Source organism: Antechinus flavipes, chromosome 1 (assembly GCF_016432865.1).
Source record: "Antechinus flavipes isolate AdamAnt ecotype Samford, QLD, Australia chromosome 1, AdamAnt_v2, whole genome shotgun sequence".
NCBI classification, from domain to species: Eukaryota; Metazoa; Chordata; class Mammalia; order Dasyuromorphia; family Dasyuridae; genus Antechinus; species Antechinus flavipes.
Genome location: NC_067398.1, coordinates 23413466 through 23557644, shown reverse-complemented (window position 1 = coordinate 23557644; position 144179 = coordinate 23413466). Strand labels below are relative to the sequence as shown.

The following is a 144179-nucleotide window of genomic DNA, read 5'->3' as shown; positions in this document are numbered from 1 at the left end:
GACTTCTAGACTGGATCTCTATCCATTGCACCATCTAGCTGCCCCTGCAGATAACCTTTGTGAGCTGCATATGATGAGCTACTCTAAATTTGGAAAGCTTGGTCCTTCCATGATAAGTCAAGATAGTATATTACTAAGCCAGTGTCAAAAGCTTTTTTGCCTTCAAAAACCCCCCCAAAAACAAACAAATGAAAAAAAAAAAAACCAACCCATGACCAACCTCTTCACCCTAGAGAAATATTTGAACAGGACTAGAAAAAGAAGATTAAGAAGCCTTATTGCTGGAAAAAAAACACTTTGGAAATCATTAATGATCACCCTTTTGGTGGAGCTGGATTTTCCTGAATAAGCCTCTTCTTCTCTTTTATGCCCCTATTTTTTTTTTTTTTTTTGTCACCAAAGCCTCTGTGGAAACCAATTCACAGTGGAAGTGGGGTTATCTCTTCAAGACATGATTCTGAAGCCTAATCCTGAACTCTGTAAGTGAAGATGAAGAAAAAGTGATAACTTATCTTATGCAGGGAGGGCAAGAATATGTCCTGAGAGTTTCTAGTTGATTGAGATGGATTTTAGGCAGTAAATTGTTATTGATGCAGTAGGGAGAATGGTTTTGTTATTACTCACTGACATAGAACAAGAAATTAAAGCTAGTCAGGATTTTGGAAGTGAGAGAAGAAATCAGCTCTCCCCTTGTTCCTAACCTCCTCACCTTTCCCTTGTTCCCTCTGTCTAGGTAAGTCAGATTAATAGTGTGTTTTCTTTGTTGTGATTTTTTTCAATAGAAATGTATAGGTCAATTCACGCTAGGTTATTATTACAAGATGCTTGGATGCCTGTGTTAGTGAATGCTTTTTTCCAGTAGAGTGGGTCTGTTTGAAAAAGTAATCAGTCAACTGAAAACACCAGATTTATTTATAAAACATAAATACACATAGATACACACAGACACTGACATAGATATAGATAGTAAAACAGACAAACAGGCAGAATTTCTAGTTTATTTTGTGTGGACTCCCTACATATACTAAAATACTATGAGGAATTTCTTTTCCTCCCTCCCTCCCTCCTTTTCTCCCTCCTTCTTTCTCTCCCTCCTTCCCTCCCTTCCTCTCTCTCTCCCTTCCTTCCTTCTCTTCCTCCCTCCCTCCCTTCCTTTCCTTCCTTCCTCCCCTCTCTCCTTTCCTTCCTTCTCTTCCTCCCTCCCTCCCTTCCTTCCTTCCTTCCTCCTCTCTCCTTTCCTTTCTTCCTTCCTTCCTTCCTTCCTCCTCTCTCCTTTCCTTTCTTCCTTCCTTCCTTCCTTCCTTCCTTCCTTCCTTCCTTCCTTCCTTCCTTCCTTCCTTCCTTCCTTCCTTCCTTCTTCCTTCCTTCCTTCCTTCTTCCTTCCTTCCTTCCTTCCTTCCTTCTTCCTTCCTTCCTTTCTTCCTTCTTTCCTTCCTTCCTTCCTTCCTTCCTTCCTTCCTTCCTTCCTTCCTTCCTTCCTTCCTTCCTTTCTTCCTTCCTTCCTTCTACATTGGGGTCATCTAAGTCAGCCCCTTTCTTTTATAGATGAGGGGACTGAGGTCCAGTGAGTGAAAGAGACATTTCTAAAATTGTGTTGGTACAAAGTGAACAGAGCAGGGATCTTTATCCTCTAATTCCAAATCCACCATTCTTTCCACTTCATTTCCTAGCCTCACCTCCCTCCTTCACCCTGTCCTCCCCTCTCTATACAAATGTCCATTTCATTAGTTACCATTTTGTGGAAGTTTTCCTATTTGGGGCTTGGCAAATAATCTTGGAGATGGCCGTTCCTTGGCAATTCTAGAAAGGAGGCTCTGCCTGTTTGAAAAGAGAGCTTCCTTGTGGTTTGAGGGGTAGCTCTTATTGGACTTTGCTACTTTGATTCTGTAGTGCTCAGGTAGTGTTCTCTTGAAAGCAGTCTTTATTTTCTTCATAAAATTTTTCTTCTTATTTTCTGGACTTTGTTGTGATTCTAGGTCACTCCCACTGGAAGATTCCTCTTTGGGAACCAGTAGATTTTGTTTAGCTAAGTTAGTAGACACAGCTCTATGCCACCTTAGTAAAGAGAGGAGAACTGTAATTAAGGTCCTTTAAACAAATAAAATTTGAAGTCATGAAAATAAACTTTCAAAGCTTGGCCACATCTACCCAGTACCCACACAAATGACCCACTGAATTAACTTAATAAGGAAAAAAAAGTTAATTTAACCAGTCACTTGGATCTATGGAAATAACCAGGTTATTGATTTGTTTTTTTGTTTGTTTTTTTTTTCATTTTTAAAGCAACTATTTGGAATTATAAAGACCCAGGCATGTGGTCAGTCATTGGCAACCATTGAGGGCCTACAGGACTCAGAAAAATAAAATGGTGGGACAGCAAGCTATTTATTATTTTATATGATGCTTTAAAGATAGCAAAATTCTCACTTAATCCTCCCAAAAGAGCTAGAAAGGCTTGTAGGAAACATCAGGGCTAACACCTTCATGTGCCTGAAGAGGGAACAGGGGTTCCCTGGGGGCAAATCTCCTACAAGCCTAGTGATAATAGTTCTGAGAATATATTTTTATTGATATGTTTTAAAAATATTACTTTAAAAATATTTCTCCATCCTCTCTCCTCCTTCCTTAAACTGAGTAGGAACAACAGCAGTCTGTGATAATGGGGGGGGGGGGGGGGAGGGAGAGGAGAAAGGAATAAGCATTTACAAAGTGCCTCCTGTGTGCTAGATACTGTGTTAAGTGCTTTACAAATATTAATTTACAATATAACATAGTAGGAGCTATAGTAACTGACACATATAACACTTTCAAGTTTACAAAGCACTAAGTATCTTTTAGTCATTCATTCATTCATTCAATAAGCATTTATAAAGTGCTTCTTCTCCCTCCTCCTCCTTCCATATCTTGGAGTTAACTAGTTAGATTTCTTTCTTAAGGACCATGCTTTAAACCTAAATCACTCTGGCTCTCATTGATTGGCCAATAAAAGATCCCAGCCCCAGCCCATTGAGTCTTTGGGTCAGGATTGTCTCAGAGTGAGTGTAAATAGCAATTATTTCTGTTTTGGGCAAAAACCCTGAGGGTCTTCACCTCCCAGAAATGTCTACTTTTATATATTTATTTTTTTGAGTAGGTAAAGAAAAGCCATTCTTTGTCTCATTTCTTTCTTATCTAGCCTTAATCACTGAATGGATGTTGTCTCAGTCAAACAGATTTGTTAAAGACCTTAATTTATAAAGGCCAAAGTCTTCCATTGCATTTGGGGCCATCTCCAGTCATTTTGATCTCTATCTGACCGCTGAACCAAATGGCTCTCGAGGGGAAAGTGAGGCAGGTGGCCTTGAACAGCCCTCCCTCACACAAATCCAACTCACTTGTATGTCATGGTATCACCTCCCTGATACCATGGGCATCTTTTGAGAACAAACAATAACTACGTGTGAGCTAACAGAGACAGCCTTTAAGTCAGCCTTTAAGGAGCTTCCATTTTATTGGTCGGAACCAACGTGAAGACATTTGAGATACATACAACGACAGAGTAATGGAATCCATGCCTCATGTGTCTCTTATTGCTGCTAAAGGCTCAGTAATCAAAATCCACTCATTTCAAATCCAATTCTTCCTACTTCTAATCTCCACAATAAGGCCAGAGACTTGGAGGCTTAGAGGTAAGGAGGCCCAATAAGACAAAATCATGGTAGTAGAGTTGGCCTGGTAGCTTCATTTTATTCACGGATTCTGCTAATTCAACAAAGAGTAATCAGTGTCATCAGCATGGGTTGCTTTTGAGCTAGAATAACAAGGGTTTTCAGATTCTGCCTTACATATAAGAATTAGCTACCTGACCTTCTGCAACCTACTGTCTCTATAATGTCATTGAGCCTCAGTTTCTTTATCTATAAAGTGGGATGGTTGGATTCAGGCATCTTTAGGATCCTTTTCAGATCTAAATATATTATCCATTTTATCTAGGTGAAAATGAAGCAGTTTAGGGGGCAGAGTGAAGAGAGAGCTTGATTAGGGATTTCAGTTCAAACCCTGCCTCAGGTACTTACTGGCTTGATGACTTGGATGTCTCCCAGTCTCAATTTATCTATCTGGAAAATAGAGTTGATTGTACCCTCTATCATTTTGGGTGTCAAATGAGATAATATACAATATGTTTTGCAAACCTTAACGCATGATAAAAATGCTAGCTATTATTATTATTTCAGCTAAGTCTTTAAATTTAAACTCAATTACTCATGAGGTTTGGATCTGAATTGAGAACGTGAAAATAGCATTTAATGCCGTTTAATGGCAAATGACAGTTAAGAACAAGAGGACAGCTTTTGCCGGGTGCCCCTTTTTGTCTTTCTAGAGGCCTGACAGACTGTCCCTGCATGGTAAGGGGCCAGGGAATGAGGGACTGCATCGGTCACTGGCAACCTCTGTGTTTTTCAGTTCACAAAAGGAAAGGGGACCTCTTCTGAAATTGTTGCTTGAAGACCCAAGCGGGGAAAATTGGTGCCATCACTCTCCAAAAGCAATTTTAATGGTACTATTCTTAAATCTGCATTTCCTATTTTAATATCTTGCCTGGTAGTTAGCTTATTTTACTTGCGCTGATATTTGTCCCAAGGAGCACATTGCTATTTTTTTTTTAGCAAAGCAATGAAAACTGTAAAATATTTATGGACAAAACCCCATAAAAATTAATTGTTGTTTCCTTGGTACCCTAGCCCCCATGAACAGACCCTACTTATCTGAAATCTCTCTCATGAAGGCTGCTATGAGGGTCAAGGAGCAGCCTCTGGAGATGAGGACACAGCGGGTAGTTTAGCAAGACCAGACTGACTTTTCAAGTTCAAACCTGGTATTTGGGGAGAGCCTTGAAAGTGTTACATGCATTATTTCAGGGGAGTAATTCTGTTTGGCATTCTCATTGGCTACTAATGATGCTCTTATTTGTCTTCCATGAGTTGGGATTTGGTAAGGAATGTTAATTGCAAGACAGAGTTTTAAAATGTTACATAGAGAGATGGTGCAAGATGAGAAGTGGGTGCTACATATTTCAGCAAACACACACACACATACAGAAAGAGATAGAGAGACAGAGACAGAGAAAAAGGGGGGAGAGACAGAGAGACAGAGAGATGGGAGAAAAGAGAGAGAGAGAGAGGAGAGAGAGAGAGAGAGAGAGAGAGAGAGAGAGAGAGAGAGAGAGATGAAAAAGCATTTGAGTATAGTGTCACTGAATGGTATCTAATCTGATTTGCTGAAATGGTAAAAGTTTTTGTTTCAGAATCTTGTGGATTACAAATCATTTCAGTGCCCATGATTTGTTATTGAATATCAAAGGTTTTCCCTTCATTCCCAATTATAGAATGAAAACCAGAGTTTAGGGAAGACATGATGGAATTTTCCTTATACAATCTGAAACCCTATTTCAGATAAAGATAGTTAGAGACGCTCAGGTTTAGAACAGGAAGGGAACTGGTTGATCATCTGACCTAACCCTCTCATGTTTAGAGACTGTGGCCTGAAACAGGTAGGTGTCTGTATCAGAATTTGAATTCATATCTTCTTAACTCCCAAGTTGGACTTGTTTCTTTCCTCTCCATCTCTCTCCCCCTTCTTTCCACCCCTCCTTTGTCTCTCTCTCTCTCTCTCTCAATCTTTGTCTCTGTGTCTCTGTTTCTCAATCTTTGTCTCTGTCTCTGTCTGTCTCTCTGTCTCTCTCTTTTGATCTTTATCTCTGTCTCTCCCCGTCTTTCGCTCTGTATCTGCATCCATGGAGAGCAAACACAGTTCCATTGGATTATTGGGACTGAGCTATACTTCCTGAATATTAATTAGAACACATTTCTCTTCCTTATTATTAAAGCGCTAATCTATAATAAGCAGTTATGACTCTTTCAACAAATCTGATTCATAATCTATACCACATAATAAAAAGGTCAAGAAAACACACTCATTTGTTAGTTTTAAGAGAAAGGAATTCTGGTTACTTACCTTTCAATTCCTTTCCTTTTGAAGGGGCCATGTTTTCTTTTGGTTGGTAGAAAGCTCTTAGACTGTCGTCTTTTTCCACAAGTGATCTTAAAGGATTCAGGAAAGTGCCTTGGGAACGGATACATTGCTACTGAAATTATTCCATTTAAGATATACTAGCTTTCTGAGACTGGTGTGTTTATACACTTTTCAGCAGAGGGAGGGAGAAGCCCATTTCATCTTCTGGCTTGTTTTTATCCAAATAGTCTTTAAGAATTTCATAGACTTTCCTCTGGTTACCTTGTAGGCGTTAGAAGCATTATTTTTGGGGAGGGAAGTATTTGGCATTCCCACTGGCCATTGATGATGCATTTGTCAGAGACATGGAACATTCCTTGGTCTCTTTCTAAACACGGGTGGCAAATTTTTCCAGAAATAGAGGGTAGAAAAATGATGATCTCTTTGTTATGTTTTCAAATTATTTCCATCTGAGCCAATATTAAAATATTTACACAAAGTATTTATTTCTTATTGTCCTATCAGAATAATAATGTGGAGATTGAATTCTTGAAGTAAAATGAATTATAAATTTCAGGCAGGGGAAATCAGGGAAGCATTTCTATTGGCTAAAATATAACCAAAATTTTTTGTTGTTGTTTTGCTATTGATGAAAATACACAGAAAGTGAATTTGGTGAGTAGAGAACAATGACTTCACAGTTTCATTATGGGATAACCTCATGGATTTTCCATAATGGACAAGGCTCTTACACTTTCCCAGTTGCCAATGAAGTGAAGTAGGACTGCTGTGTGCTTGATCCTATGCCTTTTATTTTATTTATTAACCCTTTTAATTTTCAAAATATATGCACAGATAAGTTTCAGTATTCACCCTTGCAAAACCTTGTGTTCCACATTTTTTTCCCTCCCTCTCCCCCAACCCCCTCTCCTAAATGGCAAGTAATATGTTAAACATGTGCAATTATTCTCTAACTATTTCCTCAATAATCTTGCTGCACAAGATATATCAGATCAAAAAGGAAAAAAAAGAAAGAAAGAAAACACAAATAAACAACAACCAAAAAAGTGAAAATCCATGTTGTGATCCACACTAAGTTTCCATAGTTCTCACTCTGAGTGCAGATGGCTCTCTTCATCATAAGATCATTGGAGCTGAAAGAAAAAAAAAAGATCATTGGAACTGGCCTGAATTATTTCACTGTTGAAAAGAGCCATTCTATGCTTTTATAAAACTATTTTATTTTTCTTCCTTCTTTCCTTTTTTTTTTTGGCTGAGGCAATTGGGGTTAAGTGACTTGTCCAGAGTCACACTGCTAGGAAGTGTTAAGTGTCTGAGGCTAGATTTGAACTCAGGTCCTCCTGACTTCAGGGCTGGTGCTCTATCTACTGTACCACCTAGCTATTCCATAGAAAAATATTTTCGGGTCATGTTGTCTGATGTCTTCAGTGAGGGAGGATGAAAATAGCCTCAAGGTCAACTCCTGGACTTATTGTAAATTATTTAACTTGAAAAGGCTACAAGCCAAGACTAAAGTGGAGGGAGAGGGAAAGTGTGACTTTTTGTTCACAAATGACTGTGCACTTAATACAAGCTGTGAGTCTTAGCTGCAACAAGGTATGAATGGATTCTCTGTCACTTAAGCTAATTTTGTCCTAACAATTAACACTAAGGAAACAGAGGTTCTCCATCAGCCAGGACTGCATCCTTCATACGTGCAACCATTGGTTACAGCAACTGAAGACATTCTGGATGCCGTGCATAAGTTTGCTTACCTTGGCAATGTACTTTCCAGAAATGATGGAACATCAGAGAAGACGAGGTTGAACACATTGCCAGAACTAGCTCAGTGTTTGGGAGGTTCCAAAGGAAAGTGTGGGAGAAAAAAGCTATTAGTGACTAGCAAACCGAAGGTCTTTGTCATTGTACTGACCTCGTTGCTGTATGCTTAGGGAACCTGGACAATACACCTGTCCCATGCCAGGACACTGCATTGCTTACCTTTGAATTATCTCGGTAAGCGCAGTTCTGAGGGAGTGGTCACCTTGTTCCAATGCCAAATATACTTTTGCCTAAAAGGTTATTTTACAGAGATCTCACACAAAATAGGTATCCTCCGGAGGTCAGAAGCAGCAATGACACTCTCAAGAACTCTCTGAAGAACTTTTGTATCAATTGTGGGACATGGGAGATACTAATCCAGGAACACACAGCATGGCATGTTCATAGCAAAGAAGACACTGTGCTTTATGTGCTTAATTGTAGTAGCTAAAGGGAATGTGAGAGGGGCAAATTCAGAGACATTTCCTTCCCTAATAATCACAGGGACTATTTGGGCCTGACCTGTGGTAGAGCCTGCCAAGCTTGATCAGAGCCTTCAGATTGACCCCAACATTGTTGACATGGGCCAGAACTCTGAAACAGGGATTCTTACAAGATGTTAAATCAGTAGAATTGATGAGACAATGGCTATCTGGTTTAGCATGGTGCTTAATAGTTCTCTAAGTTCAATATGATTGATTTACTCTTACAACAAATAATGGTTTCCTAGTGATATAATGATTGGTTTAGACTCAGTGTGGAGCATATAAGCTGGGATTCAGAGCCAGAGAAGGCAATCGGACTGGAGGTGGGAGCTCATTCCTCAGAGCCAAGGAGAGAGAGAGATTCATCTCCATCTTCATCAGCCTTGTGGTGGTGGCCTGGCCTTCTGCATTTTCTCCACTGAAACCAAGTGCCCTTTGAAGGCCACGAAAAAGCTAGCTGAACACCAGGCGAAGGAGACAATAAAGACTTTTGGACTTTAACCCCTGGCTATTCTTGTGGTGATTAATCTGCTGAAAAGAAGGCTGCTCCAGAGACCTCCAGAAAACCAAGCAGAACATTACACATTGTGATGCCATTTTGGTCCTCTGAACAAGGGGAAACCCAACAAAAGTTCTGTCTCAAATCCATTTGTATGCTAAACCGGAGTAGAAGTGGGAATTTCTAATCCTAAATCAGATAGATGTATGGGGTAACAGCTGGGATCTTTCGTCTCAGACATGGAGGTTGAGAGGAAAAACACTGAGATAGCTCTTTTTTGACTTTTCTTCGCTGGGTGTGATTTGGATATTATTGGTTGCCACATTTAATCAGTCAGTAAACCTTTATTAAGTGCCTACTATGTACCAGGCACCGTGCTGAGCACTCAGAACACAAAGATAGACAAAAGATAGTTCTTGTGCTCACGATATGAAGGTGAGATGGCTGCCAACTCGTTCTGAAGATAGAAATTAGGAGTTGGGAGCTTTGCTCAGCAGAGACCCTGTGATGTGCAGAGAATATATCCGGTAGAACTCAGAGAAGCACAGGAGATTGGGAGGTAAGGAGAGAGCAGCAAACATGTAGTAGTACTTGGCAGGGAGCAACACACAGATGATGCTGATGTGTAGGACCAGGAGGAAATGGCCCCAGATCTGCAGCTCTACAGTGATGGAAGTGAAAGTTCCTTTTCCACGAATAGGTTCTGGTCTCATGTTCTTCTTCCACGTACTCCTTGGTGCAATCCTGATGTAGGCTTACAAAGAAATGGACTTTAGCTCTCCCAATGCATATTTAAACTTTTGCTGCAGAACCCTGTGATGACACTATTCTTAAGGTTTTTTTTTTTCCCCCCGAGGCAATTGGGGTCAAGTGACTTGCCCAGGGTCACACAGCCAGGAAATGTTAAATGTCTGAGGCCGGATTTGAACTCAGATCCTCCTGATTTCAGGGCTGATTCTCTATCCACTACAACTAGCTGCCCCTAAGTATTTACATTTTGAAACTGCTCTGTGATCTCTGACAGCACAAAGTCACATCTGCCCCCAAACATATGGTGTTTGCTCTAGCCTAATCCTTGTGATATATCCCCATCTCTCGCTCACATTTCTTAAATCAATACCACTCTGGAGAAATGCTGAATAGGTGTCTATGACCACTGGGTGGCAGCAAACTCTTGGTTTTCTTTGCTCTTTATGTTTTGATTTCCTTGTGGTTGATTTATTGTGATAATTTCAAAAGCCAGTAATAAAACCCCAGTACATCATTATCCTGAATTCTGGTTCTGATATTTCCTAAAAAAACACTGGGGAAAAAAAATCAAAGAATTCAGAAATGTGGGGTAATGGGTTTTTTTTTTTTTTTTCCTGCTTGTCTGAATTCAAAGATTTTATGAAACAGAGGAAGGGGCTAGGAAATCTAGAAGCCATCGGAACTAGAGCTCATAAGATATAGGCTGAAGAAGAATGGACTCGTCTCCTGAGGATTCCTTTAGCATTTTCTTCTGTTTTGTGATAGGCAAACCAAAGCACCTACTATGTGTTTTCTCAGATGCATGGGGCAGTTGGGTTTCCTTTAGCTATTTAATAATGATAACTAGAATTTATACACATATATATCTATATGATATCATAATGTAACGTACATGTATGTATATATGTATAAGTTTATACACAAACATGTACACACATATTTGCGTCTATCGGGCAATTTTCTCTATTAGATTATAAGCACTAAGAAGATAGGCACTAGATTTTATTTTTGTAACAACCTAACATCTGAGAAGACACATAGTAGGTGCTTTGGTTTGCCTACCACAAGTCAGAATACGTGTCATAAAGAAGCATCAGATAAATGCTGTTGTTTTTCAGTCAATTCAGTCAACTCTGACTGGTGGGGCAGAGACACTGGAGTGGTTTGCCATTTCCTTTTCAAGTTTATTTTATAGATGAGGAAACTGAGGGACCCAGCGTTAAGTGACTTATCTAGAGTCACATAGCTAGTAAGTATCTGAGGTCAGATTTGAACTCATGAAGACCAAGGTTCCTGATTCCAAGCTCAGTGCTCTATGCACTATGGTGCCCCAGAGCTGCCCCATCATCCGATGATAGGACCAGAAATTTAGAACAGGTTTGAGGTTCTCTCATTTTGTAGATAAGAAAATTGTAGTCCAGGAAAGGGAAGTAGTGAGGATACACAGAAATCAAGTAGTTAATCCAGTTATAAGATCTTTGTAGATTTAAAAGTGGAAGGGAAGAGGCAACTAGGTGGCTGGTAGTACCATTCCTGAAGTCAGGAGGACCTGAGTTCAAATCTAGCCTCAGTAGCCTAACATTTCCTAGCTGTGTGAATCTGGGCAAGTCACTTAACTCCAATTGCCTCAGCAAATAAATAAATAAATAAAATTGGAAAGGACATTGAAAGTCATCTATTCTAGTCCCTTTAGCTTTCCAGATGAGAAAACAGATTGAAGGAAGCTAAATTATTTGCCTAAAGTGAGTAGTTATCAGTGGTGGGATTTGAACTCAGGCCTTCTGACTCTAGATTAGGAGTTTGTCTCCTTTTCCGGCACATGGACCCCTTTGGACTCTTGAAGCCTATGGACCCCTTCTCAGAAAAATGCTTTTTAAAATGCATAACATAAAATGCATAGCATTGTAAAAGAAACTAAAGGTTCACGAAAATTTTGTTGAGTCGTTTCAAACTCTTCCTGATCCCATTTGGGGTTCTTTTGGTAAGGGTTCTGGAGTGGTTTGCATTTTCATTCTTCAGCTCATTTTACAGATACAGATACTGAGGCAAATAGGGTAAAATGCTTTATTCAGGGTTCCACTGCTAGTAAGTACTCTGAGGCTAGATTTGAACTAGGGTTTTTGGAATTCAGGTCTGGTGCTCTATCGACCCTCCCACCTAGGTGTCCATGAAATTAAAAATGTGATTTCTTTTTTTCCCATCCAACTTCAAGAAACCCTTGAAATCTATCCTCAGCCCCTGGACTATGATCTACCAGGTTAAGAATCCTGCCTTTGGAGTCAATTCTCTTCCCATCATCTTTCAAACTAGTGAGATGAGGTCACTTAGACCTGACCCAGAGCTTGCCCATTTGGCCAGATAGTGATGGTATTCTGTACCAACGCTCTGGCTTTTTTAGCTTGCAAACAATGAGCGATGCAGGGAAGAGATCAGATTTCTATAGAAGCAACACCTGTTACCAACACAAGCTTCTCTGGCAGCCAACCAACTTGGCTATTAGGATGTGAGCAGATTCGTGTCTTGGGGGTCAGGTCCATAGTTCTCTTTTTAAAAAATTGCTTTTATGCAGAAGTGTGCTGCTGAAAAGTGGTCGATAAATTAAATCCAGGAAAATCTAATCATCGGTTTGATATCCTGGAGGGACTTCCCTTTTAAACTAAAGTCTCTTGTAAAGTGAAGAATGGTCCCAGTGAGCTAATCATCCCCTGAGAATTTCCCCACTAATTCTCATCTTCCAAACTTTCCCGAGTAATCATCAGTCAGAGGAGTTTTTATAGGGCGCTAAGTGAATCTGTCATTTTGTCCTGCTGAGTGCCAAAAAAACAAGTCCCTCTGGCTCTTTCTCTCTCTCTTGAGAAATGAGGGTGTCACTTTTCAAGCAGCAGTCAGAGATTACTTTGCAAGTGCTATGCTATGGCAAAGTTTACAGAGAGCACCTAGAAACCAGACTGTTTCCCACAGAAACAATTTCTTAAGCTCCCAGAGGAGTATATGCCATTTGCTGAGAGTCAGCTCAAGGCCAGGATTGCCCCTGGAAAAGATACCATCCCTAAAATGACTCTTGCTTATTTTCTTTATTTACTGCTTACAGTCCCAGGTCAGTATCTCTAACTTTGTTTTCTGTTTCTGATGCCTTTGGAATAAATTTAATCCTAATTTGGGTTTTAGCTTTTAGTTAAAATTAGAAGCACTGATCTGGAAAATGACTTCCAAGTGTGTTCATCTTTGCATCCCCAGTGCCCCAAGCAATTAGCTTGTTTTGGAGCCCAGGAACAATATAACACACCTCAGGTCCGTGGGGTCTTTTATGAAGTTTATATCAGATGAAAATTATTAATAAAATCACTATAATCTTGGTAGAAAAATCTGTAACATTCAATCAGAGATTTGGCTCTGTTCTAAATAATAATATTTGTTTAGCTCTAGTTAGCCCCTGACCTCATTATGTTTGAGGCAAAATAGAGGATGCAGCAAATGTTTAGGGGAAAGGATTAAGCTCAGTGTTTTATAGTGATTGCAGCAGCAGCCTGAGTTCAAATCAAGTCTTAGATCCGGGATATCCTGTTTATTGCAGTTTCCTCACTTCTTAAATGCCCTCTTCAGTTGTAATCTTTGTTTATTTAGTGGCACCATATAGTAAACACTTAATCAAGATTTATTTTCTGACACACCAGAAAAGAGATGGTATCTAAGGTCAACACGTAAGGAGAAAATTATATATATATATATACACATGTGTATATGTATATATAATATAAATATTATAATTATTTTATAAAATAAATGTATAAATTATATATAATATTAATATATTTGTATAATATATATAATATATTTTTTAAATGGCATTTCTTAAATCACCTGGAAATGACTGTTACAGTATCTTGTAGCAATTTCAGAGAGGATGGAGATCTCTTTGGGAAAAGATACTCTATATCAGGAAGCAGTTGGAGATGCTCTATGGAAACAACTGAATGGAGATTTTCTTTTCACTACACCCATTAAAGGTATTAATCAGGAGACTAGTAGAACTACTACTTGACTAGAAGAAAAAACAAACAAACAAACAAAAAACCTAAATGAAGCTGACAGGAAAACTGATTAGTAGGGAAAATGCTCTCATCATTATCATAATAATAACAATAATGACAGCCAGCATTTATATAGCACATTAAGATCCTCAAAGTGCATTACACATGTAATTGCATCTGATCTTCATAATAATCCAGTGAGATAGCTGTTATTACCTCCCCCTTTTTACAGATGAGAAAACTGAGTAAGGTTGTTATTTGTCCAGTGCTCTCTGCCTGTCTGTGTCTCTGTCTCTGTTTCTCATTTTTTCTTTCCCAATCTATCCTTCTGTCTATCTATTCATCTCTCTATCTCTCTATCTAACCTCTCTAACTTTTCATTATTATGGCATCTAGTTATTTTGTATGTAATGGTTTTATGTATGTGGGATTATGGTCCAATGCAATTGCACTTTCTCATGATAACATTTTTTTCTTCCTGGTTCTCCATGAAAAAAGAAAGGACATAAAGAAATTAGAAGGAACACTATGAGTTACTTCTAAGAATGCTAGAAAAGTCAATTAAGTCTGTTATTTATTAGTTTGATCAGCCCAAGAAGATTTAACAGCTTATTTATTTAATAATACAATGAAGAGGGGGCAGCAATGCTAGTGGATAGAGCACCAGCCCTGAAGTCAGGTGGACCTGAGTTCAAATTTGACCTCAGACACTCAACACTTCCTAGCTGTGTGACCTTGGGCAAGTGGCTTAACCCCAATTGCCTCAGCCAAAAAAAAAAAAAACCCAAAAAAACCCCAAAACTTTAAAATAATACAACAAAGAGGACATTTGAGGTTCTCAAAGGCTATGTTCCAGTGTGCCCTGAATTGTGCTAGGTTTGAAACTAAATTTTGGATGTAAATTTTTGCAGGTAAAAAAGAAAATTTATGAGTAGGTTTGTTTAGTATGAGTAACTTAAGTTTAACATATGTAATATGATAAGCATAGCACCTACAAACAAAATTTATTTGGTTCCTATAGAAACGCCTCTCAAATTACATCAGTCTTTAAATTTTCAAAGAGCTCAACAAAGTGATTGCTTCAATTAGGCGGTGGGTAAGCTCATGGTTCTGCCTTCCAACTCTCCCTTGGTGTTGACAACTTACATTTTTAGTATGGTCTTATTGCTCAAGGAAAGAACAAAGTGCCAGGATCCAAAAAAAAAAAAAAAAAAAAAAAGGCTTAAGAATCATTCTTCTAGAACCACATACTATTAGAGGCATGTTGTATCTAAAGGAAAGGCAGATGAGGAAGATTAATTTCTTTTTTTTTTTTTCAAAGTAAAGGCATTTCAAGAAATAATATAGTAAGAAAAGCAGTAATGTGATATTTCTCTATAGATCTGCGGCCCTTTCTTTGGTAAGCACATGCACCAATGACTGGAGGGGATCTGTTTAGGGCATGTCTGAAGCCAAGACATACCTGGTGACACACAGCTTCATCCTTTCAGGGTCACAGATAAATTCAGATGCTGGCTTCGTGCTGGGCTCTCTGGGTCTGTCCTTCCTCCCCTCCCCCGCCCCCTTCCCGTCTTATGTGGTGAGCTGTTTTTATCTGGGAATGTATATTTTCTATTATGTCCATCTTGGATTTGTAGGGCTCACTGTTTGCCAATCCTGATATGATATTTGTTGATGATCTGAATTTAAAAGAAAATGTCTATACATATAAATAAAATTCAATATACTACTTTATATAAAATAATATTCCATATAAAATTAGTCTTCATTTCATATCATTTGCTTTTTGCAAAAGTATGTGATAAATTCTAATGTTATGTGAGCTTTCTACTTTGTATATTCTGGCCTCAGGAATCATTTATGATTTCTTTAAATATAGTATACAGGCTTTTATTATTATTATTTTTGAAATCACATTTTTAAAAATTTTTAAATAACTTTTTATTGACAGAACCCATGCCAGGGTAATTTTTAGAAACATTATCCCTTACACTCATTTCTGTTCTAATTTTCCCCCTTGCTCCCCACATTTTTTTTTTAATGAGGCAATTGGGGTTAAAGTGACTTGCCTAGGAAGTGTTAAGTGTCTGAGAACAGATTTGAACTCAGCCTCCTGACTTCAAGGCTGGTTCTCTAACCACTGTACTATCTAGCTGTTACAAAGTTCACAGATTCTTAAATGATTTCTCCTCCTTCTGTTTTTTAACTAAGCTGTTTTTGATATCAAATTTTCTATATTTTTCCAATCTTTTAAGTTGTTCCAATATTTCTTTCAGTCTTATGGAGCCATTGATTTCTGTTTGTTTTTTTAAAGTTTTCAGGGGAGTCCATTTCTTGTGCAAATTTTACTACTTTCTCTTCTAAGCTACTTACTTGCCTTCTAAATCTTTCCTCATAAATTTTATCTCATTTAAAAATTTTCATTTCTTTTGTCATTTTTCAGTTATTCAGTCATGTATGACTCTTTGTGAACCTGTGGATCAAAGCATATCAAACCCTTTTATCCTTTGCTATTTCTTGAAGTCTGTTTAAATTCATATTTGTTGTTTCCACAAAACTATCTATCCATGTCATCCTTGGTCATCCCCTTTTCTTTTTGTCTTCATTCTTTCCCAACTTCAGTATCTTTTCCAATGAGTTCCATTTTCTCATTATGTGGCCAAAGTACTTAAGCTTCAGCTTCAATATTTTACCTTATTGTGAATAGCATGACTTAATTTCTTTAAGTATTATCTGATTTGCTTTCCTTTTTGTTCAAGGGACTCTCAAAAATCTTCAATAACTATATATCCCATGGTAATTGTAGTGTGTGTGTGTGGGGAAAAAGAAGGTTAAAAGTGCATAGCAGAGAACAAAAGAAAACCACCAATGAAACAAAGAAAATCTGGGAAGCTTTGAAAACAATGTACAGTATTTATTGTATTAGTTTTCTTTTTTTTATTATAACTTTTTATTTATAAAACATGCATGGGCAATTTTTCAACATTGACCCTTGCAAACCCTCTGTTCCAAATTCTCCTCTCTTCCCCTTCTCCCCTAGATGGCAGGTAGTCCAATACATGTTAAACAGGTTAAAGTATATCTTAAATCCAATATATGTATACATATTTATACAGTTATCTTGCTGCATAAGAAAAATTGGATCAACAAAGGGAAAAAAAACCTGAGAAGAAAAATAAAAATGCAAGCAAATAATAACAGAAAGAGTGAAAATGCTATGTGGTGGTCCATACTCATTTCCCATAGTCCTTTTTCTGGGTGTAGATGACTCTTCATTACTGAACAACTGGAATTAGTTTGAATCATCTCATTGTTGAAGAGTCACATCCATCAGAATTGATCATCATATAGTCTTGTTGCTGTGTATAATGATCTCCTGGTTCTGCTCATTCCATTTAGCATCAGTTCATGTGAGTCTCTCCAGGTCTCTCTGAAATCATCCTGTTGGTCATTTCTTACAGAACAATAATATTCCATAGCATTCATATACCATAATTTATTCAGCCATTTTCCAACTGATGGGCATCCATTCAGTTTCCAGTTTCTTGCCACTACAAATAGGGCTGCCACAAATATTTTTGCACATGTGGGTCCCTTTCCCTTCTTTAAGATCTCTTTGGGATATAAGCTCAGTAGTAACACTGCTGGGTCAAAGGGTATACACAGTTTGATAGCTTTTTGAGCATAGTTCCAAATTGCTCTCCAGAATGGTTGGATCCATTCACAGTTCCACCAACAATGCATCAATGTCCCAGTTTTCCCGCATCCCCTCCAACATTCATCATTATCTTTTCCTGTCATCTTAGCCAATCTGAGAGGTGTGTAGTGATATCTCAGAGTTGTCTTAATTTGCATTTCTCTGATCAATAGTGATTTGGAGCACCTTTTCATATGAGTAGAAATAGTTTCAGTTTCTTCATCTGAAAATTTTCTGTTTATATCCTTTAACTATTTATCAATTGGAGAATGGCTTGATTTCTTATACATTTGAGTCAGTTCTCTATATATTTTGGAAATGAGACCTTTATCAGAACCTTTGAATGTAAAAATGTTTTCCCAGTTTATTGCTTCCCTTCTAATCTTGGCTGCATTAGTTTTGTTTGTACAATTTTTTTTTAAACTTGATATAATCAAAATTATCTATTTGTGATCAGTAATGATCTCTAGTTCTTCTTTGGTCATAAATTACTTCCTCCTCCACAGGTCTGAGAGGCAAACATCCTATGTTCTTCTAATTTATTTATAATCTTATTTTTTATGCTTAGATTATGAATCCATTTTGACCTTATCTTGGTATGTCAGTAAGCGTGGATCAATGCCTAGTTTCTGCCATACTATTTTTCAACTTTTTCAGCAGTTTTTGTCAAATAGTAAATTATTTTCCCAAAACTGGTGTCTTTAGATTTGTCAAACACTAGATTTCTATAGTTATTAACTATATTGTTCTGTGAAGCTAACCTATTCCACTGACCAACTAGTCTATTTCTTAGCCAATATCAAATGGTTTTGGTGACTGCTGCTTTATGATATAGTTTTAAATCAGGTACAACTAGGTCACCTTCATTTGATTTTTTTTTTCATTAATTCCCTTGAAATTCTTGACCTTTTGTTCTTCCAGATGAATTTTGTTGTTATTGTATAGATTTTCTTGAAACAGATTGTTTTACTGCTTCCATTATACATCAGCATTTATAAATAGTGTACTTGGTTGAAGTATATTTTGTCAAAAATTTTGGCACATGATACCAGTTCTAGGTCTAAATAGAAAAATGTATATTGTTATATGATCTCATCATTTTCTTTGTCAAAAATGTAATATAAACTTTGAAATGTGAGGATGCTATTATCTTAGTTCATTACAATTATGCTTTAAGTAATCTGTATTTACTCTGCTTTAACCTTTAGTTCTAGCTTAGTAATTATTTGATAATATTTTTTCTAAAAAGTCAAGAAAAGTCAGAGCAGTGGGTCTTTTCTACAAATGAGAGGCAATTTATTTTCAAAAGCCTTATTATTTTATCCTTTTCTGTCAATTTTCTTTTTAATTCCCCTTTCCTTTTTTACTATTTGCTCACAAGTCTGTTGTTTTTTTTTCTAAATTCTAGTTACTTATAGAACAAAGCTTGTCTTAAAAGAAAAAAAATAATTTCCCAGTTTGTGAGAAAATTGTATTTTAGAATTTTATAAAATTGATATATAAGCATCAATAAACAATAAAAATTTTAATTTGGAAAAGAAAAAAACCCCAAACCCTCAACCCCTCCCAAAACCAGATTGTTTTATATTGAACTCTCTCTTATGATCTGCTGTGAACATGGAAATTTTTTTATTCTCTCATTTTGTGTTTAAGTAAAAAAAATTATCAAAAAATCCAAATAATTTTTTTTTACCCTTTCTTGCTATTATCTGGGATTTTGTATTCAGTCAGGTATATCTTTACCTTTTTTTTTTTTAACTTCTTTCCTTAGCTATTTGTAAAGCCTCATCAGACAGATATTTTGCTTTCTTCTTCTTCTTTTTTTTTTTTTTTTGGGGGGGGTGGATGTGTTTGGTTGCTTCCTCCTATATAATATTGCAATCTTCTGTCCATAGTTTTTCAGGCACTCTATTCACTAGATCTAATTCCTTAAATTCATTTATCACCTTCACTTTATATTCATAAGGGTCATACCTATATGATCTATTGGTTTTTCTAACTTATTAAATTTAAATCTGAATTTTGCAACAAGATGTTCATGATCTCAGCCACAGTCATTTCCAAGTCTTGTTTTAATTGGCTGCCTAGAGCTTTTCCATTTTTGGTTGCAAAGTGTATAATCAACTTGATTTTGATATTGACCATCTGGTAATATCTGTGTGAAGAGTTGCCTTTTGGGTTATGTTTATTATGACCAGCAAATTATATTGGCAAAACTCTATTAAGTTCTGCCCTACTTCATTTTGTATTCCAAAGTCAAACTTGCCTGTTATTACAACTACCTTTTGATTTCCTGACTTTGGATTTCATTCCTTTATGATGAATGTGATATCTTTTTTGGATGTTATTTCTATTTTTGTTTTGTTTTCATTATAATCAATGCTGTTTATTTTTAAAACATATGCAAAGGTAATTTTCAATATTCACTTCTGGAAAACCTTGTGTTCCAAATTTTTTTCCTTCCTTTCCCCCCATCCCCTCCCTAGATGGCAAGTAATTCAATATATTCAATACATTTAATTCTTCTATACATATTTCCACAATTATTGGATGTTATTTCTAGATAGTCTTCATAGAATTGATCAACTTTGGCCTCTTTGTTATCAGCTTGCTTTGCTTTTGAACAGCTGTCATCCAGTTATTTTTGAGCTTATACTTCAGTATTGCTTTTCTCACCTTTTTATTAACCATCAGTGCTACTCTATTTCTTTTCAAAAATTCTTGCCCACAGTAGTATATGTAGCATTCATTTCAATTAAACTCACCCATTCCCACCAATTTAAGTTCACTGACCCATTAGATGTCAATGTTTGCTTCTTCTCTCTCCTGCTTGATCCAGCTTATCTTGGTTCATAGATCTTACCTTTCAGGTTCCTATGCAATATTGATCTTTATGGGATTAGACTTTTCCTATTGTCATCTGCAGTTGAGCTTCCTTTGAGCTTTGGCCCAATCATTTCATTAGTACTGCTCTTTGCCAGTAGTGTATTGGATGCCTTCTAACTTGAGGGACTCATTTTTGATGCTCTTTTGTCATTTTAGTACTGTCCATGGGGTTTTCTTGGCAAAGATACTGGAGTAGTTTGCCATTTCCTTCTCCAGTGGATCATTTTTTCCCCCCCAGAACTCTTCATTATGAGATGTCCATCTTGAGTAACCTTACAGGCCATACATCAAGATATTAAGAGACACCCTGTTTTCCAGAGCTAAGGCCCAGCAAGCAAGCTGTGTCTTGAGCTTGGAATAACAACAATCCTTTGCACGTACTGTCAAGCAAAATGTATTGCACCAGGTGTTCTCTAAGGCATTTATGATTTTTGTATTAATTTAGATTTGTTAAAACTTTCCTATTTCTCGGGAACCTGAGAGCCAGAAATAGCTGATATGCTGCAACAGAAAATTATCAATTAAATCTTCTGTTATGATGAACAGTCCTTCTGTTCTTAATTTCTAAGTGAACTGAACCCACTGTAGCACTCCTATTTCCACCAACTGAACCTTATTATATCTTACTGAATCACAAGGCTCAACAACTCTTAACATTTGAGACAATCAATTTAGGACCTGTTCCCACAGGACCCGAGAACACTTACATTGTCCCTAAAGTGCCTGCCATGGGAACTGTTTACTCAAGACCTAAGAATGATTGCATTGTGGTCCTGCTTTTTGTTTTTGTCCTACGCAAACCACAAACTCTCCTTCACAGGACTTCAGTTTGCAAACCAATTTTCCTCACTTTGAAATTAAATTTCTATTTAATTCCTGACTCCCTTTCTCTAGACTACTTTGTTTGTCTCTAGCCATCCAGAGGTTAGAGACCAGTTCTGGTCTGGTTGAATTATGATTTCATTAACCTAAGGACATTCCTCTACCATAAAAAGGCAGTGATCCATTTGTTCCAGGTATTCATGTAGTCCTTGTAGAAAATACATTCATCTCTCTTGATATTTGTTTTGCAATGTGTGTATATTTGTTTTGTGTGTGTGTGTGTGAGAGTGTGAGAGTGTGTGTGTGTGAGAGAGAGAGAGAGAGAGAGAGAGAGTGTGTGTGTGTGTGTGTATGTGTGTGTGTGTGTGTGTGTGTGTGTAGGGGGAGTTTGTTCTTTTCTTTTCTCTAACTTTAGTCCTTATTTGAAATTTTGTGCCAGATTCAGGTTCTGCCCCTGCTGTACCTTTTTTGTGGAGTGATCATCCTTGCTTAGCCTTATTCTAGGTTTCCTAGGATCTTGCACTGACTTCTACTTTCCAGAGTTAGGTTCCCTCTCCTACTCCCAATTTTTAAAACTCAGATCACTGGATCTTCAGGATCCTATGTAGACAATATTAGAGATCTCAGAACTCTGGGCCAGGATCATTTCAGTCAGCACTGTGGTTGTTTTAGGATCCCCAAGTTTGCCTTTTACTCCTTTGAGCATTGATACTATGCTTACTGATGTTTTTGTTAATCTGTCTTTTTTGCTTAAGTTTATAGCATTGAATTCACGTGTAATTTGTGTTCTTTGTTCTTAGCCTCTCAAGGTGGACTTGATACATTACTTTTTGGGGCACCAGGATACTCTAGAGATTTGTAGGGTATCTCTTTCTTCTGCTATCTCTTCAAGTACTCATTAGTTTTGTTCCTCTCATTGTTAGGGATTCATTGTATTCTAGTTCCACTTAACTACTTAACATCAACTGACTTTTGGAAAGAGATATCTATTTCAAGAATATAGCAAAAACAAACATACTAACATTTCCTTAATAAATCAGGAGCATATATCTCCCTATATCACCTTGGTCTGGGATTTAGGGAGGATTAGGTTTAAAATTTAGCTCGGTTCCTTCATAGCATTTGGTTTACTAAGTTCACAACCAAAAGTGGTATTGATGCCACATGAGTTTTTCTGTTGTTTTAGGGTCCCCGAGTTTTCCTTTTGCTCATTTGGGCATTGATACCATGCTGACTGTAAAAATCGGGTTGGATTTTGATTCCTAGACTCCTGTTGCTAATTTGCCCAAAGTTGGAGATTTCATTCCTTGTGCTCAGAATGAAAAAAAAATGAACCAAAAATGCAAAGGAAACCCCATTTCTCAGTGGGCCAGATGGCATGGTCTCTCAGTGGACATCAGAACAGCCAAAAACAAATGAGGCAAAAAGCAGCAAAGAGGAAATGGCTGAAGTTGGAAGCCCTTTTTGAGTGCCTCTATAGCCAATTGGAGAGTCTCCTATTCATTCCTTGGGTAATCAACTGGAACCAGTTAGAGAAAGTTGACAAGCTCCAGGCTCTCCAGTGTACTTCTATCCCACTTCATCACAACTCTCTCAGGAGTAGAGATTCCTAATTCTCTACACCATCAGACACATTCTGCTGATATGTTGGACCTTGATATTTGTTGTTTTTCAGTCATGTTAAACAATTCATGATGCCTTTTGGGGCTTTCTTGGCAAAGATACTGGAATGATTTGCCATTTCCTTCTCCAGCTCATTTTACAAATGAGGAAACTGAGGCAAACAGAGTTCAGTGACTGGCCCAGGGTCATACAAGTAATAAGTGTCTGAGGAAGAATTTGAACTCAGGAACACCAGGAAAACCTGAAATCAAAAAGACTTCAGGCCTGATGCTTTATCCACTATGTTGCGTAGTTGCTTCCAGACTTTCATCACACATATAATTTAAATGTGTGCATAATACAGATCCAATGTATCACTCTTTTGTTTCTCCTTTCTTTGTTTTGCCTGGCTTCATATGAGCTTTTTGATGGTCCTTTGAACTTTCATATGCATCATTCTTTACAGTATAGTGCTATCTCATTGCATGTACTTGTTCTAGTTCATCCAGCCAGTTCTCAAACTTTGGACATATATTTTATTTCCAGATCTTTAGTATCACAAATAAGACTGCTCTGAATATTTTGGAATATGTAGTGTTTTTCCTTATTGTCACTTAATTCCCTGGAATATTGTTCTTTTAATGGAACTACAAGGGGATGAAATGAGTGCTTAATTCTACCTTTTTTCCATGCTGGACAATTTGACAGTTCTATAGTGAATTTCCCCATCTATTTTTTTGTGAGGCATTAAAATTTTTGTTCTAATTTGATCTTCTGCTCCTGTATACTAATTATATTAATCTATTTTTAAAGCAAAAACAAAATAGGTTAATATGGAAAATTATCTGGGTATTCAGTCCAAGTTGTTTAATAAAACCTTTACTATTTATACCTTAGGCAGTGTGCCATCTTGCCGGATTAAATGGAATCTGTCATTCTAAAGAGCAACTGGCTCTCTTTCATGCCTTGACTTTGGTTCCCCTACCCTCAATCTTTGTGTATGATACTGATGGGTTTCTCTCCTTCCTTTCATTTGGTTTCAGTAACTTAATTAGAGAAAATATAGTCTAGACAAAGCAAACTTTATGGGAAAGGTATAATAGAAACATGGAGTTTCTTTCTGTGTAAGTTCATGTATTCGGAAAAAAAAATCAACTCCTTTCTTTTTGAGGATTTTATTATGTTTGAGATAATTGGGCTTTACTGAAACATCAAGGTATTCCCAAGTTTCTCCGCTCATAAGAATGCATTTCAGAAGACCTAAGCAGATTTCTTTTATATAGGCTTGACAGCCAAGAGATTTTCATCAAAGATAGAAAAAAGTCACTATTATTGTGGAACAACTCTAAAGGGGCGGAGGGGAGGAGGGAAAGGAAGGAAACTTTGAACTAGAGAGCAGTCTGAATTATAAAATATTTTAAAAGACATTCTGTGATAGAATAGAATTTTGAAGCTTGATGAGACCCTGGGGGTCTTTGGTTCTAGCCTTTCATTTTATAGGTAAGGAAGCTTAGTCCCAGAGAAGTCATGTTGTATTGCTTTCAAACATATAAAATATACTCTCATCCAATAGTGAGATGATGACATTGCCCTCAGAATTTTACAGTGATGAATGTTTTAGACCCAGAATTCTTGGGAAGGGCTGACTGAAGATTTCTGAGAGTGCTTTGTGGAAACTTCTGGAAGAAAAATACTGGAAAAGGAGAAGACAGACCTTCCATATTGATATTCTGTAGCCTTCTCTGAAATGACCATAAATCCATAGACCACGATATACACTTGACATTGGGAAGTTTACATGACACCAAGATGAAAGACAGATTCTGAACTCTCCAACTCTCGACTAGATATTCGTTTTTTTTTTTTTTTTTTGGCGGGGGGAGGTGGGGAGAAGAGAGGGAGGATGCTATTATTCCCAGGGATCTCTGCAAAGAAATCCCAGAAGCCTTCACATAACTTCTTAGGAATTCTAAAACATCTGAGGCTAGTTGTGGTCAATCCGGGTTATATTACATTGCATTAGTAAGTATTGCAACTGTGTCCTACTGGATTTTTTAAAAATTGGATTGGATTAGATAAGACTCATTTATAATTGGCACTTGTTTGCAAATGGCTATAGCTCAGAAGTGATTATAAATATTGGTTTTCTCAGGCAGAATATAAACTCTTTGGGAAAGGGAAGGAATTTTTTTTTTATTTTATTTTTTTACCCATGGTATCTAACAATGCTTTGTGCACAATAGACATTTAATATATGTTTTTGAATCGAATTAAATTGAGTAACCATCTATCCCCAGCCTCAATCTTGGACTTTGTTCTTTTATTCTGGATTCTGATAGGTGAGAATTCACCTTATCTAGTCTAGGACTAGATCTCCACACCACTTTCTAGCCATTTCTACACCATGTTCACCCTCAGTGTTCCCTTTTAAGGTTTTCTTGGCAAGAAGTGGTTTGCCATTTCCTTCTCCAGCTCATTTTACAGATATAGCTCTCATTATTATTATTATCACTAGTGTTATAGAATGATGATAAATTATCTACTGAATTATTGAGGAAGGGGAGAAATCAACATTAAGATAGAGTGTCATCAATAGCACTCAGTTTCATATGTCCTATAAAAGATAACAAATATGAAGAGTACAGAGAAGAGAGACTTAAATGAACTCATGTGAAGTATAAGGAAAAATGGAAATGATACAGCCAATGGATATAAGGATGGAAAAGAACAAAAATTAACTTTCATGGCTTTTTTTTGACTCCAAGATCAATTGTAAAATCCTGTTTGGATCTTAAATCATTCTACACCCTTGGCCTCTTCTTACTTTCTATTTTTCTCATCATCTTATTCTTGTCCACATGGCTTGCCATTCAGCGAAAGTGACCTCTTTGTTGTTCTTTGATAAACACACATCATCTCCAGAAGCTGTGCATTTTCACTGGCAATGCCCCATGCCTAGCAATCTCTTTCTCTCTTCATCTCTATCTCCCAACTTCCTTGACTTTCTATAATTTGGCTTTCTATAAGCCGAATTTCTCTCTTCTCTTATTGCATTCCTTCTCTTAACTCTAATTGATCCTGTGTGTATCTCTTGCTTATATATTTATTGACGTGTTGGATTCCCATTGCACTCACTGTGAGTTTCTTGAGAGCAAGGCTAATTTTTGTCTTTCTCTATATCCACAGTGCTTAGAACAGTGATTGATATCTAGTAGAGCCTTAATAAATGCTAGTTAATTGATTCATTAAAGAACATCCACAATACAAGTTGATTACTATGAAATAACAATTAAATTTGTCTTTAAAGGAAATTTGAGAAAGCACTACTCCATATTTTTTTTTTTTGTATATGTGTTGGTAGCTGATCATGGTCATTATAATAATACTATCTATCATTTATGTAGTGCTTTAAGGTTCCCAAAGCACTTTACAAATCTTATTTTCAACTGCTCTTTTTTTGAGCTTCAAGTAATGTCTCTCTAGAATTATAAATTTGGCATAAAACTACATTCACCTTTAGCCACATCCTTGATAATTTATATACTTTGATGACATTCTCTTAACCTCTGCCAGAATGAAATCCTGACTTCACATAATATTTCTAAGGAGGGAGACAGGAAGGGAAAGGAAAAAGTATATATTAAACACTTACTATGTGCTAAGCATTGTTTTAAGCTCTTTATAAATGGTATCTCAGGGGTAGCTAGGTAGTGTAGTAGATAGAGCACCTACTCTGAAGTCAGGAGGGCCAGTTCAAATCTTGCCTCAGACATGTAACACTTCCTAGCTGTGTTACCCTGGGCAAGTCACTTAATCCTAATTGCCTCAGGGGAAAAAAAAAACCAAACAAATATTATCTCATTTGATCCTCACAATAGCCCTGGCAGATAGGTTACTATTATTATTCCCATTTTATGGCTGAGAAAACTGAGGTGGACACAACCCTTGGGTTAAGTGATATGCCCAGGGTCATGTGTAAGTGTTGAGGGAAGGTATATATATGTGTGTGTGTATATATATATATATATATATATAACATTAAAATCTCTTTTTTTAAATTTACAAAGAATAAAATTGTGTGATGACCACGTATTTTAAAATCAGCCGGAGTCAGGAATTCAGGTTAAGGGAAAATCTTCAATCTTTATTCTTTTTGAGGTGAAGGGGGATTGTGATAGCAATATGGGCAGCTGCGACAGGAAGCCAGCCAGCAGAGGTGAAGGGGGATCATGATAGCAATGTGAGCAGCAGCTACAAGAAGCCAGCCAGCAGTCCCTTTCCACTCCTCTCTCCTCCCTCTGCTTCCACTCACCAAAATCATCATTTCCTATACAACACATCAGGACTTGCACAAAGAGTGGGCGGGGGCCATTCTTTCTCCAAGCATATATATATATATTAATAGAGTATGATCCAATTACTATTTAGCCTGATGTGCTTGGGACCTCAGTACATCAACTCGAGCTTCAGCCCATTACATCTCCCACTTTCTTTTGTTTTAGAACACAGGTGGTCATGCCATCCCTGACTCCTCAGGGAGGTCAGAGCTCCCAAGGGGAGGTGATCACACCCTCCCTGACATCTCAGGAAGGGAGATGAAAGCACCAAAGGGAAGTGGGGGTTGCTAGCGGGTTTCTGGGCTGAAGAGCCTTATTATGCACAAACCCATTGGCATGGGAGGTATTACATAAGCACATAGCAATAACGCAGAGGCTATTAGTGATGACCCTCCCCTCAGTCAGTGCAGGCTCAATATGGTGTAACAAACATGAATTGTACATGCAAGTAGTGGTATAACAAACAATATAAATCAACATGGTGTTGTAAAAGATTGCCAGAAGTCCTAGAAGGAGGGTATGTAAACAGCAGTCACACATACACATTCTTTAGCAGCCAAGAGATTGTCCAAAACCAATCTATTGTCCATTGCTTCACATGTCAGGGAATCCAATGATCCCCCCAAGTTTTTGAAGTCCTGCAAAGGTCTTTTTATGTGTTAGGGAATCCAATGATTCCAGTAGATTTTGAAGTCCTGTAATAGTCTTATCATTTCTCAGAAAATCCAATGATTCCTGAGGGTTTTCAAGTCCTACAACAATCTTTTATTTTTTATATTTTGTATTTTTTCTTTTTTCTTTCTTTCTTTTTTTTTTTTTAATAATAACTTTTTATTGATAGAACTCATGCCAGGGGAATTTTTTACATTATCCCTTGCACTCACTTCTGTTCCAATTTTTCCTTTCCATTCCTCTACCCCCTCCCCCAGATGGTAAGCTGTCCTATACATGTTAAATAGGTTACAGTATATCTTAGATACAATATATGTGTGTGGAACCGAACAGTTCTCTTGTTGCACAGGGAGAATTGGATTCAGAAGATATAAATAACCCGGGAAGAATAACAAAAATGTAAGCAGTTTACATTCATTTCCCATTATTCTTTCTTTGGGTGTAGCTGCTTCTGTCCATCCTTGATCAACTGAAACAGAGTTAGATCTTCTCTTTGTAGAAAAAATCCACTTCCATCAGAATACATCCTCATACAATATCGTTATTGAGGTATATAATGTCTCCTGGTTCTGCTCATTTCACTTAGCATCAGTTCATGTAAGTCTCACCAATCCTCTCTGTATTCATCCTGCTGGTCATTTCTTACAGAACAATAATATTTCATAACATTCATATGCCACAATTTACTCAACCATTCTCCAATTGATGGGCATCCATTCATTTTCTAGTTTCTAGCCACTACAAATAGGGCTGCCACAAACATTTTGGCACCTACAGGTCCCTTTCCATTCTTTAGTATCTCTTTGGGATATAAGCCCAGTAGAAGTCCTACAACAATCTTATCATGTCTCAGAGAATCCAATGATTCCTGAGGGTTTTGAAGTCCAACAATTTTTGATGTTCATGAGTCAAACGCCATAACTGCCACGCTCTTTCAATGGTGAGCACAATCAGCAACAGAACCACCCGATATTTCTTCAGTCTTCTTCGTTTCAAGAGTCTGCTCCATCTCTCTGCAATGGATAAGGTGAATATGGCTCGTTGGCACCCATTTGATTCCTTCTCCACCTGTAGAGATACAAGCAAACCCTCTCCCCCAAGCAGCTAGCCTATCTGGTCCCTTCCATTCACCACTTTCTGGGTCTCTCCACATCACCTGGTGATTATCTAAAGATAGTGGAGCTGCTCGCACTGGACACTGCCCTTCCGGTGTGTTATAAAACCTGTCTGCCGGAGCCAGTGCATCTTTGTCAAAAATCAAGCGTGGAACCAAGGACCCTACTTTCACTGAAGAAGTCTCCAGTGACCAGGAACTTAGGTGAGTATAATAGACAAACAGGGAACTTATTTTCTTGAAGACTAAACTAGTAACCTTTTTTGGCTGAAATGGGACAGATGCTAGCTAAAGATTCTCCATCCCCCTCACCCCCAATTCCCCACCCTCATCCAGGAGTGGTGCTATAGAAAGAATGCTTAAGCTGATAGAAGAACAAGAGCTACTTATAACTTGGGAACAGATAGCTAGACTTTTGGATATATTAAAACGTACCTCCCCTTGGTTCTTAGAGGAAGAGCAAATCTCTCCAGATAATTGGACTTTGATTGGGCAACAGCTCTCTGCATGTTGCAACGAAAACGGTCCTCATTCAATTTTCATCGAGGCATTCTATTTATATAATATAATACAGTTGGCCTTAAAAAACCCTATGATTTATAGAAGAAAGAAAAAAAGCTCTAAGAACAGCCAAATGGGGAAGCCTGAGATAAAGGAGGAAGACAATAAACAGATTAATGACTATATCCCCACAGAGCATGGAGACTTAAGTGAGGCTCAAGAGTGTGGTGACTTTCCACCCCAGGAGGCAGCTTCAGCCCATTACAAACTTGGGTAATTTTTCCAACATTGACCCTTGAGAAACCTTTTGTTCCAAATCTTCCCTCCTTCCCTCCACCCTTCCCCTAGCTAGTAGATAGTCCAATACATGTTAAATACATGTTAGATCCAATATATGTATACATATTTATACAGTTATCTTGCTGCACAAGAAAAATCAGATCAAGAAGGAAGGAAAAGAAAAATAGAAAGAAAACAAAATGCCAGCAAATAACAATAGAGGGAGTGAGAATGCTATCTTGTGTTGCATACTCCATTCCCATGGCTCTCTCTCTGGGCGTGGATAGCTCTCTTTATCACTGAACAAGTGGAACTGGTTTGAATCCTCTCATTGCTGAAAAGAGCCATGTCCATCAAACTTGATCGATGTAGTCTTCTTGTTGCCATGTATAATGATCTCCTGGTCCTACTCACTTCACTCAGCATCAGTTCATGCAAGTCTCTCCAGGCCTCTCTGAAATCATCTCGCTATTTGTTTCTTACAGAACAATTTATGTTGTTCATTTTCATATACCATAACTCATTCAGCCATTCTCCAACTGATGGGCATCCACTCAGTTTCCAGTTTCTTGCCATTACTAAGAGGGCTGCCACAAACATTCTTACACATGTGGGTCACTTTTGGGAGGGCATATTTGAACTCATCTTTCTTACTCTTGTATGAGTTTGTCCAGTGTGTTACCTTGCTGCCTTTAGTCTATATAACATTGCAGATAATGTTGGGACTTTAGCTGATGTGTATGTTGATTTTTTCCCCTTTCTATTGGACTTTGTCAAAAGATGACTCTCTGGAATGGGGAGGATGAAGAAGTATTTTAGCTACCTCACTTATTTTTTCAAAGTGGGGACTCAGAAGTATGGATTATGTACTATATGCTAGGTGTCTCTGTTGATGTGCTGGTTAGTTTTGCTGCACTGCTATTTTATCTTAAAAAAAAGAATTCTACAAAGTCTGGTTCTCAAGATAGGAAGCTAGAAAGTATATATTGGGAAAAAAAAGGATCTAAAACCAAAGTATGTCAACAAATTAAAAAAAAGAAGAAATGAACCTTGTTTTTCCAGAGACCCTTTAGAGCTTTTTGCATTAAGTGTAAGTCTTTATTAGTGTACTGGTTCTCTTTATTGAACTGCTTTTCTCTCTATTTTTAAATTCTCCAAAGTGTGGCTTGTTTGGAAGGGAAAGGATATATTTGGAAATGACAAGTTGGGATGTAAGATCAATTTTGAAAAAGTAGTGCACAATTTCTTAATGGCCATTAATGTTCTCCCTTCTGTTCAGTTCTTTGTTCAGGTCCTTCTCCATTTGAAGTAGCTGTCCATTGTACTAAAGAGCCAACTTTCTGGTCCACATCAGAGTTTGGCAATTAGTATTCCTCAATCCCTGTGTATTTGAAACAGTAGAAAGAGAGCTTGGTAAAACCAAAGCAACTCCTGTAACAGCATCCCTGATTGTCTCATGTATTTCAGAAGTTTAGAACACTATGCTTCCTCTTCACTCTTTAAGTCTCTTGACTTCCATAACTACAACCATAGGTAAATATCCTCTGATTGTCAGCTCTGACTCTAATAATGATGACAGCTCATCTTTACATGGAACTTTTAAAATTTACAAAGAGTATTTTTAATGGTGTGGCTATTCAAGAGGAAATAGATGATTTTTAGGCTAATCTCTATAGCTCCAACCTCCAGGTCCTGTTAAAATACAATAATCCTAAATCCAGAATACTATTTATTCTAAACTCAACATCCTTTCCATAAAAGTTACAATTTAAGGTTCTTGAGAATTGGGATTGTTTTATTCCTTTATTTGAATACTTATTATTTGGAACAAAGTTTCTTAAACTATGGATTGTGACTTCATATAGGATTGCATAACTGATGTGGGGATCATGAAATTTAGATTTATTATCAGTAAATGGTAGATTTATTTATTTTATTTATCTATATACCCAGGGTCACATAAAAATTTCTAGATAAAAAGGGTTGTGAGTAGGAAAAGTTTAAGAAACCCTGGCCTAGAACAAAGTAGGTAGTTAATAAATGCCTATCAATTGACAGATTATATGTTACCATATATATGTATATATCCCTTTATTATTATTAATGATCCTCTTTCAACATTGAGTTTAGATTTACTTTGTAAATTTCATTTTTTAAAAAATTTTTTGTGTATATATTGTTTTCCCCAATACTCTGAGGGCAGATAGTGTTTTGTTTTTTCATCTTTGTATTACCAGGCCCTAATAGTAGTGCCTGACATTTAGTAAACACTAGACAAATTCTCTGTTGTTAGGACCCCTAAAATGGGGTGAAGAGAAGGCAAAGGTAATTCTCTCTATCTTACTATTCCATATGCTGGGCCTGGTTTCTGACCCCAGGCAGTATAGAAGTAAAAGTGGGAGGCCTTCATTTGTATATGACCTCATAAATCTAAGAAGGAGAAAGAAAGAGATTATAGTCTGAGACATGGAATGCTTTGGCAGTACTGATGATCATTCTGGCCAATTTCCTATGGTTTCAAACTATAGTTATAAAAAATTTGAACCCCTCTTTTGCAATTGTTGTAGAGTTACTCATTATTTCAATTTCATATCTATAATATATTTTTTTTCTGATTGATGTTTTCTTTGGTTGAGTTATCTCTTCTACTGTAGTTTCTGAACTGGGGCTTTGTGTCAGGAACATACTTAGCTTTCAGCTATCTTTTTGAATGTGTGACTTATAAAAAGCTTGAGAGACATAGTTTCTGGGTAATTAATCATTTTATTAATCATATTAGCATATAATTCATAAAAAGAGTCAGGGTATTTTTGAATGCCAAAGACCCCTCCTAGAACCCACTTAATGTTTATATACTCTTTGAAGAGTAGATGTTCTTGTGGGGGGGCAATTGCCTCTGATTGGTTAACTGAATAATGAGAGAGAATGAATATAATAATGAGGGGCTGGGAGATGTAGGTTTGTTCTTGTCATTTACTTCCAAATCACCCTCAGCCTTAGGCCATCTAGACAAAGTATCTATCTCTACCAAACCTGCCTGAGTGGAACAAAATTCACTTTAGATTAAATTCTTTATAAGGTTTTCTAATTGAGTGGGATAACAATGGCAAGATTTCATTTCTTTATCTAAACTGCCCTTCAGACAACTAAGTTTTAATCTAATCTCCAAATGAGGAAGAGAGAAATCCTGGATCTCCTCAATGTGTGGTTAGTTAATAATCACTTTTCTTAGGTGGGATTATTGACCCTGATTGTTCTTACTTTGAGTCTCCTGGCTTAAGCCCTATCCCCTCTAGATTTGGGAGGTTTAGAGAAAAGAATTTTAAGAGGGGAAGAGGAATAAGAATTTATTTATTACCTGTTGGAATCTTTACAAACTGCTAACTCATTAGAGTTGATAGATTATTGATCTGATCTTACAAGAAGATGTTTTGGGCCAGAACCTGAAGCAAGGTACTAGAACTAATTAATACAATGCTTGTGTTTACACCTTTACTCATTGGAGTTCACAAGTATGGGAGATTCACAAAGTAAACTTTCTAACTTTGTGAATTCACGCCTCCCTTGAAGCTCTTAGGACCAGAGAGCACTATGGGAGAAACCCATAATCCCTTTCTTTAGCATCCCACAATTCCTCTCTTTCAAATAAATAGAGCTTCAAAGAGGCCAGTCAGGAGAGTTTTCAGAGGAAGAAGCTACAAGTCCAGAGTTCAGCTGAAGATTGAGAAGGCTCTCTCAGAGGCAAGACAGATTCAACTTAGGGCTGCCTCTGGAGGCTGAAGAAAGCAGAGGCAGAAGGAAAGGACAAAGCGGCAAGAGCTCTTGGAACCAAGCAGAGAGATAGGACTCTAAGCTAACTGGGCTATATTAGAGACAATAAAAGATCTGAACTTTTATCACCTGCTGCATTTTGGGTGATTATTACTCTTAACTGATACTAAAGCTGCCTCCAAGAAAACCTCCCCAAGAAACCTGCTCTCTCTCCTAGAGAGAACCATTATCTTATTATATTAAAGAAGAAGAACACCACAATCACCTACTATGTGGCTAAGCTTGGTGCTGAGTCTTTTTACAAACATGTTATTTGATCTTCACAACAATCCTGAGAAGCTGGTATTCTCGTTTAGTTGAAAAAACCGAGGCCAATGGAATCACATAAAATAGTGTCGGAATCAAATAAAACAGTGTCAGAATCAGGATATGAATTCAGGTCTTCTTGACTGCAGACCAAATGAAGACATTTTGCCACCAGATGTCATCAGAATCTTTTATGACACCTGATGACAGACAGGATGTTAGGGATGTTAGAACTCTTGGTCTGGGCCACCCTGGGTTGAGTGCAATGTTGGCTCACTGTTTGCTGGACCTTCTCAGGGCTTCCATGGTCCCTGTTCTGGGGCTCTTTGACCTCCCTGGGTATTTCTCAGAAGGGCCTCCACTTTTGTTGCCTCTGGACACAGTCTTTCAGGTTTCCTGTATCTCTGGCCTGGTGCTGGTTCCAATGGAAGACTGAGCCTATTTGCTTTTAATTACAAACATTTTAGTGGCGACAGCCTTTGATGGCACTTTCCTTTCCTATAGATGTGGATGTCTGGCCAATTGTTTGTCCAGTTCTGGGATTGAAGAACTTATTATAGTTTCTCACTGGATTCCTCGATCATTTGTCAGTCTGGTGTCTATTTTAGGTCTTGGCTGAAGTTGATTAGCACTTTCTAAAGTATGTTTTATGATTCTGTTAATTGCGTCTGACAGTCCTAATATTGTCTGATGCATTCTTGTAGTGGGCACCAACCTGTATATTTCTATGTGTACCTTTTGTGGCAATAGGGTATGGGAGAATTCTGGGAGCAACACAAGATACAGTCAGTAACCTTTCTTAGAGTAAAGCTGGGACCCCAACCCCATTTCACTGTAAGAGAGTTTCTTTTTTTTCTAACTGGTAGCATAATCATGAACTACACTCCCAAGGGCAGTATTGAGAGGAACATAGGCTTTTTAGTTGGTCTCTTCAGTCTGCTCTCAGAATATGAGCCTAATTTCTTGTCTTGCTATATAACTTGGGTCTCTGACTCACCAAGAACAGCAGGAATCTTGGGCTCCATAGTGAGACCTAATATTAGAGTATTTTTCCCTAAAGAAGAAGCTTTGTATACTAACATCTTATCTCATGGAATCAGCCAAGTAGTGCTCTGAATAGTGCTGGGCTTAAAGGAAGATGAGTTCAAATCCTGTCTCAGCCAATTATTGACAGTGTGACCCTGGGAAAATAATTTTACCTGCCTCAGTTTTCTAATTTGTAAAATGAGGTTGGATTCAGTGTTAAATTTCCTTCCAGCTCTAAGTCTGTGATCAATGGCCTTCTGGGGCTATCCATAGACAAAATTAAAAAAAAAATAGAGCATGTTGTGGGAAGAACTGTGGAAATGGGAGCCAAGTAAGAGGTTCAAATCTCACTTCTGTCACATGTTAGCTATATGACCTTGGGTAGGTCATCTAATCTCTCTCAATTTCAGTTTTTCTATCTGTAAGATGATCTAGTAAGGTCCTGAGAGAAATAATTCATTTTATATCTCTACTCTATTCCAATCAGAGTTAATCGATTTAATAGAATCATATCAGATCTCTTCTATATAAGGCCCCAGAGCTGTGAGCTACAGATTCTAAATTCACTTGCTTAACTATAGGAAGTTAGTTGAAGGCCCTCCACCCTGGTTTTGTCTTGTGACGATAACCAACTCTAGATTGGCAGAGAAGACAACCACATGGAAAGTCCCCCCAAATATTTTTGTATCTCCCAACCAATTCTTTGTCCAATAGGAGCAGATGATCATCTTATGGTCACTTAGGTCACTGACTGTGATAACTCATACCATTTCCTTCTGCCTAAATTAAGGAGAAGTCTGTCCATCCAAGAAAGATATTCCTTGCTTCACCCAACTTGTTATCCTGCTGACATATTATTTTGCTTATTCAATGGAATTATTTTATATTTGTTATAGTTGTTCTGTAATGAGTGGACATTATAAAAATAGAGTCTTAGAAGAAGGAAGCATCTTAGATCATGATGAAGATCTGAGGTCCACCTCATTAGAGGGGACCATGGACCCTTTGATAAAAAGAATACTGATGTCATTATGGTTTATAGAAAATAATGATGGGGCAGCTAGGTGGTGCAGAGGATAGAGAACCAGTCCCAAAGTCAGGAGGATCTGAGTTTGAATATGACCTCAGACACTTACCACTTCCTAGCCATGTGACCGTGGGCAAGTCACTCAACCGCAATTGCCTTAGCAAAAAAACCAAACAAATAAATAAGTGCATATTAAAAAATCAAAAACAGCTACTATTAAAAAAATAATAATCAACGATTAATGAACATAGATAAAATGGCTGAGTGAAAGCTTTGGATTGTAAATCCAAAGACAGAGATTAAATATCTCTTTTTACCAATAAATTGAAGCCAAATATCTAGGTGCTTAGCTGTTAATTAAGAGTTAGTGGGATACTCTCCATTTAGAGGAAGAGGATGAGTTACATGGAGCCCTGGGGTTTCAGACCTCTGCCTCATTCTTTTTTATTGTAGTGGGGATAATTTTAATTTCCACAGTTCCTTGAATTTCTAAATCTAATGTCATATTCTTCTATGACTCCTTATAACTTATGAGTTTACCTTATAGTTCCCAATATTTCTTTATTTATTTTCTTTCCTTTTTTTTTAAACATACTTTCTATTTTGGCCATTTACCTTCCCTAAGATGAATAGATATTGCCTCCCTGAAACCTTATCATATCATGAAGTCAGCTGATAACCCTGAGATGTAAGTGGCTTATTAAGCTTAACATGTTGAGTCAGTCCACAAAGTCATAGTCTGCCTGAGGTTAAAGGGGGTTTAAGATTTTCTAATGCAAACATCTCATCTGAAATTATATGATCACAGAAACTAATTGACTTGCTCAAAGTGACAGAATTGCTAAATGTCGGATCTAGGACTCGACTTCCAAACCAAGACTCTTTCCAATATATGACAATGGCTCCCCTAAGAAATAATTCTTGGTTGGAGAGGGAAAAAATGCTGGCCATAGTGGTGTTTACCTGTAATCTTTATTGCTGAGGAGGATGAGGTTAGTGGTTTGCTTGAATCCAGGAGTTCTGGGATACGGCTGCTTTAAATAAAGCCAATCTGGTTCCTGCACTACATTGACATGAATATGGTGAACCTTTGAGAGTGGAGGGACATCTAGCTGCCTAAGGAGAGACCAATCAGCCCATTACCACAGGTCTGTGTTTATATGTATGATGGGGCACCGATTAATGAGGCCAGTCTCTATAATACTTAGGGTGTGTAGTGCTTATGCAATTTCTTCGTGGAAGAGCTGAAGAACCTGTTTCTGGGAGAGTCATGCACCCAGAAGTCACCCTGGTTCCAGGGCCAGCTCTCCATTTACTATGCTATGCATTTTCTGACCATTAGTCAAGATTATGCTTATAATTAGCAATGGGAACACATATAGGAAAATATAATTCACATGAACATTTTTTAACGATAGTTTTTTATTTTCAAAATATATGCAAAGATACTTTTCAACATTCAACTCTTGTAAAATCTTGTGTTCCAAATTTTTTTCCTTCCCTTCCCTTCTTCTCTACCCTAGATGTCAAGTAATCCAATATAGGTCAAATGTGCAGTTCTTTTCTACGTCTTTCCATGTTTATCAGGTTGCACAAGAAAAATCTGATCAACAAGGAAAAAAATGAGAAAGAAAACAAATAGCAAGAAAGCAACAAGAAAAAAGGCGAAAATACTGCTGCGATCCATATTCACTCTCCACAGTCCTCCTTTGGGAGACAGATGGCTCTCTCCATCACAAGTCTATTGGAACTGGCCTGAATCACCTCATGTTCATCAGAATTGATCATCATGTTATCTTGCTGCTGCTGTGTACAATGTTCTGGTGGTTCTATTCACTTCACTTAGCATCAGTTCATCACCTGAACATTTTGGCGTAGCAAATAGAGACATGCATGAACTTGGAGTCAGAAAGTGACAGATTCAGATTCTGCCTCTGATAACAACTGTGTGGCCACGGGCAGCAGTGGAGCTCTCTCTGATCTATAGTTTCTTCACCAGTAAAATGAAGATCAAAGTTCTTGAAATACCCATCTCACACACAGTTGTTGTTTGACTTAAATAAGACTATTCAAGTAAGACAATTCCACTACTCTGAAGACTATTTAATTATCAGATGCTAGAACTCTTAACTCAGTGAAACAAGCAGAATCAGGAATACATTGTACACGATAACAGCACGAATGTGTGATGATCAACTATGAGAGGTTGCTTCTTCTCAGTGGTTCAGTGATCCAACGCAATCCCAATCAACTTTAGACAGAAAATGCCAGAAAAAGAACTAAGGAGACCAAATGTAAATCAATACATGCTATGTTCACTTCTTTTTTCTGTTTTTTGTTTTTTAATCTCTCCCATGTTTTTCCCCTCTTTGCTCTGATTTTTTCCTCCCAAAATGATTCATAAAGCAATGTATATTAAAAATAAATAAATTTACTACAATTAGAATTCTAACTCAGTTTTTGCTTCTTGTACTAAGAAAAGTTAGAGAATTTCAATGGTATCTGTATTGCTTTGGAATCATGGCTAGAATCCTGTTTTATGTTGAAGGTAAAAGTAGAGGGTATTTATGGGGCAACTAGGTGGATAGATATAAGCCCTGAAGTCAGGAGGACCTGAGTTCAAATCTAGCTTCAAACTCTTAACACTTCCTGGCTATGTGACCCTAGGCAAGTCACTAAATCCCAATTGCCTTAGAAAACAAAAGAGCCTATATACCATTGATGATGTGTTTTTACTCAGCAGTCAACAAAGGATTCTTGCTTTAATAAGTACTTGAAGGTGGTGGCAGAGACGCTGAGGTTGGCATGTTTGGTTGGGGTCAGGGACGAGGACAAGCACTAAAAAACACTTTCCATTGACTATAATCAAGGTTCCCTCTCAGTGTGCTGTTAACTAGGATAATGGGATCATAAATTTAGAACTAGAAGGGAAATCATAGATCATTCAACACAAATCCAACATTCTCATTTTATAGATGAGAAAACTGAGATTTGCCTTTGGTGAGTAGCAAAGTTAAGTTTTGAACCCAGGTCCTCTGACTCCAAATTCAGTTCACTTTTCACTTCTCAATAATGAGGAGGCCCTGAAGACCTCTCACTTTTTTCCCTAGGATTATGGGACCCTTGCCCAATTCCTGATTCCTCATTAGTGCCTTCTGAAATACCTGCTGCTTATTTTGTATCTCCATATATTTGTGTCTCCTGTGATAGAATGTGAACTTTTTTTTACATGTCAATTCTTTTCTTTTTTTATTATTATTATATAGCTTTTTATTTCTAAGATATATTTTTCAGCATTGACAATTGCAAAACCTTTTGTTCTAATTTTTCCCCTCTTTCCCCCCACCTCTTCCCCCAGATGGCAGGTAGACCAAAACATGTTAAATATGTTAAAGTGTAAATTAAAAACAATATATGTATACATGTCCAAACAGTTGTTTTGCTGTACAAAAAGAATCGGACTTTGAAATAGTGTACAATTAGGCTGTGAAGGAAATAAAAATGCAGTCGAAAAAAATAGAGGGATTGGGAATTCTATGTAGTGGTTCATAGTCATCTCCCAGAGTTCTTTCACTGGGTGTAGCTGGTTCAATTCGTTACTATTCTATTGGAACTGATTTGGTTCATCTCATTATTGAAGAGGGCCATGTCCATCAGACTTGATCATCATATAGTATTGTTGAAGTATATAATGATCTCCTGGTCCTGCTCATTTCACTCAGCATCAGTTCATGTAAATCTCTCCAGGCCTTTCTGAAATCATCCTGCTGGTCATTTCTTATAGAACAATAATATTCCATAACATTCATATACCACAATTTAGAATGTGAACTTTTTGAGGATAGGGACAATTTCATTTTCATTTGTGTCCCCAGTGTCTGGCACAATGTCTGGCATACAGTAGGGGTTTAAGGATGCTTGTTGATTGACTAGTATAGATTTTGTATTTTCTTGTATGTATTCATGTTGTTTTCCCTAGTAGAATGTAAACTCCTTGAAGGAAGAGAATGTTTTATTTTTCTCTTTCCATTCTCAGTGACTAATGATGTCTGTCACTTTATGAGTGCTTAATAAATGTTTGTTGATTGGTTGATTAGATAGATCTTCTTTGGCTCACCTCATCTGGTGCTGAATGTCATATTTAAAACATAAGCAGATTGGATTATTGGATAGACATCAGATTGATGAAAAGCCACAGCCTATTCTTATAGGAAACATAGGACTATTTTTTTCACATCAGTTCATTATAGATCTTATTAGACATGATGCATGAAATGGGAATGAATAATAGCTCCCCAGATGGCATTGTTTCATACCACTTGCATCTAACCCTGCAGGGTCAGGAAATTATTCAATGTTGAAAGTTAGTATATAGTCAGAGACTAAAGTAATACAAACTGCTTGCTAAATTGGTTACATTGTCTTTCTCTGTGTGTCTATTTGTCTCTGTCTGTATTTCTGTCTCTGCCTTTCTCTTACTTTTTGTCTGTCTATCTGTATTTCTCTCTCTCATGAAACCTTCCCAAAAAATAAAAATTGAAGGGTACAACCATAAATCTGGAAGGAGCTGCAGAGTCTACTATAATATGTTCCTTTTGCAGATGAAAAACCTGTAGGGACAGAGGTATCTGAAAGAATTTTGATGTTTCATAGGATCATAGCACCTCAGTCCTGCAAGGGACTTTTAAGGCCATCTATTTCATCCTATACTGTGCTGCTGCTCACTGATGGTCAAGTAGTCTCTGCTTCAATACACCCAGGAAAAGGATTTCATTACTTCCCCAGTCATCCCATTCTCCTATGTAGCTAGAGATGTTACAGAATGTTAGAGCTGGAAGGGAGCTGTTTTTTTTTTTTTTAACCTATAGAACAGAGATGATATTTTTATTTATTCCACAGGGCTATGATGAAAAAAGTGCTTGACAAACTATAATATACTCTATAAATATGAGCAATTGTCATGTAACACATGGGCAGAATTACAGATCTTTGTTTACATATAGAATGAGGGATTGATCAATGAGGCTGATCTTTGTGAGCATGCACAAACTCTAGCAATTCCCCAGGTAATAGAGCTGGAGGGCCCATTGCAGGAGAGTCCTAATGTGTACTGGAAATACCTTGGAGAGGCTTTGGAGCATGTGTAGATAAGGATCAAGTGTCCATAGATCACGAAAATAACCACAGATTGAGTGGGAATTTCTTGATTGCTCATAGCTGTTGAGGTAGAACCAAGAAGCTTTCAAAAGACCCTGGTCTCAGCCTTTTTCTTTTGGGGAGACTTTTCTTTGGCTTAATTCTTTTTGCTTGATGGTCTTTGGCGATAAAAAATATGAAGGTACCGTGTGACCAATGAGTACAGACTTAGATTCTTTGCTTTGGCATTTGTTTTATTGTTGTAGATGAAATTCATTTGGAGGTGATGAGCTTGTGAGTTTTGAAAAGTCATGAGAAGGGCAGCTAGGTGGTATAGTAGATAGAGCACCAGCCCTGAAGTCAGGAGTACCTGAGTTCAAATCCGACTTCAGACACTTAACACTTCCTAGCTGTGTGACTTGGGCAAGTCACTTAACCCCAATTGCCTCAGGGGGAAAAAAAAAAGAAAGAAAAGTCACAGAGTAAACTACTCCTGGTTCTAGAGCCTAAGGGTTGAGTTCATTCTGATTTAGCAGTCATCCTAGTCTTGATGCTCTAAGGAATGAAGAACAATCTTCAGGACCCAGCTGAGAGGAGGCTGCATTTGGATGAGAACTTGGTGGGGATGATGCTAGGTAGAAAGTGTGTCTGAGCCCATCTTCCCCAGAGACTGAAGTATATATGGAATAGTATGTCTCAAAGATCTTGCTAATGAGCAGAACCAAGAAAACATTGTATATATTAACAATAGTTTTAAAAATGGCTTTGAATGAATAAGGAATTTTGATTATTATAAATATCCAAATTAACTCTAAGGGACACAAGAAAGATGGTATCTGTAGCCAGAGGAAAAAATGTTGGATAGAAATGTGTATAAATTATTTTTATACACACACACACACACACACACACACACACATATATATGCAAATACACCTGTATGTCTACTTGTGTCTAATAGTAGCTATCTTCTGGGCAGGGGAAAGGAATGAAAAAAAGAAAAAAAAAAGAAATGTATATGATAATTTTATTATATATTTAAAAGGAATTGCAAGTTGCACACAATAATTCTGCATTTTCATGTGCCATCATCACCTTTTTACTATATTATACTAAAGTAAAGTATACCTTACTATACTGTACTATACAAACCAGCTCCCTTCCAGGTCTAACATTCTGTAACATCTCTAGCTACAAAGTAGAATGGGATGACTTGGGAAGTAATGAAATCCCTTTTCTGGGTATATTGAATGGAAATGCTCATTTTATTCCATAAATTTAAAATAAATAAATGTGAAAAAAAGAGGTCAATATCATTCTGTAAAAGTTAATGGATGCTAAGCGCTTAAATGAAAACTGGTGGCTAATAGTGTGGGGAACACACCCAGAACGGAGGCTTGAGTCAATCATGTTAGAAGAGACATTCTAATTCTTAGGGGTACACCACCTTGTTTCTGACCATATGGCAACTAATGAAACAACGAATCTAAGCCAAACAATCAATCCTGAGTCACATGTTGGCTTGTGCTTTTTTGGGCTACCACATCTTACTAAACAATGCCCTCAGACCTTGGATTTTCTTTATTTGTTCTGAACTTATGAAACTGATCTTTTTGATCCAGATTAGGGCATTTTGTCTTATTACATTTCAGCTTGTTAGATTCAGGGCATCATTCATGTCCATGTTTTGGATTCAGACTCTTTAGATAATAAGTACAACACTTAGTGTTGAGATTTCAAAGAGAAAAGCAAAGTGATGCTGGCTCTCAAGGAGCTCATTGTATAATTTGGGGAGACAGCATTTATAAAAGGTTACGTTGTGAAGAAAATGGAAATACCCTATAAATGGAAGAACATAGTGGCCAGTGGAAAAACTAGGGATCTGAAGGATATAGTAACAGCACAGGTAATAAATTCCATATTACTGGGGAGAATGATAGTTGACTTCTTGTTCATCAAAAGAGAAGGAATGAACATGTCTGGCTCATTTGGGATGAAGAGACCTGAGGGGACTCTAGAATCTAGAATGGAATAAGCTCCAGAATGCTAGGAAGAAATGGTGGGAAAGCTCCATATGAGCTTTAGATTTTGTTGTATATGTGTGTTGTATTTATGATTTAGAATTTTAAAATATTACTTCAAGGGGGACATGGACCTCATAGAAAGGAAAATTAAGAAAAATATTTGTGCTTTTTTATTTTTAGGATGCCTAGCCTTTTTGAATTTAACTGTAGAGAGGCCCAGGCCTCTTCTGGAAAATGCATCAGAGAGCACACTGGTTACCACAATCACTGCAGCTGTTTCTCATCATGAATCTCTAGTTGGAAATCCTGTTATTATTAATTCAAACCCTGTCATCCATCCATTTGTGGTATCTCATAAAGCTGCAGATCATCGGTGGGAAGTAAGTACATAGCTCAAGTGTATATTTACTTAGAACAATAAGTCTTTGTAATTAACCCCACCCTTTCCCTCCACTACCCTTTACTGTATATTATAATGTCCAAACTCTGTGAATGTCAGAGAGCATTTTAATAGCCTACCAAATTACACTTGAGCATCCCAATTCTCATGTGAGTCAGAAATAACTTGGGGGTCCACGTTGAGTCTGAGTGGTAATTGACCTCAAAGAGTTTTAGGGCTATAGAGGACTTGTCAGGTTGTATCCCAGAGAGACACTCTGACTTTTCAGTAAAAAAAAAAAAAAAAGTGAAAAAATTCTTTGCTATTTTTATGTGTATCTACACATAGGCTTGATTCTTTTGAATGAATCACCAATCAAATCATCTCTAAATGTAGATCTACTTGGTGTAATGTGTTGGGATCTTTTGACAACCTTTCTTCCTCCCTTCCTCCCTTCTTTCCTCCCTTCCTCCCTCCCTTCCTCCCTCTTTCTTTCTTTTTCTTTCTTTCTTTCTTTCTTTCTTTCTTTCTTTCTTTCTTTCTTTCTTTCTTTCTTTCTTTCTTTCTTTCTTTCTTTCTTTCTTCTTTCTTTCTTTCTTTCTTTCTTTCTTTCTTTCTTTCTCTTTTTCTTTCTTTCTTTCTCTTTCCTTCCTTCCTTCTTTCTTTCCTTTTTCCTTTTTTTTTTTTTTTTGCTTAGTGTCAAAACTGGAGGGTGGATGATGGCTTAGGCAGGTTGGTTATTCACATTTAGGGGACAAGATATAGACTATGAGCCAGCAAAAATAATTGACAAAAAATGGTCAGAGAGGTAAGAAGGAAGGAATGAATGAAATAAGCATTTATTAAATACCTACCTGTACCAGATATTATGCTAAGTGTTTTACAAAAAAAATCTCATTTAATCCTTATAAGATCTGTGAGGTGTTATTATTATCTTCATTTTAAAATCGAGGAAACTGAGGCAGGCAAAAGTTGTGTCTTGCCCAGGACCACATAACTAGTAAGTGCTTGAGGCTATATGTGAGCTAAGGTCTTCCAGTTTATCTATTTCACCACCTAGATAAGGAATTGAGCCATGAGAGAGTAGAATTATGAACACCCATGAGACGTGCTCCAGAGATTAATCAGTAGTGTCAAGTGCAGATTTGATCAAGAATGATAAGAACTGAAAAAACATAACCATTTGATTGATAAATTGTGAGACTGCAATGGGGTAATAACTTAGAAAATACTTCAAAAACAGCAACCTGCTAGCTAAATTTCAGCTATTGATATTATTGCCTCTTACCATGAATTATATGTATGCTAGTTGAGAAAAACTATGGTCTCTAGAGAACTGAAAATGAATATCACATAGAAGGTAATGGAGAAACTCACAATGAGCATGAATAGAAATACATGCTAAATAATAATAACAACTGGTAATTGTGTAATGCTTTATATTTTGCAAAGCATTTTACAAATATTATGTTATTTGAGGAAGATGTGGTCAAAAATGTATAATTGAACAAGGAGTTGGGCAGTTACCATCGGGATAGTGGGAATTGGAGTAACTGATTAGCAATTCTTGTCCTCCATGGTATGCAGTGGAGATTATCTAGAAAACCACCAGCACATTAAGTGGATTCTTTTTGATGAAAATATGGGAGAACCAGGGCCTAGGATGGGCAGGTACGAGCAGGTTGGGATCTTCATTGTTAAGAAGGAATATTTACTTCCCTAATTCATTTGAGTCTTTGAGGATTATTATTAGCTAATCAAATCAATGAAAATAACCAGTTAAGCTGGTTGTTTCATGCTGTTGAGATAGAGCTGATTGACAGAATTTTCCAATTAAAAATTTTTGAGAGGGCATTGCTATGTGAAGGGTGTGCTCACCAAAAAGCTGTGACTTATCACTGCTTCAGTTGAATTTTTACTGTTTTTAATTAAAACAATGAGTTTCTTGATTAAGACTTATTATTAATCTCTATATTGAAATGATGACATTCTAAAAACGCACCTTTTGGATTCATTCATATTATTTTTAAAAATCACTGATGAAAATATTTTCTTTTAAAAAAGAATTAACTGTCCCCTTTTTGAGAAATATCATTTATCATTTAATTTAAATTAAATATGTGAAGGTTTCTTTGGCCCATACTCTGTGGTTAACTTCCAAGAAACCTTCACTTTGGCATTTCAAGTCCTTCACCATCATCCTCCAGCCTATCTTCTCAGACTTACTGCATATGTTAACTTCCCTATTTTATCTTCTAGCTCAATAGGCCCATTCCCCATTCCCTGTATAACTTATTTTATATCAATTTCTGGAATCAAGTGTTTCTTACCCTTAGATCTGGAATCTACTCCTTTCTCACATCTGCTTCAAAGAACACTAAGTTCACTTCAGATCTCAGTGAGAAAATCACTTTCTACACGAAGCTTTCCCTCATCCCTCGGGGTCTTCCTCCTTTATTCATCTGTCTATAGCTTTCCCTCCAGTAGAATGTTAAGAGCATGGATACTTTTGCTTATTGTTTTCTACTTCCAGCACCTAGGACAATTCCCTACATGATAAGTGTTTAATAAATGTTTGTTGACTCAGACTTTTCTTTTCCCCCTCTTAGCTTTCTGAGTTAAAGCAATCCACGTGGCTTATGTATAAGTGCATGTCTAGACAGATGAACACACACACACACACACACGGAGAAAGAGACTAATTTAAACTCTGTTGGTTAATGATCAATCATATTAGTTCAAATGTTTGTAGCACTAGGGTATGTAAACAGAGCTTGTCATTATCCTGATTTATTTTCTCCTCCTTTTATAATCTACCTATTTAAAAGTACCTTCCAGGTGAGAATCAAATAAGATAATAATTGTAAATCACTTAACACAGTGCCCGTCACATGTTTTGCACTATATTCAGTTCAAGGTGGCACAGTGCATAGAGTGCCTGGCTTGGATTTAGGAAGATTCATTTTCTTGATTTCAAATCTGTCCTCAGACACTGTCAAGCTGTGTGATACTGGTCAAGTCATTTAACTCTGTCTCAGTTTTCTCATCTGTAAAGTAAGCTAGAGAAAGAAATGGTAAACCACTGTAATATCTTTATTAAGAAAAACCCTCAAAAGAGTCACAAACAATTAGATTTGATAATAACAAAAACAGCAATAAATGTGCCAGACATTCTACTAAGCCCTGGGGATACAAAAAGAAGCAAGAGATAGTCCCTCACTTCAAGGAGCTTGCAATCTAAGTAAATGTTAACTATTGTTATTATTATCATGATTATCTTTTTGGTACAGTAGTAATAGCTGATGGATGAGTTGTATATATTCTAATTTGAAGAAATTTACTAGCAAAGAAGAAATGATAATGTGGTATAATTTAGGGTACAGGACCATGTATTAGTCTGCTTGAGCCCCTTTTTTGTCATTAAGTAGATTTATATATCACTAGGTAAAAGCCGAGTTGAAGTTGGGGTGGAGTGATGGGGTGAGAGGTACCTATACCTTAGAGTGCCGAATTCTGAGGGCAATTAACAGCATTTTCAAATCTTGAATAACTAAACACAATAGAACTAGCCACTAGTTAGTGATAGTATTTAAAATAAGAAACCCCCTGGATGGAAATAAAATGAAGAGGCTTTTCCTTTGCACTATGCTTTTCCCTCTTCAGCATTTTTCTCACCAGTGGTTTGCATTGACCTATGTTACACACTTGGAGCAATGATTCCCTTTTCCTAATTCCTCTTGATTGAAAATACCTTTCTTACAACTTGCCTTGAAGTCTAAATTCCTAGGTATGACTGTGTTTATCACCATGCTCTCTATTCCATTTTTTTTTCCTGAAGTAATTGGGATTAAATGACTTGCCCAAGGTCACACAGCTAGGACGTGTCTGAGGTCAGATTTGAACTCAGGTCCTTCCTGACTTCAGGGCTGGTGCTCTATCCACTGCATCAATAAGCTGCTCCTCTGTTCCATTTTTTAATCCATAAAATAGTGATGTGAGGACCTTCTACATCTATTTCACAGGGTTTCTTTGTTGAATATGACTAATATGGAGACATTACACAGCAAGGACAATACAACTGAAGATAAAGACCAAATATATTTGTTAGTATCTCTCTCAATGATTTTTTACAAGCCTTAGGAAGTGCGTATACCTTTCTATTTTGGTTTCAGCCTATCATTACCCATTGTTGAACTTCCTTCCTTCCACAATATTTGCTCCCTGGGCCAACAATTACTGTTCTTGCTGAGGAGGGGTGACTGGGCAAGTAGTCAAGGAAAAAAAAACCCAACAACTAGCTTCTTGGTGAAACAATAGTCCAATCCTGAAATGAACTGATTATATGGATAAATCAGTGTAAATGAGACAAGATGCATTCTGGTTATATAATCTTGAAATTGCTACCTGTCGGAAAGCTGACTGGGATGAACTACCTAAGAGCTATTGAATGTACCTCAGGAGAAAATGAACCCGAGTAACCTATTTTGTACAAGTACATGTTTCCTGTTTCTTAGATGCTCTAATCAAATCAAATTCACAAGTAGAGAGTGAAACCCAAACTCAATATTACCGGTTCTACATTCCCAAGTGAGTCTTACAGCATTACACATTCTCTTCTTCTTTCAATTGGGCTTTTAATCAGTCAATCAACAAACATTTATTAAGCACCCATGACAGACTTAAGCACCTACCACGTGACAGGCGTCCCTCTGGGCACTGGGGCCATAAGAACAAAATTTTTTGTTAATTATTAACCAGAAATTCGATACACAAAATCCCAGGGTTAGAAGTGATCTTAGTGATCATTCAGCCTATTCCACACAACAATGGGCTGGTAAATATGTAACAACTGGTTTTGGAAACAATAATAAAAAACTACTCCCTGACTCACTCTAAAGTTTTATCTGCATTATTAATACTTTCTTAAGTCTAGAAATCAGTAAATAATAAGCCAGATCCTGGCTTGTAGCATTCATCAATTCTAGATGCTCACACTGAAAAATTAACAATTGACTTGGTCTATCAAAGCTACAATCCTCCAAAATAAGCAATGTCAAAACATTTCCTTAAAGTGGTCAGTTAGCTTCTGTTTGAAGGTCTTTAATGAGGGGATGGCCTCTTACTTCCTCCATCTTACTTTTGGATTGCACATAATGTGAGAAAGGTTTTCCTTATGAATGGAAAACCATTAAGGGACTTAAGTGTTGGGATTATAAGTACAAAAGTGAGATAGCCTTTGTTCTCAAGGAACTTACATTCTTATAGAAAGAGACAACCTTATATAGATGAACATTGTCCAGGGAGGGAGTTGTGACTTGAGGAGTATCAGGAGTATAGAAGAACATAGGAATGGATAGGACAGTCTGTTGACATGCCCTTAACTGATTGGAGGAACATGCTCAAAACAAGATGTGGAAAGTGGAGTCTGAGAGAAGGTATATTCAATGGCACAGTAGACCGCAAGCTCAGTCAGATGGATGACGTGAAAAATGATCCAGTTTGGGGTCAACTAGATAACAAGGTTATAGACTTACAGCTGGCAGGGAACTTAGAAACCATTGAATCCAAAAACTTTATTTTACAGTAGAGGAAACTGAGACTGAGAGATGTTAAGTGACTTGCTCAGGTTTACATGATTAGTAAGCATCTAAATTTAGGTCTTCTTGATTCCAAGCCCAACGGTCTATCCAATGTATCCTCTAGCTGTCTCTTCAAAATGCTGTAGCATGTACAGTGGTGACACCCCCTCAATGCTTTCAGCCAATAGGCTAAATCATGTTGAGGGGAACCAAAGGGATATCAAATTCTATAGTGAATTATGTGTGGGAGTCTGCTGTAAGCATATGGGTGGATGAGAGCAATTTGTTCCAATGGCCACAAAAGGCAGTAGAAGAATTAATGTCAACAGATCAGAACATTTCTCTGAGAGGGAACAGTTTGTTGCTAAGTTGGAGGGAAAGCTGAACAAAAATCTATTTGGCAATAGTGGAGCAGAAAAGGAATGGGAAGCTTTCAGAGACTGGATGTACAGCACTGCATTTGTTCATTTGGGTTAAAACATTTGCAAACATGAAGACTTAGTTTGAGGAAAATGATAGGGAAATTCAGAATCTGCTAAAAGAAAAACAAGAATTCCCCAGGTTTACTAGCAGGACAATTCATCTATCTCTGAGAAGGCAGCATTTAACTTCACTAAAAGGAAAATACAAGCCAATGTAAAGAGATGCAGGAACATTCTTGGCTCAGTAAGAAGGCAGAAGAAATTCAGTTTTACACTAATAGAAATAATTCAAAGCACTTTTATCATGCCCTGACGGTTATTTATGCATCTCATCTACTCAACATTGATTAGTGATAGGCTAAACACTTCTATAGATTGTCATCAATCACTGTTGAAAGCACTGACTTTTTACCTCAGGTTGAAGTCAATCCCCCTCCAGACAAATTTCCAGCTGAAGAAGAGGCTTTGTGTGCTTCTTCTCCTGCTCCTGGTGCTAATTCTATTCCACCTGAGATTTATAAGGTTTGGGGGTAGTCCATTGCTTATACAAAAGTTGACTGAAATTTTTTAGGTTGTAGGGCAAGAGGAGTTCAAGGACTTCTACAAAGGTAAAGGAAATAGATTAGGAATTAATTGGATGACTTGGGGGATACTGGCACAGGACTGTCCAAAATGGCATGCCTTTATCAGAGAAGGTGCTGTACTCTATGAGCAAAGCAGAATTGAAGCAGGGCAAATTAATTGTGACATGTGTAGATTTAAAGAATTCACTCTAAGTATTCACCACATGAACCATTTGTCCCTGACCTCTAACAGAACATTCTGAGCTTATATTGGTTTTATCAGCTACAGTGACTCTAATACAGATATCATTTTGATATTCTTCAAGAACAAAATATAACAACCAACCAACTAGTTGCTGCTAATAGGGTGTCTTGAAACTATTAATGCATTGTTAAACTATTTAGGTTTTTAGCACTTTAGAAGACCAATCATCCCCAAGGTAAAGTTCTAAAGCTGAGTGGATTAACTTAAATTTGCCTCTCTGTTATTTTTTATCTATTTCTTTCTAATTCTGTCCCCTGGAAGACAAAGATAATCACCTTTCTTCAGAGACAGTCCTTTATACACAAGGAAGCAGCTATCATATCCCTCTGAGTCTTCTTTAGGATTAATTCTTTCATGTGATGATCATGGTGCCTTTCTATTTACTTTGTGTCCTTCTCAGGAAGCTTTCCCAGCTTACCTATGTATGGATATGGAACCTGAGATAGGGTCTGATGAGGGCAAATCTTATTAATTTTTTTTTCTGGAAATTATGCCTATGTTTAATTGTTGGAATCTTTACAAACTGCTATCTCATTAGAGTTGATGTTTTGGGCCAGAACCTGAAACAAGGTACTAAGTAGAACTAATTAATACAATGCTTGTGTTTACACCTTTACTCATTGGAATTCACAAGTATGGGAGATTCACAAAGTAAACTTTGTAACTTTGTGAATTCATACCTCCCTTGAAGCTCTTAGGGCCAGAGAGCACTATGGGAAAACCCATAATCCCTCTCTCTGGTATATAAGAAGAAAGCAGAGGCCCAGTGGGGAAAATTCAGCCAAATTACATGGAGAGGGGAGGGTCAAATCAGAAAAAGCCATGAGTTGGAGTTGAGCTAGAGCCAGGAGAGAATTACTTTGAAAGGCAAGAGAGACAGATTCATCTTTGTGTTGGCTGGAGGCTGAAGGGAGCAGAGGCAAAGGACAAAGCTGCAGGAGCTCTCAGAACCGAGCAGAAAGAGAGGCCTCTAAGAATCTAGCTATCCGGGCCCAAGGAAAGAGACAAGACTTGGAAGGAAAAATAAACATTTGTATTTTAACCAGCTGGCTGCATTTGGGGTAATTATTGCTCTGAACTGCAATTAATGTTGCCTCCAGAAAATCTCCCGAGAAATCTGCTCTCTCCCAGAGAGAACTATCATCTTATTATTATTTTTAAAGAAGAACAAGAACACTCCCACATTTAACAAAGATCTCTATATTAAAAGTTCTGATTTTTCCAGTAGCGATGTATGACTATGAGAGTTGGACTTTAAGGAAAGCTGAGCACAGCAGAATCGACACTTTTGAATTGCAGTGTATGAGAAGACTTTTGAAAGTACCTTGGACCGCAAGATCAAATCAGCCAATACTTATATTGACTCAGGTTATTCATTGGAAGGACAAATACTGAGGCTAAAGCTTAAGTACTTTGGGCACATAATGAGTAGATGGGATTTATTGGACATGACTTTTATGTTGGGGAAGAGTGAACAAAGAAGGAGAAAGGCATGGAAGAAGACTAGATGGATAGATGGAGTCATGGAATCAATAAACATGAGCCATCATCTACAATTCATGAGCAGCAAACCAATGAACTCTCTTCCAACTCTCCAACCAAAGAACTTCAATCTTCCTAACATTAGCCCTCTATAAAATTAGGCCTAGCCTTGGCCAGACTTCAGGAGATAGTAGAAGGTACAAAGAACTGGTATGCTATGTTCTATAGGATCACGAAGGGTCAGATGGGACTAAATAGTAGTAAAATGCTGGTCTAGAAAAGCATTTGGGGTTGCTATGCTACACTGTTGATTCTCTATGTTGTTTATGATCTGCTAAAACTCCAAATGCTTTCCATAAGTAGTATTACTTAGATATACTGTCTCCAACTTATATTTGAGATATTGATTCTTCTACCTTATGTTTCCATTTATCCCTAGTAAATGTCAGCTTTTTTGAGTTGGTCCATTTTTTTAGCCAGTCAAGATTTTTGGGGGGACTTCAACTTTGTCATCTAATATGTTAGCAATTACTCAAGGTTTTGGGGTTACCCACACTTGGACAAAGCAAGCTATTTATGCCTTCATTCTTCAAAATTTCAGCATCACGGGGCCAGGTGCAGGTTCATTGGGATATGTCTTTAGAAATCTTCCTCCAAGTTGATATCGGAACATTAATAGATATCTTATAGCCTACTTATTCAATTAGGTCCAAATCTGCCTAATTATTGTCATCTAGTCTCTTCCTTCCTTCCTTCCTTCCTTCCTTCCTTCTTTCCTTCCTTCCTTCCTTCCTTCCTTCCTTCCTTCCTTCCTTCCTTCCTTCCTTCCTTCCTTCCTTCCTTCCTTCCTCCCTTTCTTTCTGCTAAGGCAATTGAGGTTAAGTGACTTACCCAGGGTCACACAACTAGGAAGTGTTAAGTGTCTGAGGCCACATTTAAACTCAGGTCCTCCTGATTTCAAGACTGGTGCTCTAACCATAGTGCCACCTAGCTGCCCCTCTTTTCCATATTGTTGACAAAAAAATACTAAAGACTCTTAAGTACTTAGCTGAAATCTATTACCAATCATTCAATTACAATTTGTTGAATCCCTACTGTGAATTTGGAAAGTTAGGTTGAGGCAAGGTCAAAAAGAGCTTTCAGTGCTCCACAGTAGATTTAATATTTGATTCTAGAGAAAATAAGGAGCCACTGGAATTGGTTGAACAGAGGAGTGATATGGTCAGATATGCCCATGAGGAAAATTGCTTTGCCATCAGTATTGATAGGCTGAGAGATTTTAGAAAAGAGATTAATTAAAATTCTGTTGTTATAATCTAGATGTGAAGTGATGAGGATTTGTTCTAAGGTGGTGACTATGTGAGAAGAGAGAAGTCAGCTGGGAGTGATGTTATGGAGGTAGAAATGATAAGATTTGGCAGCTGATTAGATAGATGGGATAAAGGAGAGTGAAGATTGGAAGATAATGCCATTATTGTGAGCTTGGGAGACCTGAAGAGGAGTGAATTTTTGGGAAAGTTAATGATTTTGATTTGCTATTTGATATATTAAGTTGTCGATGTCTTCAAAGATCTAGTTGGAAATGTGATACAAGATTGAAGCTCAGGAAATTCTGGAGCTAGATCTATAGACCTGGGAGTTGTCTACATAGAAATGCTAATTTTACCTGTGGGAATTAATGAGGTTAATGAAGAGAGTAAAACTGAGAGGCTAGAGGGAGCAGGATGGAATCATGTGGGCTGTCCTGTAGTCGATAAGTTAGCAAAAATGATCAAGAATTGGAAGTCAGGTGGATAGGAAACAAACAAGGAAAGAATGGCATCTGTTTATGAAAATGTAGAGAGGTGAGAATGTCTAGGAGGAGAGATTAGTGCTGTCAAATAGAGCAGATAGGTCAAGAACCAGGAGAACTGAAAAAAAAAAAAAAGACAATCAGATTTAGCAGTTAATAGATTATTAGTCTACTTGGAGAGCAGTCTCAGTCATGTGATGAGGTTAGAAGCCAGCATTCTCTTGGTCTACCAGTCTAGTAGCTTTTCTTCTGGGCAGTACGCCACAGAAAACATAGATACTCTTAGGGAGTGGCAAACATGCCTTATCTGATTAAAAGCTTGCTTTAAGGTTTATAGGACACTTTCCTAATATCAACTAGAAGGTGGGTAGCACAAATATTATTAATCCTTTAAAATTTTTCTTTTCTTTTCACCAAAGCTCAAATGGAGATTCACTAAATTAAGTGATTTTTCCATCAATTACATGGCGGCACGCTTGTCTGGAATCTGGACAATGGACAATTGCTCTTGAGCTTTTCCAGTCACCAATGGAGTGAAACAAGACTGTGTGCTTCCTCCCATACTTTTTAACATGATTTTCCCCCCTTGAGGCAATTGGAGTTAAGTGACTTGCCCAGGTATTAGAACCCATGTCTCCAGACTTCAAATCCAGAGCTTTTTCTATTCCTGCTATAGCATCATGTTGCCCTCTGATGCTTAAATATCACAATATCCTTCTAGAGACTTGCATTGAGGAATAAATGTAATGCTATCTCTAATATAAAAGTAGGATCATTATGAATCCGTCAAGTGATGAGACAATTAAAAAAGTTGATGAAATCTTGGACTGCATTAAGTGAGTTGAGCCTTTCAGGAATAAGGAGGTATTTGTACAGACCCCATCTAGATCATTATGTATTTCTTTGGGCACCATGATTGAAAATCGATAAACTGGAGAGTGTCCAGAAGGAGACGACCAGCATCCTGAAGAGCCTTGAGTTCATGTCATGGGAAGTTAAGTTGAAGAAACAGCAAATATAACCTGGGAAAGGGGAGGAAGTTCAGGAAGACCATGAGAATCATCTTCAAGGAGCTGTCACGTGAAGGAGAATTAGGTTTGTTCTGCTCAGACTCAGAAGGCAGCAGCAGGAGGAATAGGTGGAAGTTGCAGAGACCCATTTGAAATAAAGAAAAAATTCCCAATAATGAGAGCTGACCAAAAGTGAAATGAGCTTGCTTGGAGGAGATGGCTATGAACCAGTAGGTATTGGTTGCTCCTGAAAATAGCTATTGAACCGCTTTCTAATTTTCAAATTCCATGATTCTGTAAGTAAGTAATAAAGATAGTAATAAAATAGGAAGAGATAAATACTTTTGTTCCACTGGGGATTGGGTAGTGCTGGGATTGTCACTACATGACAATTTTGTCATCACAAAATGTCCTTTTTGAAGAGGACAAATGACATGATGTTGGAGTCAGGGCAAAGTGTGCTCGCTGTGGCTGGTGAACCCATGCGAGTCTGGAAGGCTCTCTTACAGGTTAGACACAAATCAGAACATTTGGGACAGAGAAATCTCAGGATTTGAACAGTTCATGCTGTGATCCTTCTTTACTCATGGAATACAGTTCTTTCTTTGATGTGCCATGCCATGCTGGATGTCCTGTGCCAGGACATCTACTAGATCTCACAATGGATAGCAAAGTTCCTCAGAGAGACCTTGGGAGGGTCCTTCTTCAGACTACCGTATGAGTGGTTGTCTTGTGTGAGTCTTCTATAAAATAGCTTTTTTTTTTAAAGGTAAGCACACATTTGGCATTTGAACCACATGTACAGCCCACTGCAGTTGTGCTTTCTGCATTAGAATTTGAAGGTTTGGCAGTTCAGCTTGAGAAAGAACTCAGTGGCTGCTACCTTATCAAGTCAGGTAATCTTCGAAATGTTCCTAGGACAATTGGAAGTGATTTAATTTTCTGGTCATGGAACAGAGCTAACAATAGGGCCCTGTCTGAGAATACAGCTAAAAGCAGATCTCTGGAATCTCCCACAAGTTTAAGCATCCAAGAGTAAAGTCCAGAGAAGTTATTTATATAACCCTCCAAAGACTGTGGGGTCTAGCTATCATTACCTATATGCAGTTCCTCAAACCTGGGGCACTCCATATCCATTTCTTTGACTTTGCCCTGGAAAGGGTCCCTTTCTCCCCAGAATGCTTTGCTCTCTCACTGTTTTTTACCTGGCTTTCTTCAGGAATCAAATCAAATCCCACCTTATGCAGGAGGCTTTCCTGTTTCCCTCAGTTACTAGAACCTAACTTTTTCAAATTAACTGCCACCTACAATTTCTATTTAAGTAGAGTACATCAATTACATGGTGGCACGCTTGTCTGGAATCTGGAAAATGGATAATGCTCTTGAGCTTTCCCCGTCACCAATGGAGTGAAACAAGATTGTGTGCTTGCTCCCATACTTTTTAACATGATTTTTTTTTCCCCTTGAGGCAATTGGAGTTAAGTGACTTGCCCAGGGTCACACAGCCAGGAAGTGTTAAGTGTCTGAGGTCAGATTTGAACGCAGGTCCTCCTGACTTCAGGACTGGTGCTCTCTCTATCCACTGCACTATCTAGTTGCCCCTAGCATGATGTGTTCATCTACATTGTCAAACATCTCCAATGAAGACAAACATGGAATCAGAGTACTGATGGCAAATTCTTCAACTTGAAAAGGCTCCAAGCCAAAACTAAAGCGGAGGGAGGGTTGGTGCCTGGTTTTTTGTTTGCAGGTGACTGTGCACTCTATACAGCCTCCGAAGCTGTGATACAACAAAACATGGATGAATGCTCTGCTGCTTGTGCTGATTTTGGCTTAACAATTAACACCAAAAACAAAAACAAAAACACTCAGGTCCTCCATCCGCCAGCACTACACCATCCATGTGGGGAACCATCACTTAAAGCAAATGGTGAAGTTTTGAATGCTGTGGATAAGTTAGCAGTATACTTTCCAGGGATGTCCACATTGATAGTGAGATGGACACATGCACTGCCAGAGCTAGCTCAGTGTTCTGGAGGCTCTGAAAGAAAGCATGAGAAAGAAGGTATTGGGTTTATTCGGCACGTTGCCTGGTAATAGTAAGCATTTAATAAATGCTGGTTGATTGACTAGATATCCAGGCAGAGATGATCAAATCAACGAGAGAGGAAGTCCATCAATATTAACTATTGCCACCCTATCGATACGAGCAAGGATAGCACTCACAGATTTGATCTTAATTCTGATGAAATGTATCTGTTTGTCTTCTGCCCTATTTCATACAAATCATTGGGTGTGGGAGGCTCACAGGTGTGGATCATGCTCAGAAGGCAGTCCCGAAACTTCCAGATGGACTTTGACCTTAATTGAGTCAAGGGTCAAGAGGCTGGAATTATTTCACCATCAGCACAGAATTAAAAGAAAGGGATTAGATTCAGAGAAAGAGCTAAAGCACACACATGATAAAAGGTGATTGTCGTTGGAGTTTTCCAATAGAATAAAAGACGGGACATCTGAGTTTCTGGTTCTCTACCAATTGGACAACTTTTGAAACCAGAATTTCACAACATTTGCCAAGCAAATATTCAATTTGGCAAGCAGTGAGGAGACCAAAGTTTGACTGCCCTAACAGGTAGATAAATAGGCTTAAGGTTACTGGGACATTGTTATTATTCCTGGGGAAGGGAAATTCACTCTCTGGTCCCAGTGCATTTTCATTCCACTCAATCCCATGAACATTATCAAATGCCTACTCTGTGCATGTGACTATTAAGTATTGGGGAGACAGAAAAAAAAAAAAAAGAACAATTTTAATTCTCAAGAGAGGACCGTACTTGGTGAAATAAATAATTTGAGATAAGGGGAATGGGCCTTGAAGGAAACTAAGAATTCTAAGAAGATTAAATGAGGATGCTCACTCCCTGAGTTCCAAGTAGGAAGGATGTAGCCTTTGCAAAGTTATGGGAATATGAGTTGGAGAAACAGCAAAATAGATATGGGAATAGGAGCGTGAGCAACAGTAAAAAAAAAGGTAGAGCCTCTGACAAGAAGAAATCTGATTGAGATAGGTGGTTAGCAAAATAGAATTTTACTAACTGAATCTAAGTAATTCTAGCCTGAATTTAATAGGGATATTTTAGTTTTCTGGGAAAACAAGAAATATAAAAAAGCTTTTGTGAGGAAAGCTTCCTATACTTGGTATCCGGTGTAAATGAATTTTTCTTTTTATAGTTAATTATTGTTTCAGTCATCTGTATCCTGTTTTGGCTATGCTATGAAATCACCTGTATCTTATTAGAGCAGTTGTTTCTTGACAATGCTTTTGCTGTTTTGTATTCCCATGTATTCATGTAAACATTTTATTTGATTTTTGTTGTTTTTCCTGTATTAGAGGAACGCTATAGAGAAATTGGTTTGAATTGATACTTGGAATTTTCACTTTCTGTGTAATTTCCTTGCATTACAAGTAAAGAATCTCTTTACCCGGCCAGCTAGGTGGGGCAGTGGATACAGCACCAGTCCTGAAGGCAGGAGGATCTGAGTTCAAATCTGGTCTCAGACACTTAATACTTCCTAGCTGTGTGACTCTGGGCAAGTCACTTAACCCCAAATGTCTCAGAAAAAAAAAAAAGAATCTATTTACTGATGACAATATTTTGGTAGTTTTCTTTCAGGAACAAAACATTTATTAAGCATTTATTCTGTGCCAGGCCAGAATGTTAAAAGCTGGGGTCACAAAGATAATCAAGCAAGGTGATCTCTTCCTTCAAGGAGCCTACATCCTAATGGGGGAAGAAAATACATAAAGTATTATTGGAAAGAATGGCATGGTGAAAAGTTGACATAGAATTTGGAGGATGGACTGGAAAGAAAAGCAAAAATTTATATCCAGGAACCTGAGGACCAGAGCAGATTTTTTGGTGGGAAGGAGATGAGGGTAAAGGCAGGAGAACAAAAAGAATGAGTTGAATGAGTATGAAGGGAGGTTGGCAAGTACCCAGGTCCAGAAAATGTTCTCATTCCTCTTATCAAGCTGTTACCTGCAAATCCTGCCCCACTTCCATCTCTACCCTCTCATGGTACCCTTCTGAACGAGATCTGGTCCCAGAGAAAGGCTCACCTCCATCAAGATAATGCGATTGATGGAGATATTCTGATCATCTCGATTTGTTTTGCTCTTCTGATAAGCTTTTTACGTGGAAAATCTCACACCTTGAACTACATCTCTTTTGATTAGCTGACAACAGCCAAAGAACCCCAGCTAGACTTTGAAACGGTGGCTTTCTACACTCTGGTGATCTACGCCCGGGATAGCGGAGGCAACTCGGCAACTCAGACCATTTCAATCCAGATTGTAGATGTCAACGAACCACCAACTTTCATAGGATTGCTTGCTCAAGTCGACCAAGGTATAGAGGTTATTTATGCCTTAAAATGTGCCTGAATGATTCCGTTTATGCATAAGCATACTACCTATCAAGTACTGATCCTAGGCCAAGCAATGGGATTATCCTGATTTTGATATTATTTATGCTTTTGCTCTTCTTATTTATAGAGTTAATTTGGATGCTACATTCTCTGCAGTATAACCCTCAAGTATCTAGTCAGGATCTACATTGAAGACCGTTAGCAATTTTTCCTTTTTTTTTTTTTTTTTTTTTGGTGACAAAAGAGATTCCTAGCCAGTTAGCCAGCAAAAATAGTATTTAATATTAAATGATTAACTTGTTTAATCCTTTATAATTAATTAATTTTAATTAAATAATTATGATATTTTAAAATATTTATTCCCTGCTGAGACTCTAAATAGTCCCAATTTCAAAGGTATGGAAGGTAGATTTTCCCCTGAGTGACAGAAACTCCTCTGGTCATCTAGTCTAATCTTGACTTGAAAACACATTACAAAATATTTCAGAAGTGGTCATCTGGCCTGGGCTGGTTCTTCTTTTAAAGAAGTTTTTCTTTACAGAAACCTTCTACTTTCCCCCTTTGTAATTTAATTTGATCAATTTTAGTTTTGCCTTCCACAGCCCAAGCAGAACAAAGCTAATCCATCTTATACATGACAGCCCTTCAGATACCTAAAAATCGATCTCATATGCTCCTTATGCCTTCTTTTCTCAGTGCTAACCATCCTCAGTTCCTTCGGATGATTCATATAAGGCCAGATCTCAAAGGTCCACACTCATTGTCTTCTTGGATGTTCTCCAGCTTATTCACATCCTGGCTAAAGTAATGCTCAAATTAATAGTTAGCATTTATAGAGCACTTTAAATTTTGCAAAGCACTTTACAAATATGATCCCATTTTATCCTCACAGCGAGTCTGGGAGGAAGATGCTATTGTTATCCCCATTTTACAAGGGGAGGAAACTGAGGTAAATAGAAGTTACGTGACTTATCCAGGGTCAAAGATAGCAATCGCCCAAGCCTGGATGATTTGAAATCAAATCTTTCTGGCTGGCTGATGGTCCCATACTCTTTTTGCCGGAGATAAAGGACTACATCCCCCTCTTTCTGGATGTTCTACTTCCAATACTACCTTAGATTATTTTGTTTTTGTGGTAATCAAATCACATTTCCCAGTTGCTAAACAAATCAGGTTGAGAGCAGATGATCACCAGTCTTCAGCTTTTAGTTTGGATCAATAGAGAATCATTGGAGAATCAGACTGGAAATAAGCTTAATGATGAAGTGGAACTTTCTCAATATTTTAAAGTGATAAAGCTACACCTGAAATTGATTAAGAACTTTCATTCATATAGAGCTCTTTTGAAGAATACTTTCCTCAGAATGTCCTAACAATTTGAAGTAGGGGGCCAAAACATTATTATCTTCATTTTATAATCTAGAAGTGACTTGCCCAGGGTCACCCAACCAAGACAGAATTCAAACTGAGATTCCCTGACTAAAAGTTTTCTTTCTTCTATGCTAACTAGGAAGCTAGGTGGATTGGAGGTGAGCCTGGAGTCAGGAAGGTTTTAGTTCCAATCTGACCTCAACTTATTAGCTGTAACTTCTGTCTGCCTCAGTTTCTCCACCTGTAAAATGGTGATCATAATAGCAGCATCTACCTTCCAGAGTTATTGTAGAGATTAAATATTATTTGTAAAGTTTTTGCCAACCTTAAATATTATAACCATCCTATTATTATTATTATTATTTATTCCCCAACCACAAAAAACAAAGAAATGAGGGGGAACACCAATAATTAACTTTTATTTCAGACTTACTGGATGATTTATAAAGTCCTTCTTTCCTAATAACCTGTAAGGCAATAAAGTATTATTCCTATTTGGCAGGTGAATATCTTTACTTGTCCAAGTGCTGCTCGATCATTAGTGGACCTGTGTTAAAATCCTAGTGATCTTATGAGATCCTAGGCAAATTATTTCCTTTCTTATTTCCCCAGCTGTAAATAGAAGAAGTTGGGCTAAATGACTCTTGATCATTGATAACATTGAGAGAGCAGTTCCAATGGAAGGATATGGTAGGAAGACAGATTGCAAAGGATTTAGAAAAGGGTGAGAAAAAGAAAGTAAAAGTGCCTAGTGGAGGGAGCTCCATCAATTTTGCGTGCATTGTCAAAGAGTTCATTTTTTTAATTAAAGCTTTTTATTTTCAAAACATATGCATGGATAATTTTTCAGCATTGACCCTTGCAAAAACCTTGTGTTCCAATTCCCCTCCTTTCCCTCACCCCATCTTCTAGATGGCAAGTAATTCAATATATGTTAAACATGGTAAAATATATATTAAATCCAATATATGCATACATGTTTATACAATTATCATGCTGCACAAGAAAAAATCAGATCAAAAATAAAAAAAAATGGGAAAAAATAAAAGGCAAGCAAACAACAACAAAAAGAGTGAAAATGCTCTGGTGTGCTCCATACTCAGTTCCCACAGTCCTCTCTCTGGGTGTAGATGGCTCTCTCCATCACAAGATCATTGGAACTGGCCTGAATCATCTCATTGTTGAGAAGAGCCACATCCATCAGAATTGATCAAAAGAGTTCATTTTAACTAAGAGACAGGACATAACAGAAATGATAGGATCAAAGGAAGGGTTTTAAGGATGGGGAAAGGGAAACTTTCCATAATTAATTCAGCAGATTTTTTTGAGCACTCACTGTGTAAAGCTCACAGTTAAGTACTGAAGAGGATACAAAGTTTTTGAATGAGTTTTTGCCCTCCTGGGCCTTGCCACTCTGAGAAGAGGTAAGATAAGGACCTAAACACATTGTAAAAGTTACAATAATAACTGACATTGATGTAAGTGCTTTAAAGTCGACAAAGCACTAGATATACATTAACTTGTTTGATCTTTTACAAGAAACATATGAGGCAGGTGCTAAAGGTGTCATTATTCCATTTTGTAAATGAGAAAACTGAGGTTTAATATTAAGTGATTTCCCCATGGTTCCACTGGTTGGGGATTCAAACTCACTTACTAATGCTGCTCTTCTAAAGACAGAAGAAGCATTTATTAAACACTTAACATGTAAGAGCTAAATGCTAGCAATCAAGACAGTGCCTACCTCCAAAAGCTTATGTTCTAATGGAGAAGATAGCATGGAGAGATGCTGTTGATATCAGGCAGGAAGATATTATTAAGTATGTGAAAAATAGCTGGCTAACCAACTGACAGAGCTCCCAGTGTGCCTTGCTGCTTTTCTAAACAAGGAATACATGTTAAGTACCTAAGAGATATTCAAAAACTAGGGGGATTCAGGGAAAGGATCGATCTTCTCTAGTTAGAGAATAATATTGTAAATTTTCACAATGCTTTCCAGTCAGTAAAACAAGTTTGCAAGCATCATCTCCTTTGATTTACACACAATGCAGAAGGCAGACAGGGTGTGTGTATGTGTATACACACATGTACACATACATATATACATATCTATATCTATATATCTTTACTTTTTAAGATGAGGAAATTTACCCAGAGATGTGTCTGTATCAAAGTCAGCCCCAGAATCCTTTTCTTCTGTCTCTTAATCCAATGGTCTTTCCATTAGATACCACATTAGCTCCTTATTGAATGTCAACAATGCCTTTAACTTTCCCTAAAACATACTTGGATGTGATTCTGCTTTTTAAGCTTAGAGTAGCTTGTGGCACTGGACTCATGCTTGAACACTTTTCCTCTCTTGGTAGTTACAGAGATTTATATTCCTGAGGATGCAGCTGTGGGCACCATCCTTTACAGAGTGAGAGCCAAGGACCCTGAGAATGCTGTCTTAAAGGTAATTTATGTTGTTTGAACTAAGTGCCTTGAGGTCTGGTCCTTCCCATTTGAGGCTATATCCACACACAAAGCGAAGGTGAAAATCAGTGCCATCATTCTGGGCCACTTAATTACAAAGCATCATTGAGCTCTCCAGACATCGCCTGAACTCTGCTACATTTCATTCTCCATATAACAGAGTGATGGCTCTTTCTGCAACAAGATCTTAGCCCTTTTTATGCTGCTCTCTTGTCATCATGGCTGCACACAAATGCTTTTGTTTTCTGACAGAACTAATTATTCCGGTAATACTTAGGGATCTTAATTATTGATTTTGTAATGGACCAGATACCTACATTTTCTCGCCCACCTCTCCAATCCCTGCCTCATAAGCTAAGACATCGCAGTCTAGCTAAACATTGAAATACAGAAAAGTGTATTTATACAGTGAATGATATTATATATATGTTTATTATATTATAATAATTTATCTGTCTATATATATATATTGACAGAGCCCATGCCAGGGTAATTTTTTACAACATTATCTCTTGTACTCACTTCTGATTTTTCCCCTCCCTCCCTCCACCCCCTCCCCCAGATGGCAAGCAGTCCTATAAATGTTAAATAGATTATAGTATATCTTAGATACAATATATGTGTGCAGAACTGAACAGTTCTCTTGTTGCACAGGGAGAATTGGATTTAGAAGATAGAAATAACCCGGGAAGAAAAACAAAAATGCAAACAGTTTACATTAATTTTCCAGTGTTCTTTCTTTGGGTGTAGCTGCTTCTGTCCATCCTTGATCAATTGAAACTGAGTTAGATCTTCTCTTTAACGAAGAAATCCACATCTATCAGAATACATCCTCAAACAGTATCATTGTTGAGGTATATAATGATCTCCTGGTTCTGCTCATTTCACTTAGCATCAGTGGATGATATTATATTAATGTGACATGTTTTCCATTTTCCCAGTTACTTGGACTTACAATCTCTTGTCTGCTCTTTCTTCTTCACCTTCCATGTCCAAGTTCTATTGGTTCTACTTCTGCAGTATGTGTCTCTGAGAGCTCCCCGATCAATGTCTACTGCTAAAACTATTGTCCTCCATTAATTCCACAGCTTCCTAACTTATTTCCTTGCCATTAGTCTCCCTCTTCTCTTCCAGTTTTCATAGCCTGTTGGACTATTTTATCTGATGCACAGATTTGAGTACATCACTTTGCTCCTCAAAAACTTTCAATGGGGCAGCTAGGTGGTGCAATGAAGTCAGAAGGACATGAGTTCAAATCTGATCACAAGACACTTAATACCTCCTAGCTGTGTGATCCTGGGCAAGTCACTTAACCTCAATTGCCTCAGCAAAACAAACAAACGAACAAAACAAACCTTTCAATGATTCCTTATTTCTTGTTGAGTTCTTCTGCATTTCTTCATCTAGAATTCCAGGTTCTCCATGCTGTAGAATCAACCAGTGTTTAAGCCTTATTTCTCATTTTTTTTCTTTGCATACTTTATCCCAGAGGTGTTAAACACAGAGCTCCCCAAATCTGCCCTAATCAGATTAAAATGTAATTGGGAAATATTTAATAAAATAAATAAAATGTAATAAATTGTGAACAATATTGATGAATGGCTTTTTAAATCAATCTGTAGTTTACATGTATCTTTTATAAATGCTTTAATTGCTTTCCTTTCTAATTGAGGTCACATCACTGTTCTGTGCTCCAGAAAAACTGGATTATTTACTGTTTCATGACCTTATACTCCCCTTTATCCTTTCAATTGTCCCTCATGATGTTCTCAGTGCCTGGACTGTTTTACTGCTCCCTTCCTCGCAATTTCCCTCTTTTTAATATTGTTCATTCTTTAAAACTGAAATCAAAAGTCACTCCCTTCCTGAAATGTACCCTGATCCTGCCAACTGCATGAAAGAAGGCCTATTTCCTCCCTTAGATTTTTCACTTCACATGCATAATGGATACATGTATAGTATATACATCTATAGCATTCTATTTTACATTTTAGTTTACTTGTCTCAGATCTTCAATGAGATTATCATTTTCTAGTGGTCAGATACATGTTTTCTTTATCTTTGAATTTTTTATGGTATCCAGTCCATTGAGAGAGGGTTTGGATCTGTGATATGATTTCACTGGTATAGAGAAAATCAGTCAGTCAATCAATGAATATTTATTAAATGCCTACTTTGTGTCAAGGACTGTGCTAAGTACTGGGGATACAAAAAAAAGACTTAATTGTTCTCAAAAAACTTACAATCTAATGGAAAAGTCAACAAGCAAATAAATAAGTATAAACAAGTTAAAGAAATGCATAAACTCCTATCAATGTAATGAATGGTATAGGGAACCCCAGTTAGTTGAATTATCCAGTTACATGATAGATGGATAGACCAGGATATCACATTAGTTTGTTAGCATTTGCTATTATGGTTCATTAATACTAAAAAGAACAACAAATATTTATCAAGTCTGGTATTTATCAAAATACGGTGATGGCTGAAGGCAGGTAAACAATATGGAAGTGATTTTTCTTCCATTGTTGTGGCTCAGTCTTTTTTCACTCCTGTTGGATTGTTTGTGATGTCATGTGGGATTTTATTCACAGAGGTTTGCCATTTCTTTCTCCAGCTCATTTTACAGATAAGGAAACTGAGGCAAACAGGATGAAGTGATTTGCCCAGCATCCTGGAGCTAGGAAGTGTCCAAAGCTGGATTTGAACTCGTAAAGATGAGTTTTTCTGACTCCAGTCTTCATACTCTATCCGCTGTATCACACGGCTGCCCCTTGTTACAATTAAGCATGTGCTGTTTCCCCTAAACTGAGAAACAGCTAGAGAAATTGTTTGTGTAGTCATATTATTATCAAAGCTAGCATTGGAGTGATGGGATTCATAGTTTCCCTTTATCTGTACTAGAGATATATGTCCATTTATTGAGGATCCACATTTTCCCCCGGAAAGCTAGCAATACCAGAACCCTCATCAATGCTGTTTTTTTTTTTTTTTTTTTTTAAGAGCATTGAATAACTCTGGTAATTACATAAAAAAACAGTAGCATTTTATCAGGCTCCCACACAGTCTTCTCACCCTCCTCCCAATACCTCAACATCTTATCTAAGAGAGAATTGGAAAGGTCACAGCTTCCTTTACAACATATAATTAAGTCGCCTAATCATGCGTCTTGCACCAAATAACACGTACGAGATAATAGTTTTGAACTCGCCACCAGGCAGATCTATGTGCGTGCGAATCAGATGTCACATTTCAACTGCTTTCCTGGTTCTTGCTTGAGAATTATTACTCCCTTGCCCTTTTCTCAAAGGAAAACGACATCATCGGCAAATAGGTAAACTTGGAACCCAGCATGCAATCACAATGGTTTGCTAGCCAATTAACGGCCCCAGCTCATGCGAGATGACGGCCATCCTGGGCTTTCTCATACTGACTCAGTGCTGCTGGTCCGAGTCCCTATATTTTACTCCAAAGTGGGTTGGCTTATGGGTCCATGGATAGGAAGGCTCAGACATCAAAATGTTGCTTAAAAGTTTCATTAAATGAGGAATGACTTCAACAGTGATGAGAGCTATCGGAAAGCCTGTATTTAATCACCCCTCAATACATCTAATCTAATTTTGTGAGTCAGGAGCTTAGTATGGTTTCTTATTAATGGTTTCCTTCTTTATTTAGTTTCTATAATTAGTTGGTCCCAGTTTTGACCAATACTTTAGTCATGAGGGGCAATAGAGTATGTATCTATCTATCTATATCTTTATATATACATATACATGTATATATATATAATTTTATAATTTATATAATATTGGGTAATGGGTAATATATATAGCTATATATATGTATATATATATATATATATTAATAATGGGTAAATATATAATTTTAAAAGTGCTTATCTTCAGGAGCACAGTTTAACTAGTTATAAATAATGGAAAAATCTAAATTTTGGTACCTGGGGCAAACACTTTTCAAATTTTTTAAAAGAAAGATTCAATTATATGAGAGATTCTGGGGCATAAAGCTGAAGGGCAGAGAGATCCTAGGACAATGTACTATAAAGGGCAAGACAGAGACTCTAAGACACTGGTTCATGTCAGAGAATTCTGAGATACAACGAGGTTGCAGATGGGAAGTAGGGGTTGGTAGCAGGATAAGCTACCGGTTAATTCAGTGAAGGAGTCACCACCTCATTTCACACAAGAATTCAGAAAAATCTTACCTTCAAATTGGGGAGATGACATTCAAATGACTATGTACTTCCCAGAAACATGTGAGGTAGACAGAAGGTGATCCCAGGAGGAGGATACTAACAAGATCTAGGAAATGCCTCCCACAGAAGGTTGGGTTTGAGGTGTTTTGAGTTTGAAGTCTTCCTATAAATGTCCCCCATCGTTATTCTCATCAACCACAAAATCACCACCATTGAAGTAATAGTTCTATATTCTTCACGAGGTGGTTGTGAAGAAAGGGTTATAGGAATTGTAAAGTTGCAGGAAAGCTCTGTGTCAATATGAACAATTGTTGACTTTAGGCATGTGATAGGCCCCAGATTTTGGGAACCAAAAAAACAACAGGTTAAGCATTTAGGAAATAATTTTTTTTTTTCTGAGGCAATAGGGGTTAAATGACTTGCCTAAGTTCACACAGCTAGGAAGTATTAAGTGTCTGAGGCTAGATTTGAACTCATGTCCTCCTGACTTCAGGGCTGGTGCTCTATCTACTCCATCACCTAGCTGCCCCTGGAGTCCACCTTTCAAAGAAGGAAAGAAGTTCTAAAAGGTTTCAGTGCTAAGTCCAACAGGAAGGTCCCCTGGCCCTTCAGATGCAGCAGCAAAGCAGATGGTAATAGATTTTCTCTAATGTCATTTTCACTGTTGAAATTGTCTCAGTTCCTGATATCCAGCCATTTGACACTGCCAAGGCTTTTAGTGGCAAGAACTTTTTGTTCATGGAACAGGCTTTGATGTCTAAAAATGGTTCACTGACAAATTCCATTTTTAATCATCTTATGGCAGTCACATAGATCTGACACTTGGGTTTTTTCCCTCTAGTCTAGACTTCTTGTGTTTGATTGATTAGTGTCTGGAGTAGATTGACAGGTGTGGCAAACTCCACTGGGACGTGCTTTATAAATGGGGCTGATGGCTATTTAAATACTGGTGTGCTATGTTTAAAGAAAAGAACATGTTAAAAAAAAGTCCAAACAACCAATAGTCTAATCTTAGAGGCGTCTATATATTGTATTATAAGGGTCTTTTGACAAAAAGATTTATTTAAAATTCTCCTTAATTAGCCAGGCTCATTTATAGCATTATTTGATTATTGAAATTCATAATAAGAACTCACAACTAATAGCTAGCTAGCTATGAATAGCAAGTTAGCATTTAGGACAATTAAGTGGCTCTCTGAATGGGGCACTGGACCTGGAGTCAGAAAGTCTGAGTTCAGACACTTACTGGCCAATTAATTAGCTTCAGGTTATACAAGTGACCTTAAGGTCCCAATAAGTCTCAGAGGGACAAGACTTTGGGTCTCCCTTTACAGAGCAAGCCAATTACCCTCTTTGCCTCAGTTTTCTCATATGTAAAATGAGCTGGAGAGGGAAACTATTCCAGTATCTTTGCAGTAAAAACTCTAAATGGGGTCACAAAGAGTTGGACACAACTGAAAAATGACTGAACAACTACACACACATACAACCTAACACTTTAACACAACAAAGTTCTTTGCATTGATCCTCATAAAGATTCCAGGAGGTAGATGTTATTATGCCCATTTCACAGATAAAAAACAGACCAGGAGAAGTTTAATGAAGTTGTTCACTGTCAAGCCTCTATTAATTGTCTGAGGCAGAATTTGAATTCAGGTCTTTCTGATTTAAAATCATTTTAATATTTAGAAAATATTTTCCTTGCATGACAGGGCCTTGCCGTGACATCAGGAGTGCTGTCCAAGGTTGCTGGCTGTTCCTGTTCCTTTTCTCATGTTTCTAATGGCTTCTTTTTTCAAGATGGAAATATCAATTAGGTAGAAGGTAGGGGCTGGGGCCCTATATCACATAGCTGTAACAAGCTTGCTCCAAATTGGATTTTCAAAAATGGGAGAGGAAGTGGGAGAGTCCAGAATGAAGAGGCAGGAGAGCAATTATGCTTGCCTGAGCCCAGGGCTCAGTTTCAGAAATGAGGAGACATGAGTGCTCTCTGTACTTTCTTCTCAGAAACTTGAGCGCTAAAATATGCTACTACTCCCAGAGTTCACTCCCAATTGTCAATCTTTGATCCTGGTGAGGAAGCATGGAAGGGGGCTTTTGATGAGGGAGAAGGCAAAATGTCTCACGGTCTCCTAATGCTTCTAGTCTCTTGGCTGGTTGGAGAAAGAGCTTGGAAAAGCAGCAGGTTTCAAACTACACTGATCCTGAGTAATTTGGGTGCTGGGAGGGTAAGGGGGCATTGAGGGGTGTGGGAGAGATGCTTGAGCTGTATCCATTCTGCTCTTGGGGGTGGGAGAGGTTGCAGGAGGACCAGGTTGGAGCCTAGGGAAGCTGTTACTTGGATTATCTTGGTTCCCTATAATCAGAATAAACCGTTGAGAATTCTGATTTGCATCTCACTCTCCCAGCCTGCTACAGAGGACTTTTTTAATTGAAGAAAAGGACTTTTAATTGAAGAAGCATTCCTTATGTCCAGCTTTTGTCTTGCTCGCTTGGCCTTTTTCTAGGGTAGAAAAGATGAGATTCAAGTTCTTCTGTTCCAAATGCTTTCTTTCACAAAGGTCTCTGTTATGCTGCTCAGGCCTCCACACCCCAGCGGGAAAGACTGTTAAACTCTGTAAAGGGAGATCCAAAGTCTTGTCCCTCTGAGGCTTATTGGGACCTTAAAGTCACTTATATAACCTGAAGCTAATTAATGGAGAACAGGTAGAAAGCTAAAGAAGCAGGTAAAAAAAGAACATGAATATTTATCTCCAGTCTTAGAAGCATATGCTGACTATGTAGGAAGCACATGTTTGCAGCTCAAGATAGAAGGAGGGAATGGCACTGACATGTTTATGTAGCTAGGAGTTAGGGCTGGGGACTTTCCATTAAGTGCAGGTGAGCCTCCAAGTTGTATGACCTGAGCATCCCCTTTAGCTACCACTGAGGCAAGGCCACGGGCTTGACTAGCAACAGAGCTAAATATTGCATTAATTGCTCTGAAGGGCATTGAAACAGGAATATGATTTCATTGAAAAAATTTAAATTTTCCTATCTTGTTTTTTTAAAATTACCTTCATTTCTAAGGCCTTCTGCCCTATCCTGAGTCATCCTTTGTAACAAAGAGAAAAAAAGAAAGGGACTGTTTGCCGAGGAGAATTCAGAGAGTCATGGTGAGAGTCATTCCTAAAATGGTGGACCCTGGGACCGTGTCACCTCAGCAGCCTAAGGTTGAAACAGAATGACAGTTAAACAAAGGACAAGGAGAAGAAGGATTCTACAGAGAGATTATTTTATTCATCCCAAGAATACTCACTGAAATGGGGAATGGTTCTAGAACTCTTTTAACTAAGGGAATCAAGATATCCTTAGCTAACCACTATCTTAATATTTCTCAATCTCAAGCTATAATTAGCTTCTGGGGGCAAATTCATTTGAAAAGGCAGGTCCTCAGGGAGATGGGCAAACAAAGAATACTGTTGTTTAGGGAGAGGGGATGGTGTATCCTCTTTATTTCATTTTCTAATCTCTGCTGACTTTCAACTTAATTCCCTTGTCTTTTTCCAGGGCTTGCCTTCTCCTACCTACCCCCTTAAATCTTCATAGTGCACGGAGCAGGAAAAGCAGTATGGTTTGTAGCGATCCATGCAGAAGTCTAGCATGCACCTTTGCCAAAGCTCTGATTGCCCTACTGTCTCATAATGAAAGGAGAAAATGGCCAAAAGAGCTACTTGTTACTAATGAGAGAGCAGCTTTTGTCCTTGATACTCTTCCTAATTGTTTCTAGGGGAAGACTTTGAATGGAGTCTCATCTCTCTAAGACCTCATATTCAAGCCTTTGAATTAATCATTGGAGTATAGTGTGTAGATAATTCACAGATGATTGATCCACCTGAAATGCAATGTATTGACTGAGTACTTAGTACGATATCAAATCTTAAATCGCTCTGGCTGAAAATAAATATGGCTTCCTCTATTGGGCTGGTTTCCAAATGTCAACTTTAATAGTTCTTTGAAAAATGGTCTCAGACTGTTTCCAGTATAGAAATTGTTGTAACTGTTAGGATTTTGATTCAAAATATATTTTTTAAACACCCAGAATTAAAATATTTTAATACAAAGTATTCATATTTTCATTGAAATATAGTTCATATAACACTTTGGATTCGAAGAACATTAAAAAAAATCAATTCACTCATGATTTCTGTAGGATAGATTCATTGAGTTTCTAATCTCAATTCTGATTAATAACTCAGTGGCTTTTGGGCAAGTCCCTTAGCATCTATGAGTAACTGATCCCTCACTTGTAGTATGAGGATAAGTGGCACCAAATTATATCATTTATCTCACAGGGTTATTGGATGGCACAAAGGAACTCATGAATGTGGATTTTTTAAATTAACTATGACAGAATAAGGCATTTTAATAATTTTAAAAGATCTGAATAATAATAATGGCTGATATTTATACAGCTTTTCAGTCTTCATAGCACTTACTTTACATTTATATCAGAATCTCAGAATTGGGAAGCAGGTGGTATAGTGGGGAAAATGTGGAACTTTCTGCTGACTTGCAGCCATAAAACTCGAGTTTGAATTGTAGAGTAATGGGAATTAGCATGCAAGTTGAGAGCTTCTGTGGATGAGTCTCCACATAAAGAGGACAAGGAGCTGCTTCCAGGAGAGTTGTAATGATGGGTAATGGAAGGTGTTGGAAAGATGGCAGAGAATGTGCAAATTTTCTGTAACTGGTTCTGGTTTACCAGCCATGTGATGGATGGCAATTTCTTTGATGGACTTTAATTGGGAAGCCCAAACTGGGAGCACCTTCCAAAGGTCTTGGCTGGCTTTTGATATTCCCTTAGTGGTTCTCTCTTGGTTTGCCTCCCTTGTTAATGGTGTCTGACTAGAGACAGTGTTGTAAGAGGAGAGCTCTTGGACTTTATTCCCTCTGAGGCTGATATGTTGCCTTGTGAAAACAGGCTCAGTCATTTTGCTTTGCCATTTGTTCTTTTCCATTTTAAGTGAAGGTGATAAACCTGGCTGGACACTCTGACTTGATGAGTTTCAAAAGGTCAAGAGAGCTTCCAGGAGTCTGGAAATTGGAATAAATGCTGAATTTTGCTGTCAAACTAGCACCGCTGTTCTGAGGAACACGAACTGATTTTTGGGAGTAATCTTGAGACCCAATGGTAGCCAAAATAAAGATCTATCTGTCAATCATGATACCTCTGGATATGAACTTGGGCTATGTAGAAACCATGCTAAGTCTAAGACCATTCCCCCATGGACTGAGGTGGTAGAGGAGAAAGAGAGCCCCTTGAGGTGCTGGAGGAAATATTTATTCTTTTGTTATTACTGAATCTTCTAAGTAAAATCCTTTTATAAAAAGCCAATTAATTTAAGTGGATAAATGGAACTGGAGTGTAGTTACTGGCATGTAATAATGAAGAATACAACTGGTGGAGGGGCTTGAGTTACTAGGATTAGAGAAGAAACAACCCCTTAATCTACTCTGATTTTCCTCTGCAATTTTGAAAGGGAAGTGTGCCTTCTTGGCTCTGAGATAATAAGCCAGAACATACTTGCTACACTGATTATGTCATTTCCTACTTACATGACCTGAGGAGTCTTCCTGGGCCTCAGTTTCCTTATCTGTCAAATGAGGGTGATGAACTTGATGACATCAGAGGTCTCTTCCTAATCTAGATCTATGATTTTATGAACCTTGTGAGATAAGGTTAACTGGTATCATTCCTATCTTAGAGAAGAAAAAACTGGGTCTCAGAGACATTACACAATTTGTCCTTGGTCACACAACAAGTTGGTGTCAGATATAGAATTTTGAACTCTGACACCGAGTTTTAAGCTCAGACATCCATACTGAAAAGCCAACTAAAGTTTAGATCATATATGGTAGCTTCTCAGAGGTGAAAATCTAATTCACCCAATGGACATTTTCCTATAGATTTCCAACCTAAACAGCTAATTAAAATCCATTTAAAATAGACCCTTATTGTATAGGTTAGCAGTCTGGAGGGGCATGAGTGCCTTAGGCCAAATAGTCAAGCAAGTTGGTTTTTGCTTCTTTATTTCAAGGTTAAATGTCCCCCCCCCCCCAAGTCATTGACATATCTAAGAATGCCATTTGCCATTGATTATATTAATGGACCTTTATTTGCTTTTTATGGGGAATATAATAGCCTCAGGATCCAATCAACTAATGAACATTTTGACAATGTGCTGGACGGATTCTAAAAGAAGAAATCCAGTGAAGAATATTCCCTAAAATTTCACAGACAGCCCCCCCAAATTTAAAGATAACACATCAGGGAAAAGAGACATCAATTCTTGGAAGTTTCAGTCCCTCCCACACCTCCGGGTATAGTAATAAACAGGTAACGTCCACAGGAGATGAATATAATCTTCTGTGAGCATAAACAACATTTTCTTTTGGGCAGAGACAGTGAGTGAAGAGTGACAATGATCAGTTTGGGAGGAGAATGTGGTATTTGGAGATTCTAAAAGGAATAATTAGTCATATACATCATCAAAAGCCTTCCCAATTACATGGTAGTGAATGAGATGGGATTAGCGCCAATAATTATGGGTCTGAGCATTTTAATTATATACCCTTCTCTTCAGAGGTTTATAACTCATCTGTAAAACAAACATTAAAGGGGGAAAAAGATGAGTCTATTAAATGGGAAAAGCAGTGCATGTAAATATGACTTTCAGAATTTTTGTGGATCTTGTTTTTATTGACAGTTTTAAAGTGTGTACACCGTAGAGAAGGAGCTCAGTTTATTTCTCAGCCACACCCACATTTTTCATATCTCCATTTTCTGAATTTGAAGGTTCTTGTGTGATCAAAAACACATCAAGTGGTTGTATATGTCTGTGAAATGAGCCTTTCTGCAACATCCCATTTCTTTTTTGTATTTTGCAGACAAAACTGATAAGTAAAATATTATTTTGACTATAGTGCTTTAATTAATCACTATGACGCTGTACTCTGAAATGAACTAGAATTTTAACTAAAAAAACTGCCGATTTTTTTATACTGTGTAGACACTATCTATTTCTACTCGATAGCAACTAAATTGCATTGACTTCAAAATAAGATGATAGTTTTAGAACCTGAGGGAGTTTAAAGAGGATTTAGGATAGTGCAAATGGTGTAGTGGTAGATGAGTCTAGAATCCATTCCTTATCCTGCTATTTGCCAATCACGTGAGTATGAAAAATTGGCTCTGCCTTTCAGTGCCTCAGTTTCTTCATTTTCTAAATGAAGAAGTTAAGTTGGATGCTTCTCTCAGAATTCTGCCCTCTGGTCTTCTGAAACATTATTTTCAATTGAAAGTGTCATCATTGATTTGACTAGTGCTGGTGAGCTATCAGAGGGTGTGGATATAGATAGATTCATCTATATAGATCTATCTGTAGTTCGTTCTCTCTCTCTCTCTCTCTTTCATCTTGACTTATTCTAAAAAGATAATCTAATTAATTAATATGACCATCACCACATTCCATGGCTCTACTCTGTTTACCCACCCAAAACAAAATAAAAACAATCTGTGTTTTTTAAGAAAAGAGAGAGACAGGATTTTTTGTACTTGGGACAAGTAGTACAAGAATCATCTCAGGTTGGGAGAAGATACTATTCAGTGGGTGCTAGTCAGAGATCTGGGACAGTGGTATAGGGCTCATTAGGGATATGTATGGAATGAAGAAAATGGTGAATTTGAAAGAGAAAGGGAAGAAATTTTTAAAATTAATTATTGCTCAGTTGCTTCTACACTACTGAATTATTGCAATTTCTATCTGTCTTCTCAATTTAGAACTCTGGGACAGATTCCCATCTTTGTATGGTTCTGATAGATGAGTCTTTTTGGTAACAAACAAACAGTAACATTGGAATAATGTCAGTTTCTGATGCCATTTAAAGGCAGAAAAACTAATGAAATCAAAACCAATTTCTTTGGGAAAGTATATAGTTTCATGTGTCACTTTCAATAATATTTTCCCCATAAAACATAATTGAAAATGACTTTGAAACTAATGCAGCTTGTTTTCTATCATGAGATGATAATAAATTCATCTATTTAAGGATGAAAATGTAAGGACTACAAACAGATGAGAAATGGAAAGAATTAAAAAAACTTTAAACATACTTTTGAGAGAGTGTGAGCAAAAGTTAAGAACAAGGAAGAGAAAGGCACCTTCAAGGAATTATGGGATAGAAAAGCAGAATGGAATGATCATGTGGCAAGAAGTGAACATCTAGAGCCTTTTACTGCTAATTCTACAATGACTTACATAGTAGAACACTAAAAAAGGTCTCAAGCATTAATTAACTTAATCAATTAATAATAAACATTTATTAAGCCCCGATCATGAGTCAGGCACTATGCTAAGCTTAGGGATTATAAAAAGTGGCAAAAGACTGTAACCTAATGCAAACAAATATATGCAAAGAATATTTTTAATGGGCTAAATAGGAAATAATTAAGAAAAGTAAGGCACTAGAACTAAGAAGGATTGGGGTCCCATATGGTGAACTTTGAGGACATGCACAAGAATCCCATAGGATGGGTTGGCATGCAAAAACTGCAGTCTCCTCTGTGAGAAGGAACTCACAAATTGATGAGATGACAGATCCATTTGAATACTTTGAGTTCAGAATATAGTCAGTTGGGTAATTGATATTTTTTTTTAAATGCTGTTTTACTGTTATGTTGGATGCATTTCAGGTTCACAGGACAAGATTTTTTGAGTTGGTTTCTAATACTAATTATAAGACTATGTATTGTTTGTTATACCTAGGCAAACAATAGTTTTGGAAATAATGCTCTTCATCAAACATTAAAGTATTTTGGAAGACAGTTGACTGATGTAGTCGTAGACAACATGTTATTCAAGTGTTGTATGAACAAGCAAAGGGAAGGAGAAAATTGCCAAAATCAATATCTTAGCTTAAAATATCATCAGATAATTGAAGCAAAAAGAGAATTTCTACTTTCTACCCCTAGGAACTAAGTAGTATCTCCAACTCCCCCACTTTAGGTAGAGACTTTAGGCAAAAAACCACTAAACAACATGAATATTGGGTAAATGTTGAATTTGTGGCTTATTTTCCTTATAACTATAAAACTAGTTCTATCATCCACAAGATGGCATGCAAGTTTATAACATCCATGGCACACTGGCCATGACATTGCTAAATCGTCTTTAAAAATTCATCCAATATTGAATGATTGCAAAAAATACATTTTTACATACTCCCTATTATTATGTTAGTCATACTTTTAACTGTTGTCATATAAAACTGAAAACTTATTTTTGCTTCAGCAATGACAAAATTGTGATCTTAATTCTTTTCACGTAACACCAACACACTGATTTAGTGCTTTATGGTTTTGAAGATGATTAATATAGATTGTCTCTTTTTTAAAAATTTATTTTATAATAACTTTTTATCGACAGAACCCATGCCAGGGTAATTTTTTTTTTACAACATTATCCCTTGCACTCACTTCTCTTCCAATTTTTCCTCTCCCTCCCTCCCTCACCCTCCTTCCACCCTCTCCCCTAGATGGCAAGTAGTCCTATATATGTTAAATATGTTGCAGTACATCCTAGATACAATTTATGTGTGCAGAACCAAACAGTTCTCTTATTGCACAAGGAGAATTGGATTCAGAAGGTAAAAATAACCCGGGAAGAAAAACAAAAATGCAAGCAGTTTATATTCATTTCCCAGTGTTCTTTCTTTGGGTGTAGCTGCTTCTGTCCATCCTTGATCAATTGAAACTCAGTTAGGTCTCTTTGCCAATGAAATTCACTTCCATCAGAATACATCCTCATACAGTATCGTTGTTGAGGTATATAATGATCTCCTGGTTTTGCTCATTTCACTTAGAATCAGTTCATGTAAGTCTCACCAATCTTCTCTGTATTCATACCGTTGGTCATTTCTTAGAACAATAATATTCCATAACATTCATATACCACAATTTACCTAGCCATTCTCCAATTGATGGGTATCCATTCATTTTCCAGTTTCTAGCCATTACAAACAGGGCTGCCACAAACATTTTGGCACATACAGGTCCCTTCCCCTTCTTTAGTATCTCTTTGGGGTATAAGCCCAGTAGAAACACTGCTGGATCAAAGGGTATGCACAGTTTGATAACTTTTTGGGCATAATTCCAGATTGCTCTCCAGAATGGTTGGATTCATTCACAATTCCACCAACAATGCATCAGTGTCCCAGTGTCCCTCCAACATTCATCATTATTTTTTCCTGTCATCTTAGCCAATCTGACAGGTGTGTAGTGATATCTCAGAGTTGTATTATTTTGCATTTCTCTGATCAATAGTGATTGGAACACTCTTTCATATGAGTAGTAATAGTTTCAATTTCATCATCTGAGAATTGTCTGTTCATATCCTTTGACCATTTATAGATTGTCTCATTTTTATAATCACTTACTAAGTATCTATTATGTGCAAGACATTGTGCTGAGTACTTTACAAATATTTTCTTATTTGATTTTCATTACAACCCTGGGATGCAGATGCTATTATTATACCCGATTTACATATGAGAAAATTCAAGCTGGTCAAGTGACTGTCCCACAGTCATATAGTTAATAAATATCTGAGGACAGATTTGAATTCAGTTCTTCCTGACTTGATTCCAGGGACTATCTAAGCTACCTACCTGTCTCTCAACAAGTTTTTGGGATAGATACCATAGGTGTTGCTAATTCCATGTTACACATGAGGAAACTGGAGTTTAGAGGCATTAAGCTACTTGCCCCAAATCACTCAGCTAATAAGTGTAAAGAGAGAAATTCAAATTCAGGTCTCGTGGACTCCAAGTCCTCTATACACCACGCTATGTCTGTCCCACACATAAATATTTGTGCAGGATAATGCTACAAGAAGATTATCATATTAATTACTTTCATTTATTAAGTGGTTGCCGTGTGCCAGGCTCTGTGCTAAGTTTTAGGTATACAAAAAAGGACAAAAAGTCTCTGCCTTCAAGGAGCTTACAATCTAATAGCTAAAAGGACTCTTTAGGTCCCTGTGATAAGAAAAGTAGAAGTATTCTACGTTATTTATGGCTTTGGGTACAAGTACTTTCTATGTTTGTTTTGCATTTTTTTTTAAACTCAATGTTCCTTTTAGCTTGAATGTTTGCAAAGGAGTGGAAGGCTTTTTGGGGAGACGGTAAAATCAGTTCATTAAATTCTCAGGGTTTATGGGTAAAGGTAAAAGCTAGTGATTTTGTGAGATATCTCCCTCCCCAAATTGTACCTGATTTATGATAATAGAATTATAGAGACATTATGAGAAGCTATTAAATTGTAAATATAAGGGAGATGACAGGTTTCTAAATGTGATAAATGGTTCTGTCTTCCACAATGTTTCATCAAAATATTTGTTTCAAACTAGTAAGTTCTGCCAAAACAAAAGGATATTGAATATTAAATTGGAAAATTGCCATGGAGGCAAAGTCTTAAAAGTTTGCACAGTAATGGATTGTACTCTTCGTGTAAAATGTTGGTGGTTGTGAAATATGCCTCAGTGTATGTATCTATGTAAAACTCTGTCTTGTTCCTGGTCCATATTTGGGCACATTTAATGTCATGCTCTTAAGTGGCACAGGACATTCTTCTTTCCTTCCTCCCTCCCTTCCTCCCTCCTTTCCTCCCTCCTTCCCTTTCTCTCTCCTTTCCTCCCTCCCTCCCTCCCTCCTTTCTTCCCTCCCTCCCTTCCTTCCTTTCTCCTTCCCTCCCTCCCTTCCTTCCTTTCCTCTCTCCCTCCTTCTTCCTCTCCCCACCTCCTGCCCTCCCTCCAAAAAATAGTAAATGCATGCTTATTCTTTGTTAGGCCCTGAGGATGCAAAGAAAAAACTATGACTTGGTGATTACTAATATCTAGGTATGATTGGAATAATTGACTATACTTTTTGTCAGATTTCACGGCCATATTTAGACAGGATTCATACAAAAAGCATCTGAGCAATTTTATAAGAATAACCACATCCCTTTTGACCCCCCGGGGAAATAAAGCAAAGTAGAAGACAGTTTCTGTCCTCAAAGAACTTAAGTTCTTCTTTTTTTTTTTTAATTAAAGCATTTTATTTTCAAAATATACCCATGGATAATTTTCAGCATTGACCCTTATACAATCTTGTGTTCTAATTTTTTCCCTCCCTTTCCCCCACCTCCCTCCCCTAGACAGCAAGTAATCCAATATATATTAAACATACAGTCCTTCTATACATATTTCCACAAATATCATGCTGTACAAAAAAAAAATCAGATGAAAAAAGAAAAAAATGAGAAAGAAGACAAAATGCAAGCAAACAACAGCAAAAAAGAGAGAAAATGCTGTATTGTGATCAAGAACTCAGGCTCTAATGGGAGTTACAACATGCAAACAACTATGTACCTGGAAGACCATATGGTGTGAATGGGGGCCAGTCTCAGGTAGGAGTCTCTGGAGCTCACATCTCTCCGTGGCTTCTTGTTCTGTAACTGGTGCTCCGCTTCACACCTGCTGTTGTTGCTTTGCCTTCTCTTTCTCCTACCTTCTCTTCTCTATACTTTTCAGGTAACAGGGAGACTTCTTTCCTTCTCCTTAATGAAGTGACCCCTTAAGGGCTTGGTCATAATTTCTGGATCCACTCACTTATCTCTGTATATTTATTACTCACAGTGTTTTTGGTAACGAGGGGTACTTAAAAACTTAAAAAAAAAACAACCCTTATTTCTAGATGGAGAGCTATTTCTGAATACCTAGATAATATAGGTTTTGCCTGTGTGAGCAGTCTGGCTCAGTGGTTGGAAAACAGATCTTTGAGGCAAGGCAGATGTGGGTTCAAATTCTGTCTCCAATTTACTCTTAGCCTGAAAAAAGCTCTAGGAAACTTCCTAGGACTATAAGATCCAGAAGTATTGCTCTTCTCTGTCCATGAGCCATGAGATAGTGCTGCAGTGGATAGAAATCCAGGCCTAGAGTCAGGAAGATTCATATTTCTGAGTTCAAATCTGGCCTCAGACACTTACTAGATGTGTGAACTTGGGCAAGTCACTTCCCTATTGGTCTCAGTTTCCTCATCTGTAAAATGAGCAGGAGACAGAAATGGAAAGTCACTCCAGTATCTTTGCCGGAAAAACCCCAAATGAGGTCATGAAGAGCCTAAAAAGATCTAACAATACTTCTTCACTCCCATGCTCTATCCATCATCCTGCATTGCAGACATTTTTTAATTCAATCTATATTACAAATGGACCTCCAGGAGTGAACTTGGGAGTTGACATGGGCAAGAGCTGTAGGGGATGGGCAAGCAAGGAAAATTTGGGATCTGCATGTTTAGAAGGAATATCCTTGTTGAAGAGATATCTGAATGCTACAGGCGAGAAAGACACTATGCTAGAAATCAGGTTGTAAAGTTCTCTCGCAGGGAACTGTTCTCCCTCCACCACCTTGTTTAGAGCCATAAAAGAATCCTAAAGCTGGACCTGTGTAAACTGCTCTCTGGAGAACGCCAACCTAGTGTGATATTACAAGATGACCTTAGCTTTTATCACTTGTGTCTGGTCTGAAGGCTAGCTTTTGGGCCTTTCAAAATCCCCAAGTTCCTCGACAGCAAATAATCGTTGATGAACAGCTCAAATAAACGAGCTAATTTTGACCTCAGACAAAATAGTGGAAGGGATCTCCCTAGGGAATAAGCTCAGCAATAACTTTTTCCTGTTGTATATACCCCAAGGACAGCATCTAGTGGGCTTCCATGTTATCTTATCAGTCCTTAAGCTTCTGAAAAGAGACTAATATCTATGTGTCGGACACACTTTGTGGAGATTTCAGGCTGAAGAACGAATGCAAGTTGACTGGCCAGACACGAGTTCATTTCTAGCCAGTTATGTTGCCCTCTTATCCCATCGATAATTCATTGAGTTGGCTTTTTATTGCTTTCCCAGCTACTTTCTGGTTGCTTAGCAACAAGACTCTCCACACTATAGATATATAATCTCATTGTCACCAAATACCATCACCATCAATTGGAGGAAGTTAAAAAAAAAAAAAGATCTTATTTTGTGAACTCTAAATAATTCCTAAACATATAGCTGATAAAATAACAACTCACATTTCTGTAGCTCTTTATAGTTCCCAAAATGCTTTTCTCACACTAATTCTGTGAGGTAGGTGGTATAGGTGATTTTTTTTCCTTTTTTTCCCTGTCCCCACTCCTTTCCAGGTGAGAAAAAAAAAGCTTACGGGTGTCATGGCTTGTTTATTGTCACATAACAAGAAGGTGGGACTTCAGTGAAGGACTTGTGATACCATGTTGTCTCCTAGACACCATGGAGCCTTTTACATTGCCTCAAACATTGAGAGACAGCTAATTTGTTGTAGCAATTCCTTTAGGAGCTATAAACATGTCTAGGGTTTTCTGTTTCTAGGACCTTCTGTGTCTAGGAAAGGTACTCCTCTGTTTCTCTCTGTGTCTCTGTCTCTATTTTTCTCTCTCCATCTCTCTGTCTCTGTCTATCTGTCTGTCTCTCTTCCTCTCTCTCTCTTTCTCATACAGAGCTACAAATATAAATATCACAAACTAAGTTTGGGAAGGGTGTTACAAGGGAATTGGAATACCATCCATATGCTTGGTGTGACGGAGACACTCAGGACACATATGGGAATCATTAGTGAGAAAAAAGGAATAGTGATGTTTGGTGATCTAGTGACTATCATATTTAAAGAAATTATTTTCATCAAGTTCTGAGCTCTATTGTTTCTATCTGGTAAAGAGCAGCATATGTGATCAACACTCTAAGTTTGGTGCCCTGGGGCAAAGTTGAGGTCCCACCCTAATTATAGCTTTGTTTGTGATAGTTTCATGTTATTATTGTATATTAAGGTCAGATTCTCTTGTACTGCAGAATAGTTAGACATCAATCTTTTAAAAAATTAATATATATATTTTTTACTTTCTCATCAACAGAAAGGCTCCTATCTCTAAAAGGTATTAAATTTAAAGATTATCTATTTTTCCAATATCAAAGGGAAAATGGGAAACTTTCAATTTTTTGTTATTACTAGGACTTTATTTTTTCAAAAAACTTTCTAAGTAAGTTTTATGAAATGAAATGATTTTGGTACACCAAACTGGAACTCCATTTTCCCCCAAGAACGAACTTGAGATTAGCACTGTATGAAAGTGGCCACAGTGAATCAGTTTGAAGGATGTTTGGAAAATCTGATAATCTCTTTGAGAGATTATTGGTAAGAAGAAAAATTAGAAAGTTAAATAATCTTAAAACCATAACAGTTAATATACCTGAATTTAGGTAAATAATGAAAAAAAAAAACCTGACATACTGGACAATAAAACAGCATAAGCCAAATTTTAAAGAATAACTGCATATTCCTTTAGAAAAGTTCTCAATTCTACTTCTCTTTCTGTAGGAAACACTTAATCTTGACAGTGTTCTGTAAAGATTATTTGATCAAGGTGACCTAGAAAAGAACCATAAAAATAAGCTGATGCAATTTTACAAGTTATTATAAATCAGTATGTCCAATTGAAATAGAAGAGATTGATGTTATCATGGATACTTAAAGTCTTTCACATAATTATTATTATGGTTGTACTTTAACTCAGAGAAACCAATGGTGTAATCCTAACTCAAGCACATGGAGTCTCAGTAATGGCAGATATACAAACACAAAAAGCCAATGATCCAGATGGACTTCCATTATGTAATCTAGACCAGTCAAACTTGTGTATGTAAGGTATGTAAGGGGTCATATACCCCTGGAGTGTGACCTGGGCAGATAAAAATTAGATGGCTCCTGTAATTCAATAAATTCATTATTGTTACATTATAAATTCATTATAAAATATCAATCCTTTTACATGACAAATCAGAAACTATTTTACATATATATATTTGCTGAGGCAATTGGGACTAAGTGACTTGCCCAGGGTCATACAGCTAGCAAGTGTTAAGTATCTGAGATCAGATTTGAGCTCAGGTCCTCCTAAATTCAGGGCTGGTGCTCTGTCTACTGCACTACCTAGCTGTCTCTGCATATACTTTTAAATCTACATCCATTTTATGTCATCAATAGCAGCCTTCACAGAACTATTAAAAAAAGTAAACTGCTATGATCTAACATTGGTTATATATATATATACTATGTGATATAGTATATATGATAACATTTTATATTAATATTATAATATTATATTATTAATATTATATATTAATATTATAACATAATAATTTATAATATATAATATTATATTATATATAATATATTATAATATTATAATAAACATAATATAATTATAACAATATAATAATATACTCTAGGAGACGTCTTTCATAATCATTTAACTAGTTTGGACGTTACCACCACTAAACTTAGAAGTTTGCACTTAAAAGATAAGAATGAGTATAGAAATAGGTTGTTTAAAAAAATTTTGCTTACTTTAAAGGTCAGATTTGCCATCACAAACATGCTTAGCATTTGCTACTCTCCTACAGGTTAGATATCAGTTCTGTATAGCTTCTGTGGATATCTGGAAAAGGCATGAATCAAATTTTAATTAATTTAAACAGAATTATGGATCAAAGAATTGATTAGTTGGGTAGCAAGATAGCTTCTGGAGTCAGGAAGATCTGAATTCAAATCCAACCTTTGATACTATCCTGGGCAAATCACTTAACCCTGTTTGCCTCAGTTTACTCATCTGTAAAATGAGATGGAGAAGAAAATGACACACCAGTCCAGAATTTTTGCCAAGTAAACCCCAAATAGGGGCAGGAAGAGTTGGATACAACTGAACAACGATTCCCTAACTCCTGACCCATAGTTCTATCTACTGCTCTACCTGCTGCTTAAGGGTCAGAATTTTCCTCTTGGACTGAAGCTGTAATATTCAGCCTCAGTAGGAAGGAGTTTTCTAGAGAAAAAGATGGACACTTACAAAGGAGTGAGATTGAAGTGTCTACTTATCCTAGAGTCAGAGCTCTTCTCTGTCTGGTGATCTGCTTAGCCCTGGCTGGATTGAGGAGAATCTGAATCCATAGGTGAGGTCATTAGCTTTCCTTGATTTCCTATTCTGTCCTCCCCCGCCTTCCTCTCTTGCTGGTCTGCTCACTTAAATTCCTCCTTCAGCGTAGCTGAATGATAGAAAAGAGTCTCTCATACATCATGTATACACGTGTACAGCCGGAAGAGGTTCGGAATCATAAGCAGTGGATTTAAATTTTGGTCCTGATGCTTAGAATCCATATGAAGTTGGACAGTATCTGGTATCTCCATTTCCTCATCTCTAATATAGGGAGGGATTGCACTCAATGATCTGTAATATCTTTTTATACTCTATGCTTGTACTCTTATGAGAGTAAGAATTGCCTGTTTTTTTTTTTTTTATCTCCAGTCTTTTTCACATTAAAAAACCATGCCAATTAATTGGGTGTGAACATCATTGGGAGATAGAATGAGGTAGTGAAATTTGTGTCCCCAAAGGACCTGGGTTCAATTTCCAGCTCTGGCATCATCTACCTGTGTGACCTTGGGAAATTTAGGCCTCAGTTTCTTAATTTGTAAAAATCATAAGTTGGGCCAGATAACCTAAATCCATGATTCTAAAATTCCTAATTGGCATGTAGATCTAATCTTGCATTTTCTATTCTTTCTCATTTTTTCCTTTTCTGATCTGATTTTTCTAGGGTAGCATGATATATATGGAAGTATATATAGAAGAAGTACACATGTTAAATATATATTAGATTACTTGTCATCTGGGAGAGGGGGTGGACGGAAGGGAGGGAAAAATTTTAGAACACAAGGTTTTGTAAGAGTGAATGCTAAAAAATTATCTATGTATATGTTTTGAAAATAAAAAGCTTTAATAAAAAAGATGTACACATTTCCCAAATATTCAGACTCCACAACAGAGAGCATAAGTCCATTGGACTGGCTACATTACTAGAAGGCTGAATGTATGCTTTCCAAAAAGACTATTTTATGGAGAACTCACAAAAGGCAAGCACTCATGTGGTGATCAGAAAAGATGATACAAGCACACTCCAAAAATCTCTTTTAAGAACTTTGGAATTGATTGTGAGATGTGGGAGACACTGGTGCAGAACTGCTCAACATGGCGTGCCCTCTCTACAAGTGAAAGAGAATTGAAGTATCTGTGAAGAAACATGAGATGCTCAAAGTTAAAGAGTTTAAAGTACTGGAACCACCTCCTTTGCAGAATAGAGTTGCTTGAGGATCTCAAGAGGTAACATCTTCCCAAGGTCACATATAGAGTCCTTAAACCCAGGCTTTTGTGACTTTGAGGCCATCTCTCTTTCTATTCTGTCCTGTTTTCATCCAAACACCTTTGCAGTGAATAAATAGACAATTTTTGAGTATGTATGTAGTTTAGCTCTGTTTTAGATTTTGGGGAAATGGACTCATGTAATCTTAGAGTTGAAAGAAATATCAGATGCCATCTTGTCCAGCCATCCTTGGACAAGAATTCCCTCTGCAGTTGATATGAGTGGTCATCAGATCACTGCCAGGAGATCTTTAGAGGAAAGGTAAAAATATGGTATACATCTTGGGGATTTTCTCATCCTTGAGGGACCATAATCTATGTCCAATGATATTTGGAGATACCTACGGAGCTTGATTTCCTTCTTATTTAACTTCTTGTTGGATATATTCAACTAGATGTACCTTAGAGATTTTAAAATTGATATGTCCATAAGTGAATACAAAACCCTTCTCTCTTTCCAGCTTCCTTGTTACTGTTGAGGGGGTACCAGCATCCTCCCAGTCACTCAAGCTTGCAATCTAGCTATCATCCTTAATTTCTCCCTCTTTCCCATCCTCCCCTCATATCATAACACTCTTTGTTTATGCTTTCTGTTTTCTGACCTTGCCACCCCATTGGTGCAGTCCCTTATGACCTAATGCCTGGACTGTTATAATGGCCTCTTGGTTGGTTTCAAGTCCATTCTCCACTCAGCTATCAAATCCATCTTTTTAAAGTACAGGTCTTACCATGACTTTTCCCTATTCAATAAACTCCAGTGGCTTCCTATCATCATTAGGATCAAATATAAAATCCTTTGTTAGACTTTAAAAACAATGTGTATTTTTATCTTTTATTTATTTTGTTATGCATTTCCCAATTACATTCAACAATTAATTTGAATTAAAAAAATCATATTTAGTTCTAAATTCTCCCTCTCCCTCTTGCCCCTTTCCTCTTGATTATGAAAACAAGAACTAGTACCCATTTGAAATCATGAAAAGCATATTTCCAATTAGCCATATTCCAAAAGAAGAAAAACCAAGGAAAATACAATGTCAGAAAACATACTTCAGTCTCTCCTCAGAGTTCAACATTTTTCTCTCTGGATGTAGATAATATTCATCATGAGTTCTTTGGAATTGTCATGGATCATTATATTGATCAGAATACCTAAATCTTTCACAGTTTATTATTATTATAATATTGATGTTACTGTGTCTATGATGTACTTCTAGTTCTGCTCATTTCACTTTGCAATAATTCCTATAAAACTTCCCAGGTTTTCCTGAAAGAATCCTGCTTGTTATTATTTCTAGCACAATAGTATTCCATTACCATCATATACTACAACTTGTTCTGCCATTCCCCAATTGACAAACATTCCTTCAATTTCTAGTTCTTTGCCATCACAAAAAGTGTCCCTACAAATATTTTTGTCCTTTCCCTTTTTCTTTGATCTCTTTGGGATACAGACCTAGTGGTGGTATTATGGGATCAAAGTGTATGCAGAATTTTATATCCCTATGGGCACAGTTCCAAACTATTTTCCAAAATAGTTGGATCAGTTCACAACTCCACCAACAATGTACCCTCTCCAGTATTTGTCATTTTTCTTTTATATCAGATTAGCCAACTTTGATTTTCAATGGTCCTTCATAACCTGGATGTTTTGCTATCTTTCCAGGCTTCTTATACCTTTCTTCTGTTACCTTATGATACAATCCAGTGACATTGACTTCCTGGCTATTTCTTACACAAGAGAAATAGTACTTCTCCTAGCTGTCCCCTATGCTTGAAATGCTTTTCCTTTTCACTTTCACTTTCTGGATTCCTTCAAGTCTCAGTAAATATCCACTTTGTAGGAAGTTTTTTCTGGTTCCTCTTAATGCTACTCACCTTTCCAGGATTTGCCCTATTTATATTTTTTAAACAACTTTATCCACTTTGTAGGAAGTTTTTTCTGGTTCCTCTTAATGCTACTCACCTTTCCAAGATTTGCCCTATTTATATTTTTTAAAGTTGTTTCTGTGTTGCTTCCCCCCATTGGACTAGCAGCTCTTTAAGATTAGGACCTTTTTTCTTCCTTGCAACACTTTTCATTGTGCCTGGCATATAGTAAGTGCTTAATAAATGCTTATTACCTTAACTTGACTGTTTATTACCCAATAGTACTTCATTTTCCCGGAGGATGCAGGATTCACCATTGACAATACTGGAACCATATCTACAACGATGAGTTTCGATTTCAGCAGAGGACCCAAAAGGTAAATAATGTAGGTAGATTTTTTTCCTAGTCTAAATGTTGCTCCTTTTGTGGAAATTTCTATTTTCTGTCCTTTTTTCATTATTTCTTGCTCCACTGCCATACTATAGATGCTTTTAATACCAATAAAGAATATTGAAAATAGTTATTTGACTCTTTGCCTATATTTTTCTGATGAATTTTGTAGAAAGAAGACAATATGGTGCCATAAAGAGAGAATGAGAGAAAGAGAAAGTGTGTGTGTGTGTGTGTGTGTGTGTATGTGTGTGTGTGAGAGAGAGAGACAGAGAGAGACAGAGAGACAGAGAGAGACAGAGACACACACATACAGAGAGAGAGAAAGAGAGAGAGAGAGACAGAGACACACACATACAGAGAGAGAGAGAGAAAGAGAGAGAGAGAGAGGAAAGAAACTATATCAAGTACTATATTAACCATTTCACAAATATCTTATTTACCTCAAAATAACCATGTTGCATCTGGGGTCAAAGACTTGGATTCAAATCTTGACAATTCAATTCAACTTTTACTTTTTGTACAAAGAACTATACTTGGGTTCTAGAGATCCCAAGACAAAAACAAATTGGTCCCTGTACTCTAAGAGTTTATGTGTATGGGGTGGGAGGGAGGGAGATATAACATATAAGTGACTTTTTAAACTCATTTACTCTAAGATATTGACAAATCACTTAAAATCTCTAAACCTCAGTTTACTCATATGTAACTCGAATGAGCAGCACTATAATCTCTGAGGTCTCTCCCAGCTCTAAATACATGACTACATTTATTTTTCCACCTTAGTTTCATGTATCCCATTTAGAACTTAGTCCTCACAATAGGGCTGCCTAGAATGGGGGCTGGATGTGCTATCGCCCCAAGCTCTATGGAAGTCTCTGGACCAGGAAGAGTTTAAGTATTTTTTTTTTCCATCCTCAACGGCTAGAGAATGGAATCTTCTTTTGTATAAATGACTATGGACAGAAACATTCCCATTATTGCCCAATGAACCTTAAAATTTAGTAGACCAATATCTTCTAGTTTCCTCCATAGGATCACAAATGTCAAATGGGGAAGCATTGCCTACGGTTATTATTTTTATTTAATGCTGATTTTTAGGAGCTTCCTAGGTCTCAGGGTAGTTTACAGAAAATGATAATGTAGCAATAAACCACTCAAACCCAATCCCTCATGAGCCTCAACTGAGACTCGACCACCTTGGCTGCTTGAGGATGTTACACTCCTTGCTTGTCTGATCTCTATGTTAACAGCCTCAGCAGCCCGGCCTCCACAGAGAATCCTGTTTGTGCAAATAGGAGGAATGGATCAGGCCTCAAGGAACCAAAGAGGCCGGTTTATGTATTTTTTGCTACAAAATTCCCTTAATTTACAGTGGTGGCTTTCTCTAGGGGAGAACTAACTAAAAGATGTAACTATTGTTTTCAGCTAAGAAAACCCAGAGACAGATGAAGATGGATATCTAAAAATTTGGTTTTTATTTTGTGTTTACTGCTGTAGTTGAAGGAATTCTTAATCTCATCAGTAATCACTGGGGAGATTGCCCATCCTATTCACTCCTCCAGAATCATAGATTGAGAATTACAAAGGCTCCTGGAAGTAATCAAGGCCAACCCTCTCATTTTGGGAGCTCAGAACTACACAGCTACTAAGTGTCTGAGGCAAGATTTGAACTCAGATCTTCCTTGCTCCCACATTAGTGCTTTTGTCTAAGTCCCCTAATATTCATCCGTGGGAGAGGGATTCCACCTCATTTCTGCTGTTCTTGTACAGAACTGTTTGTATATAGAAGCAGCTAGATGGCCCAGGGCAGAGAGTGCTGGGTATGGAGTTCAAAGGAAGGTTTGATTTCAAATTCTATATCAAGCATTTAGTTACTGAGTAACCTTGGGTAAGTCAGAGTCTCCTTAGTTTCTTCAGCTACAAAATGGAGATAATAATAGCATCTACCTCCTATGGTTGTTATGAGGTAAATGAGATAATATTTGTGAAATATTAATGTGAAACATTATGTGTGAAATAATATAGTATTTGGTATAATTTCTGTCTTTTCCTTCCTTCCTTCCTTCCTTCCTTCCTTCCTTCCTTCCTTCCTTCCTTCCTTCCTTCCTTCCTTCCTTCCTTCCTTCCTTCCTTTTTTCCTTCCTTCCTTCCTTCCTTCCTTCCTTCCTTCCTTCCTTCCTTCCTTCCTTCCTTCCTTCCTTCCTTCCTTCCTTCCTTCCTTCTTTCATTCCTTCCTTCCAAGAAAAACTTCCAGTCTGCATTGGTAGAAGGACTTTTTCCACTTGTAATCACCAATGAAATCACAAGTTAGGTCAAAATAGAGCATTGTAACTTATGCATTAACAAATGGTTAAAAAAACAAACAAAAAAAAAAACACTAATAACAAATTATTTTTTAGAATTGACCTTTCCTTAAACAAATTAAAGTGAGACCCTTTCCCTTCCTAAGGTTCTGAGCTTGTTACATTGAATGATTAAATTACCCATTTGCAAAATTTGAATCTACAATTCTTTTGCTAATGGTTCATACAGAATTTCTAATAAAGATCAGCATAATGCTCATTATTCCTTCCTTCTTTCTTTGGCTTTGGGAGTTTAATAGGAGCTAGAATCACTGAACCTTTAAGTAGGGATACAGAAATTGCTGTTTGCCTCATTTACTCTTGTTAACTCACTCCTTCCAGGGAGACAGCAGCAGCAATGGAATCCCCATTGTTTTTTCTGATGGAAATATTGGAATGTCTCATTAAGACTTTTCTACCCCCGATAAAATACCCAGTATCCATTGAGCTAGATGGAGTGTAGCTAGAGGATTATAACTGGCTCTTATAAATTAGATAGTTCAGTTCATTTTTCAAATTAATGTCTTATTCTTATTAGATAAAAATAATTTCTCCCATGAATTTAAGTTTGTTAGAATCCAACTAAAGGTACCACAGTTCTTAGAAAGAGCATGGGGCCATGGGAAGAAAGCTGGACTTTAGATTTAAATTCTACATCTGATACTCCTAGTTGTGTGACTATAGGCAACTAATTTGATCTGTCTGAGGTTCAGTTGGAAGATGAAGATCATGGATTAAGAGCTGGAAAGAAGTTCAAAGTTCATTTCCCCCTATTTTACATGACAGATAACTGAAGTCCTGAGAAATAAATTGATTTTTCAAAGTTAGAAGAGCTTCTGATGATTAGTTAACAAGTATTTGTTTAGAGATTTATTATGTATCAGGCATTGTGTTAAGCACATAAAAATAAATACATAGTATGTGTTAATAATAAGTATATGAAATACAGAAATACATAGAAATGCTAAAAGAACCTTTAGAAAGCTTACATTTTAAAAGCGAATGTTTTTGTACCTATCGCATGTCCTTGGTTTGAGCCTCAAACAGGAGAATATGTATAAAAGCTTTGAGAATTTTAAAGGCTATATAAATGTCATTTCTTACTAATTGTGGGAAAACTTGTGAAATCCTGCAGAATGACATCTTTTTCTGAATAATCTTGAAAAAAAATCATAATTTATCAGAGTATTTTGGATTTAAGTTAGAGCGTAATTAGCTAGATATAGGCAGTGAGGTGGTTCAGTGGATAGAGAACTTGACATATAGTCAGGAGGATCTGAATTCAAATTTGATCTCAGATGCTTACTAGCTGAGGACCCTGCTCAAATCACTTAATCTCTATCTGCCTTCATGTAGTGGAGAAGGAAATGGCAAATCATGCTCATTGTCTTTGCCAAGAAACCATGGCACCATATTCTTCTATTCATAAAAAGTCATACACTACTGAACAGCAATAAAATCTAGATATTTCTATGAAGTTAATTACATTTTTAAAATTTAGATTTTTAGATTAATTTAGATTAAAATTAAAAAATAGATTTAAAAAATCTGGATTTAATGACCCCCTCCCCCCAAATAGAAAAAGATGAACATTTCCATATACAAAGTAAAAAAGAAAAAGATGAAAATGTGAAAATACAAATCTCATATATATGGCTTGTTAAAAGTATATAAGAAATATTCACTGATTTGAATTCAACATGTCATTTTCAATGTAGTTCTGCTTCTTGGTATTTCCTTTAGTGTGCTCTCTCTCTCTCTCTCTCTCTGTTGCTCTGTCTGTCTCTCTCAATTATGTTTTCTTAAATATTTCAATGACTTTATTTCCTTTTTGTTGGTGACTCTCTCAACATACTAACCACCCCCCTGAACACAAAAAAGAAAGCATAATCATTGTATAAAATTGGCAGTCAAGCAGATCCAAACATTTGTCCCAAAATGCATCATTGTGCACTGTCTGTCCATCACCCCTCTATCAGGAGGTAAGTGGTTGAGAGCATTTCCCACCTATAGAATTAGAGTGAGAAATAAGCAAGGTTTGGGGATTTGCTCTTTTGTTTCTTTTCTTTTTTTCTTTTGCTCCAAATAATTCAGATTTGCTGTCTAAATCAATACAATTATCCAGATAATTGCTGAGCTTGTCCCTTTACTTGGCTCTTGCAGATAGAATCATGTTTCCTGGGAAACAGCCTAGCCACCAATCCTTGCACCTGGGAGTTGAGAGGAAAGGCCAATACAATCAGCAGTATCAGCTCTGCATAGTTCTTCATGTTAATGAGCCAAACAGTAATCTTCCTATTAGGAAACAGCCAGCTTCCCCATAGCTTGCACTCTCACTCCCCAAATCCATAACCATTTCTGCTGAAATGGAATCCCATTAATCATCCCCTTTGGATCTCTCTCCCCAATCATTACACTATTTAGAAGAGTTCTGAAACAAAATCCTTTACTCTTGTCAATCAGTTTTCAATATGGAAAAGTCTGGATTTGGAGGACTAATGACTAGAGAATTGATCCTAAAAAAAAAAAAAAAAAAACCTAGCTTAGTGTCCCAGAAGGAAATAGTGGGGGCTAGCAGCAGGGAAACTGAATATGACTTCAGATGACCCAAGTTCAAATCCTGGCTCAGTGACTCACTACTTGGTCTCAGTTTCCTTATTTGTGATATGAGGGCATTGAACAAGAGAGTTGGATTTGTGGTCAAACGATCTGGTTTCTAATAATGGCTCCACCACATTCTCTGTGTGATATTGGTCATTGCCTTTATTTTTTTATTTTAGCTTTTTATTTACAAGATATATGAATGGGTAATTTTTCTTTTTCTTTTTCTTTTTCTTTTTTTTTTGTGATTTTTAAATTTTTTATTTAATAATTACATTATATTGACACTCGTTTCTGTTCCGATTTTTTTCCCCCTCCCTCCCTCCACCCCCTCCCCTAGATGGCAAACAGTCCTTTATATGTTGGATATGTTGCAGTATATCCTAGATACAATATATGTTTGCAGAACCGAACAGTTCTCTTGTTGCGTAGGGAGAATTGGATTCAGAAGGTATAAATAATCCGGGAAGAAAAACAAAAATGCAGATAGTTTAGATTCGTTTCCCAGTGTTCTTTCTTTGGGTGTAGCTGCTTTTGTCCGTCATTTATCAATTGAAACTCAGGTCTCTTTGTCAAAGAAATCCACTTCCATCAAAATATGTCCTCATACAATATCGTTGTCGAAGTGTATAATGATCTCCTGGTTCTGCTCATTTCACTTAGCATCAGTTCATGTAAGTCTCGCCAGTCCTCTCTGTATTCATCCTGCTGGTCATTTCTTACAGAACAATAATATTCCATAACATTCATATACCACAATTTACCCAGCCATTCTCCAATTGATGGGCATATGAATGGGTAATTTTTCAGCATTGACTCTTGCAAAATCTTCTGTTCCAACTTTTCCCCTCCTTCTCCCACCTCTCCCCTAGGAGGCAGGTAGACATAGCCTTATTGTTGGGTTAAATGATCTCTGAAGTCCTTTCTTGATCTGCATAAGTCTATGAACCTGTGAAAAGTCATGTTTGAGAAAAAAGAAAATAAGTATTTACAGAATGCCTATGCCGCCAGGTACTGCGCTGAGTATCTTACAATTATTAATGGAATATAGCTTCTGAGGAAGAAAGCAATACTTTTCAGGTCCCCTGACCTTAGGGAACTTCCATTTTAACAATCTGTCAGTGATTCTAAAGTCCTCTGCTTTGGAATCTGTGACCCTAAGGATCTCACCACTAACCTAAAGAATATTGTGGTTCTAACAATGTCAACAAACATTACTGTCTCTTGGTCAGTGATATCCAAATTCTGGAAGTAATAGTTACTTCCTTTTTAGTCCATCCAATGAAAAGACTTGGATCTTTTGCTATTTAACTAGCTTTACTATTTCCAGTTTGCTATGTTGGGTGTATGTTGGGAGCTGAGATGCTTCCTGGGTGTGCCGGGGGCCTCTCCCTGCAGGGAATAAATAAACACTTTCTCTTTGCACCCTCTGGTTAATTTGGGGAAGGGTGTCCAGCACTTGTCCCACACAGATTTAGGAGACTAGCATTCTTTAAACTTCCCCATGTTAGAGGTCAAAGGATTGTAGATTTTAATTTGGACGGGGTTTGGAGGTCATAGAAGTGCATCCATGTTGGGGGACCATCACTCTCGAGTTCTTTTCTCTGGGGGGAGAAGGGGAAAGTCTCATAATGAGATGGGGGTAGGGGTGTGGCAGCCATGGGTGTAGCTATTCCACAGATCCATAGAGGTAGACTAGTGTAAAGGCACCCTGGGTCCCTGTTTCACTGCTCCTTGCTAGTCAAAGCCCGGATGTGCCCCTAAGCTCAACTGATTTGACTATGTAGAACATCTCTCAAATCAAATATGGTAGAAACAATATTTTTGGATGAGTTTTTGATGATTTGATCAATCCAGTCTGACTGGTGAATTTATTCTCAACAGTTGGATTAATCTTGTGTGCAGACCCAGCCTAAAGCAGCCCTGCATCTCCAACTGCTCTCTCCCATTGCTTTGGAATTTATTTATTATTATTATTATTTTTAGCTTTTCACTGCTTATTAAAGTGACTGACCCGGGAGGACTTTTTATCACGGGAAATATAAAGATCTTCCTCATCAATGTAAACAATAAGGTCCCTATTCTCACCTGCAGGTAAGGAGATGAAATGTTATTTAACTTTGATAATTAAATATGGAAATAAGATGAAATTCATTATTAAACTTTTTGCATTTTGAAGTCTTTGGGAGGGAATGGGGAGGAAGTAAACATAAAATTACAATGAAAAAGCAAACTGATTAATTTTTTTCCTAAGGTGAAAAAACCACCTAAGATAAAATCCCTAAATAAAAAAAAAAAATATTATTGGAAGTAAAAGATCTTCAAAGAGAGAAATGCTTCTGATATTCTATTGGAAGGATGTCATATATATTGAGTGCATTACCAGGGCAATGCATCCTTTGATTTATTAGCCAGAGCTGTCCAGCTGCATTTCTAGCCTTCTCTGCTCCCAAGAAGATCCCCATGTTTAATGTCATTTCCAAAGAACTTATAAAACCATTCCGGTGATCAAGAATTTTAAGTGCCAAGTGCTAACTTTTCAGGAAAAACAAAAGACCTGCACTTTTTCCAATGATGCTCTCATGTTCTTTCCTTTAAATAAGTTTATTTAACATCAAGGATGGCATCCTGACTCCTATCCTGTTGAACTCAACCACTCGTACAGAAGGCAATATTACACTTGATGAAGAAACTCCAGTGGGAAAAACTCTGGGTTCCTGCCAAGCTACCGATGAAGACCAGATGGGGCATCTTACTTTTGAATTGGACCCAGGGAATAGATACTTTGCTATTGACAAAGGTGGGTCAGGAATTGGTCTTGGGTCTTGGAAGCAGTGGGGTACAGGTGAAAGAATTAGGTGTAAAGGGGCAGCTAGATGGGGCAGTGGATGGAGCATCTGAAGTCAGGCAAATCTGAGTTCAAATTTGACCTTAGATGCTTAACACTTCCTAGCTGGTGACCCTGGGCAAATCACTTAACCCAAATTGCCTAAAAAAAAAAAAATCAAGAATTGGATATAGAGTCTGAAGACCTTTTTTTTTTTTTCTTTTTTTTTTCAAATGGTGGTTTTTCTGCTTCTTTCCTGTATTACCTTGAATATCAACTTAAATCCTCAATACCTTAGTTCTTCATGTGTAAAGTCAGAGAGTTGGACTAGATTGTTTCTAAGCACCCTTTTAGCTCTAAAATTTAAGTATTCCTTCATGATGGTTAGTGCCTGGTATACTCTCTAGGTGGTACCAAAATTAATAAATGAACATTTATTAAATGTTTATCATATGCCAGGCATTGTTCTGATAGCCGACATACAAAGAAAAAGCAAAACCAATCCCCAAGGAGCTTATGATCTAATGGTCGCAGTTCAGGCTTAAGAACTGAGAATTTTGGGTTTTAATGAAATTCAGCATTGTTTTCCGAGCTGGTTTGATTCCTGGAAACTCTCAACTAGAATTCCCAGACTCATCCCACCTACATAAAAACTGTGTAGACAGCCTGCAGTGAGTCACAATGACCAAATCATTCACTTTCTTGGCACTGTCAAAGTGGTTTGTCATCAGAAATGGGTATGATTTTGATTTTATCAATGGAAAGGCGATGGAAATGCTATATTGCCACCTGTTTTTACCCTGCACCCTGAGGGCCATGGGACCTTTTTCTATGACTTGCAGCTGAAACCTTCTGTATATGGTGTCTCCACCATTACAATGTGAGCTCCAAGAGAAAAGGGATTGTTGTAGCTATCCATTTGAATCTCTAGCATTCAACACAGGGCTTTGCATAGTCGGTGTTTAATAAATGCTTTTACCCTCATTCATTCACTTGGATTTTTCCTTCTGTTTCTCTTCTCTCTCCTTCCCTCTTCATCTCTTCCCTTTAAATCCCCTTCTCTCTTCCAGCCTCTCCCTCTTTTTCCTTTTCTCTGTGGGAAAACAAAAACAAAAAACCTTGAAGAATGAACTTTCTTTTTGATGCCTTACAATAAGGCTTTAGGATTAGGGCAGCTTTTTCAATAACTTCAGCTGTACAAGAACAGTGAAATCAAAATGTGGAGCATTTAGTAAGATAACTTATCTTAAGGAATGATTGTGGGGAGGTGTTGGGTGGAGATGGGAGCCTGAATGAGTCACAGGTGGTAGTTCATTGCCTGAATTCACTAGATAAATGCTTAACTTTCTTTAATTTTTAAAAAATTATTTTACATATATTTTAATATTTTTTTATTTTCCCCAGTTACATGTAAAAAAACAACTTTTTTTTTTTTTGTTATACATGTACATTCTTTTTTTACACTATCTATGAATCATATTGGGAGAGAAAAATCAAAATAAAAGGGAACAGCTATGAGAGAAAAAAAAAGGAGAAAAAAGGGGAAAAATGATTATAGCATGTGTTGATTTACTTCAGTCTCCATAGCTCTCTCTATGTGGATGGCATTTTCTATCCAAAGCTTATTATGATTGCCTTGGATCACTGAACCACTGAGAAAAACCAAGTCTGCCCTAGTTGATCATCATATATTCTTACTATTATATGTACAATGTATTCCTGGTTTTGCTTGTTGTTTGCTCAGTATCAGTTCAAGTAAATCTTTCCAGGCTTTTGTAGAATCAGCTTTTTATTTTTTTATAGAACAATAATATTCCATTACTTTCATATACCATAACTTATTTAGCCATTCCCCAATCGGTGGGAATCAACTCGTTTTGCAATTCTTTGCCATCACAAAAAGAGCAGGGACAAACATTTGGCACATGTGGGTCCTTCCCCCCCTTTTATAATTTCCTTGGGGTTTAGACTCAGTAGGGGCACTGCTGGGTCAAAGTATCTGCAAAGTTTTATAGTCTTTTGGGCATAGTTCCAAATTGCTCTCTGGAATGATTGGATCATTTCCCAATGGCACCAACAATGAAATGCTCACCTTTCTACTTTAGTTTGTCCATAGATGAAACAAAATGATTTTCTGGATTTTTTTCTAGTAAGATATGAAGATATTGAAAGATGTCATATGATTCTCTCCAATCCCTCAATTTTATATTTTGGCATTTAGGTGACACAATGTATAGGGTGTTTATCTGGAGACAGGAAGTATCCTCTTCATAAATTCAAATCTGGCCTCAGACACTTAGTAGCTGTACGACCCTGGGCAAGTCACTTACTCTTGTTTGCCTCAGTTTCCTCAAGTATAAAATGAGCTGGGAAAGGAAATAGCACATCACTCTAGTATCTTTGCCAAAGAAACCCCAAATGCCAAACCCATGGGTTTGGACATGACTGAACAAAAACTTATGTGGAATTAACAGAGTGAAGGCTTTTTCATGGGAATATAGCCTTAAACTATACTTTAATTGTAATGTGAGACTTTATAATAACAAATAGAGTGAGAGCTAAAAAGTTGCAGTTGTTATCTCCTCCTGTTTTCTTATCACCTCTTAATTAGAATTTAAGTATTTTTAAAGGTGATGATGGTTTTGAATTCTCTCAAGAATTTATTATTTGTATTCTTTTATTTCTGGGGTATATTTCTGAGGTTAGAATGTAAGCCTGAACTCCCCTAAACAATGGGAGGAAAGGCCAGGATGGAGGATGGGGGCTTCTGCATTCAGGATATTTAATCTTGTGTTTCAGAGTTGTGTTTGGCACTCCTTTTGCTGACACTTTGTCAAATGAGAAATGCCCTTTCTGCTCAGATGGTAATAAGCCCCCCTTTTGCTTTTTCTTACTCTGAGGGTCTCTGATTGTTTTTGTGGAGGATACTGAAGGGGGAAGGAAACTGTTCCCTTTACTGAAACTGTGTTCCCTTTAAGATTATCACTCTGAAACTGTATTCCCTTGTGATCTGTGATCCCTTTTGGAGTCTTAGCCCCTCCTGGGGAAGACATATCCCCCCAGATAAGTTCTCTTTTGGGGATGCCAGAGCCTTTGATTCAAGTAGAAATCATGTCAAAAAGCACCCCTTTGAAGTGTTATTAATTCCAATAGGAGATCTGGGCTGGATACTGATAAACATCTAGGTTGGGGAATCTGAGTCCTCAAGGGCAATTTCTGGACTCACTCCTTGCAGAGGCCCAAGCAGCTTGCAAGGACACTCTGCCCACTGAGAAGGATTCTCTTCCTACTGCCAGACTCCATTTCCCTAATAGGACTTTGCCACTATAGTCAGTCTCTTAGCAAACTGGTTTCTATCAAACAATAAACTTTCATTTTTGCCAGTAATATTTCGGGATAAGTGAATCCTTTCACTTTGTACCTGCGGGTCAACCAAGGGGGGATTTTAACAGCTCTCTTATTGCCACTAACCTCATCACCACTGGAAATTGAGGGGAATCAATACTGTCCCACACAAACTTTTCTATTTATTCCTGCTGTGCTAAAGGTTAGTATCAACCGATGCTTTTCTGCAGTCAGCAGTTTCTCATCAATTTTCTGAAATACACTGTAGGCTCCAATCCAGTTCCAGACTACTCATTAATGCTGGCTTAACTGTGATTCTTGTATCTTCACTGCCTGAAGGCAGGTCTGTTACATGCCATCTCTCCTTCAGGGTTCTCTGGTAATGTTATGGAAGTTAGGAGGTGTCTAGTCTTTGTCACTGGCTCACATGAGAACCAGTTGTATTGCTCCAATTTAGGGATCCTGGTGCCTTTTAATCATCCAACAGTCAGTTTACCTTTTACAAAGGAATATTTATTTCAAAAGTATCCACAAATATATAAACATCCTCGTCATCAATACGTACACTTGGAACATAATCCCTCATTCCTAAATCAGCTTCAGTTTTTCAGGATGAGAATGTTGAATCCTGTATAATAAGCCATAGCCACCCCTTTTCCTTGCAAATAGGACTGGGAAAATTTACTTTAGAAAAGAGCCCATGAATACCTTGAAGTTCTGACTCCCCTTTACATACCATTATGTTATAAATGCCCAGGTGGATTATCTTGATCCATGTCAGGATAATTCCCCCTCCTTTTGAGTATTGTCCCACGCCTAGGTGTCTCCTGTCCTTGACCTTCTTATCTTGATCCCTATCCTGTCAAGCTTAAATTATGATCCTTTTCTGGAATAATGGCTTGTCCATACTCCCAGTGTCCTTGCCACCCCCCCCCCCCCGCCCCGCCCCTTATCTGCCTTTGTTTCCCCTAAAGTTAACAGCTGTTAGGATAAAATTGTATACTCAGCTTATGTATTCTGTTTGCAAACCCTAGTTAGCTAAAATTCTATATGATCTCTCTGCCTCTGTTTATCTGCACCAAGTGCTTCGGACTGTAGTCCCACTTGGTCAGCTAGCTTAAACTCTCCACATTAAAACAAATCTCTACTTGCCTCAGTTTCTCTAGTATTGCAAGAAGTGGATGAATTTATAGCTTAACTCAGTATCTCCTTAGCTGTGTCTTAGCTTCTAAAGGCTTTCCTGTTGGTCAGGTAGTAACATCTGGTCTGAAATTCTGGCTCCAAGATCTGCATGGCTCTGGTTCCAGCTCCAACGTATGAGACTATGCATATCTAGAACTGAAAAAGACAAATGAAACAAGACCAAATCCTTAAGCCTGTTTCTTCTGGCCACAGTTCTTAAGGGGAGGTAAAGCTGCTTTCAGCTCTTTCTCAGTTAATTGCATTGAGTGAATGAGATGTTGACTCTAGATATCACTTAGGGGGAGAGAAGGAGGCAAGGGAGGAAGGAAAAGAGGGAGCAATGGAGGGAGAGAGAGAGAGAGAGAGAGAGAGAGAGAGAGAGAGAGAGAGAGAGAGAGAGAGAGAGAGAGAGAGAGAGAGAGAGAGAAAGAAAGTGACAGCCACGCAGCCAGATAGGCTAAATCTAGTAGTTTTAATCATTCAACCAATTTCACCTGTATTATAGATGAATATATAATGAAGAAGGTCCTTCACATCTCCTATTTTGATGTCTCTATTTTAGGTGATCTTGGCACACACCAAAATTTTATTATATTCATTTATATTAGACTTTTTCTTAAAGATTTCCCAGGACTTTTGTGTGTGGTGAGGATTTTTTGAAGGACACCATTCCTCTTCGTAATGGAATGTCTTGATGTTCCAGTGGGAGGAACTGTGATGGTCGCTAACCGTCTGGATCTGGAGGAGGCTGACTTTGTGAGTGTTCAGTCCTTTACCATTAAGGCATGTGATGAAGACAAGCAGTGTGCAGCTGTTCCTGTGATGGTGTACATTCATGGGATCAATGATAATCCGCCATTCTGTGATAAGTATTTGTACAGGTGAGCCCAAGATGGAGAAAGAGAAGAAGAAAGATTTAGGAATCAGGTATCTATTAGAGAAATCAACTACAGTGAGTTTCTGGACAATATGTAAATTCTCTAATTCTCTCGTTAGTGCCTTTTAGGCATGGCATTCCCAACATTGAAAACATGGTCACCTAGACTAGATTCCCTCACTCTTACCCCTAGAACATTTTCTTTCATTTCTTAATGAGTTCAGTGCTTTGTTGTTGAGGTTGGGAAAGGGACCCCAAAAGTTTGGGGTCACAGATTGGTGTTGTGAGGTGTCTCAAAAGAATTTTCAGGCTTGAATCCATTTCCTGGTCAAATGGCAAATTTTTATTGCAATTGTAACATCAATTGGGGGTGAGGGGGTACATTGCAAAAGAATTCAGCAAAATGCCAAGAGAAAGAAGAGCCCTTTATCCAGCTTTCTATCCTTGACAGGCTAATTCTCTGGCCCAGCGGCAGGGCCAGAGAGTGATCTCCAGAATTTGGTTCTCACTGACCAATAGATTATCACTATTGTCTCAGGAGTTTGGTCCCATGGGATTATCCAGAGACTGAAAGCTCTCTGACTGAGAAGTGGTCTATTCAGAATCAGACAGCTTACTTGGGTGTGGGAATTTCCTGAGGCAGACTCCAAAGCCAGAAGATTTAGGATTACTGACTCATTGTTAGAACAGAAGTCCCCCCTAAGATCAGGAGACCTCAAAATCATTGCTCTCTTCTCTAGAAGCTATTTTACCTCAGGTTCACTCTCTTTCTCTCCATTTTAATTCCTCTTATTTTAAGGGGATTTCACTATACTTACTGTTATTCTCACAAAGGCCTAATTTCTCATTTCCTCAATTTTCCAAATTCCCATGATTTACTTTTCCATTTTACTTCATCTACATACAGGGATGGTCACACTTTTGATCTTGGCAACATCTACAAGTGTTTTATTTCCATCTTCCAGAACACTGAATTTCTTTTATTTGATCATTGTATTTTATCCTTCTATTTTCCTTATTCCCTATTCCTGCTAAACCTACATGAGGCCATATCCTCTCCATTCCTTATTATTTTCTTAGGCCATCACCCTGGTTCAGTTATGCTCAAATGCTCTTTCAATCCCTCATTGAATCAGTTTGACGTTACCCTCTACTCTCAAACCCTCTTTCCACTAGTTCTATTGGTGATCATATTTTATTAAGCCCTAACCCTGGAGGATTTCCACCTTTTACCTCTTTTGCTTCTATTCATATGCTAATTTAACTGAGTAGTACTCATAGATTTGTATATCAGATACTTTGTTTCCTCTCACAAAGTCTTGTTAATTTAATTATTTATCAGATGACCAAGGGGAATATGGAAACATCTTGCAGATTGGGATCTTTTAAGTTCTTTGAAGTGGATAAGAATTTAAGATCTTGGCCCTGAGACTTTCTATTACCTTGAATTATTTTCCACTTTTAAAATAGGTTACCCTAAAGGAAAGTTTTGAAATTTAATGCCTAAATTAAATAGTTCTCTATAGGAATTTGGGAATTCAAAGAAAATAAAACTCATGGGATTAGGAGCTGGAGGAGCTGGATTTGATAAATAGCATTACCAGCTATGATTTGTGTGAATTTAGACTATTTTTTCTCTTTGCCAGTATCTTATTTCATGATCCGTAAATGAGGGAGTTGGAGTAGAAAAATTTTGAGGGCCCCCCTCTCTCTAAATCTATGTTTTGGCTATGGGTTCTTCTTTTGGAGAACATTTTCCTGTGTATTTTTTAGTCACACATCAGCAGAATTTAAATTTCTAGAAAGCAGGGATTGTTTCATTCTTACTTTTATGTTATCAGCATCTAGCATGCAGTACCTTGTATATAATGAGTTTTTAATAAATTCTTGCTAAATTCTTATGTTTAATTGTTGGTCTCTGTGAACTACTCCAAGGGAAGTGACTGACTCTTTAAGACTACAATACAACAAATACAATACAACAAATTTAGTACACACTAAAATATTCAAGTGGAGCTGTGATCTCATGATGTTAATTTTTCTTCCAATGATTTAAATGAAGGCACCATCAATTATTAATGAAATTATTTAAATTAACTGCTAAAAATTTACTAAATCGTTATTCATTCATCTGTTCATTCTATGTTATTCATCCATGGACTCCCATAAATTTGCCATACTGTTCTACCTACCATACTGGATATATTCTTTTCTCTTTTTTGACAGTACAAGGATGCCAAAAGAGTACTTAGGATTTGCTCTCATTACAGGACTGGCCCATATTTTTTAGTCATATATTTCCCTGATAACATCTTTTAATCCTGTTCTTTGAAGTAATGAGTAATCATTGGACATATATTGTAATGTTATCTCACAGTGTTTGTTATTAAGCAGTGCATGTACAAAGCAGAAAAAAAAAATTACATACTCCTTATCCTCAAGAACCTTATAATTTAAATAAGGGGCAGTGAAGTTTTTATTGTATGATTATGGCCATAGCTTATTTCTTCTGAAATTATTTTCTTTTTCGTTTATTGATTTATTTTATCTCAGTAGAATGTAAACATCTGGAAAGTATGGTCTGTTTCATTTATTCCCTTATGCCACTGATGGATATTCTTCTAGAGGCAGTGATGATGTCCCCTGACTTTAGAGTGCTACTGTTCTAATAATGTCTGTCAGTGATTCTAAAGTCTTCTGGTCTTAGGATAGTTTTACAAACATTGTCCATTGTCAGATAATCTACTGGTTAGTGATAACCAAATTCCTGAGACAATAGTGAAAAGGTCACTCCCCAGTTCTACCTCTGGATCATAAAATTAGCATATGGGTGACATGAAGAACTGGATAAATTTGTCTCCTTGTTCCTGGTTCTTTGCTAAATCCTTTTGGCACTTAGCCCAATTCAATTGGTGTTATAATTACAATAGACTTTGCCTCTTGACTTGGAGTTGAGTTCAAGCCTGAAAATTCTTTTGAGACACCTCATGACCCTGGTCTGTAACTCTCACCTCTTGGAGTCTCTTTCTAAATGTCACCACTATAGGCCTTTTTATTGTCCCATGGGCAACAATAATTTTTATTTCTTAGAAGGGGGTTGGACTGATACTTTTGAAAATTTCCGCAATTTTAAAGAATGTTTATTCTGAAGGAGTGTTTCTTTTTATTTTTGAAGCTATAAGGCATTGAGGTAATTGCAAATAAAACAGTTGTTGCTAAAGTGGTGTGCCATGACGTTGACAAGTCCCCAGATGTGCTTCAGTATGCTCCTAATAGTGGACCACTTGGTGAGGGAGAGTTGTTTGAACAAGTACCAGACTTTAACAATATGATCTGGGTGAGTATCAATTACCAGAGAAGATGATATGGTATAAGGGAAAGAGAGACCCATTGGAGCTCAGAAAGCTTGATTTCGGATCTTGGCTTGGCCATTTACAACGCGTGTAAACTTTTGTTGGGTGGGGTGTTTAGGGAGGATCTGCTGAGCCTTATCAAGGTTGCTCACTCACCTTTGGTGTCCATCTGTCACCCACTTCTCACTTGTGGCTCCAAGAAACTATAATGTGTGCCTCAGCCTAACATCATCAGGCAGATAGGTTAAACCAGGTGAAAGGCTCGCAATTGGATGCTTAGACTTTGCTCAGACATCAAGGATGCTGAAGTCACAAGTCACTCACTACATCCAGGGCCATTGCCTTTTTTTTTTTTTTTTTTTTTTGGCAAGGCGATAAGGGCTAAGTGACTTGCCCAGAGTCACGCAGCTAGTAGTAAGTATTAAGTATTTGAGACCAAATCTGAACTCATGTCCTTCTGACTCCAGGATAGACTCTAGTCTATCCACTGTGCCATTTAGCTGCCCCACCATTGCCCTTTTTGACTTTTGTCTCGCTATTGGATTTTAATGACTCTGAAAGAGAAGACTTTGTGCATCTTTGCTTCAGTTGATGGTATCATCAGTCTTCTCTGAAAATGAAGGACAAACAATGGCCTTGGCAACTAATTTCTCTGGGTCTTAATTTCCTCACTTGTAAAATGAAGGGAGGGATGGGGTGTGCACAATTTACTCTAGGTCTCTTCCAGGTCTAAATCTATGATCCTATGAATAAATCATCCTCATTTCAGATGAGTGCTATTTTTTGCCAGTGGGCACAGAGAAAAGAAGTGATTTGAAGGCAAAAGTACTAGCTCCTTAAATGTCTGGAAAGTTAATTACTCAATCAATGCCTCTATGTCTCCCTTAATTTTCTTCTTTGTAAAATGAGAACAATAGATTCTGTCCCCTAATTAATTAAGGAAAAGGAACTGGGGACCATGAAGTAGCTTGATTTCCTGAGGGATCAACTCTGAACAGCCAGGACAATGGAGGCTAGGTTTCCTGGTACTGAGAACTATCAACTTGTCAACCTCCTCCAAACCCCTACACTTACATCTTCTGGCCTTTCAATTGATGGAGGATCCACACTGAAGGGAGTGAGAGTGCTTAATTGTTCTTTAACTAGTCGGAGCTCTTCCCCTGAAGACATTTTATCCTTCTGCTACCCAGCTGCTGCTCATTTTCCTTTTTGTTCTACGTTCTAATTTTTGATTGCTTAGAATAATTTTTCCCTATCTCCAAACATTGGGGAGCCAGCCCCATTTGTTATTAGTTATGGCTAAGGAAAGCTATTGATCAACTTTCTCTCACTGGGACCAACCTCTAACTTCCTTAATAGATTTTGGATGCCAGGGGTTGAGCTTTCATCCACTTTTTTTTTTTTTTTTAATTTTAGAAACACACATTCCATGGTGAGAGTAGTAAAAAGAGGATTGGACCATAAGATTGTGGAATGGATTTGGAAGGGATCTTAAATGCCTTTAATTTATCCTTTTACTTTAAAGATTAGGACATGGAAGGCCATGGAAATTATATCACTTGTTCAAGAGTCAACACAGATAGAAACATCAAAAGTGTTTTTCTGCCACTGATTTGTACATCACCGTGATGAGACAAAAAACCCCAGGAGATCTACGCTTATCTCATTGGCAAAATGATGTAGATTGACTAATGGAGCTTTAAGATCTTCCTTTTAGCTCTAACTTGCCATGATTCTGATATCTTACCTCTTATTTAAAAAAAAAAAAAACTCTACCAAATTGTGTCATTTCTTGAACACTTCAATTCTCCTCCAAATCACATTTAGGCAAGGTTTAGTTTTAACACTGAAGTTGAATCTGTAACTATGTAATGTAAAATATTTAGCAAATCAGTCAATAAAATCCAAACACCCAGATGTTTGCTGTCATGTAAATACAGGCTGGCTTACTTCTACCAGGACAGGTGCTAACATTGCTGGTATGAATACAACAACATTGGGTTGTATTTGGAGTGTGTGGTGCGGCATTGCTTATAGGTGAAATGGAGTTATGTCAAGAATCATTTGGTGCTTCCATTGGATGTAGATTCAAGAGGGGACCATCTTTCACCAAATTCTTTACCATTAGTGGACCTTTTTATTGTGTATTCCCAGGATATTCAAGAGCTTTCTTGGGAGATAGTGGGTTCTACTTTTTTAGATTCCTTATAAACAAATGATGGATAAGCACTTGCCAGTATATTGTAATGGAATTCTGTTTTTTTCTTTTCTTTTCATTTAAAGGTTGGACTAGAAGGACCCTGAGGTCTTTTCTAACTCTGAAATTTCTATGATTCATGGGATCACAATCTGTAAATTATACTATTCAATTCAATATAATGCAGTTTAATTCTAATCAATTTAATTCAATTCAACAGCATCCATTAAACCCTACTGTGTACAAATCACTGTGCAGGAGAGGCAGCTTGGTGCAGAGACAAGCTATCTAACCCTTATATACTGCTTTCAGTTGTGTAATGTGATTTACAAAATATTATCTCCTTTGGTCTTCACCACAGCCTTGGGAAGTGGCTTCTATTAACAAATGATAGATAAACACTTGTCAGGTATACTGTAATGGAGTTCTGATTTTTTCTTTCTTTTCTTGTAATAGTTGGACTAGAAGGACCCTGAGGTCTTTTCTAATTCTGAAATTTCTGTGATTCATAGGATCACAATCTGTGAATTATACTGTTCAATTCAACTCAATATAATGCACTTTAATTCTAATCACTTTAATTCAATCAACAGCATCCATTAAATTCTACTGTGTACAAATCACTGTGCAAGGAAAGGCAGCTTGGTGCAGAGACAAGCTATCTAATCCTTATATACAGCTTTCAGTTTTGTAAAGTGCTTTAAAAATATTTTCTCCTTTGGTCTTCACCACAGCCTTGGAAAGTGGCTTCTATTATTATGGCCATTTCATAGAACACTGATTCTGGAACATGAAGGCATATTAAAGTTCCATCTCTGTCACTTATTTATAGGGTAGCCAAGAGCAAATTGTTTAGCCTTTCTTAGCTTCATTAATAATAAAAGTATTAACAATGTTTGCATCATTTTTTGTATCAAATGTTTCCTGGATTGTCTTCTAGGTAGTTAAAAAAATCTTTAAGCCATTATATAGCATCTGTATTAAATGCTAGATATATGAAGATGAAAATTGACAGAGCTCCTACCCTGAAGCAAGATGTAATTTAAATAAGTGGGTCAGATTTTATTAGGTAATTGTGGTTATAAGGTTATTTCTTCTGAAATTATTTTCCTTTTGGTTTATTGATTTATTTTATCTCAGGAGAATATAAATGTTTGGAAGGCTGAGTCTACTTCCCACCCTATCCCCACTTGTATCTATAGGACCCAGCTAACAGAATATCTTGTACATAAATGTTTACTGTACTAATGTATCCCTATTATTATGGCCTATTCTCCAAGGTGACCAAAGACTTGGATTATGAAAAGCCAGAGCCTCCTGCGGTGGGTCATACCTACGAGATGATGCTTTCTGTCTTCGATGGCACCAGGCCCTCCCACACAGGTAAGCTCATCCAAAAGTTACCAAGGGATTTCTAGATATTCTCTTGATCAAATTATGCTTAAAGCCTTGAGATCAAGCCAACGTTTCTCATTTTTATCCTGGAATGTCAAGAGTTCATTCAATGAGAAACAGCCGAGGTAAAGAAAATGAGGAGAAAAGGAGCAATAGGAAAACTCCTTTTGGGAATCTTCATTAGATGAGGGAAACAGCTATGATCATCTCTTTGGACCTTTTAAGTTCCCAGCAGAGCTTGGAGTGATATTATGTATTGTTTGTAGGTTCTCTGGAGCTAGGAGTAAATATAGCTTCTGTGTTCTTTGCTCTCATACCTGGTTGAATTTCTGCCCAGTGTTGCCAAAGATTTATTATCTGAAAACATCCATATGTTTGGTATCATGTAGACTTAGCTTTTCTTTGATTGAGTGATTTTTTTATATAGTTTTAATATTTTGGCATTAGGAAATGCTATCATAATTTGAAGAAATCATAGCATACCCACCCTCAAAGAGCAATACATGGATCTCCAATGCTATTCTCTGGCTCATGAAGATGGATCTAATAAGATGAAATTCAGTGGAGGGAAAAAAAAGCAAAATCTCATCTTTATGTTAAAAAATCAATTTCCGAAGTACAAGATGGGGGAAGGATGGCTAAACAGTATTCATTGGAAAAAAGATCTGCAGGCATTAAAGGCTTACAAACTCAACAAGAGACAGCAGTGTTATATGGCAGCCTTAAAAAAGTTAACCTCAGTTTAGATTGCATCAAGGATGAGATAATGTCCAGGACTGGGGAGGTGATAGCCCCCCTGTATTCTAGCCTGGTTGGGACACTCTGGAGTATTGGGTTAAATTTTGGAAGCCACATTTTATGAAAGGCATTGCAAAGCTGTGCTGCATTCGTAGAAAATGTTGAGAAGAAGGCAACCAAGGCAGTGATGAGTTTTGACTTCATGTCTTAAAAATATCAGTTGAAGGAATTAGGGATATTTGACCTGAAGACTGAGAGAGGATATGATGGATAAGCCCTTGAAGGGCAGTAATGTGGAGGAGAGATCAGCCTAGTTCTACTGAGCCCGGGAGAGTAGTACTCAGAGCATTGAGTAGAAGTGTCAAAGAGACAGGTTTAGAGTTTGCCACAAATGGTATGAGCTGCCACAAGAGGCAGGGGGCTGTCTTTCTCTGGAGGTCTTCAATCAAAGGCTGGTTTGGCTCCTTGAGAGGCAGCACAGTGTACTGGATAGAATGAAACAAAAAGACTTGGGTTTAAAACTTGTCTCAGATATATTAGCTCAATGATCCTGAGCAAATCACTTAATTTCCATTCGATTTCCTCATATTTAAATGGAAATTTATTGGACTGGATCATCTCCAAGATCCCTTATAACCCTAACTGTGCTGTATTTTATGTTGTGCAAAGCATTTTTTGTTTACAAAAAGGTCGAATTTTCTATCTTTGAGATCTCAGCCAGCTGGGAGAATCTGTAATTCTCAAATTCCCCCCCAACCCTGAATATGAATGTTCAGGATTCCTGCCACTTCTCTATGTCCCCAATGCCTGTGGCTTCCTCATTTTTGGGTTCACCTCTGGCTATCAGAATACATTTGAGCTTGCCTCTGACCGTTCTGAATGGTAGCACCTGTACCATTTCTAAAATGTACTCATTTCTTAGCCTTTTAGAAAGGTACTTTTGGTTTGGAGCTTCTCATCCTTATGACGATATCCACTTTCTCTATTCAACCAATTAAATGCTCATCCATTTCACCTTTCTCATCCCATTCTACCCCCTCCCCCCAACTTTATTAGTTATACTAAACCCACACCGTCTCTGGCTTCTACAAGCTAACACATTCCCAGCAGCTGCTTGTGATGGATGCTTGTAACCGCACATGTGGTTTATTCTATTTTTATGGGAATGCTAATTAGCCTGCTTTTGCTCTTTATGGATGATATAAAAGCCATACTAAGGCATAATCATTAACAGCACCTGCTCTTGGATCGCATGAATGGAATCGCTAAAGGAAATATTGAGGTTCTGACAGAAATCATTTTTCTCAGTGGATGGATGTGGGATGTCATCGTGGTTGTGTTTGATGGGCCTTGGGATGCACTGAACCTGGCTGAAATGTATATAGCTCTTTGGTGCTTGCAAAATGCCTTCAACTTCTTGTTTCATTGGAACCTTTTTGGTGACAAGTGTGACTATGTGATTATACTGTAACTCTGAGGCAAGGGTGTGTGTCCTAGATCCTCGGTCAGTCACTTTTTGCAATTTTATTTTTGTTGCAATTCTTGAAATTTTATTTTTAAATGAATGAAATAAGATATGATAAAATGCCGTTATTAAAATATAAAAAAACAAGAGAATGAAAAACAAATTAATTAAAAAACAAAATATTAAAAAGTTGATGGAATCCAAGTGAAGAATTTAGTATAAGGTATTGATGGGGATTATTCTCTCCATATTATAATTAAGGAAATGGAGAATTAAGAGAGAAGTTAAGTGACACGGTCATGCAGCTAGTGAGCATCTGATTTGGAATTCAAACTTACAACTCTGTCTTTTCAACTAAATACCCCATCCCCATACACTATCAACTGACCTTTATCTCTCCCCTCTGCTAATCCCCATCTCCACACACTATCAACTGACTCCTATTTCTCCCCTCTGCTAGTTACCTCATCTACTAAAAAAACATATATACAAAAGCAGCATTTATTATAGATAAGGCTGATCCTGCTTTCAGTTGCCCAATATGGGGACCAGTGCATCCCAAGGCCCATCAAACACAACCACGATGACATCCCATGAACTTTTAGCAGCTTTCCAATTTTGCTTTTCATTATCAGCAAGCATTTCTTAAGCACCTACTGTATGCCAGGCACTGTGTCAAGTGTTGAGGATACAGAGATGACAAAAACACAGAGCCTGCATTCAGTGGGAGAGATACCATTTAAACAACTATGATACAAGAGACATAAAGGGTAAATGGAATATAATTGCAGAATGAAGGAGTACTTCTTTAATTTGAGTGCTTCTCCCACTAGTAGGACCATATGAACTTGCAGGTCTGGAAATATGAATGTCTCATTTGACTTTTGAGCATTGGTCTCTGGCAGACATGGAAGCATTGGAAATTAGCTGGGAATGAATCAGATCACTGGAGAGAAGGAAAATTGGACTCCCTTGCAGTCTTCTAGAAGGGATTTGTCTCTAGAAGAGACAAATTCCAGCTCTGTCAAATAGTGCCGTGGGGGATTTTCATTAAATCACTAAATTTCCCTGGGCCTCAGTATTCTCACTTCCAAAATGGGAGCATTGGACCAGATGATTTCAAAGGTCTCTTATAGCTTCATATCTCTGATTTTACAATGTAAGTCACAGGTTGGAGGCATGGTGGATGAACACATTAGCTAGTTCCTGCCCTACATAAAATTGTGACATTGGCTAGGTTTGCCTCCCTTCCTCTATTCTTTGTCTCTTTTTCTAATTCATAATCCTCCAGATATTCAGAGTCCTCTTGGGCTCTTATTCCTCATGTCTCCCCAATTAATATCTGCTCTGGGACAGCTAGATATCATGATGGATGGAATACCAGGTGTAGAAGTCAGGAACGCTTGAGTTCAAATCTGGTATCAGATAGTTCCTAGCTGTGTGATCTTGGGCAAGTCACTAAACCTTTTTACCTCAGTTACCTCATCTATAAAATGGGCAGGAGAAGGAAATGGTAAACCATTTCAGAATTTTCGCCAAGAAAAACCCAAATGGGATCATGAAAACAGATGTGACTAAAGTGACTGAACAAAAGTCAGTATCTGCTCTAAGAAAGGGACCTGAAACTCACTGTCACTGAAGTAGAATTGACTGATTAGGTCTCTTGAGGGTCTTTACAATTTAACAGGAATCAAAAAGAAAGGCATAGCAATATCTTTTTCTCTCACCAGCATGAAAGGAAGGAGACTCTTCTGTGCCTCTTGATGTTTCCCATGAAGGTAGTAAGTAACCCATGCCTTAGCTTCCATTAAATTCAGCAGGAAAGCCAACTGAGGCATGGGAATGCAGTCAGAAAGTCTTGAGTTAAAGTCCTGTCTCTGACATTTAGTAGCTGAGAGACCCTGGACAAGTCACTTAACCTTTTAATATCTCCAAGCAATTCTCTAAGACTATAAAGTGTAGAGAAATTATTGAACTGCATTGGGAGAGGGAGTTTCCATGCTGGGAATGCCACATCACTGGTTCAAACCATATATACAAAAGCAGCATTTATTATGAATAAGGCTGATTCTGCTTTCATGTTGCCCAATATGGGGACCAGGCTTTCCAATGTAATGTGTGCTCCCTCTAGAAAATGATTTCATTTTTGTCTTTGTACCTCTTGCATCTAGCACGGTTCTTGGCAAAAGTATGTATATTATTAAATACTTGTTGATTGATGTAGAAGCACTCAGTTTTCTGATTAGAACTTATAAGTCCTATACATAGGGTTGTATTTGAAGACATTGCTCCATTTGGAGACCCCCCAGGCCCTTACAGGAAGTGCTTTCCAGCCCTACCAAGTTATTTAGCTCAAAGTTCATGATTTTTAATCTTCAATTCATTTCCCAAAGGCCTCAGCCATGCTCTCTACATTCTGAGCTTTCCCAGGTTTACTTTCTTATTTAATATTCAGGGGGAGAATAATATTTAGCAACTCAAAGGTTCCATTGTGGATCCAGATCTAGGACACCCACATTTGTCTGTTATGAAGCTGATAATAATTATTGATTTCAAGATAGTACAATGAATATAATTCTTTAAGTTATATGAGATGTATGAAAATCTGATTCATGCTAATGTTTTCAGTACAGAGAATGAGGTCCTTTTCCAGGTGTTTCCCTCTGAGGAGAAGTGCCTTCCAATGAAAAGAATATTGGAGCTTCCTTCAGAGAATCTTGATTCACATCCTAGCTCTGTTGCTTAATTACTTTTGTGATCAGGGGCAAATCACTTGTCTAGTCCTCAGTTTCTCCATGTGTAAAATAAAAATATTGATCTAGATATTCTCTTAAGTTTCTCTCTGCAGGAAATCTATAATTCTATGCATAAAAATGTATGAGTTGAGTGGTGGGAATCTCAGATATGATGGCAGGGTAGTAATTGGAGTCAAAGAGATCAGTGATTTCCCTTAAAGAATTCACAGGCTTGGTTAAAAGAAAATGGCCTTAGACCATTATGGTAGGTAGCACGATAACACTGGAGGATGCTGGATCTTTTTTCAACCCCCATCCCCTCTCCAAGAAGATGGTTTCAGATAGCACCTAAAGATACAAAGTATGGGACGCCATCTTGAAAACGTGATTCTATGAAATCCTCAGAATGCCATTTAGTGTGTCCCTTGCCACCTAGTGTGTGATGGAGCCTTCTAGGGAGAGTCAAAGAAGCTCTGGATGAGCCAATGCCTTGGGGTGATTATGGACAGCAAGACATATGTGTACTTGCTATCACTAGACTGATTGAATGGAAAATATCTATTACACAAGGGGCTAGGGACCAGACCTGTCCTTTCACGGTTACAGGGAACTCTAGGGGAAGAACTCCGTCTAACTACACAGGTGACCTCTACTCTGTAATTTATCATCTTGGAAGTTTCCTAGAACAGGCGTGTCCAACAGATGGCTTGCAGGGACAACTTTCCTGAAATCCAACCAGATTAAACTGTAATTGGAAAATATTTTACACAATGAGAATACAATAGAATGTAGGTAAACATTAATATGTGGTTTCCTAAGTCAACAGGCACCCGTAAGAACCATTATGTATATTTAGTGGCTCCTGATATTATTTGACCTTGACTCCCTTCCTCCCCCCCCCCCCCCCACCTTGAGTGCTGAGATGTTAAGTGACTTGCACAGAGTCTCCTAGCCAGCCAGAGATAAGATGGGAAGCCCTGGGTGCCTAGACCAGTTCCACAATGCTGTCTCTCAAGTTACAGAATCAAAGTGTGAAACTTAATGGTTGGGTGGGTATTTGGTTGTCAATTATGGTCATTTAAGGACAGAAAAGTTTTGACCTTTTCTTTTCCAACTCAATGATATCTAGTCTTTATGACTTCTTCAGCTAATCCACAGGCTTGTTCTTTTTTTTTTTTTTTTTTTTCACAGTCACTGTTACGATCCTTGTGGAGATTGTTCCTGCCAATGAATTTAGTCCAGTTTTTAGGCCTGCAAGTTACTCATTCTCTGTTCCAGAAACATCAGGAGGTAAGCTAGGGAGTGACAGTCAAGATCTCCCATCAGCCTTCCCCAATTCTCTTGGTGATTAGTACTATCTCTTTTCAATTTTTTCTGGAACTGACTCCTTTCTTTGTCCCCTGTCCTGTATTCAATCTATCTGTGTTCTTGGCAAATAGAATGCAAATTTCATAAGGTAGAATAATATTATTATTTAATATCCCCATCACTTAGTAAAGTGTCTGGAAAACATAGGTGCTTAACATTTGTATTTGAATAAAATTACATTAGAGTGTTTTACATTTTATAAAATATTTTCATATTTATGCCTATTGGATTTAATTAAACAAGCATTTATTAAGCACTTATCATGTTATAAGAACTGTGCCGATATTTGTGGCATACAGAAAATGTAAAACATAATCCTTGACCTCAAGCAACTTACAATCATTAGATCCTTACAACATATTGCACATATTAGGCACTTAATATATGCTTGTTCATCTGGCTTTTCTTTTCTTTTTTTATCTTTAATATATTTTATTTTTCTTCAATTACATATTAAAACTTTTTTTTTTGCTTACTCCTTTTTTATTTTTTTATCTTTTTTGTTTATATCACATCCTTTTTTGTTATTATAGCTTTTTCTTTGCAAAACATAAGCATGGGTAATTTTTCAACATTGACCCTTGCAAAATCTTCTGTTCCAATTTTTCCCCTCCTTCCCTCAACCCCTCCCCCAGATGGCAGGTTATCCAATACATGTTAAATATGTTAAAGTATATGTAAAACAATTTTTGATATTTTTTTGAGTTTTAAATTCTATCCCTTCCTCCCTTCTCCCTTCCCTGAGATGGCAAGCAGATAAAACTAGATATGTACAATCATGTAAAACATTTCCATATTAGTCATATAAGAAGTGAATAAAAGAAAAAGAGTGAAAAAAGAAAGTAAAATATAGCTTGCTTCAGTCTGATTCAACCAATATGAATTCTTTCCGTGGAGGTGGATAGTATGCTTCATTGTTAGTCCTTTGGACATTGTCTTAAATCATCGTAGTGCTGAGAATTGCTAAGTCATTCACAGTTCTTCATAGTATAATATTGCTGATACTGTGTAGAATATTCCCCTGGTCCTGTTCACTTCACTGTGCATCAGTTCATACAAGTCTTTCCAAGTTTTTCCCTTAAATTATCCTGCTTGTCATTTCATATACCACAATTTGCTTAGTAATTCCCCAATTGTTGGACATCCCTTTAATTTCCAGTTTTTAGCCACCACTAAAAAGAGCCACTACAAATATAAATATCCCCCTTTTATATCTTTGGGATATAGACTTAACAGTTCACTTGACTCTTGAACAAAATGCCTGAGTTCTAAATTCAGAATCTAAAGACATCATCCCAACACAGCTTTTGACAATTTTCTTAAATCTTTCTGTCCCATTTTTGGTTCTACAGAATAGGCAAAAACCCATCTGTATTCAACTCAATTATTAAACAGTGACTTCATTATTTGTTATTAATCCATTAGTGTAGTGGGTGGACAATCAGTCTCAACATCAGTGAAATCCGAGTTCAAATTTCACTGTGAGATCCTTGGTTATGACTCACCATAAGTCACTTAAACCTTGCTGTGCTCTAGGTTGCTCTCTAAGTGACTGAATGGTACCAGTCTGCATTGATAGAGAGTTTTCTCACCAGGGACCTCCCCATACCAATGAAATCATGGATCTGGTCCAAAAAGAAAATGGCCATAGTTTGTTTTTAATGGTTTTTAATCATATCTAACTCTTGGTGGCCCCATTTGGGGTGTTCTTGGCAAGGATACTGGTATAGTTTGCCATTTTCTTCTCCATCTCATTTTACAGATGGGGAAAATGAGACAAACAGGGTTAAGTGATTTGCCCAGGGTCAAAAAATAGTGTTTTGAGGCCAGATTGGAACTAGGGTAGATGTGTTTTCCTGATTCTGAGCCCATCATTCTGTTTGCCATTTAGCTGTCCCCTCCCAAATTAAATACCAACCTAATACGGAATACCACTAAGGACTAGATCAGTATGGTGTGGTACAAAGAGTCTTGGATTTAGAGTTAGGAGACAGAAGTTCAAATCCTGTCTCTGTTGCTCAGTATTCATGGATGTACTTTTGTGATGCCTTATTATTTCATATTTCATATACATTTGATCCTTACAACATTCTTACAACAAAGTGAGTGAGACCTAGTGAACCAAGAATCAGATGTCTTAGTTGCTAGCCCTCCTTCAAAATCAGTGGTTCTTAAATTTATTGGGTCATGGACAACCCTTTGGCAGTCTAATGAAATCTATGGACCCCTTTGCAGAATGATGTTTTAAAATGTTTAAATTTTAAAATAAAATGCACAGTATGATAGAAGAAAGAAATTATATTGAAATGCAGTTATCAAAATATTTTTAAAAATCCAAGATAAGAATCCTTGGTCTTATTCTATCTTATGTGTGACTTTGAGTGATAATTTTTACTTCCCCTTCTTTTTTCTTTCTTTCTTAGTTTACTTCTTAATTCTGGACTCTGTTTCATATAAATCCATTAGCAATATGACACTTAGAAAAGGGTAGTTTTCTTAAAATGTGTCCTTATCTGCATCAATGAGGCTTCAGTGGGCTGATAGTATAATAACCTATAGTCTTAAAATTCAATTCTTATTTCCTGTAAAGAAAGACATGATTGGAAAATAGAGATTATTTGCTAACTGGTGAAGGAGGGAGGGACAAAAATTCTCTTAGACAAAAATTACATCCACAATCTGAAACATTTAATCTACCCACTTTAACATGTTTCATAATCGCTTTAACATGAAAAATATTCTCCTTTTATATGACTCTGAATAGAAGCTTGAGTGGTAGACTGATGACTATAAGAAGCTTTTTTTGGGGAGGGTGAAATTATAGGATCTAAAATATTTAAAGTGATTTTCTCTGATATTATGTGACACCCACCTGAATCTCTCATTGATGGAAAGCTTCTGGGAAGAAAAAAAATTAGAGGGAAAAATTTCCTTCATCAGAAATTATTTAAAAGGAAGTAAATGAGAATCATATCATGCTGGGCTATAAGTCTTATGGGAAAACAGGTTTCATTTACAATAGTTTTTGATGAAGAAACTTGGCAGCTTTACAGAGGGTTTCATAATCACTCTATTTTAAACTTTAGCTGGGGATGCTCAAGATAGCTCTTAGTTTTTATTGAAAGGTTAATTTAACACCTACAGAAGAATATAAGCTTTCCAGTATATTTAACCAAGTGTTGAATGTGAAAAAGACACAATCTCTGCTCAGGACTGTATGAGGCAGATTGGAATTTTAACCTTTATTCCTTTGGATATTTTTATATAAGACAAATCACATTGAAGACACTTGAAAAAACATCTTTCAGCCAACCAAAGGTTGGAGTTTTAGTATTTGTGAGCTGCTGCTTTGGGCATTTTATTAATTGCTTATTAGTAGGTCTGATTGAGTTACTTGTTTTGTTTATTGAACTTCTGATGACTAGAGGCTTCTCCTCTAAAGCCACTTTTTGTTGACTATGAGTATAAATTATATATGCAATTTAGGTACAATATATATATATATACATTTATATGTGTATATATATATACCAATTATATATATAATATATGTATATATATCAATCAACATATATATATCAATTATATATATCAATATACATTTATCAAGCATTTCCTATGTTTGACTGTGCTAAATGCTTGTTACCAAGAAGAGCAAAAATTGTTCCTGTCCTCAAGGAACTTGCATTCTAATGGAGAAAATAGCATATTTGTAAATAGAAAGCTATATGATGAGCTGCCAGATGGCTCGGTGGATAGAGTGTTGGACTTAGAGTTGGGAAGACCTTAGTTTAAATATGGCCTTAGACACTCACTAGCTCTGTGACCTTGAAGTCCTTTAACTTTTGCTTGTCTTACTCTATTAGAGAAGGAAATGGCAAACCGCTCCAATACCTTTTCCAAGAAAAGACCATGGATAATATTGATGCGCTTTAGTCCATGGGGTCACAAAGAACTGAACACAAGTGAACGGCTGAATAACAACTACAAATGTGATATTCAAAATAGATGAACATTACCCAGAGGAAAGGCTTTATTTAGTAGATGGGGAAAGTGGGAGAGGCCTTTTATCAAAGGAGGCATTTGAACTGAGTTTTAAGGATTCTAAGAAATGGGGGTGATGGGGCAAGTATTCCATGCATAGGAAACTCTTGGTATTAAAGTAAAGTGATAGGAAATATTGTACTGAATATAGGAAACAGCTGGTTGGAATACAGCTGGGTTATAGAATATATAGGGACATGTAGAGTATGCAAAATGAATAGAAAGACAGGAGTGACAAGATTGTGAAAAGGTTAAGTGCCCCCTCCCTTAAAATTTACATTTAATTTTAGAAGTTATAGGAAGCCCTTAGAAGTCATTCTGTGATTTATGGAAGTCATTTTGGCAGATGAATGAAAGTTATATTGGAATAGTGAGAGACGACACAGGGAGCCCATTTAGGAGGATATTTCAATAGATTAGGCAAAAAGTCCTAAGTTCTCAAATTTGGGTAGTTACTAAGTGAGTGGAAAGAGATGTATGGAAAAACTGTTGTGAAGACAGAAATGGCAAAATTCATCAAGGGATTGGATAGATGGTGTGACTGAGAGTGTAATGTTGAGGATGTTACTGGGGCTTTGAATCTTGGCAGCTGGGAGGATGATGGTGATTCAATAGTAAGAAGAATGATTGGAAGAGGAGAGGGTTTTCGGAGAAAAATAACAAAGTCTGTTTTGGACATGGTGAATTTTGGATGCCTAAGGGACAACCCCTTCTAAGCTCCAGGAATACACAGGAAGTTTTTGCTTTTTCTCTGTATCCATAGGACTTATCATATCTGGTAGAAAGTAAATACCTAATAAAAAGTTGTTGATTCATCAATTTATGATAAATTTTGGAAACTGTGGAGCAAGTAACAGGTCTCTCATGAAGACAGTAACTTCAGAAGGGTATAGGGACGGCATATAAAATAAATCAAACTATTGAGCAGTAGTCCTCTGCTGTTGAAAATTATTGACTTTCACTGCAAACAAACAATGTTGAGTGTTTCTTAAATGCTGGCACTAGCTCTGTAACTTATTCATCTGGGGACAAAAGCAATTGAGTTGGTGGAGCTTGAAGTGAAAAAGGAAGACACTGGCCATGTAGAAGACTTCCCAGACTGAGGAACAGTTCTGCTGAGAGAGGAGACAGCCTCTATACATGTTAGGGGAAGTAGGGCCTAGCAGAGCAATGCTAATATGTCAGTTCTTTGTGGCTGTCAAGGCCATCAGCAAGGGTGCAATCAGGCAGAGGATTGTGAGGTGAAAAAATGAGGATTATTGCATTCCCAGAAGGAATTGTGTTGCTCCAGAAAGGAAAAATGCCCTTCTAGTTATTAGGACACCAGAGAAAAATCTTAGTCATGACTATGGCTGGTACTGTTTGTTATGAGGAGGTGATGTTTCATAGTGATACACATGTGAATACACATATGGTGTATTCAGGAAAGACTGATACTTCTGTTGTGAGGACTTCTGAGCTCTTTTCAGGACTATTTTTTACCTTTGGTGTCTACCTGATTGTCCTAACTATCACTTGTGGCTCCAAGAAGCTGTACCATGGGCCATGGCTACATCTCAGTAAACCATTTTGTCAGATGGGCTAAACCAGGTTGAGAATAAGTGAGGGATCTCAAATCTGGAGCATAGGAAGACATTTCCTGGGGGAAGGGGTAGATGAGGATAATTTGTTGCAATGGCCATGAAGGTGGCTGAAACGGGCGCTGTACTTAGAGCTTGGTTAGACATTTAAGATGTCAAGGCCATCCACTGCATCTCCATCCATCACCAGTCATTTTGATTCTGTCTTGCTACTGGACTGTGATGACCCTGGAAAACAGTGAGATCAATGACTTTGAACAATTCTGCCTCACTTAAATTCAATTTATGCACATATCAAAAAACATCACCCAAATCCCCTAGCCCCTTTTTTGTTCCCATTTTTACCCATTTCAAAGGCCCATGGCAATAGGCAAGGGACAAAGCATCAGGTATGGATACACTGGGAGCTATGGAGTCACAACCCTACACCCAGGCAACTAAGGCCATAGGGTCATCTTCTCACTGGAAGCAGCAGTGGAATTGAGCAGCTTCCTGGGTGTCTGAAAGTTTTTTAAGGGCTGCATTTTTTACTTCCTTGTGTGAGGAAGGGGCTAAAAAAGGTGCCACAAAATTGTTTGCTTATCAAACTTGGCCTGATTACTACAGTAGGTAGGAGTGACACTCTGTAATTGAAACAGAAATGTATAAAAACTTTTGCAAAAAATGATTCAATCACCATCGTTACATGGAATGTGTACACACTTAGGTACAACAGAAAATTCAGAGGACCTGAAAAACAAACAGCACTTTTAGTGAGAAAACTCATCAAGGATCATATCCAAATAGCAGCCTTGAGTGAAACAAGGCTGGTAAATAAAGGCCCACTTTAAGAAGTTGGAGCTAAATGTACATTTTTCTGGAGTGACTGAAGTGAAGGAAATTACCACAAAGCTGGTATAGATTTTGCAATCAAAACTAATCAAATAAACAAGCTTGTATGCCCACCAAAGGAGTGAACAACAGGCTCATGGCAATGTCATTGCCACCTGCAGGAAAATGCCATGCCATTATCATCAGTGCTAAGGTTCCCAGCATGACAAACCCTGATGAAGTCAAAGAAAAATTTATGAACATCTTGAGACCCTTATCATCAATGTGCCTCAAAAGGACAAGCTTATAATTCTGGGTGCCTTTAATGCTAGAGTAGTCTAATACCAGATGTGACAGGGAGTCCTTGGGAGGAATGGAGATGGAAATAGCAATGGAAATGGTCATTTGCCACTGAAGACTTGTACATCTCATGACCTCCTCATCACCAACACGGTCTTCTATTTACTTAAAAGTAATTAATTTTCCTGGATGCATCCTTGTAGCAAACATTGGCATTTGAGAGACTATATGATTGTAGAGAAAAGATACAGGATGTGAGAGTGTTGAAGGCAATGTGTGGTGCAGAGTGCTGCACTGATCATAGACTTATTCTCTGCAAACTTAAATATTTGCAGTCAACAAAACTGGTGGCCCCATAGCAAAATGACTACCAGAAGAATATCCTACAGATCAGAGTTCTTCTTTGAATGAAAGAATTTGTTGTCAAGTTCAAGGGAAAGTTGGGCCAACACACAGTTAGCAACAGTGAAGCAGAAAAGGAGTGGGAGGCTTTCGGAGATTTGGTCTACAGCTTTGTATTTGCTTACCTGGGGCAGAACGCTTGCAAACATCAAGACAAGTTTGATAAAAATGATTACGAAATTCAAAAGTTGCTAAATGAAAAATGAGACCTCCTCATGATTTACCAGTAGGATAATTCATCCAATCTCAAAGTGTAATGACTGCGCATTTAAAATCAGCCGGAGTCAGGAACTCAGGTTAAGGGGAAAATCTTCAGTCTTTATTGAAGTGAAGAGGTGAAAAAAGATTGCGATACCAATATGGGCAGATGCGACAGGAAACCAGCTAGCAGAGAAAGTGGGGCCTGAGCTCTCCTCCCCTTCCTTTTTCACTCCCCTGCCTCCACCCACCAGAATCGTCATTTCCTATATAACACATCAGGACTTGCACAAAGAGTGGGCGGGGCCATTCTTTCTTCAAGCTTATATATTAATAGAGTATGGTCCAATTACTATTTAGCCTCATGTGCTTGGGACCTCAGTGCATCAACTCAAGCCTCAGCCCATTACATCAAAGAAGGCAGCATTTAATTCTAACAGAAGTAAAATACAAGCAAAGTTTAGAGAGATGCACGATTCTTGGCTCATTAAGAAGGCAGATGAAATTTAGTTTTCTGCTGATAGGCACAATCCAAAATGCTTTCATTATGCCGTGAAGATTATTTGTGGGCAAAATTCATATGGTATATCTCAACTATTTACCATTGCTGGAGTTACATTTATTAGTATTAAGGACATAATCTTGGACACTGGCTGAACACTTCCATAGTGTTCAAACTAGACCACTATCAACAAATTCTGAAACCACTGATCCTTTACCTTAGGTTAAAGTCAATCTTTCTCTAGACAAATTGCCAGCTGGAGAAGAAGTTATTAATGTCATCAGACTCCTTTCCTGGGGCAAAGCACTTGGTGCTGATTCTTTTCCAGCTGAGATTTACAAAGTGGTGTTGAGGTCCATGGCTCATACAAAAGCTGATAGAAATTTTTCAGGTTATGTGTCAGGAGAAGATTGTCCCTCTGGAGTTTAAGGATGCCTCCATTATCCATCTCTATAAAGTTAAGGAAATGTATTGTTCTGTGACAATACCAGGGGGTGGGGTCTCTTTTAGTCTTTGCTTGTAAGATTTTTGCCAGAGACCTCCTTAATAGGATAGCTCTTTATCTGAAGTGGTCCTCTACCTACGAGTCAGTATATCTTCAGAAAGGGCCAAGGAATAATCAATATGATGTTTGCTGCCTGACAACTCCAGGGCAGAACAGAGATCTATACATGATATATACAATATTTATAGATCTGACCAAGGCCTTTGATGCTGTCAGTCATGAGGGCTTATGGACAATTGTGTCAAAATTTGGTTACCTGGAGAAGTTTATCAATATTGTATGTCAATATTATGACGCTGTCCTCACCCAGCTTCTGGATAATGGACAATGCTCTTGAGCTTTTCCAATCATCAATGGAAGGAAACAAAAGCGTGTACTTTCTCCCATGCTTTTTAGGGTGATATTTTCAGCCATGTTGTTACACCATTAATGAGGATGAATACAGCATCACTATCAGCTACTACACTGATGGTAAATTCTTCAACTTAAAAAGGCTGCAAGCCAATACCAAAATGGAGGGAGTGTTGGTGCATGATTTTTTGTTTGCAGATGATTGTGTACTCAGTGCAGTCTCTGAAGTTGAAATGCAAGAAAGTATGGATTTATTCTCTGCTGTTTATGCTAATTTTGGCCCAACAATTAATACCATGAAAACACTGGTGCACCACCAACCAGCACCACACTGTTTGTATGTGGAACAACTCAGTAGAGAAGTCTTGAATACTGTGTATGAGCTCATTTACCTTGGCTATATACTTTCCATGGAAGTATACATTGATAATGACACACAAATTGCCAGATCTAGCTCTATGGTTAGGAGGCTCTGAAGGAAAGTATGGGAGAAAAAGGGTATTGAGCCAATTATCAAACTGAAGGTCTATAGAGCCATAATGCTGATCTCATCATCGTATGCTTGTGAAACCTGGATGGTCTCCCAGTGCATTGCCAAGAAAATGAATAATTTCCATTTGAATTGTCTTAGCAAGATTTTGAATTTCACCCGGATAAGATGCCAGATGCTGAAGTTCTTTCTTGAATCAAACTATAAAACATTCAAATTTTTTCATAGAAAGGGCAACTCCAAAGGGCTGACCATGGTTTTTGAATGCCAAGCTTGTCTAAAAGATTATTTTATGGAGAACTCACAAAGGGCAAGCATTGACATTATGCAACGAAAAAGCAAGATCTCTCTTAAGAAGTTTGAAATTGATTGACATGGGAGACACTGGAATAAGGGCATTTAGCATGGCATATCATTATCAATGAAGATCCTGTATTCTATGAACAAAGCAGAATTGAAATAGTTCGAAAGAAATGTGAAATGTGCAAATTTAGGAAATCCACTCCAAGTATTTATATGGACTATTTATGCCCTACTTGTAGTAAGCATATTGGTCTGATCAGTTACAGTTAGACACATTATGTCTTGACTCTAACATAATGATGTCATTTTGTTCCTTTTTGAGAATGAATAACAACCAACCACCCAATTTCATAGCACAAACAGGATAAAACTCATCTCCTTTTTCCAAAGACCAATGGAAGTGAAATGACTTTCCAATGTTGTACTATTATTAAATAGGTTTGGATTGAAATGCAAAGCCAAATCTGGCGCTCTCACCAACATTTTAGACTGTATGACGGTGCCACTTTCTGCAGAAAGCAGATAAAATATCCAAAAGTTATAATAACAATGGCAGCAACTCATTTTCATATTATATTTTCAGGTTTATCAAATGTCTCTTTTTACATTCTCATTCTTGACCCATGTCATTAAAGCTATGTTGTGGTAAAGAGATGCAAACTCTTATTATTTTATTTTGTGACTCCAAAATTATCTCATTTCAAACTGATTCTTGGTTTAAAGCCTAGGTCCTTTTATTGGATAACGTTTGTAGTATTTACTATTAATGTAATGTAGGTGACAATAAATGGCTTCTTAATTAAAATGGCTTTTCATGAAGTGTTAATTTATAGCCTCCTATGAAGTTGGAAGAGTGACTGCTTTTGATGAAGACAGTCCACTGAACTGTGTGAGATATAAAATAATCAGAGGAGACACCCAGATTATTCGAAGATTCTGGATTCATCCACTAACTGGAATGATAGAACTGACCACCCGACCAGATTATGAATCTCTGAAGCAGTATAACCTCACCATAGAAGCTGTGGATTGTGACCAAGCTCAACCACGGTCAGCTGTTACCACAGTAAGTAAAGGAGAAACAAACTTCCTTAAGTAATTGTTATGGATATTGGATAAAAAAATGAACAATAATGTCTGCCTTCAAGGAGATTACATTTTAATAAGATATAGATCATTTTTTGAGAGTAGAATGTAAATTCACTCACAGCAAAGACCTCTTCTTTTTTTTTAATTTTGGGACTCAGTTTAGTGTTGAGCACAATGTTTTGAAAATTGTAGGAAATTTAAATCTTTGTTGAATTGAATGGAATAAGCCAAAATAACATGATTTGAGGAAGAAGAGAGCACTAAGAAGATGGGGAGCAGAAAAAGGCTTTCTACAGAAGGTGACATTTTTATTCAGCCTAATTTGTTGGTGAGAGCACTGGATTTGGAAGCAGAGGATTTGTGTTCCAGTCCAGACCTATTTAATAACAGTATAACATTGGAAAGTCATTCCCCTTCCATGAGCCTTATTTTCCTCATATGCAAAATAAAGATACTAATATCTGACAGACCTTATAGAATTTCAGTGAGGAAAACATTTCTTAAACCATAAAATATCATAGAAATATGACATAGAAATGCAACTTGATAACTCAGTAGAAGAGAATCAAATCTTCATTATTCAGTACTGTTTAAAAGACTATTCAAAGAACTTTGACCAAACTTTCTTTTGTCTCTCACATTTAAAACCTCTTAAGAGGTCATTGACAAGAAGTAAAACTAGAAGGAATAGATTCAGAATATTTGTTACCATTGCCTTCAATGACCATATAAAATAGTATTGCAAATCTCTATATCCATTCTTTATCTTTCCTCTGAGCCCAGAGTCACCTATTCTACTTCTCATTTAACACCTGTATATATTACTAGGCAGCTAGGTGGTACAGTGGACAGAATGTTGGGCCTGGAATTCCTTCCTTCCTTCCTTCCTTCCTTCCTTCCTTCCTTCCTTCCTTCCTTCCTTCCTTCCTTCCTTCCTTCCTTCCTTCCTTCCTTCCTTCCTTCCTTTTTTCCTTCCTTCCTTCCTTCCTTCCTTCCTTCTTCTCTTGCTTTCGTCTAGCTAACTAGTGAGCTATATTTATTCTTTTCCATGCTAGTGATCCATTGTTCTCCCTCACACACTCCATGTTCTAAGCAAATTGGCCCACTTTCTATTCCCTGCATGTGATATTATCTCTTCTGCTTCCTTGCTTTTGCAGAGACTGTTCCTCATTCCCGGAAAATTTTCCTTCCTTACCTTTTCCTCTTGGGAGGTCTACTTTTATACTTTACAGTTCAATTTAAGTGATGTCTCCTTCAAGAAACCTTTTTTGATGATCATGTTTGTTAATTCTTTCTCCCCTAATAACTGTATTATTTTCTATATATCCCATAATGACCTGCTTGTGAAGGTCTATTTCCTTGAGGTAATCACTATCTCTTTTTGTATTTGAATCTTTAGCACCTAACACAGTGCTTAGCTTGTAGTAGGTACTTAATTTATGTTTGTTGAATTAAACTAAAAACATCAAGCAAAGAACTAAGTAAGGTACATGCACTTAATAGAATGAACTTTCATTTGATATTTCCCCTAACAATTTACTACGTTATTAAAATTACAAAAAAACTCTCATATCCATAGAGTATGCTTGTCGATATAATCAAAACAAATTTTCCTTGGTGAATATGATAGAGAAAATCATTATTTATCCAGGAGGTAGGCATATAACCTTTCTAGGCTGGTTGGTGTTTGATCACTGACATTTTATAATCCTTGATATTTTGATCTTTTCCATGTAAATTACCATATTTTCGTGATATTTTAATTAAGAAACTATGACAGCAGATTCTAACCCATTCTGAGATGATAACTCTTACCAGCAGCACATATACTTGATATATTTGAGACTCTGTCTTGGAGGTAATTAGCCAAATCCAATGAGGGAAACAAACACGATTTTCTTGTTAGGCACAGATATTTAACGAGCTTAAGGTTTGTGATTTTTTTTTTGGGGGGGGATAAAGAGTTTCTTTCACCTTTTAGTTTTCTGATAAATTCTATCAATATAAGGCAATTTGGTGGCCTAGAGTTCAGCATGCTGGACTTTGAGGCAGAAAGATCTGAATTTTGATCCTTTCTCAAACTCCTACAAGTTGTGTGATCCAGAGAACATTATTAAATTATTTCTCAGTCTCAGTTCTTCATTAGTAAATTGAGGATAATAATAGCATCTATCTTGATGGTTGATGTAGGATCAAGTGAGATAATATATGTGAAAATACTTTGGAAATCTGAAAAGTAACATTAGTTAATATTATTAATATAGACTATCATATATTTTAATGAGTCCCATGTCTCTTTTTCTTAATGCCCAGGGCAAGAAAGATCAGTGAGTGACAAGGAAGCTGACAGACAGAAATCAGATTCATGATGTATATTTTGCATCAAAATCCTGAAGTTTTCTTTTTAAAAATAAGAATCCCAGACAATCACCATCTACCCACATGTTTATTTCTGGTTTTGTGTATAAATAGCCATATGATGTGGACATGAGGTTTCTTTCTTTTGGATCGCTGACAGGTTACAATTGACATAAAGGATGAGAATGACGAAGCGCCTGTCTGCAAACCATCTAAGTATAAGGCAGTCATTTTTGACAGTGTTGCTGCTGGAACAAACGTCAACAGTTTCAAGCTAAGCTGCCATGACAGAGATTCACGCGATACTGAAATGCACTTTGAGATAGTTTCTGGTAGGGGATAATAGTATGAATTTTTAAAAGGAAAGTGAATCAAGTTAGCTAAAAATGTAGCTACATTCTTGTAAATAATCATAGCATATTAGTTGGCTAAGGGGCTAATTTGGTAAATATAAAATATTATTTAATTTTTCAAAGTTCTTTTGCACCTACTTTTAAATATATAGGTCCAGCAGAATTCCTTCTGTTATGGAATGATATTTCATGATTCTGTTGTCTATTTAAAAACTGAACCACCGTAGACAAACTGGGAAGTTATATATGTTTCAAGCTTCTAAATGTGTTGTCCATGGTGCTAACTTTTAAATGCCTTTCAGTCTTTCACATATAGAGTAATTCAGTGCACTCAGGATCAGAATGACTGATTTGCAAGGAATATTCCCTATTCTATTGTGATATAGTGTACAAATATGTAATATTACTCTCAAAAGTTAAGGGACACAGTTTCTGATCATAGAACACAATAAAACTGATTGACTACATATGAAGGAAATCAAAATTTCTATTAGCATAATCTAACCAACTGGACCAGCCAAACATTTAAATTTCCAACGGGTTCTTGTAAGCCTGAAAAGAGAGCTTAGTGTTCAGGAATAAGAAGGTTATAGTAGTCACAGTATAGTACAATAATACACAGTGCAGATGTCCTATATTGTGGTCAGTCCCATATGTCATATTTTAGGAAGGATAATAAGCTGGAGAGCACCTAGTTGAAGGAGACTAAGATAGATTGAGTTAATTTCATATAGGGATTACTCAAAGGAGCTGAGTATTTTTAATTTGAGGAAAATAAAATCTAAGTTGGGAAGGAAACATGGTGGCTATCTTAAGCCAACTTAAAGAGTTGACACATGATGAATCATTAGATTAATTTTACTTGGTCTCAGAAGACAGACCTAGAAGCAATAATATGAAGCTTCTTAATAATTATTTCTGTCCCAAAATATAATGAGTTGGTTGAAGAGATAGCGTGTATCCCCTCCCTGGAGCTCTTCAAACCAAGCCTGGATGATCACTTATGGGGTCTGTTTTCAGAGGGCACTGTTGTTCAGTTAAGGTTGAAATAGATGGCCTCTGATGTCCTTCCATCACTGAAATTCTGTGATTCTATGAAGGTCACATGTATTTCTGGGGAATCGAAAATGGTAAAAGATGAATTTTATATGCTATTTGACAATCATTTTTAAATGTTTTTTTTTTCTTTTTAAGGAAATGAGAAACAACATTTTGGATTTGATCCTACTCGGGGCTCAAATACTCCAAAGCTAATTGTGACAAATCCCTTTAATTTTATGTCTGGAGCAGATTTTCAACAGCACTATCGTCTTGTGGTACACATTATTGATGACAATTTGCAGCATGGCAAAGTTGTGTATCCTCAAACTGGGACTGTCATGATAGATATTTTTGTGACAAGACAAAATACACCAGCTCCTCCAGTCACCAGTTTTGAAGTAAAGCATTATAGAATTTATTTTGGGGGGGATTTTAATAGGGTCTTTTTTAGAGGGATTCACATTCATTCAATGAACATTTTTAAAGTGGCTACTACATGCACTTATGTAGGGATGAATAAGATAAGTGCATGCCCTTAAGAAGGTAAGAGATGATGGGGGCAAAAAGGGATGAAAGTAAACTTCAGAATGTGATAAATTCGTAGAAGTGCTACAAAGAAAACAGCATGAGAGGTAAAATAGTTTATTAGTTGTTTAGTTATTTTTCAGTCATGTCTGATTTTGAAAACCCATTTGAGGTTATCTTGGCAAAGATATGGGAGTAGTTCACCATTTCCTTCTCCAGATCATTTCATAGATGCGAAAAGAGAGTCACATAACTATTGAGGCCAGATTTGAATTTGGAAAGATGAGTCTTCCTGACTCTGGGCTCAATGCTCTACCAAGTGTGTCACCTACATGCCCAAAATAATTTAATGAAAGTAAAATAATTTAATATTTTAATGAATATGATGAAGCATCAGAATCCATTTAAAGTTAGAAATGGACATTTTATACATAGGTGGATTCTCCTCTATCTCTGTTATTAGGTGTATACTTATATATATGTATACACACACATATGTGTAGAATTATATATATAATCTCTGCTTATATTTTTGTAAAGGCCTTTTGCAACAATAATTGATTTACATAATGAATTAAAATTGAATCCAATACTATTCAACAAAAATGTAATAAATACCTTTTATGTCCCAGGCATTTTGCTAAATGATGGTGATACAAAGACAAAAATGAAATACTACCTGTCCTCAAAGAGCTAGCAGTTTACTGAGGAATATAATGTGTGCATAGATAAGTAAACATAAAGAGAATTTGAATTTGGAATCAGGAACTTGAGTTCAAGTTCCATTGTTGTCTCTTACTAACTACATGACTTTGGGCAATCACTTTGTCTGAATCTCAGTTTCCTCACTTCTGTAAAGCGAAGGGGTTGGACAAGATTTGGGATGACTTATAGTTCTATATGTATAATTTTGTATCAGAGAGACAACTAAAAATTGGGAAAAACCAAGAAAGGTATGGCTTTAATGATAGTAACTGAAGTCCAGGATAGAAGCTGAGGCAGCTAAATGGCTAAGTGATTAGAGTGCTAGGCCTAGAGTCAGGAAGACTAGTCTTAAACTCTTCTTAGCTATGTGACCCTGGACAAGTCACTTGACTATGATCACCTCAGTTTTCTCATCTGTAAAACAAGCTGGAGAAGGAAATGGCAAACCATTCCAGCATCTTTGCCAAGAAATCTAAATGGGATCATGAAGAATAAGATACAACAATAAGTTTGGAGCTGAGGAGAGTGTGTATATTCCAAGAATGGGACAGCTACTACAAAGGCATAGAGATAGAAGAAAATAGCATCTAGGGAGAACAACAGTGAATACCTTATCTTGACTGTAATGGAGGGTTTGTGAAGGGAATACTATGAAAGAAGACCAGAGTTAGACAGGAGTAAGGCATAGAAGTTCTAAATGACATGCAGAGGAAAATGCCTTGGATACTTTCTTGGATTGTAATTCTGTGAAGAAGATGGTATTATGACCCTCAGTTTAAAAATGAGGAAACTGAGTTTTAGAAGTTTAAGGGATTTGTCCATGGTCTCATAAGAAATGTCTATGGTGGGGTGGATGTTCCAATCCAGGTCTTTTGACCTCCAATCCAGCATTACACCAGACTGTTGTAACCATTTATTACCTCATCCTTTTGACTCCCAAAGAGAAATTCTGAAGAAACATTGGCTTTCTCATATGAAACATTTTGCAAAGTAAAATTCCTCCACCAAATGGGTTCCAAATTCCAGCTTTTTTATGTACTCTCACCCAGCTGTTTCCAGTACTTATCCCAATTCTGTTTTCAATCATTTATTCTCCCATCCACTCTTAGTGACTCTTTTCTGTATTGTTGTGCATGTAGCTGATAGAAGATGCCAATTTGTGATCAGAGAATATAGTATACGAGTGGGAGTGGGGCCAGGAAAGACAAGTGCGATCATTTTTGTCCAAATAGTCAATGGCAATTAGTTTTTTTTAAACCACATTTGATTATAAATAAGTCAACTCTCAGATGATATTCAGTAGACTTTACTGGAACATCAAGAATGATTGTTTTGAGGCACAGCAAGAGCTTGAAAGTCTTTCTTAATCATCAAAGACTGAAATTAATTATGTTCTATATGAGTTTCCACTTTTTATTTTTTAAAAAAATTTAACAATCCTTATTTGAAATGCATAGATCTTGCACAGAATCTTACCTCATATTTCATTGAAAAAATTGCAGAACACTGAAAGATATCCCTTCTATCCTCCTCTTCATCTCACGTTACTCAAAGACCTTATATCAATATCTTCATTTTTATATACAAAGAGGTAGCCCTTCTCTTTGCCAAGCCAAACCCCTCTCCATGTACAAGTGATCTCACTCCATTCCATTTTCTCTAGCATATTGCTTTCTCTTACATCCCTTCTTTCCCCGTATCTTTAATTCCTATATACTAACTGCTTTCCTACTGATTAGAAATATTTGTGTCTCTCCCATCCTCAAGAGTCCCTCACTTGACCTATCCTTCTTTACTAGCTATGATTTCATATCTTTCCTAGTCTTTGCTAAATGCTTTGACTCCTTAAGAATTCTGTCTATATTCAATGCTTCACTTCCTTTCCTTTCTTCTCTTGATTCTGTACAAGTAATTTAATTCTGCTAATTTCATTTTTCTCATCTACAAAATGAGTTGGAAATGGAAATGGAAAACCACTCCAATATTTCTGCCAAGAAAATCCCAAATGGAGTCATGAAGAGTCAGACATGACTGAAAAATGACTGAACAATAAGAAGTCCATTTTCTGGCTATGTCATTCAATAGAAACAACCCTTTCCAGAGTTAGCAATTATCTTTTATTTGTAAAATTGAATTTTTATCCTTCTTGACCTCTTTGTAGTGTTTTTACACTGTCAATCACTGTATAATTTCTCTCTATGTTATTGGGCCTTGCTCTCTTGTGCTTTTTCTTCTACTTTTGTGGCCACTTCTTCTGTCTTCCTTGCTGTATCTTTATCCAGGTCAAGTTCACTAATTATTACAATCTCCCCCAGGGCTCTCTGTCCTGGACTTCTTCTCTTTATATCTATTTATCTATCTATCTTACACAGTATTCACAATCTTTTCTTTAAAACTCTGCCTTCTTCCTGGCTCCCTTATTATTGTTGAGATTACCATGATCTCTTAGTCACTCAAGCTCACAATCTAGGTATCATATTTGACTTTTCACTTGCTCTCATCCCTCCTATGTACATTTTTTCCAAATCCTGGACTTCTCTTAGCTTTTCTATCTTCCCATATTTTATACATTGCTAAATACTACGAGACCAATTATACTTCCTGTTCCTTGAACAAGATATTTCATTGGTGACTCCATGCACTTCAACTAGATCCTTGAATTCTCCTCCTCCTCCTCTAAATCTTTTGACTTCCTTCAGTTCTCAAACAAAATTCTACCTTCTTCAAAAAACTTTCCCCAATTCCCTTTAATGTTAACACCCTTTTCTCTGTTGCTTATTTCTAAAGTATCCTGCATAAATCTGGTTTGTACATAGTTATTTGTAAGTCGTGTTCTCCATTAGACAGTGAACTCCTTGAGAATGAGGGTTGTTTTTTCCCCCTTTCTTTGTATCTCCTTATTTAAAAGTGCCTGATACATAGTTAGTGCTTAATAAATGCTTGTTGATTGATTGAGATAACCAGACTTTTTGGTTGACTTTATCTGATTCCCCAATTACACTAGATTTTCATTATGACATATATGTATATATTAATATATATATATTTCAGTAGCAATATCTATCTCTCTATCACTTGCTATGGTAATGCTTAGAGATGGTCTAAATGCTCTAATCCTCAGTGCCTTTTGAGAACATTTACATCACTTCACCAACATCAATGCAGAAGTGGAAGAGAAATGCATAGGATTAAAAATCTAAATATATTTTCCTTTGTTTCATGGGTTGCCATAGCCAAATAGTGCATTATCAACTGGTCAGACTCCTAATGATAGGGCTCTTCTACTTAGGGAGGATTAGTCATTGAAAAAGAGATTAATATATTGGTAATATTTGAAGCCTTTTTCATGTAATAAACTGTAGAGCTTATCAGAATTGTGTTTAGTTCAGATTTCCCCTCACAAAAGGAGATCCTAGAGTAAAACTACATAAATAAATGTAAACTATTACATTTGGCTCAAAATCCAGTTTCAAAAGAGGAAGATAGGGAAGACATGGTTAGAAAACAGTTTGTTTGAGAAAGGTATAAAGGGTTTGATAGATTACTAAGTGCATGATAATCAAAAGTGAATATAACAATAATAGCAAAAGAAAAAGGTCAATGACATCTTGAGCTAAACATAGAGAGACATAGCATCTAGGAACAAGAAGATGGTAGCTCCATTGTCCTGCTCAGATCACATCTGGATTTAGTTTTGAGCATGACAGTTTGGAAAGGGCATCCGGAGGAGGATTACTAGGATGGCGAAGAGCGTTGAGTTCATGCCATATGAGGATTGGTGGAAAGACCCAAGGTTATTTAGCTTGTATAATAAAAGACTCAGTGGGAATATGATGGTCACCTTCAAGTATCTGAAGCAATATAATATGAATTATAGGTTAAACTTATTCTATTTGGCCTCTGAAAGTAGGACAAGGAAGAAAGAATGCAAGCTGCAAAGAAGAAAATTGAGTCTTGATGAGAGAAAACTTCCCAAGTTTGCAATGAGAATTATGCACAACTAAAAGGCTGATTGTGGAGGTAGTGGGTTTCCCAATTTGGAAGTAAACAAACAGATGCTAGGTGCCCACATTTCAGGCTTTCTGTAGTGAAGATTCCTTTTTTATGCATGAGTTTGATAAGATAACTCTCTGAGTTTCTTTCCAACCTTGAAATTCTGTTATTCTGTGAAATAAAGGTATATATATATATACATATATATATATATAGTACAAATCATTATATTTAGTTTGATATACATAGACTAATCCTATCATATGTAAGAAAATACTCTTTGAAAACACTGAGTAATGCTTTGTGTTCTTTGCTATGTCATTTATCAGCAAAAGAAAGGTGTGACCATTGTATACACCTCTATAAACACATATAGTCCCAAGGACTGGTACATCCCTTTCATCTTTACACTGATGGCGGTTTTCCTGGCTGGACTGCTTTCCTGGACGTGTTACCTGCTTGTGAAATATAGCAGCATTACAGCCAGGTGCCAAAAACTGACCAAGGAACTCTTGAAACCCAAAAGCAAGTATGTGAGTTTTCATTTAACTTTTGACTGAAAAATTATCTTTAGAAGGAATATTTGTATGTCACCTTGTTGGCTCCTGATGATAAAGGGAGCCTCTGAAAGTGTAGAGAGCTTGGACTTCCCTTTGAGCACAGTAAATTTATACCCATACTTCTAGGTTTCAGTTTGCACACAAGTGCTTAAATTTAAATTTACAAGAATAAATGGGTACAGGCAGAGAAGTCAGAGAACTTAGAGTTCCCTGTATAGTTCCTGCATGGAAAAGATGCAACTACCTCCATTGTTCCCTATCCAAGAGACTGGATTGCCTGATGGGAAGAGCACTGACCTTGGGTCACTTGTGACTTACTTGTGGCTCTGTAAATTAATACTTATGTAGCTATGGGCAGATCATCTTTCTAAGCTTCATTTTTGTCATCTGTAAAAAGGGGATAATAACTGTGCCATGTACTTTAAAGCTTAATAGATACTGAATTGAAAAACATTTTTCCTTGATCTTCATTGCAAGAATGTGAGATATTATAGATAAAAGAATCTACTTCTCTTATTTAATGATAAAATAAAAGACACAAAAATGAAAACTCTTCAGGCATCATTAAAAATTAATACTCTTCATTGTAAAGAACACCTGAGAATTGATGGATGGGAAGGTTCTTGGTAAGGCACTTTACAAATAAAGAGCATTATGTTTATCAATTTTAATGAAAAAAAATTCCTCCCTACACCCTTTATCTCGTAGTAGCAGTGGCAGATTTCAGTGGTCCATAAATCTAGAGCTGGAAAAACCTCTGAAACTAAATAGTCCAAACATTTCATTTTACAAAGGAGGAAACTGAGACAAGGAAAATTAAATGCCTTGCCCAAGATTACACAAGTAATAAGCATCAAAGGGGAAATTAAAATGTTGGTTTTATGACTCCAGAGTCAGTCCTCTTGCCACTTTCCACACTGAATGATGATGATAATGATAATAATAATAATTTTATAATACCTATTATGTGTCAGGCACTGTGTTAGGTGCTTTACAAATACTCTCTCATTATTTTATAATGCCTTATCTGATTTCCAAAATAAAATTAGAAAAGAATTTTTTCAAATATACACATATATATGGGAGGATACTATCCATGATAGCTGCTAAATGCTAGTCTGTCTAGACCAATAAGAAAATGTACGTGTTGAGGGGCTCATCTTTTAGAACAGACAGAATTGACATTCAGACAGTGCTTCTTCTTCCATAAATTATATTTTTCCCCATGGAGGGGAGCCATGCTTACTATTCATTGTCTGCTTTATGAAAATGAACTTTGGATTTTGCTGTGCAATGGTGTCATGAACCTGATTTTTTTTTCTAATTTTTTTTTTTTTGCAGAGGAAAGAAGTACATAGCAGGTAAGCTGCTCATTACTGATTGGTGTCTAGAAGTTACTTTTCTGATATCTATCTAATTGGTTTTCCTTTCCCAACAGGAAACAAAAATACCAATGATGACATGGTATCAGGAAGTAGAAATAAAAAAGTTGAAGTGATAACTGTGAGTACAATTCTGAGAACCATGTTCTATCACAGAAGTAATGGTGTTTCATTGTCCCACTCCCTTTTTCATATTGATACATCCTAGGATTATTTAATTATCTTCTCCTTTCCCTTCCCCCATATAATATGAATAGAATTAGATAATTTCAGTTTCAACTAGGGAATCACTGAGCTAAATCCAGGACCAAGTACCATCAAAGAGAATGATTTTTATAGGAGTGAAAATCCCCTAATTTGGAGTCTCATAGGGATGGATAAAATTTTCATGATACTTCATAAAAGATTTTGAATTTTAAATTATTCACAATCTCAGGCAGGTAAGAAGAATGTGTCAAGTAGACAAGGCAAGTAGAAGTGAGATGGAGAATACGTTTATATGTGCAGTGTTTTTCCTCCCCTCTTGGTGTCTTCCCTTTTATTCTCATGCTGCCTAAATCCCTCTAACTTTCTAAACCTCCTGTTATTTTTCCAAACCTACCTTTAAAGTAATATTTTGTACTCTGGAACCTACTCACTCTTTCTCCTCATTAGAAGTCACTCAATCTTTTTCTCTCTCTCTCTCTCTTTTTTTAAAGGTCCTAGTATTTGACTTGAATTAATCTGGTAAATAATCCATGTTAAAATGGGAATAGGTTAATCTCCTCAAAGGAAATGAAATTGCATAAAAAAAAAGTGACTTGGAAAACATGAAGATTTTGATGGTAAAATCATTTGGGTTTGATGGTAGAATCCTTTGAATCAGATTCAAGAAGTATTTTTTAGATGCCTACTCTATTCTAGGTAGCATAGAATGGCGGATTGAAGCCAAGAAGACCCGGTCAGAATCTATCATTGAACTATTAGCTGTGTGAGTCTGATTAAAACAATTGATCTCTCAGTTTTCCAGACTGCTCTCAAATAGTATATTGCAGAAGAAGATGTCATCTGGCAATAGTAGAGAAATTTACCTCACCTAGGAGTTTTCTGTAACCATGAAGTCATAGATCCCTATTGCTAAGTGCTGGGGATACAAATTCAGAAGTAAAAGTCTCTATTAAGAGCTTACATCTTACTGAAACTTTGGGTTAACTATTAAGTTAATTTATTTAATTGGGTTAACTTAATAACATTATCATGGAGGTTCTTACCCTCTCTGACTACTCAGGAGTAGCCTTAGACTTCCCAGGAGAATAAGAAAAGATAAGTGATGAGGGGTTCATCTTCTAGAAGTATTGAACTTATACCACTCCCTTTCCCCCAAGATTTCAAGCAACTCTACATCCATATAACAATTAATTTTTTTGTATTCATTTGTTCTTTTCTAAGGAAACAACTGTGTATGAGACAGTGTTTGATGGAGAAGCAATTGATCCAGGTACAATGCATCAGATGTCTTTGGGGGTCAGACCCTCTTTTCCTACATATATTCTATTACTAAGATATTTGTCATACCATGTTATTCTATACTCAGCTATACGTTATGATTAGCATCATTCAAGCAACTTTTTATGAAAAAGTATCCCCATCTTTATGCTCAATTGAGAACTCTTTCTATAGCTCTTCTCCCTCTTTTCCTTCCCAATCTTTTGCACTCCTCTATTTTTGCCCCTTCAAATTCCCTCTGCCCAAAACAGAACTCAATATTCCTCCCTCCCCACAAAAAAGTTCTTCTTCTGAACTTTCCTATAATTGCTGATGTATTCACCATCTTTCCACTGTGGTGTGAGCTTTAGTTCCTCATAATCCCAAACTCTGCATATCCAAGCAGTTGTAAAATCTGATTGTTTTTTCTTTCAATGTGTCTCTTTCTTTCTCTCTTCTCACACCAGTTCGTCCTAGTTCAGGCCCTCATCATATTTCACATGAATTATTGCAAAGTTTCTTATTCTTTCTGCTTCAAGTCTTTCCCTTTTCTCACCCATCTCCTATAGACCTACCAAAATGATTTCCTTTCCTGCTCCCAAAGTTTAAGTGTGACTATAACTTCTTCTTAATAAACTATTTGTTGTCTCTATGATAGAATACAAATTCTTTTGCTTAACATTTAAAACTCTTCCTAACTTGGCCCCTTCCTATATATCTAGCCTTTCTACATATACTATATGGTCCCACATTACCTATTTATACTCTATTCCTCATATATAATGCTCTCTCTTAACTGTCCCCCATGCTGTACCCTCACTAAACCTCTACTCTGTGAATCCTTGGTTCCTTTCAAGATTCATTTCTAGGTTTACCTTCTTTATAAGACTTTTCTTGGTATCTCACAGTGACTCAAGCCCTTTTATTAAAGGTCCTTGTCTTCATTTGGTTTATATTTTGTACGTAATTTTAAATATTGTCTTACCTGTTAGAATGGAACCTCCTTACAGAATTTTTATTTCAGTATTCTTAGTGTTCTGCATAGTCTCTGGAACTTAGAAGTAATTAGTAAGTGTTGGTTGGTTGATTTCTGTTTATTTTTTTAACTAAGATTAGGTTTTTGTTAGCATGTAGTAGTAACAACAACAACAATGACAATAATTTTATAGAGCTTTATGTTCTGAAAAAATGCTTTACATACATTATTTGATCCTTCTAACAACTTTGAGAGAGAGGTACTTTTATTATCTTCATTTTACAGATGAACAAACTGAAGCCGAGGGATGCATTTTCCAGTCATGAAGCTAATTAGTATCTGCAGCAGGGTTTGAACTCAGGTCTTCATGGGTCCGAGTATTCTATCCATTACACTTCCCAGGTCTCCATATAAATGACATAATAAAGCAACTATGCTCACATTCACTAGATTATAGATTTAGAGCTATGAGAAAGTTTAGAGGTCAAGTGGTCCAACCCCCTCATTTTATAAATGAGACAATGAACACTTAGGGAAATGACATAATTTACTCAAGGTCACAGAGGTAGTTAGTTAGTAAAACTGAGACTGGAACCTAGGTCCATATGTTGGATTCTTTCATGAACATATAGTTTCCACTTGATCTAATGAATTCATTGTAATGCAAATGATATAATATAATTGGAAGCTTTCATCCTACATAAATATCAACTCAGACAGAACCAAGTTGTGCTTGATGAGGAGGAAAAGTCTCTTGGTCAAGTCTATGTTAAAGAATGTCATGATCTGCATCTTTAGAATGAGAATGAGGTGAGTTTGGTTTATTTTGAATCTGAATCTAAAACTTAAAATTCAAAAACCCACTCAGTTTCCAACAGATAATATTGACTTAGAGGATAGATTTGTGTGCTGGAAGGGAAATGTGATTTTTGTCACTGTTGTTACCACTCTTAGGCACTTCATAATTGGTAGGTAGGTAGATTAAGTTATTAAAGGTCCCTTTCAGCTGGGACACATTTAATTTCAAAGCTATATTCACCTTCTATTGTAGGGTCATACATTTAGAAATAGTTAGTGGGGGGTGATTGGTTAGAAATCTCTAGTTGAGGCTTTCAAATTTGCATATCAATTGATCAACAAGCATTTATTAAACTGTGTGATAGAAGCTTGGAAGAAAAAAAGTGGCAATGGAATAGTGCTTGTCTTATTCTCAAGGAAATTGCTCAAGGTCACACAGATTTGAATTCAGATTCTCCAATGCCAAGCCCAGTGCTCTTTCTAGAACAATATGCCATCTTTATGACGCTATCTATTTATCCTTAAAATCTTCATTTGTAGAATGCAGGACTGTGCCTGTTTAGGAGTATGGTATAATGAAAAAAAAAAAAAAAAAACTGGCCCTGGAGTTTTTAGGCCTGGGTTCAAATCTTTCCTCTGACAATTTGTATATATTTTTAATATTTTGTATTGTGTTGTATCATATATTTTCATGTCTACGTGAGCTTGAGCTATTTACTTTGTTACTCTTTCAATTTTCTCATCTGAAAATGAGGGTACATAACATGGCTGTGGTATGACTGGCTCTGGAGTTAGAAGATGTGTGCTTATATTCTGCTTGAGATGCTTATTACTGTATATTCTCAAGCAAATCACTTTACTTACTTAGGCCTCGGTTTCTTCATCTGTAAAATGAAAGAGTTGGACAACATGGCTTTTGATGTCTCTCCCAAATCTTGTATTTCCTATAATGCTGTTTCAATAAAAGTTGATTCAGTGGATTAAAATTTTACTTTATACTCAAAGAAGGACAGCCCTTCCCACCCCAGAAGTAAAGAAGGAGGGAAAGCTTTCTAACAATAATTGCTTTTCTTAATTGAAATGGACCACTTCAAGAAAGGGTAAACTCTACCTCCTAGAAGTTTTCCAGGTAAAGAGTAGACAACTTCTTGTTGGGTGGGTTCTGAGGGACTAGATGGTTATTGAGATCCCTTCTGGCTCAAAAATAGATGAATTGTCTTTTGGGACAGATTTCGAAACTGTCCATTTTCAGAAGTAGCAGCTGTGTCTCTTTTGCTTTATGTCTCATAGATAACCTTGTGTCTCAGCATTTTGAGTTTGCCGTTGTTTTCCGGGATGAGTGGGATGCTCAAATCTCCCAGGCTTCATCCTAGGGAGGCTTTTTACCTTAGAGGATATCTTGAGCCTTTCCATGAAGTCCTTTAATGTCTATTCTTAATGTTTGTCATTTTTATACAGAGCCCAATTTGGAACAACTCACTACTTGTTTTGTCTCTGTTCTATGCTTTTCCTCCTACAGTTACAGGAGATGTATATGAATATAACAGCAAGTCGGGAGCTCGGAAATGGAAGAAGATGCCTAGAGCACCAAAGGATCTGGTGGCCAATGTACAAACGATCTCAGAGATGCTCCCTATTGATGAACCTATTCAGGGATGATATATCTACATCTTATCTTACACGTTACAAAGAATCTACAGAATCCCTCTCAATACTTTAACCATTGTCTTTTGCTAAGTGGAATGACATGTATTTTTAACTCTGTTTTCCAAAATTAAAATGTAAATTTTGGACAGTTGCATGCCTTCCAGCACATGAATAGTCAAAATTTAAGCTCTGGGGACAGACTCGAAGGACTGAATTTTAATCCTCAAGAGTTTTCCTGATGGCAGCAAAATTCTTTTCTCATTTAATCAGCTTTTTTTTTTTTTTTTTTTTAACCTTCTGCAGAACTACTTGGAATGATTTCTTCCAGTTACTGGTAATCATTCAAAATGAATGATTTTTTAAAAAGCTCAATTGATCTGGCCTTTTAATTTTCTTTTTATAGTTTTCGATGCAAAATGGCCCTGCCAACTCTTTACTTATTAATGGCTTGTAAATGCGATTTTGCAATCAAGGCTGTCACTGCCATCAGTGAAGTCTGTGACATCTTGTTTTAGTAAATGAAGTTTTAAAGTCCACCAAGACTATTGTGCTTCCTAATTCATATTTGTAGAACACTCTAAGAAGGTGACGCCTTCTGATAACTCCTTATAACAGCACTATGTGGTAATTCATTCAAACATTCTTCTCCCTATTTGATAGGTGAGGAAAGTGAGGATCAGTGACTTTCTTCTTCAAGATCACAAGTAGTAAGTGTCAGAGCCAGTGTTCTAACCCATGTCTCACAAGGTCAATAATCTTTTAATAGAAACTACAAACCTAGACTGACCTGGTAAGTCAGATAATGCTATTCTTTTCATTCTCTTGGGCTTAGACAACAGGGTGCCCATCATGACCAATTTCTAAGTCTGAATCTCCATGCACAACATAATAACTAGTATTGAGCTGGTAATTTTATAATAACTGGCATTTACATAGGTTTGCAAAGCATGTTACATTCATGATTTCATTTAATTCTCATAACTACTTTAGGAAATAAATTTTGTTGTGTAATTGATTTCTGACTCTTTGTGACCCCTCGGGGTTTTCTTGGCCAAGTTACTGGAGCGATTTTCTTTTCCATCTTATTTTATGATGAGGAAACTTAGGCAGATAGAGTTAAGTGACTTGCCCAGGGTCACAGAGTTAGAGGTTGAAGCTGGATTTGAACTCAGGTCTGCCTGACGACATACCTAATACTACATCATCTGGAGAGAAATACTACAAGAATTATTAGCTTCATTTTTCAGATCATGAAATTCAGATTCAAATGACTAGGCAAAGCTTGCCCAACTAATGCATATAAGAGGTGAGATCAGAACCCAGTTCTCCCTAACTCCCAGCCTCATAGCACAATGGAAAGATGCAACATAACCCTGCCTCTTGATAAATCAGATCCCCAAAAGAACATTTTATGCAACCAAATAATTGAGGAAAAAATTGCTTTTGTGAGGAAGAGGTGAGAAGGCAAAGATGAATTATCAGGGTAATTGCCTCAGTGCTCCATCCCTCTCTCATCATAAACACAGCTTTAAGGTCTTTTTATAATCTAGTAACATATACCAAAATTAATGGATGCATACTGGGTGCTGATGTACTCTCTATTTCCAGTTTTGAAGAGGTCAAACTGTTTATAGTACTGAAGAAGACTTTTAAGATGAAATTGGCCCATGAGATAGAAGGTAATTTAGAGAAACTCCACCAGAATATGGAAAAGGATGATTACAATTCACCATTGTATAAGATCAACTTGGGAATGACCGATGCCTCCATCCTGATGGGCCTGAAAATCCAGGGATCTCTTGGATATCTGGTTTATCTTTCTAATGATTAGGCACACACTGGAACAATCTGATGACCTTCATTAGTTTAAAGTTAATTTCCATAGATTCATTCTTCAAATTATTTTACATATTTTATTCAAATATTTTTATGTATCAAATATATTTTATTATACTGAAACAAAGAGTGTTGTAATAAAATAATCTTGACAGACTATAACATACAATGAAATTCAATGAGAATAAATACGAAGTTTTACACTTGGGTTTAAAAAATCAACCTCAGCTACATGAGGTTGAAGATATGCTAAGGATTTTTTTTGAAAAAAAGAACTGGGGGTTTTGACAAAACTCAGATTTATTATGAGTTATCAAGGTGATATGTGCTCAAAAATCTTAGACTGTGTAAGAGAATTATAATGTCTCTGATTAAGAAGTCTTGGTGTATTCCATCCTAGGAAGAGCATTGGTAGAATATTTAGGAGAGGTGCCATTTAATTTGGATAATGAAAAGTTGGTAAGTAGTCAGAGATTGTCCATGATGGTAAAAGATTTCAAAATCACGCCAGATAGTGAAGACTTGGAAGGGGGGCACTGGTTGGACTTTATAACTATCTTTGAACATGTGACATATTTCTTTGGAAGAAGGATCAGTCTCATTTTGTTCAGCTCTGGAGGACAGAAGAAGGAGTAATAGGTGGGTATCATATGAAGGAAGATATAGACTCCATATAAGAACAAATTTCCTAACAATTGTGACTATTCAAAAATAGAATGAGCTACTTTGGGAAGGGTAAAAACAAACATTAATTAGATACGGTACCAGATACTGCACTAATTGTTTTATAAATATCATCTTATTTGATTTGTTAGGTATGTGTAGAAAACATGTTAAAAAGTCTCTGACTAGACTTTTCCAGTTTTATGATCTGCTTTTTTGAAAACAAAGAAATTATTATAGTTTTTGCCTCCTTCTTGCTCAAATACAACTCTCTATCTAGAATGGAGAATGAAATTTCAGGTGAAATAAATATTCTCCTGTCTTGCAGTTAAACCCTTCCCGGGACCAACAGGCACATTTGGATTTTTTCTGGCAAAGAATCTAGTTATTTGCCTATCATCTGCAAATTCACTTCCATTTGGTAATCATGTTTGGTTTTGCTTTCAACTCAAAGTTCATGGCCCTTTGCCCATAATAAAAGATTTGTTTATAGGAAGTAAAAAAAAAAAAAAGTACCAGCCTTTTGCAATCAAAATGTATAATTATTCCCATAACACATAAGTTCTCTTGTCCAAGTCTCTTGGACAAGCTTTAAATAGAAAAAATGGCATTTTTATTATGTCCTTGATATATTGTAAACATTATTATTAATCAGTATAGCTGCTGAGACACTGCCAAAGTCTATTCAGGCTAAAACAAATTCCATTTGTGTTTATTTTATGAAGAGAGGTGCCTAGGTGGCAAGTTTAAAAGGCTCGTGTGGAATCTTTGAGAATCAATATAAACAGACACCACTGCATTGTTCGACAATTCTTATCAGACTGATGGTTATGGACTATTTCCTAATCCATGGCTATCTAACTGAATCTGTAGGAAGTCAGGAAGACCTGAAGACTTACTGAAATACTTGACTCTGTGATTCTAGTGAGTCACTGAAGCTCTTTTCTCACTTTTCCATTTGTAAAATAAGGAAAATAATATCATTTACCTCCCCCCCCCCAAGGGTTGTTGGGAAAATAAAATTAATTAACATAAATAAAGCACTTTGTAAATCTTAAAGTTTTTTGTAAATACTAGATGGGATAAATCTTAATAATTCAGAAAGGAAATCTCTAAGACTCTTTCACAAAGAAGCAATAGGAGAAGCAATATCTCCTTTCATTGCAGGGTAGAAAGTCTACAGATGTAGAATACTGTATAGACTGCCAGATGCATGATTGATGTGTTGTTTGATTTTGTCAAACTGTTTTTTTTTTCAATTTCTTTTTAAATCTTTGTTACATTGTGTAGAGGGAGGAGGGATGTGTTTGGAAATGAATGTAATATAAACACAAATGACACCGGTAAAAAAAAAAAAAAAAAAAAAAAAAAAAAAAAACAAATAAGAGAAGAAGGCCCCTAGCATGATGGGCAGATCTTTTATATTAGACTTATGAAAAGGTGTGGACACTTGTATTTAATAATAAAGTTGTATATAATGGTTGTTGATCTTTGTTCTCAACGAGGACCAAC

The 144179-nt window shown here is 37.1% G+C and overlaps 3 protein-coding genes across 3 annotated transcripts in view; 2 read left to right on the top strand and 1 right to left on the bottom strand.

Annotated features, from left to right (window-relative positions):
• The window catches only part of C1H3orf49 (chromosome 1 C3orf49 homolog), a 17593-nt gene extending 11474 nt beyond the window's left edge, over window positions 1-6119 (bottom strand). The window contains exons 1-2 of the mRNA XM_051970369.1: window positions 5995-6119; window positions 1733-2055 (exon numbers count right to left, since the gene is read on the bottom strand). Coding sequence (XP_051826329.1) covers window positions 1733-2055; window positions 5995-6119 — 448 coding nt within the window. The remainder of the gene's footprint in view (window positions 1-1732; window positions 2056-5994) is intronic.
• A 56324-nt stretch (window positions 6120-62443) lies between these two features.
• On the top strand, window positions 62444-95211 carry LOC127543961 (cadherin-related family member 3-like). The gene is made up of 4 exons (XM_051970356.1): window positions 62444-62523; window positions 87256-87350; window positions 94297-94404; window positions 94914-95211. The coding sequence occupies exons 2-4, from the start codon at window positions 87319-87321 to the stop codon at window positions 95209-95211; spliced, it is 438 nt and encodes a 145-aa protein (XP_051826316.1). The 5' UTR covers window positions 62444-62523; window positions 87256-87318.
• A 5134-nt stretch (window positions 95212-100345) lies between these two features.
• Window positions 100346-141183, top strand: LOC127543953 (cadherin-related family member 3-like). The gene is made up of 12 exons (XM_051970348.1): window positions 100346-100526; window positions 103724-103878; window positions 107372-107474; window positions 113616-113714; window positions 124111-124343; window positions 126885-127056; window positions 128272-128516; window positions 133671-133870; window positions 135243-135262; window positions 135340-135404; window positions 136712-136760; window positions 140041-141183. The coding sequence occupies exons 1-12, from the start codon at window positions 100346-100348 to the stop codon at window positions 140178-140180; spliced, it is 1662 nt and encodes a 553-aa protein (XP_051826308.1). The 3' UTR covers window positions 140181-141183.
• Window positions 141184-144179: the final 2996 nt, after the last annotated feature.

What these genes read in the sequence shown, in the direction of transcription:
- LOC127543961 (XM_051970356.1), top strand. Translation starts at nt 87,319, where the DNA reads ATGAGTTTCGATTTCAGCAGAGGACCCAAAAG. An exon ending in TTCAGCAGAGGACCCAAAAG is followed by an intron (nt 87,351 to 94,296) that starts GTAAATAATGTA and finishes TATTATTTTTAG; the next exon opens with CTTTTCACTGCTTATTAAAG. An exon ending in GTCCCTATTCTCACCTGCAG is followed by an intron (nt 94,405 to 94,913) that starts GTAAGGAGATGA and finishes CCTTTAAATAAG; the next exon opens with TTTATTTAACATCAAGGATG.
- LOC127543953 (XM_051970348.1), top strand. Translation starts at nt 100,346, where the DNA reads ATGGAATGTCTTGATGTTCCAGTGGGAGGAACTGTGATGGTCGCTAAC. An exon ending in CACGGTCAGCTGTTACCACA is followed by an intron (nt 124,344 to 126,884) that starts GTAAGTAAAGGA and finishes GATCGCTGACAG; the next exon opens with GTTACAATTGACATAAAGGA. An exon ending in AGGAAAGAAGTACATAGCAG is followed by an intron (nt 135,263 to 135,339) that starts GTAAGCTGCTCA and finishes CTTTCCCAACAG; the next exon opens with GAAACAAAAATACCAATGAT.